The sequence below is a fragment of the Bos grunniens genome, chromosome 7 (assembly GCF_055505025.1).
Source record: "Bos grunniens cultivar Pamir isolate PY7600 chromosome 7, Bosgru_T2T1.0, whole genome shotgun sequence".
Classification (NCBI taxonomy): Eukaryota; Metazoa; Chordata; class Mammalia; order Artiodactyla; family Bovidae; genus Bos; species Bos grunniens.
In genome coordinates this window covers 85725907-85870085 of record NC_141171.1, presented here as the reverse complement: position 1 = coordinate 85870085, position 144179 = coordinate 85725907, and the positions used below count along the sequence as shown (strand labels likewise).

The 144179-nt window shown below is 36.5% G+C and overlaps 1 long non-coding RNA gene and 1 pseudogene across 2 annotated transcripts; one reads left to right on the top strand and one right to left on the bottom strand.

Annotated features, from left to right (window-relative positions):
• Positions 1 to 3610: 3610 nt before the first annotated feature.
• LOC147369918 (tubulin beta chain-like) lies at positions 3611 to 31465 on the bottom strand (annotated as a pseudogene). Its single transcript, XR_015168660.1, has 3 exons — positions 31451 to 31465; positions 27817 to 29813; positions 3611 to 6080 (listed from the first exon to the last, which is right to left on the bottom strand). The product of XR_015168660.1 is annotated as a tubulin beta chain-like (transcript).
• Positions 31466 to 33898: 2433 nt separating this feature from the next.
• On the top strand, positions 33899 to 132211 carry LOC147369917 (uncharacterized). The gene is made up of 3 exons (XR_015168104.1): positions 33899 to 34005; positions 129482 to 129547; positions 131748 to 132211. It is a non-coding gene; the product is annotated as an uncharacterized LOC147369917 (long non-coding RNA).
• The last annotated feature ends 11968 nt before the right edge of the window (positions 132212 to 144179 follow it).

The window sequence follows — 144179 nt, the reverse complement described above, 5'->3', positions numbered from 1 at the left end:
AAGAAGAGAAGTTGAAAGGCAAAGGAGAAAAGGAAAAATATACCCATTTGAATGCAGAGTTCCAAAGACTAGCAAGGAGAGATAAGAAAGCCTTCCTCAGCGATCAATGCAAAGAAATAGAGGAAAATAATAGTATGGGAAAGTCTAGAGATCTCAAGAAAATCAGAGATACCAAGGGAACATTTCCTACAAAGATGGGCTCAAAAAAGGGCAGAAGTAGTATGGACTTAATGAAACAGAAGATATAAAGAAATGGTGGCAAGAATACACAGAAGAACTGTACAAAAAAGATCTTCATGACCCAGATAATCACAGTGGTGTGATCACTGACCTAGAGCCAGATATCCTGGAATGTGCAGTCAAGTGGGTCTTAAAGCATCACTACGAACAAAGCTAGTGGAGGTGATGGAATTCCAGTTGAGCTATTTCAAATCCTGAAAGACGATGCTGTGAAAGTGCTGCACTCAATATGCCAGCAAATTTGGAAAACTCAGCAGTGGCCACAGGACTGGAAAAGGTCAGTTTTCATTACAATCCCATAGAAAGGCAATGCCAAAGCATGCTCAGACTACCTCACATTTGCACTCATTTCATACGTTAGCAAGTAATGCTCACAATTCTCCAAGCTAGGCTTCAGCAATACATGAACTGTGAACTTCCAGATGTTCAATCTGGTTTTAGAAAAGGCAGAGGAACCAGAGATCAAATTGTCAACATCTGCTGGATCATTGAAAAAGCAAGAGCATTCCAGAAAAAAACATCTATTTCTGCTTTATTGAATATGCTAAAACCTTTGACTGTGTGGATCAGGACAAACTGTGGACAATTCTTCAAGAGATAGGAATACCACACCACCTGAACTGCCTCTTGAGAAGACTGTATGCAGGTCAGGAAGCAACAGTTAGAACTAGACATGGAACAACAGACTGGTTCCAAATAGGAAAAGGAGTATGTCAAGGCTGTATATTGTCCCCGTGCTTATTTAACTTATATGCAGAATATATTATGAGAAACGCTGGGCTGGAAGAAGCACAAGCTGGAATCAAGATTGCTCGGAGAAATATCAATAAACTCAGATATGCAGATGACTCCACCCTTATGGCAGAAAGTGAAGAAGAACTAAAGAGGCTCTTGATGAAAGTGAAAAAGGAGAGTGAAAAAGTTGGCTTAAAGCTCAACATTCAGAAAACGAAGATCATGGCAACCCGCCCCATCACTTCATGGCAAATAGATGGGGAAACAGTGGAAACAGTGGCCGACTTTATTTTTCTGGGCTCCAAAATCACTGCAGATGGTGACTGCAGCCATGAAATTAAAAGGCGCTTACTCCTTGGAAGGAAAGTTATGACCTACCTAGACAGCATATTCGGAGAAGGCAATGGCACCCCACTCCAGTACTCTTGCCTGGAAAATCCCATGGACGGAGAAGCCTGGTAGGCTGCAGTCCATGGGGTTGCTAAGAGTCGGGCACGACTGAGCGACTTGGCTTTCACTTTTCACTTTCATGCATTGGAGAAGGAAATGGCAACCCACTCCAGTGTTCTTGCCTGGAGAATCCCAGGCACTGAGGAGCCTGGTGGGCTGCCGTCTGTGGGGTCGGTCGCACAGAGTCGGACACGACTGAAGTGACTTAGCAGAAGCAGCAGCAGACAGCATATTATCTTTCACCTATCACAAAAATTAACTCACAATAAATTAAAGATTTAAGTGTAATACCTTAAATGATAAAACCCCTAGAAGAAAATGTAGGGGAAAAGCTTATCATGAATCCCCACAATGATGTTTTGGATATAATGCTTAAAGCTCAAGGAACAAAAGCAAAAATAAAAAACAAGCGGCACTACATTAAACTAAAAATTTTCTGCAGAGCAAAATAAATGATCAAAAAAATGAAAAGTTAACCTGAAATGGCAAGAAATACTGGCAAACCACACATAAAATACAGGGTTATTTATCCACAATATATAACCAACTCAAATAACTCAGTAGAAAAAATAATAACTTTTTAAAACATGCAAATGTTCTGAATAGATAATAGACATAGAATATATTCAAAAGACCTATAGCTACCAATAAAAAGGTATTCAAGAACACTCATTATCAGGGAAATGCAAGTCAAATCTACAGTGAGATGTCACCATATACCTCTTAGTATGGCTATCATCAAAAAGACAAAAGATGATAAATATGGACAAGGAGAAAGGGGTTTCCTTGTGCACTGTTGGTTGGCATTGGGAACGCAAACTAGTATAGTCACTATGAATAGTAAGGAAGTTCCTCAAAGAAAAGTAGAACTACCCCATGATCTTGCAATTCTATTCTGTATATATACCTAAAGGAAATGAAATCATTAGCCCCAAAAGATAACTGCATCTCCTACATTCATTGCAGCATTATTTACAATAGCCAAGACTTGGAAACAACCTATGTCCATTACCAAATGAATGGATAAAGAAAATGTGGTGTGTATACACAATAGAATACTTAATCCATTTTAAAAATTGGATTGCTATTTTTTTCTATTAAGTATGAGTTCCTTGTATATACTGGATATTAGAACTTTACCAGCCACAAAAAGAAGGAAATCCTGTCATCTGTAACAACATTAATGGATCTTGAGGGAAATAGGTCAGACAGAGAAAGGTAGGTAGACTCTAATAAAATCAAACTTATAGAAAGAGTAGATTGTTGGTTGCCAGAGGAAGGGGATAGATGGCCAAAGAGTAAAAGCCTCCAGTTATAAGCTAAATATGTACTGGGGATGTAATGTACATAAGGATGATAGTTAACATAATGTATTATACATTTGGAACTTCTTACAAGGGTAAATCTTCAAAGTTCTCATCACAAGGAAAAAGTTATATGAATAACTATGTGTGTAAGGTTATGAATATTAACTAAAACTACTCTGGTAATTATTTTACAATATATAAATATATGAAATCAATATGTTGTGTACCTTAAACTTATACAATGATACAACAAATATATCTCAGTAAAACTAAAAAGCTAATAAAGGAATGAACATTAATTTTATATTTTAACAAAACTAATTTTTCATTATAGAATTATTTCAAATAAATTGAAAAGATTTTCAGATATATTCATGTTGCAAATATTTATAAATTATATTTCTTATAAATAATGCCTTCTTTGCATAACATTAATATTACATATATTTAAGCCTTTTTTTGTGATAAAAGAGACTAATAAAACTGACCAAGAGGCCTCGGTGTTCCCTTAAGCTTGACTGTAGTTTAGACCGACTTCTAAGCTCTAGTCTTTAACCTTTCTTAGAACATTTACTTAAAACAAATAAACAAACAAAAACCCCATCTCCCTCTTTCTGTTGAAAGGAATGTGTTAGTGCCTACATCCAGTGGGCACCTAGCTCTAAGTTGTAAAATCATCTCTTATCACAGGTATATAGAAAAGTTTACTTTTTCTTTAGTTAAAGCCAATCAGCAAACTCAGATGGCCATGTACTGTGACCTTTAAAATTCTCCTGTATGTATGAGCAGTCTGAGTTAAGACTGAGTCTTGGCCTCTCTTCCCTACTGCAAAAGCTTTGATTAAATTCTCCTTGCCTGTTTAACGGGTACAATTTCGCTTTTATATTTTAGAACACTACATTGCTTAATCTAGCTATGATAAAAGACAAACTCCTCTGTTTTTCATCATCTGAAAAAAAAATGCTCTCTCCAGCGGAAAATTCAAAGCAATTGGAAGGGTGATGGGAAAATGATCAGTTTACCGGCTGCTCTTCAAATCAGGTGATCACTCTTTGGAGACATGCTTATATTTTAAGTTTTGTGAATACCAAAAGCATCCAGTTTACTGATATTCAAATTCAGTATAAAACTAACCTCACAACAAGTACATTTTGGTAGTTTTCCATGACACCACTACTGCTACTACTATCATTAATAGAACCACTAATAAAATTAAATATATCATCTACTATTAATGACCATTTGGTGTCATGAATTGAATATGTGTTTATATATATATATATACAAAATATTTATATATATATCCAATATATATATATATATATATATCCAAATATATATATATATCCAAAAAATATATATATATCTCCAAATATATATATATATCCAAAACACAAAATTTTAATAATATTTCAAAATCTAATAAAAATGTCAATGATAATACAAGACAAATTTTAAAGGATTTAAAGATAATTTCTCTTTATAATTATCCTACTTTAAATTTTAGCCCTTTATTTCATTAGTATGTCTAAAGGAGAATTATATTAATTTTTTTCATTCTTTCCAAATAAATCTGTTCCCTTTAGTCTGTATAGGAAAAGTAAAATGAGCAACCACTGAAGCACTTTATTACAAAACATATTTAAATCATTATTAATGGTTACATTTTTATTCCTTTTACTTTTTAACAAAAAAAGATCTGAACAGACAGATTGTCAAAAAAGATATACAGGAGGCAAATAAGCATATGAAAAGTCATACATCATCAGGGAAATAAATAAAACAGCAATGAGATACCATACGTCTATTAAAATGGCCCAAAATTTAGAACACACTCAGGTCCAAATGCTGGCTATAATGTGGAATCATAGGACCTTTCATTTACTTCTAATGGGAACAAAAAATGGTGCAGTCCCTTTGGAAGATTATGTTGGAAGTTTCTTATTAAACTAATATAATCTTACTTTATGATCCAGCATTCACGCTCTGGTGTTTACCAAGAGGAATTGAAAACTTATGTCCATACAAAAACTGCACACAGATATTTATAACAGTTTCATTCATAATTGTCAAAACTCAGAAACAAGATGTCCTTCAGGAGATGAATAAATAAATAAACATCCAGATAGTGGAATATTCAGTGCTACATGAAATAAGCTATCAAGTCATGAGTCATGAAAACACATGGATGAAACAAATGCATATTAATAAACAAAAGAAGCCAAGGTGAAAATGTGACATAATATATGATTCCATTCATATGACATTCTGGAAAGTCAAAATTATAGAGACAGTAAAAAGATCAGTGGTTGCCTGTGGTTAGGCGGGAAAAGTAAACAGTGCACAGAAAATTTTTAGGGCAGTAAAACTACAGCATATTATACTATGATGGTAAATACATACATATCATTATATATTTGTCCAAATACATAGAATACACAATACCACTAAGGTAAACACTTTGGAATTTGGTTGATTTTTAAAAAGTAAATGATAAAACTTTTATACATATGTCCTCATCATTTTAGAAAACATGCAAACTAAAGTATCCAGTGCTATGCTGTGCTATGCTAAGTTGCTTCAGTCGTGTCCGACTCTGCGTGACCCCATAGAAGGCAGCCACCAGGCTCCCCTGTCCCCGGGATTCTCCAGGCAAGAACACTGGAGTGGGTTGCCATTTCCTTCTCCAATGCATGAAAGTGAAAAGTGAAAGCGAAGTCACTCAGTCGTGTCCGACTCTTAGCGACCCCATGGACTGTAGCCTACCAGGCTCCTCCGTCCATGGGATTTTCCAGGCAAGAGTACTGGAGTGGGGTGCCATTGCCTTCTCTGAAGTATCCAATAAAATTATGGTAATTAATGCATTTTGAATAAAATTTTACATTCTAGTAACATCAATATTAAACTATAGATAAGAGCACAATAAAACAAAAATGGTAGACGTTTAATAGTATCATTAAGGAATTATAAACCATGATATACAAAGGGTTACATTCCTTATAATCTTGTAGTGGGCTGAATGGTGGTCTCAAAAAAGATATTTTCATGTTCTAATCTCCAATGCTTGTGAATACTTATCTGGCGAAACATGAAAATAAGTTAAGGATTTTGAGATAAAGAATTTGAGCTAATTATTCAGGTGGGCAATAAATACAATGACTAATAAAAAAAGGAATCACAGGAGATTAGACAGATGAAAGTACGAGGCAGCATGACCACAAAGGCAGAGATTTAGAGTAATGTATGCATAAATCCTGGAATTTTGACAGTCAGCCGAAGCCAAAAGAACCTCTAAAGGGAGTATGGCTCTGCTGACATCTTGTTTTTGGACTTCTGGCCTCCAGAATTCTAGGAGAAAAAAAATTAATTGTTGTTTTATATTACTGCATTTGTGATCCTTTGTTGTAACAGTCTCAGGAAACAATACAAAGCCCTACCAGATAAGATTCTTTTTCATATGGAGTCACATGAGGAATATAGCTTCTACTTGCCCAAACAGGAAATCTTTTTGTATTCCAAATTGAGAAGGATAATAATCAATGTGTACACCTATTTCCTAGGTTTTATAACAAAATACCTGGTGGTTCAGAGGTTAAAGCATCTGCCTGCAGTGCGGGAGACCTGGGTTCGATCCCTGGGTCAGGAAGATCCCCTGGAGAAGGAAATGGCAACCCACTCCAAAGGAAATGGCAACCCACTCCAGTGTTCTTGCCTGGAGAATCCCATGGAGGGAGGAGCCTGGTAGGCTACAGTCCACGGGGTTGCAAAGAATTGGACATAACTGAACTACTTCACTTTTACCACAAATCACATGGTTTAAAAAACAGAAAATTATTTCTTTACAAGTTTGGAGACCAGACCAAAATCAAGAGGTGGGCATGGTCGTACTCTCTCTGATGGTTCTGTGGGAGGAATTCTTTCCTGCCTATTCCTATTTTCTGGCTCATCTTGGTGAGCCTCGATGTTTCTTGGCTCATATATGCATCACTCCAATCTGCTTCACTCTTTTCTCTGCTTGTCTGTCTCTGTGTTCAAATTTATATTCCTTATAAGGACACTGGCATTATTGGATTAAGTCCCACACTACTGTTATCTTCACTTAATTACATGTGTTGTTGTTGTTCTTTAATCTCTGAGTCATGTCTGATTCCTTGCGACCCCATGACTGCAGCACACCAGGCTTCCCTGTCCTTTATCTCCCGGAGTTTGTTCAAACTCAAGCCCTTGAGTCCTCATCAAGAGGCTCTTTAGTTCCTCTTTTATTTCTGCCCTTAGGGTGGTATCATCTGAATATATGATGTTGTTGATGTTTCTCCCAGAAATCTTGATTTCAAATTGTGTTTCAACCAGATGGATATTTCAAATGATGTATTCTGCAGAGAAGTAAAGTAAGCACGATGACAATATACAGCCGTGACCTACTTTTTTTCCTATTTGGAACCAGTCTGTTGTTCCATGTCCAGTCCTGTTTCTTCTTGACCTGCATACAGGTTTTGCAGGAGGCAGGTTCGGTGGTCTGGTATTCCTATCTATTTAAGAATTTTCCACAGTGTATTGTGATCTACACAGTCAAAGGCATTAGTGTAGTCAATGAAGCAGATTTTTTTTTCCTGGAATTCCCTTGTGTTTTTTATGACCCAATGGATGTTCCCAGTCTGATCTCTGGTTCCTCTGCCTTTTCTAAATCCAGCTTCTACATCTAGAAGTTCTCAGTTCACATTCTGTTGTATGTGAAGGATTGAAGGATTTTGAGCATTAAAGGATTGAAGCCTAGATTGAAGGATTTTGAGCATCACTTTGCTAGCATGTGAAAGGATTGCAATTGTGTGGTAGTTTGACCATTCTGTTGCATTGCTCACTTCTTTGGGGCTGGAATGAAAACTGACTTTTTCCGATAGTCCTGTGGCCACTGCTGAGTTTTCCAAGTTTGCTGGCACTTTAACAGCTTCATCTTTTAAGATTTTAAATAGCTTAGCTGGAATTTCATCACCTCCACTAGCTTTATTCATAGTGATACTTCCTAAGGCCCACTTGACTTGATTATCTGGGTCATGAAGATCTTTTTTTGTATAGTTCTTCTGTGTATTCTTGCCACTTCATCTTAATATCTTCTATTTCTGTTAGGTCCACACTGTTTCTGTCCTTTATTGTGCCTATCTTTGTATGAACCATTCCGTTGGTATCTCTAACTTTCTTGGAGAGATCTCTAGTCTTTCCCATTCTATTGTTTTCCTTTATTTCTTTGCAAGTTCACTTAAAAAGCCTCTCTTTTCTTTCCTTGATACAAAACTCAAAAAGTAGCCAAAAAATACGGGCTAAAAGAAACAGTCTCTTTAGTATCAACTACTAGATTATTATTGTTCAGTCACTCAGTTATGTCCAACTCTTTGCAACCCAATGGACTGCAGCACACCAGGCTTCTCTGTCCCTCACCATCTCCAGAAGTTTGCTCAAACTCATGTCCATTGAGTTGGTGATGCAATCCAACCAGATAGGGTAAAGATTATCCACCTTCTATGGTGGACCTGGTTGCGTTAGTCATGTCTGAGTCTTTGTGATCTCATAGACTGTAGTTCACCAGGCTCCTTTGTCCATGGAACTTTCTAGGCAAGAATACTGGAGTGGCTAGCCATTTTCTACTCCAGGGGATCTTTCCAACCCAGGGATCAAACCTGAGTCATTTGTGTCTCCTACATTGGCAGGAGGATTTTTTTTTTTTTTAATCACTGTACCACCTGGGAATCCCATCTTCAATGGTAGCTGTTGCTATTTTGTGCCACAGCATCTGCTGTAGGCAATCATAATTTGTGGTACACAGTAATGGATCATCCATTACTGTATCACTCTGAGTGACGTGACTTAGTGCACGACTTAAGTGTATTGTTACTATAAGTGTTAATGGTCCTTTGATTTTGCCTATCAATATAGTACTAATTTAATATTTGTAATATTGTGACAATGTGTTATAAGATAATGAAAATGAGAACCATAAAGATACCTATATGGCAGAAAGTGAAGAGGAACTAAAAGCCTTTTGATGAAAATAAAAGTGGAGACTGAAAAAGTTGGCTTAAAGCTCAACATTCAGAAAACGAAGATCATGGCATCCGGTCCCCTCACTTCATGGGAAACAGTGGAAACAGTGTCAGACTTTATTTTTCTGGGCTCCAAAATCACTGCAGATGGGGACTGCAGCCATGAAATTAAAAGATGCTTACTCCTTGGAAGGAAAGTTATGTCCAACCTAGATAGCATATTATAAAGCAGAGACATTACTTTGCCAACAAAGGTCCATCTAGTCAAGGCTATGGTTTTTCCTGTGGTCATGTATGGATGTGAGAGTTGGACTGTGAAGAAGGCTGAGCGCTGAAGAATTGATGCTTTTGAACTGTGGTGTTGGAGAAGACTGTTGAGAGTCCCTTGGACTGCAAGGAGATCCAACCAGTCCATTCTGAAGGAGATCAGCCCTGGGATTTCTTTGGAAGGAATGATGCTGAAGCTGAAACTCCAGTACTTTGGCCACCTCATGCGAAGAGTTGACTCACTGGAAAAGACTCTGATGCTGGGAGGGATTGGGGGCAAGAGGAGAAGGGGACGACAGAGGATGAGATGGCTGGATGGCATCACTGACTCGATGGATGTGAGTCTCAGTGAACTCTGGGAGTTGGTGATGGACAGGGAGGCCTGGCGTGCTGCAATTCATGGGGTCGCAAAGAGTTAGACACAACTCAACGACTGATCTGATCTGATACAGATATTACCATACATGAAGGCTAAGTAAATCTGTTACATTTATGGAAGGTCATATGCAACTGCATAGGGAAGTATAACCAAGACAGAGCATATTACACAATATACAGGAAGGAATTGGGACTGCCATGATAGAGAAACAAATACTAAAGTACACACAGGTACCAAAACTCACAGCTCTAGGACAACAAAGGCATGAACCTCTAAATCAAGCAAAGGGCTTTGTGTTCCATATAGACAATTATGCTCAATCACAAATAATGACAGCTGAATTATTTTGGATATACTACACAAACACATTATCCTATTTTTTTCCTTAATTATTCTATGAATCTGAGTTAAGTAACATTTTCTGATTTGGAAGTTAAACCTGGGGAAGAAGTGAGCATTTTGATATGAGATGTATTGGCCCGGTGCAACATGTAGCATCAGATGGTGTGTCAAATCAAAGCAACAACAAAACCTGACCCAGTTCTAACATATATGCTTGGAAAAATGCACTTTGATATCACCTACTCATACAAACATTTAATAAAACCACAGAAAACATAAAAGATTACTGATATCGTGTCCAAATACAAAGTAGACTTTGCCAATCAATGTGCATATTCAATAGACGGTGCAACTAAAAAGTCTAAAATTTCATTCAACTGTAGGGTTCTTAACAAAGAAAATGCAAAGTCATACTTACTAAATATTCTCCAAACGTTATAGCCTATATGCAAAAAAGGAGTGTGATTTGTGTACGTGTGATATCTAGGATATCATAATAAACATCTTTGGTTGTCTCAAAAGTTGCAGAATCACTTATTGATATATTTTGTACATTATAAAAATGTCAAAAGATAAATTTCTAGACCTGTACCTACAAGACTGCTATCATTGTGGCTGGTCATAAAGATGTTAAAATGTGGGCCTAGCATGAAATCATATTTTCACAGCGTGGGGAAATAAGAATGACCTTCTCTAATTCAAAAATGCACTGAGAATCAGAAAGGAGGAAAAATAAACTCAGTAAAAAGATATATACATATATATATACACATATATATATATATATATATGCTGTTTCTTCAAATAATCTGATAATCTTTGAAGTGGCTATAGTCTAGGAAAGGATGAATTGATTGTACAAGGGTGTCTGATGTTAGCGTAGGTCACAATACAATGTATACACTAAAAATGACTCATTTGAGATAATAAGACCGTTTTAGAACTCATATATACAAATATCACTAGAAAAGGGAAGGTGAGTTAAATAGAACTTTCTCAACTTCTTCATTAAGACTGTAACTTAAAATCCAGTTTCATTTTCAAGAGTTCAAATTATCAAAAAAAAAAAAAGAGTTCAAATTATCTCCCTTCTCAAATTTCTTTGAAAAACAGAGGTTTAGCTAATAAAAACATTCAATATGCTTTGTAGTATGGGAAAATAATGGGCATTTAAAAACATGAATAGCCTATGATGAATAGACATAAAGAACATGATTAACAAACAGCTGGTCTACCAAAACAATACTGTAGATATAATGAGTATAGACATTTTCAGTGACATGGAAAGTGATTCCCGCAAGCCAAACTTGCTGGTGCTAGTAAGTAAAATCCTATCAATTGCACTCTCAAATGATTTTGTTGAGACTACAGTTGGAAATCATCACACTGGACTGACATCAGAAATCAGTGTACTGTGAGGTTGATAAGAGCTGAACTATAAATCAAACTGAATTTTATGTTTGACTGAATTCAGGTTTACCACTACATAAGAGAATAGTGTCCTAAATACTTTAGGTGGCTTAGAGAAGTATTATTAGAAAAGGAAACAAGGAGTAAAAATAGCCTACTGTATTACAGTATAGAAAGAAATATGTCATTAAATATAGATAATATTGGTTTAATTAGCCATATGGTATCAAATAATCTTTTTTCTTTGTAATAGCATGTAGGTTTGGAGCAGCACTGAATTCACAGCAAAATTCAGGGGAAGTACAGAGATTTCCCATATACCCTTTGCCCCAAAACATGCACAGCCTCCCACACTGACAACATGCCTCACCAGAATGGTACATTTTTTTAATCAAGGAAGAACCTAGACTAACACATCCTAATCAACCAAAGTCCATAGTTTGCATTCAGTTTCATTCTTCGTGTAGTACATTCCATGGGTTTGGACAAATATATAATGACATTTATCTATCATTATGATATCATATAGAGTATTTTCACTGCCCTAAAAATCCTCTGCCTATTCATCTTCTCTTAAAAAACACTAGCAACTACTTATCATTTTACTGTCTCCATAGTTTTCCCTTTTCCAGAATGTCATATACTTGGAATCATACAGTATATAATCTTTCAGATTGATTTATTTTACTTAGAAATATGCATTTAACTTTCATCCATGCCTTTTCATGACTTAATAACTAATTTTGTCTTATAGCTGAATAATATTCCATTGTCTGGATATACCATAGTTTATTTATCCATTCACCTACTGAAGGACACATCTTGGTTGCTTCCAAGTTTTAGCAATTATGAATAATGCAGCTATGAATATTCTTGTACAGGTTTTTGTGTGAACATAAGTTTTCAGTTCCTTTGGTCAAATACCAGGGAGTGCAATTGCTGGATTGTATGGTAAGAGTATTTCAGTTTTTCAAGAAACTGCTAAGCTGTCTTCCACAGTGGCTGTACCATTTGCATTCCCAATAGCAGAGTAGTAGAATTCCAGTTGTTCTGCCTTCCACAGCATCTGGTGGTGTCAGTGTTCCAGACATTGGGCATTCTACTAATGTGCAATGGTATCTCACTGTTGTTTTAGTTTGCATTTCTTGGATAATATATGATTTGAGGCACCTCTACACACACCTGTTGGTCATCTATGTATCTTTTGCAGGGGGGAGGTGTCAAAGTCTGGGCCCATTTTTTAATCTGGTTTTTCATTTTCTTATGGTTGAGTTTCAAGAGTTCTTTGTATATTTGGATCCCAGGGAGGCCTCAAAAACAAACAAACAGAAAAAGTTCTTTGCATATTTTGGAAAGTAAGCCTTTTAGAGATGTGTCTTTTGTAAATATTTTGTCCCACCACTGGTCTTCTTAGTGTCTCTTCTGTATGTTTTTTTTTTTTTCCCCTATTTTACACTTGGGTAACTTGAAAATATACAGTAACATAGCCTATCTAAGAAGAGTTTCAGTTCAGTTCAGTTCAGTCGCTCAGTTGTGTTCGACTCTTTGCAACCACATGGATGGTAGCACGCTAGGCTTCCCTGTCCATCACCAGCTCCTGGAGTCTACCCAAACTCATGTCCATTGAGTCGGTGATGCCATTCAATCATCTTATCCTCTGTCATCACCCTCTCCTCCTGCCCTCAATCTTTCCCAGCAAGAGTTTAGGAAGAGTTTAAAAACATTCAGGCATGGGAGGACTTGTTGACAATCAACTTTGGTGACAAACTAACCCCTGTATCCTGTGACCTAGAATTTTACCATTCCTTGGCATACAATGGGGCTTCCTTGGTGGCTCAGATGGTAAAGTATCCACCTACAATGCACAAGACCTGGGTTTAATCCCTGAGTTGGGAAGATCCCCTGGAGAAGGGAATGGCTACCCACTCCAGTGTTCTTGCCTGGGGAATTCCATGAGCAGAGAAGCCTCATGGGCTATAGTCCATGGGGTTGCAAAGAGTTGGCACAACTGAGTGTAACACAAGCATAAATGAATAAAAATAGATTCATTTTTTTATTCATGCATTTTCATACATGCATTTCTCTGTGTATACACACATGTGTAAGAGCAATTTTTATATGAGGTCAAAGCTGGAAACAATTTAAATGTCCAGAATAGTAAGTGAATAAGCTAATTTTGGTGTTTATATAATACCATTCTGTCAAGAAAACGAGTGAACTGTACATGCAACAAAAATGAATCTCACTTATATAATGCAAAGTGAAATAAGCCAGATACAAAAAAATGTAGATTATAAGGGAAAAGAGGTAAAATAAATTGCTATATTAGGTGACAGAATAAACATTTAAACATATCTCTCTAGTTTTCTCACAGATATTACTAGTATAATTAATCTTACTATTAGTTACTACTAATTGTCTCTGTTCATTGGTCCTATTATTGGTGTGTTTAAATAACAGCATTTATTTAACAGGAAACTAAATATATAGGTTAATACATAATATTAAACTCACATTTTTATATTAAAGCATGAATATATGCATAATTATTTAATATATTACATTGTTCCCCCTCCTTTTTTTTTGGTCTGGTATGTCTATGTCTGAACTGGATCATTAAAAGTTGATTATCATAGCTTACAAAAAGTACCTAATAGAACAAACCAGGATCTATGGATTTCAATCAGAGCTCCCTGGAGAATTTTATATAAGTGCTAAACTTTTTATACTATAAAGCAGATGTTTTACAACTGAAATTTTTCCTACTATGTGAGGAGAATAATCTCACATATCTGCTGTATGATTATAGCCCAGAACACATTCTAAACAGGAGGAAGGACCAGGGGAGCTTCTCTTTCTCCTTCCAACTTCTTTGTGTCACTTGATTGCCTATATCCTTGAAATTAGCAGAAAATCCTAAAAATGCTTAAGATCTCTAAATTTGTACAGGTTTTACAGTGCAATCTTAAATGTCAACTCATGTATTACATATTAATTATACATGAAGTATATAAGTAGATATATATATTATTTTATATGTGCATGTAAATACATTCATATATATTTATGTATATATAAGAAAGTTCTATCATTTGTGATTATTTTCTTACATAGTATACCATTCTATACTCACCAAATAATCAGTGATACAAGGATTATTTAGATCAACAGTAAATTGAAGGTGTGTAAAAATCACATATAGCTAGTCTTATAAGTAGGAAGCATAAGTTTGTGATGAATAGGATTATGAAATTACAGACAGAGTGAAGCATATTTAACAACTGATAATTTTTCAGGTACACATTGTAGTATGAAGCAAATATCAATGTGAGATAATGACAGGTAAGACAATATGATTATGCTGATAAAAGATTTCTCAAATTTATATTCTTTCTCTCTTTATCTGAACAAAGATGCACTCAGTTTTGAGGTTAGAAGCATAATAAAAGTAAAATTTATAAATACCATTTTTCCTGGTATAGGGTAAATTCCATACAGTGGCTTTTGCATCTGACCTTGTGGAGATCAAATTCTGAATTTGCCATTGTAAACTTTGTTCGCTTAATGTTTTAACTCGTGAGCATCAGTGACCATTAAATGTAAGACTGAAAAAATAATATTGACTCTTTGCAACCCCATGTACTGTAGCCTGCCAGGCTTCTTCACCCATGAGATTTTCTAGGCATGAATAGTAGAGTGAGTTGCCATTTCCTTCTCCAGGGTGTCTTCCTAACCCAGGGATCAAACCTGGTCTCCCACACTGCAGGCAAACTTCTTACCATCTGAGTAACTGGGGCAGCCACATAAATTTGATACGATCTTTAAAATACGCACTGAAAAGAACTTAGAAGAGAGACTGAAACATAGTAATAAGCTTTTATTTTTATTTATATTTTTGTTAATTAAACTTGAATAAAACAAAAAACCTGGGGCTTCCCTGGTGGCTCAGATGGGAAAGAATCTGCCTTCAATGCAGGAAACCTGGGTTTGACCCCTGGATTGGGAAGATCCCCTGCAGAAGGGAATGGAACCCACTTCCGTATTCTTGCCTGGAGAATTCCATGGATAGAGGATCCTGGGGGTCTACAGACCATGGAATTGCAAAGAGTAGGACATGACTGAATGACTGAACTGAACTGAGTACTAATGTCTTAGAAGTAGCTATGGCATAATTTGAAGAAATCCTTTTAGGATAGTGCTATAAGAAGTGGTTGACTGAAAAATTATGTTTCATGTTAAAATACAAAAATAAAAAATCATATGGGGGATAAATATTAAGAAAGTTAAAAAAACAAAAATATTATTTTAAAGCAATGAAGAAGTGGTTAATGAAAAAGGCAACAAATGTGTAGAATTTTTAGGTTATAAGACAATTTATATTTAGAACACAGCACATTATTAGGCTCATTAAGGGATTAAAAGATTAAAAGAAGCACACAAAGAACAATTTCCCCAGAACTTGAAAGATGCTCAGATTCAGAGTGTCTAACTCTTAAAGGACAAAAGCTTTATTAAAGAAAATAGTAAATGAGAATATTAATATGTGTTTTATGTTTTCACAAAGTTATGATTATATTTTAATCTCTTTGTTAGTAATTACATTTTAAAATGCATTATTTAATTATATATAAAAATAAAATTCAGTATTCCATGCAATTTGTGCCACTTACTAAAATCACTACAAAAATAGGAAAAAGATAATGACAAATAAGGCATAAAATTTTATTATAATTTTACTAAGTTTCTACCATTCTATGACTGCTTTCCTTACTGTGAAATTATAAACATGTAATTTGTGTTAAAGATGTATTTATGTTACTACTTTTTATCTCAAATGAAAAACATTGATAGTGATACAAATTTTATACTGCTCATATTTACTTTTTTAATACATGTCAATATTACTAAAATTAAAACTGGAGAAATATTCTAACCCTGTTCTCCTTGTCCACGGAATTCTCCAGGCATGAATACTAGAGTGGGTAGCAATTCCCTTCTCCAGGGTATCTTCCCGACCCAGTGATCGAACCCAGGTCTCCTACATGGCATGCAGGTTCTTTACTGTCTGAGCCATTAGGGAAGACCCCTTTAGTATAAATGACTACTAGTTATGAGACAATATGGAAATGAATGATGCCAAACCTCTTTACTTCATAGACTTTATAAAAAACTAGGTCAATAAATAGCATAAAGAAATATTCATGTATATATAAAGCCACTTATGAAATAAGAAAGTGACTATAATTCTTTCATAGTAATTAATTGCAAAGGGAATATTGCATAAGTAAACAAGCAGAATTAATTAGATAAAGCTGGGAAATTTTCCCAGAAAAGGATTTTGATTAGATCTTAACCAAAGTTTTGTGTTTTTTTTTTTTTTTAATAAAAATCTGTCTTGTATATGTATACATCAGGAGACTTTAGAAGGTATGAACCTACACATATAATAGAAGAATCTACTCTATCTCTCCAGTATCTCTTAACAATGTCATAGAGAATTTGTTACAGAACTATTTTTTCTATATTACATTGATGCTTTTTGTTTATTTCCCTCTTACTTGGCTGTACAAATTGAGGTTATGGGGTCTTTATAAATAGGTGCATATTAGCTGAACTAAAGCAATTCATGAAGTAGATTGGAGAGGGCATTTTGACTACCATAAACAAAATAGGTTTAGTTTGAAACCATTTCAAAATAAGAAACCATGTGAAGCCAGATACTTCAATGATGTATGTGTAGAGAATTTGACATATTCATTAAGATAATGTTGCCCGTTTTGAGTTCACTGGATAATGATTAAAACAAAAAATTGCTTTTCCCATGAAGCACAAATTGTTTCCCAAATGGAAAAAAATCTACTGAAAATGGAACTGATATTCCAAAATGACCTTCTATGATAATCAAATATTTTTATCTGCTTAAATGGCTTGCATTTGGAATGGGAATGGCAATAAATTCCTTTAACTTTTTTCACTCAATACAAAGAGAAGAAGCTTGGTCAAAATAGAAATAGTAAATATAAAGACAAAAACAGTAATCTTAGACAAATCTACAATCTGTCTCAATACATTATTTTATAGGAGCCTTGGTATTTGCAGTATGCTGCATTTGCTGAGCAGTCACTTAAGTCTCAAAAGGAACAAAAGTACTTTGCAAATTTAAATGAATCTCTTCAGGGACTGCTCTAACCACCATAAAAATAGCTATTGCATTTCACCCCTAGGTAGTTACAAATGAAAGTGGAAGATAATTTTAAAAAGTAGCTAAAAGATGGTAGCTACAGAGAAACACTACACTTAATAGTTGCTGCACAGTGAAGTTAAGTAGGCAAAACATAAGCATCTGACAATTAGGTAATTGACCAAGGCTCTCCAACGGAACTTCCTGTACTTCTTCATTAGTTGTAAAATATGCTACATTTTGTGTGCTCAGTGGATTAGACTTTTTGACTTCAGATAAAGATTTCTGCTTTACTTAGCTCCTTAGACACAGATAAAACAGAATAGCAAATAAAAAGCTAATAGCTCACTATATTCTAGAGATGAAAATAATGCATATTTCACAAACAGGTAAGTTATGATCTATGCCATGTTATGGAAACCAGTTACATGATAACTGTTATTATTTACTTATTCATCTATCCATTCATTGTTTTGACAAAGAATATTAGTTGCCACTTATATATCCAAGTAGGGTAGGGTTAAAGGGGCATGCCATGGTAAAAGCTGATGTGGTCACCCTCTGGTTTTAACAATCTTCATTTATAAATAAACTATAAGATGCATCCTAGACTGTAGGAAATTTGATACAAGGATCTGAGGTTTTGGACAGAAATGGATATGATGATGTGAGGCTGCCAGATTTTATTCCAATCTGTGTTGTGTTCCTAACACTGTTTCCCAGGAAAAGTTTGTTTCATCAGAAAGATACATATCCACCTACTGTGAGGTATTACTACTATGAGGAAACAGCCTCCTAACTTCAAGAATGGTAATTTGTTTCATTAGATGTTTAACATAAATGCATTAATATGCAAGACCTGGGGTTAGTACCTGCTGTGGAGTAACACATCCTTAGGCGAACTCAGAGCAATGTAAGTGAGGGCACAAATAACAGACCAGCAACTCAGAGACAGTACTAGAAAACCTAGATTTCTCTCCCTGATAAATTCACTTCTAAGGAAAGGAAGTATAGAGGATTAAAAATTGGGTAGTAACACTGTGCTCTTTTTTGAGTGTGTAGCTGAAAGACACACATGGAGATTAAAAAAAAAAAAATTTAAAAAACCCTGCAAACATTTGGCTCTGTTGCTCTCTCGTGAAAAATCATGCCTACAAATTTAGGTCATAAGTAGATTATTTTCTAAGACCCCAAAGATGAGGATTTCTTGAGGATTCTTCATTCTATCCAAATTGCTACTGTCTTCATATCTTATTGGACTTGGGTCTTTCAGACCTAGACTCTCTAGTCTTTCAGTTTTTATATATTGATAACATTTCGAATCTTATATATATGTTACTTACCTGAAAATTATAGAAGGGAACATTCATACCTGCCCTGGCCCACAGAATGATGACGGAAATGTAAGTGTTATTTAGCCAAAAAGTTCCTTTAGGTTTTTCCGTAACATCTTACAGAAAAACTTTGAGGAACGTTTTGGTCAGCTCAATACATTCACCTCTACATTGTCTTTCAGTACCGAGTCTCCTGTTCATCAGAATTCTTGGGGTCTCCAAGAGAAAGTGGCACCAGATATTCTTAAATTCAATATATATGAATTGTTCTCATCCCACAGTACCAGCAGGAAAGAGAAAAGAGTTAATAAGCATCTCTGCTGATTTAAGATATAATCTGGTCTCCTCTCTTATTCTGTGAGTGTTTTTCCATCTACTCTGTAAGTAACAAAAGAATGGTTGTTTGATTAACAAATTGAATGTATTTCTTGATTATTCATCCTCATGTGCTTCTCTTTCTCTTCCTTCTTCCATTCTTCTTTTCTGACCCTTAATACACTTGATATTTCTGAGCAAGTTGGGCATACATGTAGAAAATCTGCACAGATTGTTTTCTCTCATAAAGGAAGTAACAGCAACCAGAGAGGTTATAAGGAGAACAAATGAGTAATGAATGAGGTATTACAAAGGGAATTTCTCCCTTGTCTTATAAATCTTAGTCCCTCGCCCCAAGAAAAATGTTCCTGTTGAAATTACTGCATCTTATAAAAAGATAAAATCTTATTAAAATCAACAATAACAACAAAATGAAAAGAAAACTTTCTTGAAATGGTTGCCAAATGAATCTCAGGTGAGAAATATACTTTGTATCACATAATTTTTACTGAGACAAACAAAAGACATAATGGTTACAAGTGTTTTGAATGTAATTTAACTTCCTAAAACAAATTCAGATTGAAATACTAGACTCTTATTCTGTTCTACTGTTCTTCTGCTTCCAATATCTTTAAAATTAAAATTTTAAACCTAGAATGGTTTGCTTACTGTTGTTGTTACGCTTATTGCCTTTATTTGACTAGGGTAATAGGCCTTCTTAGACTTGCAGATTTTTAAGAGCTTTACTTAAAACTCTGTTTTACTCAAATGATACCCAGAGGATGCTATTTATCCCTTCAGTGCCTATCTACTCTTATAGAGAAGATGAAAACATAAGTTGATTATAAAATCTCATGGTGAAGTAAAAGGTTCTATAGCAGTACATTTCAAGAGAAACCTCAATGTTTGAAATAGGGGCTATATATTTTAGTTTCTGATGGGCTCGATAAAGGACAGAAATGGTATGGACCTAACAGAAGCAGAAGAAATTAAGAAGAGATGGCAAGAATACACAGAAGAACTGTACAAAAAAGATTTTCACGACCCAGATAATCATGATGGTGTGATCACTGACCTAGAGCCAGGCATCCTGGAATGTGAAGTCAAGTGGGCCTTAGAAAGCATCACTATGAACAAAGCTAGTGGAGATGATGGAATTCCAGTTGAGCTATTCCAAATCCTGAAAGATGATGCTGTGAAAGTGCTGCACTCAATATGCCAGCAAATTTGGAAACCTCAGCAGTGGCTACAGCACTGGTAAAGGACAGTTTTCATTCCAATCCCAAAGAAAGGCAATGCCAAAAATGCTCAAACTACCGCACAATTGCACTCATCTCACATGCTAGTAAAGTAATGCTCAAAATTCTCCAAGCCAAGCTTCAGCAATATGTGAACCGTGAACTTCCTGATGTTCAAGCTGGGTTTAGAAAAGGCAGAGGAACCAGAGATCAAATTGCCAACATCTGCTGGATCATGGAAAAAGCAAGAGAGTTCCAGAAAAACATCTATTTCTGCTTTATTGACTATGCCAAAGCCTTTGACTGTGTGGATCACAATGAACTGTGGAAAATTCTGAAAGAGATGGGAATACCAGACCACCTGATCTGCCTCTTGAGAAATTTGTACGCAGGTCAGGAAGCAACAGTTAGAACTTGACATGGAAAAACAGACTGGTTCCAAATAGGAAAAGGAGTACGTCAAGGCTGTATATTGTCACCCTGTTTATTTAACTTCTATGCAGAGTACATCATGAGAAATGCTGGACTGGAAGAAACACAAGCTAGAATCAAGATTCCCGGGAGAAATATCAATAACCTCAGATATGCAGATGACACCACCCTTATGGCAGAAAGTGAAGAGGAACTAAAAAGCCTCTTGATGAAAGTGCAAGTGGAGAGTGAAAAAGTTGGCTTAAAGCTCAACATTCAGAAAACGAAGATCATGGCCTCTGGTCCCATCACTTCATGGGAAATAGATGGGGAAACAGTGGAAACAGTGTCAGACTTTATTTTTCTGGGCTCCAAAATCACTGCAGATGGGGACTGCAGCCATGAAATTAAAAGATGCTTACTCCTTGGAAGGAAAGTTATGACCAACCTAGATAGCATATTCAAAAGCAGAAACATTACTTTGCCAACAAAGGTCCATCTAGTCAAGGCTCTGGTTTTTCCTGTGGTCATGTATGGATGTGAGAGTTGGACTGTGAAGAAGGCTGAGCACCGAAGAATTGATGCTTTTGAACTGTGGTGTTGGAGAAGACTGTTGAGAATCCCTTGGACTGCAAGGAGATCCAACCAGTCCATTCTGAAGGAGATCAGCCCTGGGATTTCTTTGGAAGGAATGATGCTAAAGCTGAAACTCCAGTACTTTGGCCACCTCATGTGAAGAGTTGACTCATTGGAAAAGACTCTGATGTTGGGAGGGATTGGGGGCAAGAGGAGAAGGGGACGACAGAGGATGAGATGGCTGGATGGCATCACTGACTTGATGGACGTGAGTCTCAGTGAACTCCGGGAGTTGGTGGACAGGGAGGCCTGGCATGCTGCGATTCATGGGGTTACAAAGAGTCGGACACAACTAAGCAACTGATCTGATCTGATGGTATCTATATAACATTTCCTCATGACTATCCTATATTTTTGAGCAAATTGATTGTACACTTGAAAAAATGTAATATAAATATCATTAATTTACAAATTGGAACCAAAACTTGAAATATTACAAAATGTCACACTTTTCCTGTTAAAATAACTTTGTTTCCTTTTTAAAGGAGAAATAAATGCTTTAAAAGTTCAATAAGAATTTAAATTCAATATGGTGGTCTTAAAAATTATATTTAGAGAGTTCTTTCCTCCTGAAAAATTCCACTGAAATTACAGTAAATATATGAAAAAATAGAAAGGAAGAATAAACTCAGAAGAGCACAGAGAAAATTATAAAAACCACTCTGTCTTATTCTGTTCAGGCTGGTATAACAAAAATACCATAGACTGGGTGGCTTATAAATAGTAAATATCTATTCCTCATATTTCTGGAAGCTGGATGGCACAAGGTCATGGCACTGGCAGACTTTGTGTCTAGTGAGGGTCCAATGCTTAGAAGGGCTGACTTTTCATTATAATGTCACATACTGAAAGGATACTAATCTTTTATAAGGACACTAATCACATTTGTGAGGGCCCAGCCTGCATGACCTAATAACTTCCAAAGACCTCATTTCCTAATACTATCATTTAAGGTTTGAGTTTCAATATATGAATTCTTGGGAGACATAAACATTGAGACCATAGTAGCTGAACACATTTCCCCACAAAAAAATTTTCTAGATACTTTAAGGTAGATGGAATTGAGGAAATAAATAAACCAAACTGAAGAAAATTCACCCACAGAAAAATCTCCAATACGTATAAAACACATTCTGCTCAATGAACTCTACTATATTTAGAATTAGCCGGTACAAAGGACTGTAACTAGTGGAGTGTGATTTTTTTTTTCATTAAAACTAAAGTGGGATTCCTTCAGAAAAGCAAAGATACACTAGGGAGTAGAGGAGGGCTCTAAGAATACAGATCAGTGCTTCAGAATAAATCTCATCTTAACTTGGCTATGGAGAAGGTAACAGCTTATTGCATCCATTCCATTTTCACATCTAAGTAAAACCTTTTCAAAAATATGTGTAGAGGGGTTCCATGCAGGTCTTATGGACTTAACAGGTGGCTCAGTGATAAAGAATCTGCCTGCCAATGCAGGAGATGCAGGAGAAGAGAATTCGATCCCTGGGTCAGGAAGATGCTCTGGAGGAGGAACTGGCAATTCACTCTAGTATTCTTGACTGGAAAATCCCAAGGACAGACAAGCCTGGTGGGCTGTAGTCCATGGGGTCACAAAGAGTTGGATGTGACTGAGCATGTAGACACCCATGCAAGTCTTACATTCCAAGGGGAAGACTGTTGGGGAAATATACTAGAAGATGGTCAGTCACTTTCATTAATTATCCTAAGCTCAATTAATAAAGAGAGATGGAAATTTAAAAATGAACAGTAGAGAAAAGTAAAACAATAAGGTAGAAGGTAAAAAATGAACAAACAGAACAGACAACAGCAGAAAAAGAAGAAATAATTTTGGAAATATAATATTTAAAATTCTTATAAATATTCTTAGATTAGAGAAGATTGTATATCCTTAAAGCAACGGCAGGTTTTTATTCAAAGGCAAAAAAAAAAAAAAAATCAGAGAAAGAAAGTATTTCTGAAAATTAAAGTATGATAATCCAACCAGTCCATTCTAAAGGAGATAAGTCCTGGATATTCTTTGGAAGGACTGATGCTAAAGCTGAAACTCCAATACTTTGGCCACCTGATGTGAAGAACTGACTCATTGGAAAAGACTCATGCTGGGAGGGATTGGGGGCAGGAGGAGAAGAGGATGCCAGAGGAGGAGATGGCTGGATGGCATCACCAACTTGATGGACATGAGTTTGAGTGAACTCTGGGAGTTGGTGATGGACAGGGAGGCCTGGGGTGCTGCAATTCATGGGGTTGCAAAGAGTCTGACATGACTGAGCGACTGAACCGAACTGAACTGAATAAAACATTTGGCTTTCACTTTGGAGTCAAAAGTCAAAGTCGCTCAGTAGTGTCTGATTCTTTGTGATCCCATGGACTGTATGGTTCATGGAATTCTCTAGGCCAGAATTCTGGAGTTGGTAGCCTTTCCCTTCTCCAGGGGATCTTCCCAACCCAGGGATCAAATCCAGGTCTCCCACATTGCAGGCAGATTCTTTGCCAGCTGACCACAAGGGAAGCCCAGGCTAAAAGGCGTGTCACTCTCATCCTTATAATGTAGAAGACCCAGATTAACTTTAAAATTCATGACCTCTTTTCAAACCCATTGGAAAGCTGAGGTCACAGAGGGAAGAACTGGCCTCAAATATAAGGAAAGATGGGTATCTGTGGGGAGAGAGGAGATGAGAGCACATACATGCCCAAGGAATATAAACCAGACATCTGAAAGATTTTAGCCACAATAGCTGATAGGTTTACTTAAGTCAACTCCAGGGTGTTGGGCAGTGTAAAGTCCTTGGAGCATCACAAAATTGGGGTAATCCCCATTCTTTTGTAAGTTCTTTCTGAACAAAACCTATTAGATATTCACAGAAAATATCAGGAAGACCACTAAGCAAGTATCCAATATGATATAGACCTGGGAGAGGGAAACTGCATGTATGTAGGCAGGATAGAAGATTCTACTCAGAACTTTTCACCCCTACATCTCCTATATTTCCTCTATATAATTTGTGAAGAGAAGAGCAACAAACACTGTCACCCTTAGATTTAAAACTCATTGTACTGAGTAACAGAAAGGGAATAGGAAAAAAATGTTCCTGGATAAGTGGCTCTGGGCCACATACAACCATGGGAGAGGCGAGAAAAAAGAGAGTGCAACACCCCTGAGACACAGGGACCTGGAGCTTGCCTAAAAAGGAGGTTTAATTAAAACAACAAAGAATGCTCAATCTTCACAGTTCCTCCAACCACCAAGTTACCAAGTGCTGAATGAGAAGTAAAGTGAAAACTGTTGGAGAGGAATAAGAGAAGAATAAAAAAGACTCTCTGAGACACAGATGAAAGGGGAAACTAAAAACTCAGAGTGCAAAACCAACTCTAAATACAAGTTATTACTACAGAAATTTATAGAGTATGGTGCCCTGAGAATAAATATAGCTGCAACAAATTTTAAGCCCAGGTGATCTCCCAAACCAGTAAGACAATGATTGCAAGACCGAATAAAAACCAAGAAACAAAAATATGCTGTCCATAAGAATCCCATTTCAAATATAATAGAAAAGGAAAAGAGAAATATATACCAGTTAAACAGTAATAAAACAAATGCTTTTTATTTTATACAGCAACATCTTTAAAGATGATTACTATACAAATATCAGACAAAGTAGCTTTCAGTTCAAAGAAAATTACACACACAAAGAAAATCACAGGTACCGAAAGACATCATATATATAATGATGAAGTGGTCAGTTTTCCAAAACATATAGTAATCTTAAATTTGAATGTATCTAAATATGAAATTTCAAAAGAGTAAAAGTGAAAAAAGAAATAGAAATGGTAAAACTATAGTTAAAGAGTTCAATGCTCTTTTCAATTGATAATCAATTGATAAGACAGTTGCAGAGAAACTTCACTCAACAAAAGCAGAACAAGCTTTCTTTTCAAGTATATAGGAAATGTTCTTCAATACTGATCTTATTCTGTATCATAAAACAGCTCAACAAATTGATAAGAATGAAAATCAAATGAAGTATGTAGCTGGGACAGAAAAAATGTTAAAAGTCCGTAAAAGCAAGAAATATGGAAAATCCATATTTTGAATTTAATTTTGAAATCAATTAATTCTAAATAACTTATGGTCAAAATACTCAAGAGAAAAAATATTTTGAACTGAATTAAAAAAAAGTAACACCAAAAAATTTAAGATGCATTAATATCAGTATATAGAGTAAAACTTACAGCATTAAATGTATTAGACAAGAAGAAACACCTCCAAATGAGTTATCTTAGTTTCAACCTTAAGAAACTTAAGAGAAGTGCGCTAACCAAACTGAGACATAAGGAAGGTGAGATAGAGAAGACAGTGATGATGAATAAAGTAAAAAGAGTAGAAAAGCAATTTAAAAACTAGGTTTTGAATGTTTTAATAGAATTCATAAATGTTTTCAATTTCTGACAAAAATACTCAAAAAACAAAATAAAACAAATAAACACCAGAGACGATACAAATTACTGACACAATGAAAGAGAAGAAAAGATACCATTTAACATGTGTTTAAAGTAGTATACTAGGAACAATTTTATGCTCATAAATTTAACACTTTACATGAAATTGTCATAATTCTTTGAAAAATACAAATTATGAAGTCTCACTCAAGAAAAAATAGATAACCTGGGTGTCTTTTTCAGATATATTTCTTTTTAAGAAACTGAAACTTATTCAAAATGCTTTGATTAAAGAAAACCCCAATCCCAAATAATTTATTATTTCTACTAAATATTCACTTTTTATACTCTCTTCTAGAAAATAGGGTAGGGGTAACTATTTTCCAATTATTTTTAGGAGCTTTGTACTGCCCTACTACTACTACTATACAAAGATATTACAAGGAAAAAATTATACAAATAATCCTCATGGACATAAACTCAAATGTCCTCCACAAAAGACATCTATATATCAATCAACGTGATTCATTAACAGACAACAAGCTCAAGATCCTATGAATACATGCAGAGAAAACATCTGAAAAAACGACAAGTTTATCAGTTTATGATAAACTCTCAGTAAATTTGGAATAAAAGGAGATTCCTTCACCTGACTGCTGCTACTAGGTCGCTTCAGTCATGTCCAACTCTGTGTGACCCCATAGAGGGCACCTCACCAGGCTCCCCCATCCCTGGGATTCTCCGGGCAAGAACACTGGAGTGGGTTGCCATTTTCTTCTCCAATGCATGAAAGTGAAGTCGCTCAGTTGTGTCCGACTCTTAGCGACCCCATGGACTGCAGCCTACCAGGCTCCTCTGTTCATGGGATTTTCCAGGCAAGAGTACTGGAGTGGGGTGTCATTGCCTTCTCCATCCTTCACCTGACAAGGGTATCTAAAATAAGCACTGCTAACATCATACTTAATAGTGAAGGCCTGTATGCTCATTGCTAAAATCAGCATCCAGGGAACAGCAATCACTCTCCTAATAGTCAATATTGTGCTGGATATGCTAGCCAATATGTTGATAAAGTGAAATAAATTCAAAGAACACAGAATATAAAAGTAGAGATAACCATTTTCTATTCACAGATGAAAACAATTTTCTGTGTGGAAAATCTGAAAAACTCAGGAATTTTTCTAGAATTAATCAATTTTATCATCAGTATATAAAGTCATACTAAAAATACCAATTTTATCCCTACCTACTAGCAATGAACAATTGTAATTAAAAAAATAAATTTTGTTTACTACAGTACTAAATAAAATTGAAATATTAGGTAAATACCTAACAAAAATATGTTCAGAATCTGAATGTTGAAAACCATAAAGCACAAAATGATTAAGCAACAAGTAACTGAAGAGAAATACCATTTTCTGAGACTGGAAGCCTCAATATTAGCAAAATTATTCCCAATTCGATCTGAAGATTCTGCGCAATTCTAATTAAAGTTCCAGCAAGATTTTTGTAAATATCTGAAGGCTGACTGTAAAATTTTATGGTAAGACAATGAAACTTGAATTGACACAAAATGACTTTAAAACTGAAGAACAAATTTGGAAGATTTACATATTTCAATTTAAGTGTTTACTATAAGCTACACTAATTAAGTTACTCTGGTATTGAAAAGAAAATATATCCATAGATTGATGGAATGGAATTGGAACTAAAAAATAGATTTCCCCAAATTTAGTCAACAGAATATTTCTAAACAAAGTTATAAAGAAATCTACAAGATGCCTCTCCTTCTCCCCTTTTTCGTCTTCCATTTTTCTTCCACCCCATCAACCCTCTCTCTCCAACAAATCATAATATATATACCGGAATCCCGGTTCAGTGGCTCAAGCAGCTCAAGAGACTGTCTACCACCATCTGCAGGTTCATCCTGGGCTCACCAGTTCCCAGATATTATTGATGCCAGAGTTGATCATAGTCAGGTGCTCCAGGGAGAGGCCCCAGGCAACAACCGATAGGTTTTCAGGGAGTCCCAGAGACAGGAGTATCTTGGGATATAGAGCTCGTACACCCAGTCTCCACCCACTTTTTCATACCTTGCTGCTGCTGCTGCTGCTAAGTCGCTTCAGTCGTGTCTGACTCTGTGCAGCCCCATAGACGGCAACCCACTAGGCTCCTCTGTCCCTGGTGGTAGCTGAATGCCTCCTTGCTGGGCTCTGTGTAGGCCACCTTGAAGCGAATGATAACAGCTTGGCGAAGAGCTCCTTCATGACACATTGAGATGGCCTGGGGTGAGGTGGTGGTCTAGACACCTTCTCTGTCTAGAGGAACTCACTAGGTGTGAGGCGTCCAGGCTGTGGTTTAGGAACACACTGTCTGTGGTGAGGTACACGGCATAGCGCCACCGGCTTCCTCAGGGCGGGTCTGCAGAGCGCACGGACTGAAGGACGTGGTGCGCACGTGCGCACAGCGGGTTTTTTTTTTTTTTTTTTTTTACCTGCCTCTTTCCCACTCTGGCAGTCCAGGTTGTTCCCCAGTGAGCGGCCCACGGCAGACCCGAGACCAGGCCTGCTTGACCCGTTGGATGTAGTTCATTGGTAACTGCAGGGCCTTGACTGGATATCCCAGGCAGAAGGTGTCATGCTGATCCTGTGCTGGATGCTGCTGGGGCTGGAAGAGGAAATTAACAACAACAAAAGTTCCAGAAGGAGCGCTTGAAGGTAAGGCATATCTGCAACCCTCTGAAGCTCAACGCCAGAAAAATCATCTGGTGCTGGGTGCAGGCCTTGAGCAGGACCAGCAGGAGTCCGCTTTTGTGGAGGATACTGGGGGCGGAGGAGTTGTAGGGATTAACGGGCAGTCTTGCTCAGAACCACTGGAAGTCATCTCTGAGCCCAGTTCCACGTCTTGCTTGGAGACGCCAGTGCTGAAGACGCTGCCTTTTCTCACCCAGCGGGCTTTCAGGGGCACTTCAGTCAGCAGCTTCCTGCTCCTAAGTGCACTTCTCTCCTCCTTGTCAGCCCTCCCCAGGCCAGGTGGGGCTGTGGTATCCACTGCTCGGAGGGCCCGGGGCTTATTGGGCTCACCTGTGTCCACTCAGAGCCGCTTGCTAGAAAAGGCCTGGCGGATGTCGTTCCGTCGCTAGGTAGTCACAGGAGCTGCCTCAGGCCAAGCCTTGGGGAGAGAGGGGCAAGACGCAACACCGAGGGCTCCTGGCTGCTCTCCGCTGGCTTCCTCCTTGTCCTGTGCGGTAAACTCCCACCATCTGACTGGACTATTATAAGAAATATTATGTATTGTGCTGTTGCCAATGAAGATGGAGGACATTTTTAGGCCCCCACGGACAGAATGTCACAGACGGCTGTTTTCATAATATTGGTCGTCTGCCTAACAAAATGGCTGCTCTTGTTTTGGAAGTTAAGCGTCTGCTCATCCACCTGCTTCATGGACGTGTAGTTTCTGAAAACGATGGCCACAGTCAGATAGCAACCATGGCAGATGTCACAGGTGACATCACATGCTTGGTGTCTGCCATCGACTGGGTGAGCTCCAACATTGTCAGGGCCTGGTACTGCTGGCTGCCCTGGCTGCTTAGCAGAGCAAAGCAGGCATGAAGAAGTGCAGGTAGGGAAAGGGGACCATGTTCATGCTGGCTTGGGCAGGTCAGCAATGAGTTGTTCAAGGAAGGACAGGCCCACTTATGGTGGGCAACGCCAGATGGGTCAGGTCACGGTAGGTGGGCAAGGTCAGCTTTATGGTTCTGAATCAAATGTAATGGAGAGAATAATTATCAATGCAATAGGTCTCATTTGTGTTTTCTACTGGCTGGTGGACTGAGTAGGTGGTGGTGTAGGGCTCCACTTTCCTGTCCAACACCTCAAGCAAGGGTGCCCTGCGAAAAATATTTATGTTCCTATCTGGATAGTCCTGGATCTTGCTGGTGAGGAGAGTACCATCCCAGATCCATCCAGCCCCTCCACGGCAGGGAGTGAGTTATCTGGAAGCCATACAGGCAGTGACAGCTCTCAGCCTCCTCCTTCAGGACTTTTAAATAATGCAAAACTATTTGTAGCTCAAAGTGAAAAATATAAAACTATAATATATACAAAAATGTTCTTTTTAGAAAAAAAATTTAGGAGAAAATTTACCTATGATATGAGCAAAGAGATATTAGATCAAACAGCAAAAGTATAATCTATTAAAGAAAATAAAAGATGAACTGAACTTTTTATAAAGATAAATTGAAATTTTTTAAATTAAAATTACTTTTCTGCCAATGATACCATTAAGTGAATTGAGAGAGATACAGTCAAAGAAAATATTTACAAATAAAATTTCCATCTCAGGACTTGCTTTCAAAATATAAAAACAGATCTAAATCTCAAAACTCAGTAAAACCAACAAAATGTGCTAGAAAGAGCTGAAGATAGATATCACCAGAGGTTATCACCAGAGAAGATGGAATTGTGGCAAATAAGCATAAGAAACTCAACATTATTAATCATTAGGGAGTTGCAAATTACCTCAGATATGCAGATGACACCACCCTTATGGCAGAAAGTGAAGAGGAACTAAAAAGCCTCTTGATGAAAGTGAAAGTGGAGAGTGAAAAAATTGGCTTAAAGCTCAACATTCAGAAAACGAAGATCATGGCATCCGGTCCCACCACTTCATGGGAAATAGATGGGGAAACAGTAGAAACAGTGTCAGACTATTTTTCTGGGCTCCAAAATCACTACAGATGATGACTGCAGCCATGAAATTAAAAGACGCTTACTCCTTGGAAGGAAAGTTATGACCAACCTAGATAGCATATTCAAAAGCAGAGACATTACTTTGCCAACAAAGGTCTGTCAAGCCAAGGCTATGGTTTTTCCTGTGGTCATGTATGGATGTGAGAGTTGGACTGTGAAGAAGGCTGAGCGCAGAAGAATTGATGCTTTTGAACTGTGGTGTTGGAGAAGACTGTTGAGAGTCCCTTGGACTGCAAGGAGATCCAACCAGTCCATTCTGAAGGAGATCAGCCCTGGGATTTCTTTGGAAGGACTGATGCTAAAGCTGAAACTCCAGTATTTTGGCCACCTCATGGGAAGAGTTGACTCATTGGAAAAGACTCTGATGCTGGGAGGGATTGTGGGCAGGAGAAGAAGGGGACGACAGAGGATGAGATGGATGGATGGCATCACTGACTCGATGGACGTGAGTCTGGGTGAACTCCGGGAGTTGGTGATGGACAGGGAGGCCTGGCGTGCTGCGATTCATGGGGTCTCAAAGAATCGGACATGACTGAGCAACTGATCTGATCTGATCTGAAGGTAAATTATACAGCTATCAAAATGCCAAAACAAGCAAAGTAACAATAACAGTACTGTCAATACCAATTTATATCAATAATGTAATGCACTAGAAGTTTCATATATTTCTATTAGAAATGCAAAACTATACAGCCACATTAGAAAGCATTTGGCAGTATTTTATAAAATCAAATGTAATTCTGCTTGCCATATGAACCAACAGTATTACTCCAAGGGAAATGAAAATGTATGTTCACACACACTCTGTGAATATTTATAACAGCTTTATTCACAGTCGCCAAATATTGAAAACAAAGCAAATATTTTCTAACCAGTGAATGGATGAACAAACTTTTGTATGTCCTTGCAAATAGATGTTTCCAAAATCTCTAATATAACTGGCTAAGTAAATGCAGTTAGATGCCAGATACTATACCTTCCATGATTCCATCCATCTATGCTTTTTGAAGCAATAGAAGCAATAATAAGTATACCTAATGTCCAGATCTTGGTTTCTAAATATAATACTGTAAGAATGGAAAATTAGATCAATTGAATCAGTTGGTGCCATGCACTGGGTTTTGAGAGGCAGAGGCTGAATATAAAGAGCCTGTTTTGGGGATTGAACTGTTCTTTGTGAAACTGTAGTGATGAATAAACTGTTCTGTGAATTTGTCAAAACCTGTGGGACCATACACGACTGACTGATTTTTATATATAATTTTAAATTAAAAAATCAGAATGGTGAGATAGATGGAGTGTAACAAAATAACAACTATGATTGAAATAAAAAAAGTACTGGAGGGGATGGAAGAAAAGAGAATCTGATCTTTATAATTTTGGAAAGTAGTGTTTTGATTGGATATTATAAGAGTGAATGTATAAAGAAATGTAAACACTCTGGTAAATGTGTTTCTCCCTTGGATATGTTGGTAAATGTGTTTCTCCCTTGGATTTGTTTCTCCCTTAACAAATCTAAAGCTACTTTATTGTTATAAGGGAGTTAAACAAATAAGTAAATTCTTTGTACACAATGAAAGCCAGATTTTGACTTTTAGGGGGGAAAATTTATAAATAACTAAATGGGGAAAATTAGAATAAGCCCTGTGGTGCTGGATTGGAGTATCAGCATAGACATATAGATGATAAGTGACAGGCAAGTAGATGACAGATTACAAACAAACATGCATACATAATTATAGATGTGTATGTATGCAGGAATTGGTAAATACTATGCTTAGATCTTTTCACTAAGAGGAAATAGAAGCAATAACAACAAGTACACCTTATGTCCAGATCTTGGTCTCTAAATATAATTTTTCAATAGAAAAATTCAGGGGTCCTTCATGAAAATATTGATTTTAGGGCTGTGGGAAGAAAAATAGGAGATGAGCCTAGAGTATCTAGCAGTATCAGAAGAATAAATTTTATGAAAAATAGAAGGGGGAATGTTAAAAGAACACAGGAGCCAACCTGAGAGAGCTCCCACTGGACAATGCTGCTGGAATAACTTGAGTAACAAAATAATGAATGATGGAATAGAATTATAACCTCCAAATAAAATAAATAAACATGGGTTCCACATGCATAAATAACTAACTGAACAAATAAATGGGGAGAAACCACATCTCTTCCTTATATAAAAATAAATGTAGAAGGAATGAGATATAGAGAAAATCATCATTAGAAGACTATAGTAATGATTATTACAGGTAAGATCCTCAGTAGGTGGTAAAAATCAGTGAATATTTAAGGAGAACTAGTCATATTTGTATTGTCAAAAATATTTCCCCCCAATTATTTAGTAATTAAAAAAGGAATAATATCAGCTTTATAAGGTAGAATCCTCGCAGATACATGCTTCATCAAGGTAAAGTAACATGAGTAGTACTTGTCATCATAATGTATACCCTAATATGGTGCAATGAGAGCAATCGCTTCTATGGTACCCTTTCCCCAAAATGTATTACCTCAGTATACTCTTGAGAAAATATTAGACAAACTAAAAATGAGGCCATTGCAAAAATAAACTGGTCATTACTCTTCGAGGTCTTGAAATACATGAAAAGACCAGCAAATTTTCACAGATAAGTGATATAACAACTAAATGCAAGGTGAGATTCTGGATTGGATCCTGGAACAGGAAAGTGAAAGTCACTCAGTTCTGAAAGTCTATTAATTGGTTGTTGGGGGTGGGGGGACTTTGAACTAGAGTTATTTTCCTAGTTTTATCAATAGTATTACACCAAAGTTAGTTTCTTAGTTTCATTAATAGTACTGTAACAAAGTTAATTTCTTAGTTTTGATAATTGTCCTATATTATGTAAGATAAATATTCACAAAAGCAAATTTAGAGGACACAATAGAACTGTCTGTAATGATTTTGCAACTCTGTAAGTCTAAAATCATAAGATTGAGTCTTTTAAGTTTTAAAGTTTTTTAGGCTAACATTGAGAATATTTTCCTGAATCAAGGGCAAAAAAAAATATGAAAAGTATCACAAAAAATTCATAGATATTAAATATCAATCCAAGTAGGTTCAACAATCAGATAGAAAAAAAATAAGGAAATATTAGTAACAAATTATCAGAATTCAGAAACAATATGAGCCATTTGATTAAATGTATCCACTAAATGACCCACAAAATAATGTTAAATTCCCTTTCCCTAAAGGCACAACAGATTTTCAAAACCAACAAGACAAAGAAAATATATCGAGAAAAAATAAATCAGTTAAAAATGTCACAGAATTCCTTATTGTATTTGTAAAATTCAGTGAGATGAAGCTTTTTGATTTTTTATAAAATTGAGTATATATGTAAACATATGATTTTACAAACTTGTTTATGGCATTGTGAAATGTATTTTGTTTTCATCTCTCCTCAGTTCTCTGCATGAAGCCTAAAGAGCGAACTAAGGACAAGGAAACCACACTGAACAGATCAAGGACAAGTCACAGATGTTTGATATTTTGCTTCCAAATAATCAGTGGTGAGTAATCCTCTGAAAGTAGATGGTAAAAAGTTCTTATAAACAACTGGGGATTTTTTTGAGTGGAGGATGTTACAATGAGTCATATTGTTATTCATTCTATAAATGAGAGTTTAGTTTACATCTCTGATGAATAATATAGCATACCATATAAAATTAGATAAACGTTTTTGTTTATTCAGTTAATGATATTCAGAGCCTACTAGATGAGTAGATTCGCTGTTGAGTGCTGAGTATATTATTAGTGAATAAACTCTGACAAGAGTTTATAACCTGATATTAGTAACACAAAATAAACAGTTAAACAGATAAATCAATTAATTAGAGGTGAAGCAACAAAAGCACAATGCTGTATTTCCTAAATATTATGAAGAAAACAGTAGTATGAAGAAATTGTGAATAATAAAGGCAAGTGCCTATATTGGTAGCCAAGTAAGGCTTTTCCGAGGAGATGATATTTAATTTAAAGCATGAAAAATTGAGGCAAGATAGTTATGTAAGAAATGAGGGTATTCAGGTGAATAGGAAATTAATTTTAGGCAGAGGGACACCATATAAAAAGACCTGCTGTGGGAGAAATAAACTGAGCTTTTTGATGTAGTAAAGAAAAGAAATTGAGAGTGAGAAAATAACAGTTCTGTACATTTAAACAGGATGTATAAACAGTAGTATGGAGAGTGTGTGTGTGTATCTGTGTATATATGTCTGCTCTGTAAATAGTGAGAGCAATTTTAATTAGTGTTCAGATTTTCTCAACTTTGAAATTCCTAGTTTATATATTCTAACTTTGGATATACCCAACCACACCACCATTTCTCTTTCTTATCCTCTCTTAATCATAGACTATATCTGATACTAGTCACTGCCATGTATTTTATAACAATAAGAGTACAAGGAAGATTTTGTTTTAATCAGACATTTTAGAGTATGCTTGATATATCATTGTCAGGACATAGATACATTTACAGAGCATTACTTTGTGTCTCATACTTTGTGAAATGTCTCATACTTTGATAAAAGTATAGTACAGAAATATCTGTAAAAGCTAGAGTGAATGAGGGAGCCAAATAACAAAAATGGTGGATTGGCTACTGCTTCAGTTGTTGTTATTATTGTGAAATCTGATAGAGGCTAGTCATTCACTGTGGTGTCAGGAGATCTTCCTTGGGCTTTGCCCAAAGGAGTTGGAGAATAAAAATGGGATATAAGAGGTAAAGGCTAGTGAACACGTTTATGTCAAGCAATATGGCAGATTAGGTATTTGGAAAATTTAGCTTTGCAAACAGAAATAACGGATGAATAAATAAAGTTTTATTTAATTTCTCAAGAAATTCAGCAAGAAACAGAGAGACCAATATCCAAGTTGAATCTGCAAACCCATGTAATAAGCAGTCCTTTAAAGTTTCATATACCCTGGGAGTAATTTGCTGGTGTCAGTATCCAGAAGCCACTTGAAGAGCCAGTAGACAAGGCTTAAACTTAAAAGAGGTCTCCAGCTGGAACTTAGAATTTTAAAACAAACCAGAGGGATTAAAGACTGCACCCTCAGTATATGGGAAAGTTATTTGGGAGAAGCTTGAGCAGTGGATAGAATATGGAAAAATGACTAAAAAGTTTCTTTACTTTTGTAAAGGACTGTGGTCTTTCTGAATCTTATAGCCTGGGAGCTTTTTGAGGAGAAGATCACCGTTCCTCTTGCTTAAGTAAACGGAGATTGCTTTTTGAATTCGTGTTTTCCTACCTATTATTTATGACTGGGGGTCATTGAATAAATTAGACTCCAAACTAGAAAATGGCAGAATTTATCTCTGGCTGTGATCATTTTAGTGATTTGACCTAGGTAAGAAGCAGTAGTCTCCTTTGCTATCTTTATGATTTATTTGCTGCTGTGAAGGAATATCAGTCTCAGAATATTTCAAAAATTAAAATAATAATTTCACATAGTCTTGAAAAGTAAAATTTTGAACTGGTCCTGGAAAAAAAATATATATAGACTGAAAGTATGGAAGTGAAACAACAAATTTGTATAATGTCTGTAAAATAGGATCATTTATTTAACCCACATGGATTTTTGCAATACATACTTAAGTATCGTTGACAACATCCCTTGGAACATGAAATATCACAAAAGCCTAGACATATATACATATAGGTCTAGAAGTATAGGCAAGCAAAACAATTTTTCAGTTGAGTTCAGTTTAAATTTTTAAAATTAAAAAAATTAAATATTGTTATATATTTTAGGAAGTTTTTTTTTTATTAAATAAAATGTAGAATCTAAGTGTTAGCTTTTTCCATTTTGGTTTATCTTCATAACTTTTGAATATGACTCTAACAAAATAAATATGCTTATACAGAAATAATAAAATATATTTCTGATGAATAACTTTTCCATTTTTCATATTTTGGTGTATTAAAAATAAAAATTCAACTGAGTAAGTTTTAAAGATGTTATTGGGTTTATTCAATGATTCATGAGTTGGGCATTATCCAGTCTATCAGGTAAAGTAGTTCTGAGGAGCTATATATAAAGACTTCTATAGTCAGAAAGAAATATAAACAAAGAAGTTGTTTGACAAAAAAGAAGGGTTGTTGTTTCAGGATAACTTTCCTTTAGGGAAAGTCAGGGGTCTATCAGAATACCTAACCGATGCTGATATGGTGATTCCTGATTGACTGATTTGTTTTGGAGAGAGATGAAACTCTTTTTAGGTCAGTACTCAGTTTGGTGGCTGAGGCTTTGCATAAGTAACTCCATTTGAGGCCTTTAGTCTATTTTTTTGTCTTAAGCATGGTTGTTTTTCTTTTTTCTTTTATTTATTTAATTTATTTATTTTAATTGGAGGCTAATTACTTTATCATAGTGGTTTTTGGCCACACATTGACATGAATCAGCCATGGGTGTACATGTGTTCCCCATCCTGAATCCCCCTCCCACCTCCCTCCCTATCCCATCCCTCAGGGTAATCCCAGTGCACCAGCCCTGAGCACTCTGTCTCATGCATTGAACCTGGACTGGTGATCTGTTTCACATATGATAATATACATGAGTCAATGCTATTTTCTCAAATTATCCCACCCTCGCATTCTCTCACAGAGTCCAAAAGACTGTTCTATACATCTGTGTCTCTTTTGCTGTCTTGCATATAGGGTCATCATTACCATCTTTCTAAATTCCACATATATGTGTTAATATACTGTATTGGTGTTTTTCTTTCTGACTTACTTCACTCTGTATAATATAGTCTCCGGTTTCATCCACCTCATTAGAACTAATTCAAATGTATTTTTTTAATGGCTGAGTAATATTCCATTGTGTATATATATCACAGCTTTCTTATCCATTCATCTGCCGATGGACATCTAGGTTGCTTCCATGTCCTGGCTATTAGTCTTGTTTTAAACAGTTGTTTTACTATGAAAGATACTTTATTAAATGATTCCATTGTATTGATACACCAAAATAGCAATATACCTTGCAAATGAAATTAATTTGGAAGATCACAAGTGAGATGAGACTGTTATGAATTATCACATGATCTGTCTTGTTATTACTGTTTTGAAAGCCATTGGGTGATAACTGTGTTAAGTAATCTATATTTGATACTAGTTACAATTTTGTGATGGGGAAACAGTGGAAACAGTGTCAGACTTTACTTTTTTGGGCTCCAAAATCACTGAAGATGGTGACTGTAGCCATGAAATTAAAAGATGCTTACTCCTTGGAAGGAAAGTTATGACCAACCTAGATAGCATATCCAAAAGCAGAGACGTTACTTTGTCAACAAAGGTCTGTCTAGTCAAGGCTATGGTTTTTCCAGTAGTCATGTATGGATGTGAGAGTTGGACTGTGAAGAAAGCTGAGTGCCAAAGAATTGATGCTTTTGAACTGTGGTGTTGGAGAAGACTCTTGAAAGTCCCTTGGACTGCAAGGAGATACAACCAGTCCATTCTGAATGAGATCAGCCCTGGCATGTCTTTGGAAGGAATGATGATAAAGCTGAAACTCCAGTACTTTGGCCACCTCATGCGAAGAGTTGACTCATTGGAAAAGACTCTGATGCTGGGAGGGATTGGGGACAGGAGGAGAAGGGGATGACAGAGGATGAGATGGCTGGATGGCATCACTGACTTGATGGACATGAGTCTCAGTGAACTCCGGGAGTTGGTGATGGACAGGGAGGCCTGGCGTGCTGGGATTCATGGGGTCACAAAGAGTCGGACACGACTGAGCAACTGAACTGAGCTGACACTGCCTGTAACATATGCTCTTCAGAAGGTCCACTATTATCCACTCTAGATTGCACAATGTTGAATGGAGCCTAAGGGGAGAATGGTGGTGCTAGTGGTAAAGAAGTCATCTGCCAGTGCAGGAGATAAAACAAGTGAGGGTTCAATCCCTGGATTGGGAAGATCCCCTGAAATAGGAAATGGCAACCTGCTCCAGTACTGTTGCCTGGAAAATTACATGGACAGAGGAGCCTGGCAGGCTATAGTCCATGGGGTAGCAAAGAGTTGGACATGACTGAACATGAATATGATTAAGAGAACATGAATTCCTTTTGATTCTCATCTTCTAGGACCTGAAGTGCAGACAGAAGTATGCCTTGTATGAAAACTCAATGGATAATTTCTAACTGCAATCTGTTATTGCTCTCTATCATCTGAATAATTACTAGTCTAACAGTTGTGAAATATTGACATGATAGAAGTTCAGAACAGGAATTGTCTTCAGTTCTACATTTTTTTAAAATTAATTTGTTTATTTTAATTGGAGGCTAATTACTTTACAATACTGTGGTAGTTTTTGCCATACATTGACATGTATCGGCCACAGGTGTACATGTGTCACCCCATCCTGAAACCCTCACACATCTCCCTCTCTGCCCCATCCCTTTGGGTTGTCCCAAAGCACCAGCTTTGTGTTCCCTGCTTCATTCATTGAACTAGCACTGGTCATCTATTTTACATATAGTAATATACATGTTTCAATGTTAGTCTCTCAAATCATCCCACCCTCACCTTCTCCCACATAGTCCAAAAGTCTATTCTTTACATCTGTGTCTCTTTTGCTGTCTTGCATATAGGTTGGTTATTACTGTCTTTCTAAATTCCTCGTGTATCTGTTAGTATACTGTATTGGTATTTCTCTTTCTAACTTACTTCACTCTGTATAATAGGCTGCAGTTTCATCCACCTCATTAGAAATGACTCAGATGTGTTCTTTTTTGTATCTGAGTAATATTCCATTGTGTATATGTACCACAACTTCCTTATCCATTTATCTGCTGATGGACATCTAGGTTACTTCCATGTCCTAGCTATTGTAAACAGTGCTGCAATGAATGTTGGGGTATATGTGTCTTTTTCAATTCTGGTTTTCTTGGTATGTATGCCCAGCAGTGGGACTACTGGGTCATATGGCAGTTCTATTTCCAGTTTTTTAAGGAATCTCCACACTGATTTCTATAATGGCTGTACTAGTTTGCATTCCCACCAGCAGTGTAAAAGGGTTCCCCTTTCTTCACTCCCTTTCCAGCATTTTTTGTTTGTAGAGTTTTTGATGGCAGCCATTCTGACCAGACCCACCTCAAACCTAGGGACACATACAGACTGAAAGTGAAGGGCTGGAAAAAGATATTTCATGATAATGGGGACCAAGAGAAAACAGGAGTAGCAATACTCATATAAGATAAAATAGACTTTGAAATAAAGACTGTGATAAAAGACAAAGAAAGATACTACATAATGATCAAAGGATCAATTCAAGAAGAAGATATAATAATTATAAATATATATGCACCCAACATAGGAATACCTCAATACATAAGGCAAATGCTAACAAGTATGAAAGGGGAAATAAACAGTAACACAATAATAGTGGGGGAATTTAATACCCCACTCACACCTATGGATAGATCAACCAAACAGAAAATTAGCAAGGAAATATAAGCTTTAAATGATAGAATAGACCAGTGAGACCTAATTGATATCTACAGGGCATTTCACCCAAAGACAATGGATTTCACCTTTTTCTCAAGTGCACATGGAACATTCTCTAGAGCAGATCACATCCTTGGCCATAAATCTAGCCTTGGTAAATTTAAAAAATTTGGAATCATTTCAAGCATCTTTTCTGATCACAATGCAGTAAGATTAGATGTCAACTACAGGAGAAAAAAAACCTATCCAAAAAAAAAAAAAAACATGGAGGCTAAACAATACGCTTCTGAATAACTGACAGATCACAGAAAATATCAAAAAGGAAATCAAAATATGCATAGAAACAAATGAAAACACAACAACCCAAAACCTATGGGATTCAGTATTGCTGAAGGATTCATAGCAATACAAGATGGAGGTTCATAGCAATACAAGCCCTACCTCAATCAAGAGAAATGTCAAATAAACATCCTAACTTTACAACTAAAGCAACTCAAAAAAAAAAAAAAAAAAAAGAACCCCAAAGTTAGTAGAAGGAAAGAAATCATAAAAACCAGAGCAGAAATAAATGGAAAATAAATGAAGGAGAGTATAGTAAAAATCAGCAAAACTAAAAGCTGGTTCTTTGAGAAGATAAATAGAACAGACAAACTGTTAGCCAGACTCATCAAGGAAAAAAGGGAGAAGAATCAAATCAATAAAATTAGAAATGAAAGTGGAGAAACCACAACAGACAACACAGAAATACAAAAGATCATAAGAGATTACTATGAGCAATTGTATGCCAATTAAATGGACAACTTGGAAAAAATGGAAAAATTCTTAGAAAAGTATAAGCTTCCAACACTGAACCAGAAAGAAATAGAACATCTTAACAGACCTATCACAAGCATGGAAATCAAAACAGTAATCAAAAATCTTCCAACAAACAAAACCGAAGGACCAGATGGCTTCACAGGTGAATTCTACCAAAAATTTAGAGAAGAGCTAACACCTATCCTACTCAAACTCTTCCAGAATATTGCAGAGCAAGGTAAATTCCCAAACTCATTCTATGAGGCCACCATCACCCTAATACCAAAACCAGGCAAAGATGCCACAAAAAAAGAAAACTACAAGCCAGTATTACAGGTGAAAATAGATGCAAAAATCCTCAACAAAATTCTAGCAAACAGAATCCAACAACATATTAAAAAGATCATACATCATGACCAAGTGGGCTTTATCCCAAGGATGCAAGGATTCAGTATTCACAAATAAATCAATGTGATACACCATATTAACAAATTGAATGATAAAAACCTTATGATTATCTCAAATCTAATGTTATAATTAATTTATTCTTCAATTAGAGAAATAGAACCAGAGAACTGAAGAGTTCTCTCAATGCTATAAATTGGTTACATAAGATAGCTGGGACAAGATTCTATCCAGGGACTTTTCTACATTTATAATATTTTCCAGACTCCAGTCCTTGTGTAACACAAACTTTGGTCATTTCTGACAGGTCATCAAGGTTTACCATGTTACAATATGTGTGTATTAGCAAAGTAATTTTTTTTTTATAAAATGGATCCAAGAAACTTTAATAACCTAGCATGAAAGTGAAAGTGAAGTCACTCAGTCATATCCGACTCTTTGCGACCCCATGGACTGTAGCCTACCATGCTCCTCTGTCCATGTGATTTTCCAGGCAATAGTACTGGAGTGGGTTGCCATTTCCTTCTCCAGGGGATCTTCCTGACCCAGGGATCGAACCCGGGAGTCCCGCATTGGAGGCAGACGCTTTAACCTCTGAGCCACCAGGGAAGCCCAGCATAAAGGTAGTTTAATGGCAACTATAGTTAATATCCTTTTTCATTACTGAAATGATGTTCAGGCCCGTGGAAAAATGTTTTAAGGCTAAATAAAGATTTACCACAGGATAACTGAGAAATCTAAACCTGCTCTAGTCATCAATTCTGACTTCTAAAGCACTTAATGGGTGTCATAAGGACCCTTGATTTATACTGGCCTCACAAAGAAGCCCGGTTAATAAGGAGCCAGCTAGCCCTCTAAAAAGCATGTTTGTTCAAGTGCATTTCACTTCCTTGTGTGGGTGTGGAAAACATGGTAACACTACATTTAAATATTTGTTGGTTACTACAGAATAAGCTTGGGGACTTGCTTAGACAGTGGCTTAGACAGTGGTCTGCCTGCAATGCAGCAGACCTGGTTCAATCCCTGGGTTGGGACGATACCCTGGAGAAGGAAATGGCAACCGACTCCAGTATCTTTGACTGGAAAATTCCATGGATGAAGGAACCTGGCAGGCTACAGTCCATGGGGTCACAGAGAGTCAGACATGATTAAGCGAGTTCACTTCACTTCATAGAGTGAGCAGGGCAAGGGCAGATTAGAAACTTGCTATGAGACACATTGAGGCGCTGTGGTACATAGTATAAAATATACTGGGGAATTATGGCTGCAGCTGAAATCATTAAGCCTAATGCAGTTGGATTTGGAGTGACATATTTTTAGGAAAAAAATACCTGTTAACATGTAATATAGAAGCAGAGCTTCAGAGTATAAAAAGTGTTTTGTGATGAAGTTATCAGCACATAATAGAAGAATATCCTTAATGTTCAGTAAATGTGATCACAGTGCCCAGGTGAAGGTATTATCACTAAAGGAAATGTGGTTCAAATCTTCCATTGAGTTTAGAAAAAAAGTTATAATAATATTTGAATAGAGATCTGTTTTGATAAGGTCAGTGGCAGCCTAGGATTTTATTATACATGCTGATCGTGAATTTGTCACTGAAATGGAAGTAGACCCAGGGTTGTATTGAGTAGAAAGGTTCTGTGGTCAGTGATGCCCCTGAAATTCATGACAATTTTGCAAAAATTTAATAAAAAATTACTGTCTAGACAGTAAAGATGTGCTGCTGATGCTGCTGCTAAGTTACTTCAGTTGTGTCCGACTCTGTGCGACCCCATAGACTGCCTTCCAGGCTCCCCCATCCATGGGATTTTCCAGGCAAGAGTACTGGAGTGGGGTGCCATTGCCTTCTCCAAAAGATGTGCTAGAGATATCTTAAAGAAAATCTGATAGCACTTGCTCTAATGTAATATTAGAGAATGGAGAAACACTTTAAAGATCCCAGATGTTTTTATTTATCAAGAAGTTGTTCTTTACTACTATGAGACTATCAACATTTTTCTACCCCCCACCCCATTGAATCAATCCATTCAGTATTTTAAGTACTTCCTAGTATACCTATGACCACTCCTATGATTAATCTAACCTATCTCCATGCTCTACCCTTGCAATATTCCCAACTTCAAAGCACCCCTCTAGATAAATCCAACTTTATGATTTCTCTGCCTCAATACTAAACCCATGAACATTGCTGAAGGAAAACATACAGTTGTCCAAATAAGCACCAGTACTTATTCCCAGTTTTAGTTGTCATTCACTACTACCTCCCAATCATTCTCAGGAGTCTTGATCAGCAACCATTCTCATCCAATTTTTCATACTCACACCAAGTTCACTTTTAACAGGTATCTTTTTTTCTTCACATACACACACACACATACTACAGTGCACTTTACAAATTGAGACCACCATCCAGTAAATCTTTCCATTTTTCTGACAAAACCAAATTTTTCTGCAGGTAAACTTCTGTCTCTTGCTAGTGTAATTATTTAAAACAAATTACTCCCATCTGTGTAGGTCTTAGGACTTTCCTCCTTCTGTGGCTTGGGGCTGTCAGTAATCACTATGATTTCTAGTAACCTTTACAATATGATTTTGTGCTCTGTTGCCTTAAATACTTATGTTGACAATTGCATACAGACAATTTGTTTTCATTTATTCCTTAACTTTGCTAGCTCAGTTTTTATCTTTATATGTCAGAAAGCTTAAATTAGACATCTTTATTCTAGTCCCTGATCCTATATTTCTGTATCATCCAGTGTTTCATAACAAGCTCCCTATTAAATACTGGTTTTATTTTCTGTATTACATACTCGTCTGAACTCAGAAACCGTACATTAGTTATTTTTATTCTCAAAGTCTAATACATTTATGGTATGTTATTTGCACCCAATAAGGTTTAGTAAAATGAGTGAATGACAGAAAAGACTTAAGGAAGTAAGGGAAGAGCAACATCATTGAAAAGATAGAGAAAAAGAAAATAAATGGTTAGAAAGCCAGAAAAATGTAACTGTATCAGAACAGCCTTCATATGTCCTTAATTGCAAAAGTGACAAGCAGAAAAATTAAGGAATAAATAAGAAATTTTACAGTTACCAGTGTTACTGGATGTTTTTAATGAAAGTTTCCACTTGAGTGACAAAGCAGTGAAAATTAGTGGTTTTTATAAAGCATAACGTGTGTGTGCTTAGCCACTCAGTTATGTCCTACTCTTTGTGACCCCATGAACTGTAGTAGCCTGCTAGGCTCCTCTGTCCATGGGAATTCTCCAGGCAAGAATACTGGAGTGGGTTGCCATGCCCTCCTCCAGTGGATCTTCCCAACCCAGAGACTGAACCCAGGTCTCTCGCATTGCAGGCAGAGTATTTACCTTCTGAGCCACCAAGGAAGACCTAAGCATAACATAATGAGTCTTTTTTAATGTGGTAAATTCCTTTGATTATTTAAGAGATTGTCACCTAGTGAAACAAAGATCTAAAAGTATTTTCCTTTACTCCTTTTATATTAATTTATACAGTTTTATCAATCTGTTTTGTGGTTGAAATTACCTATTTCAAATTAGTAACATCTGCTTTCTTGTTTCATTTAAAATGTATTATATCTGAAATTACTCACATTCAAACTGCCTAATAAGAAAAAAATTGAAAATAAAAGTAATTATTGTTAAATAATTGAATCAATTCACCAAAGGCTAATTTGACTATTATCTAGAGATCCCTAGTATTTATTTTTCAAATCAGTCTTTGTTCATGTAGTATCTTACATATAAGCTTTATTCATATAATATGTTTTTGAAATATTTGTTTGAGGCTATAAAATATAACAGAAGAGAAATATAGGATATTATATTTGGAAGATATTTTTAATATCATACATTTATTCTATAAGCATAAACTGAATCTATAATGTATAAGAATTGTGTAATTTAATTGTAACTATTTCTTATCTTATTCATGAATTCTTTTATTCAATATTTATCAAGATCTGTTTGGTTTCAGATATTAATCTAGGTGAGAGAGATTAGTAAGAAAAAAGAAACAAAAAATAAAGAAAACCCAAGCGGTTTAGTTTTTCATGAAGCTGTTCAATTTAGTATATGTTATAAATTACTTACATAATGTTAACAACATAAATTCTAGGAAAATTATCTATGTGCAGATGACAGTGGAAAGCTCACGATTAAATTTTATAACTGTATGATTTTGACAAACAGTTATATAGAGCAAAAACTGTATTTTCTACCATTTTAGCCAGTGCCTTTATTTTCAAGGTTTGGAAGATAAAAGACATGAACACATGCCTTATTAGGCATGATATTCCTTTCAAATATTTGAAAACAAAACCAATACTCCTCCATTTATATCAATAGCCAGTGGCAGAGAATCAGACTTTGGATCACTTTAATTTTCTATCAAAGTATTACAGTAATACAATTAAATAGTGAGCTTTCCATCAGCGGTACTATAATTTAAATGCAAAGCTTGAATATATTTCTCTCTCTATTACTAATCTTATGTAGTATGCCAACCTGCAAAAAGTATTTTGAATCATGACTATATAAATTATCACATTAGTTATTCTTTTCTTCTGTATTCCTATAAATGAAAGCTTGAATAACTGTCTTTTTATGTTTTAAGATATTACTCTAGATGACAGAGTCATAGTCCTACAGATTATTTCTCATTTCCTTGACTGATGAAATTCTTCACCTCCCTGAAGACCTTATTCAAATGCCATAATTTCAACATAGTTTTAAAATTCATACCTTCCTTCTATTTTGGGGGCATCTGAAAAAAATATATGTACAACACACACATATACTATATACACATTAAATAATGCCTTTTATCTTATTTTTTCTTCAAAGCCTTATTTCATATGTAATGACAAAATACTATCTGCCTATCTTATATCTCGGAGAAGGCAATGGCACCCCACTCCAGTACTCTTGCCTGGAAAATCCCATGGACAGAGGAGCCTGGGGTCTCTAAGAATCGGACACAACTGAGCGACTTCACTTTCACTTTTCACTCTCATGCATTGGAGAAGGAAATGGTAACCCACTCCAGTGTTCTTGCCTGGAGAATCCCAGGGACAGGGAGCCTGGTGAGCTGTCATCTATAGGGTCGCACAGAGTCGGACATGACTGAAGTGACTTAGCAGCAGTAGCAGTGCTACATAGATGAATATCTTTGTGTGGTATACAACTGACTGATATTTCCTTCTTGTTCTATAAAACAAGTTAACACTCTACATGTATCTATCCATATTTTACTTTGCCTAAAGCCTAGAAATATTCTTATTATTCCCATTGTGTCATGTTATCCAGTATTTGTAGCATTGTTATGTGAATTGGATTATATTTGTGTCAATTAATATCATCATTAAAATTTTTTGAATCAAAATCTTACTGGAATGAGAATAATGAGTAGAACAGGATTTGTAAGGGTTGTTATGAGGAAATTGATTGGCATGTTCAGGTAGAAGAAAAATATGACTGGCAAAATAATTCCTGCTGATAACCTTAATATGATTGCAATAGTTTACTATATTTCTCTTTAGAAATTATTTTTTTATTTTTTTGAAAGAAATATTTTATAAATTATAAATTGATATTTTCTGTATGAAAGGTTTATAAATGAAACAAAAGATTCCCTAGATTGAAAAGGCTACGCATATTAGTGACTGGAAAGGAAGTGAGTGGTCAAGTTTAGGGGGATGGAATGTATTACTATATAGATAATCAATGGAAAGAAGTGAGGGACAATATTGTGGTACAAATGAATATACAATGGGAAAATCTATACTGATGCAATAGGAAGAAAAGGCAAGACAGTTTCTTTCCCCTGATTTAAAGAAAAAAATATAGATACAGTTTTTGGCTTTTCCATAAATCAGAGGGGAAGACTGGCTTTATAAATTAAGGAAGGGAGATAAAGATCACTAAGATTCCCTAGCATACCAGAAGTAAAGATATGTACATCAACAATATATAAACAATATTATAAAATTTGGCATTAATATTATACTATCGTATTATTTAATCTTTGAAATAAGTGATGATTGAATTGTAAGCTAAATTAATTAATTTGTTATTAATATTTTCCTTGAAATACCTTTTAAATCTACCAGTTATAGCCTCATTTATCCATTTAGTATGAACAAATTGATTTTCATTGAATTAGAATTTTGAACAAAAAGCAGTCATAATGCATACTAACATTCTTTCTTCAATTTATTCCTTTCCAAATCTACAGTTCTTAAATCTTCTTACTCTGAGCCCATCTTAGTTCTCCCAGCCTATGCATAGAAAAATCCTGCCTGTTGTGAAAGGATTTTCAAATCACAACAGGTGTTACTCGACTAAGTGTCAAACATGTGAAGTTAAGTCCCCATCAAAAAGACACAACGAAAGAATACCACTCTCCCTAGGACACTGGCTAAATGAGTTTGACTATATATTCTAGTACATCAATCACCCAGAGTAGTGGCAGATAATCACATACTATCTCCCCTAAGAATAAGGTATTAGCACACTGTGGCTGCTTAGAAGTTTATTTTTGTTCTCCTATATAAATGTTTATACACTGCTCTATTATCATCTGTAAAATTGAAAATTATATTTAAAGTTATGAAAAGATTAATTAAATAATTAATTAATTAAATAATTAATAATTAAATAATTAGGTTTTCATGACAATGATTTTTATATTATTTTATGCAGATTAATAGAGAAAAGTCAATTACATGATAAATTTAATAAAATATTAAGCATTAATCAAAAAAGTAGAAATAGGAAGTCAGCATAATTCTTGAAAATTTCAGTTTTCATCTTTAAGCATGCTCAGATACAAATTTTCCTTCTGAATGATTGCTTTAATTATAGGTACTTCAAAAACTGTAGTCTAACAAATACCATATGATATGATATATATGTGGACTCTAAGATATGATACAAATAAGCCTATTCACAAAACAAACTCACATACATATTAAACAAATTTTTGGTTATCAAAGAGGAAACATGGTGGGAGAAGGATAAATTAGGAGTCTGTGATTAGCAGACACAAACTGCTATATATAAAATAGACAGACAACAAGGACCTACTGTATAGCACAGGGAACTACAGTCAAAATCCTGTAATAAAACAAAATCGAGAAAAATATAAAAAATTATATGTATATATATATAAATATATATATATATATATAAAACTGCATCACTTTTCTGTACACCAGAAACTAGCACAACATAGTAAATAAACTATAGTTGTTGTTGTTCATTCCTACATCATGTTCGACTCCTAGTGACCCCAGGAACTGCAGTACCCGGGCTTCCCATCCTTCACTGCCTCCCAGAGTTTGCTCAAATTCATGTCCATTGAGTTGATGATGTTATCTAACCACCTCATCCTCTGCTGCCCTCGTCTTCTTTTGCCTTCAATCTTTCCCACCATCAGGGTCTTTTTCAGTCAGTCAGCTCTTCACATCAGGTGGCCAAAGTATTGTATTGCAGCTTCAACTTCAGCATCAGTTATTCCAATGAATATTCAGGGTTGATTTCTTTTAGGATTAACTAGTCTGATCTCCTTCCAGTCCAACAGATTCTCAAGAATCTTTTTTAGAACTGCAGTGTGAAAATATCAATCCTTTGGTGCTCAGCCTTTTTTATGATCTGACTCTCACATCTGTACATGACTACTGGAAAAACCATAACTTTGACTATACTGACCTTTATCAGCAAAGTGATATCTCTGCTTTTTAATACGCTGTCTAGGTTTGTCATAACTTTTCTTCCAAGGAGCAAGTGTCTTTTTATTTCATGGCTGCAGTCACCATCCACAGTGATTTTAGAAATAAAGAAAATAAAGAAAATAAAATCTGTTTAGAGGTAAAGTAAGACAATTGACTTTGCCAGAGAGGGAGCTATTAGTCACTGGGTTTAAAAAAAAAAAAAAAATCTGTCAAGTAGATGGAAACAGATATTTGAATATAATGAACTGAAAGAAACCTATAGATTAGAAAGCAAACAGAGTAAGTATAAGTAATATATTTGAGAGAGCTGCTATAATAGAAAGAAGATAAATCAGGCTTTATCTAAAAGATGTTGAATCATGGGTAGACTTTTTCTTAAAATAATGGATTATAAAACATAGATGTGCTCACTTCTTTCCTTATTAAATGTGAGCTCCTTGAAGGCAAGGGCTATTTGTCTTTTTCAATTCTATGTCTCTTATTCAGTTCTATGTCTTCTAGCACAATTTCCTGAACATAATGTACTATGCATAAATATTTGTTGAATGAGTGAGTTAATAAATAAATGGATGAACTTACAATTCTTCACTTGCTTAAAATATTTTTCTCCTGTATCAACTATTATCAGAGGTGTTTCTTTTGTTGCTGTGTGTTTTCCCTTGCCACCTAAAACAAAAATTTGTAATATTCAATCTTTCTTTTCATCATGGCTTGACAACCCTTATTCCTGAGCCAAAATATCCTTCAATTTTGCTTATTACACCTATGAAATAGTTTTATAATATCCATTGCTTACATTCTATTGTCTTCTCTAATTAATTAGTTTAGATTCTCATCAATATTATTCTTTAACATTTCACTAAAGGAACTGAAGTCATCATAGGTAGCCAGTCTCTACATTGTAAAAGTGAAAGTCACTCAGTCATGTCTGACTCTTGCGACACTGTATAGTCCTTGGAATTCTCCAGGCCAGAATACTGGAGTGGGTAGCCTTTCCCTTCTCCAGGGGATCTTCCCAACCCAGGGATCGAACCCAGGACCCCGCATTGCCAGCCGATTCTTTACCAGCTGAACAACCAGGGAAGAACAAGAAACTGGAGTGGGTAGCCTATCCCTTCTCCAGCGGATCTTCCCGACTCAGAAATCGAATCAGGGTCTCCTGCATTGTGGGTGCATTCTTTACCAACTGAGCTAAAAGGGAAGCCCCCCAATTATTCCAACCTCTTGGTATCCACAGCATTGTGTATCTCCCTCTCACATTAAACAGAGATGATCTGTTTTTACCAGTAGATTATTGTGGAAATGGCAGTGTTTGACTTGTGAGGCTACGTTCGGCTTTGCCTTCTCCTCACACGCTTTAGGTGAAGCCAGCTCCCATGTTATGAGAATGCTCAACTATCATGGAAAATCAACAGGGTGAGGAACAGAGATCCATTGTCAACACACACACTGATTTGACTTGGAAGTAGATCCTCCAGCACCAATCAGTCCTACAGATGACTAGAGCCCTAGGGGACACCTTGACTGCAACTTCATGAAAGGCCTTAAGTCACAATCAACCATTGAATTTAAGCCATTTGCAGATCCCTGACCCACAGAAACTCTGATAGAAAATAAATTTTTTTTGAAACCATTAATATTAGAAGAATGGCAAAAATAGATATATATTTCACTCTGAGATCAATATCTTGATTTACTGGTTTACCAGGATTATCTTTCTAAAACTCTGTTTATAACATCAAGAAAAAAGAAAAGCAAAAATGAGCAAATGAGACCTAATCAAAATTATAAGTTTTTGCATAGAAGAGGAAACCATATAAAAAACTAAAAGAAAATTATGGTGAAGGAGAAAATATTTGCAAATAATACAATTTCCAAAATAGACAAATAATCCATACAGCTAAATATTAGAAAAACAAATAAGAAATCAAAATATAGAAGACTGAAGCAGACATTTCTCCAAAGAAGACATACAGATGGTCAACAGGCCAATGGAAAGATGTTCAATATTGCTAATTATTAGAGAAATGAAAATCAAAATTACAATGAGGTATCAACTCACACTCAGAATGGCCATTAAAAAAAATTACAAATAATAAATGCTGGAGGCTTAGAGGGTGTAGAATCCTCCTCCACGGTTGGTGGCAAGGTATGTTAGTGCAGCCACTATGGAAAGCAATATGGGGGTACCTTGAAAAACTTTAAAAATAGAGTTACCATATGATCTAGCAATTCCATTACAGGGCATATATAGGGAAAGGACAAAATCTCTAGTTTGAAAAGATAACATGCACCCTAATGTTGATAACAGCACTATTTACAATAGCCTTGACATGGAAGCAGCCTAAGTGTCCATTCATTTGTTGTCTTTAAGTTGCTAAGTTGTTTCCAACTCTTTGAGACCCCATGGACTGTGGCATACCAGGCTTTCCTGTCCTTCGCTACCTCCTGGAGTTTACTCAAATTCATGTCTATTGAGTCAGTGATGCCATCCAACCATCATTTCCTCTGTCACCTCCCTTATCCTCTGCCCTTAATCTTTCCCAGCATCAAGGTCTTCTCATATGAGTCAGCTTTTTGCATCAGGTTGCCAGAGTAATGGCCCTTCAGCTTCAGCATCAGTCCTTACAATGAATAATACCAGTTGATATCCTTTAGGATTGACTGCTTTGATCTCCTTGCTGTCCAAGGATTCTCAGGAGTCCTCTTCAGCACCACAGTTTGAAAGTATCAATTCTTTGAGCCTTTTTTTTTTGGTGTTCAGCTTTTTTTATGGTCCAGCTCTCACATCTGTACATAACTACTGGAAAAACCATGGCTTGGACTATAGGGACCTTTGTTGGCAAACTGATGTCTCTGCTTTTTAGTATGCTCTCTAGGTTTGTGATAGCTTTTCTTCCAAGGAGCAAGTGTCTCTTAATTACATGGCTGTAGTCACTGTCGACAGTGATTTTGGAGCCCCCCCCAAAATAAAATCTGCCACTGTTGCCACTTTTTCCCCATCTATTTGCCATGAAGTGATGGGACCAGATGTCATGATCCTAGATTTTTGAATGTTGAGCTTTAAGCCAGCTTTTCCCTTCTCTTATTTCACCTTCATCAAGAGGTTCTTTAGTTCCTATTCACTTTCTTCCATTAGAGGGGTATCATCTGCATATCTGAGGTTGTTGATACTTCTCCAGGAAATCTTTATTCCAGCCTGTGCTTCATCCAGCCTGGCATTTCGCATGATGTACTCTGGATATAAGTTAAATAACAGAGTGACAATATACAGCCTTGCTGTACTCCTTTCCTAATTTGGAACCAGCCTTTTGCTCCGTGTCCAGTTCTAACTGTTGCTTCTTGACCCGCAAACAGATTTCTCAGGAGGCAGGTAAGGTGGTCTGGTATTTCTATCTCTTTAACAATTTTCCACAGTTTGTTGTGATCCACACCATCAAAGACATTAGTGTAGTCAATAAAGCAGAAGTAGATGTTTTTTTCTGGAATTCTCTCGCTATTTCTGTGATCCAACAGATGTTGGCATTTTGATCTCTGGTTCCTCTGCCTTTTCTAAGCCCAGCTTGTACCTCTAGAAGTTCTCAGTTCATGTACTGTTGAAGCCTAGCTTGAAAGATTTTGAGCATTACCTTGCTAGCATGTGAAATGAGTGCAATTTTGCAATAGTTTGAACTTTCCATGGCATTGCCCTTCTTTGGGATGGAATGAAAACTGACTTTCCAATCCTGTTGCCACTGCTGAGTTTTCCAAATTTGCTTTGAGAAACTGTTCATATTATCAGGGATAAAGAATATGTGTGTGTGTGGTATATAATTTGTACATAATATAAATAGAAATTATATACATACCACAAATTATATGTATATGAATATTACTCAGCAATAAAAAAGAAGGAAATAAAGCCAATGGTAACAACATGGATGGACCTGTAGATTATCATGCTAAATAAAGTCATATGGACAGACTGAGGTTATTGATATTTCTCCCAGCAATCTTGATTCCAGCTAGAGTTTCATCCAGCCCAGCATTTCACATGTTGTACTCTGCATATAAGTTAAATAAGCGGGTGACAATATACATCCTTGATGTTCTCCTTTCCCAATTTGAAACCAGTCCATATTTCCATGTCTGGTTCTAATTGTTGCTTCTTGACCTGAATACAGGTTTCTCAGGAGGCAGGTAAGGTGGTCTGGCATTCCCAGGTATGCCGATGATACCACCTAGAAAGTGAAGGGGTACTAAAGAACCTCCTGATGAAGGTGAAAGAGGGGAGTGAAAAAGCTGGCTTAAAACTCAACATTCAGAAGGCTAAGATCATGGTATCCGGCCCCATCACTTCATGCCAAATAGATGGGGAAAAATGGAAACAGTGACAGACTTTATTTTCTTGGGCTCCAAAATAAGTGCAGACAGTGACTGCAGCCATGAAATTAAAATACACTTGCTCCTTGGAAGAAAACCTATGAGAACCCTAGGCAGCATATTAAAAAGCAGAGACATCACTTTACTGACAATAGTCCATGTAGTCAAAACTATGTTTTTTTCTAGTAGTCATGTATGGATGTGAGAATTGGACCATAAAGAAATCTGAATGCTGAAGAATTTTTTTTTTTTATTTTAGATGGACTTTATTCAAATTTTAGACTCTTTGCATCCTAGATTAGTGTGTCATGCAAAAACAATAATTCATAGAAGAGGTATAAGGAGAGGAGATGAGAGGGAGAGAATTCCATTCTTTACTCAGACTCTGGAAGTGACTTGAAACTAGATGTCCTAGCAACACTTTCTGGGCTTCCTGGCTCTCTACCCCTAATTAACTTACTGCAGTTTTCTCTCCAACACAATCCAGACCTTCTTCTTTGTCAGACAGAGTTCAAGCTGCCCTTTCTTTACAATACTTCATTTTCTCTAACCCCTATTCACTTGGTTCTTAATAAATTTCTCTCCCCCTTTTCTTATAGTTATTAAGTGGATTTGACATCTTTTGGTTTAGGCTTTTTTTTTTTTTTTCCATCGAACCTGGACTGGCATCTCGTTTCTTACATGATATTTTACGTGTTTCAATGTCATTCTCCCAAATCTTCCCACCCTCTCCCTCTCCCACAGAGTCCATAAGACTGTTCTATACATCAGTGTCTCTTTTGCTGTCTCATACACCGGGTTATTGTTACCATCTTTCTAAATTCCATATATATGCGTTAGTATACTGTATTGATGTTTTTCCTTCTGGCTTACTTCACTCTGTATAATAGGCTCCAGTTTCATCCACCTCATTAGAACTGATTCAAATGTATTCTTTTTAATGGCTGAGTAATACTCTATTGTGTATATGTACCATAGCTTTCTTATCCATTCATCTGCTGATGGACATCTAGGTTGCTTCCATGTCCTGGCTATTATAAACAGTGCTGCGATGAACATTGAAGAATTGATACTTTCAAATTGTGCTGGAGAAGACCCTTGAGAGTCCCTTGGACAGCAAAGGGATCAAACCAGTCAATCCTAAAGGAAATCAACCCTGAATATTCATTGGAAGGACTGACGCTGAAGGTGAAGCTCCAATATTTTGGCCACCTGATGCAAACAGCTGACTCATTGCAAAATATCTCAATGCTGGGGAAGATTGAGGGCAGGAAGAGAAGTGTGTTATAGAGGATGAGATGGTTGGAGCGCATTATTGACTCAATGGACATGAGTTTGAACAAACTCCAGGAGATAGTAAAGGAGAGGAAAATATGGTGTGCTGCAGTCCATGAGGTCACAAAGAGTTGGACAGGACTGAGTGAGTGAATAACAACAAAACTTTAAAGTATCTACTGAGACATATCTTCAAGCATTAATACCCAAAATTGAAAATCTTAACCTAACCTCTTTCTTAAATGTCTGTAAGATATATTGGAAGTGAGATTAAAAGACATGCATTTCCAAAAATATATTTGCAAATGAAATACAGAGTATTATTTTTAAATCAGTACTCATTCCCCAGTGGCTCAGATGGTAAAGAACCTGCCTATAATGCAGGAGACCCAGGTTCAATTCCTGGGTCAGGAAGATCCTCTGGAAAAGGGAATGGCTGGCTACCCACTCCATCATTCTTGCCTGGAGAAGTCCATGGCAGAGGAACCTGGTGGGCTACAGTCCATGGGGTCTCTAAGAGACACAATTGAGTGACTAACACTTTCACTTTCATTCATTTATTAGATTTTGTCTCATTAAAATATGTTTTCTCATTTTGTATCTGTTATAGATTAGTGCAGTTTTCATATGGATTTTAACTTATTTTAAGAAAATATTTCACAGGACATGATTTCGTGATAGAACATTTTAGTTTTTCACTTCTGTGTCAATAGACACAAAACAATAGGGATTAGCATATTTCCCTTGACTGATGGATTCATGGCTTTCACTTTCCCTGAAAAGCAGCTGTAACATTCAGATGAACTGATAAGGAAGCTTGTCATTTCAGTGATCCTCTGGAGACTGGAGACTGTCACAGACAGCAGAATCAAAAACAGGTTTACAACTAATGAAGCCAAAGTACATTGTGAAGAACCTGTTGAGTTCCTTCAGCAACTGTCATGGGCAAAGATTTCATATCACATTGGTTAGCCCGGCCTTCATTCAGCTAGCTGAGGATTATATAGTGCAACTGTAAGAGTATATTTGAAATGCTTCAGTCTGTAAAAAACCCAAGAACTCTACAAGCTCCATTCATTTAAACTAGTCTCTATAGAGTGGGAAGTCACATTTCATTACTTTTACACAGTTCCCCTTTTCATTAGAAAAAAAATTATAATAATACATCATTCAAGACTTTTATAATCAGAGACCTTATATTCTCTAGGCAATTTTTCAACCATTTAGTTATTTGTTCAGAGAGAATATTTGAAAGAGAAAATTAACATATTCTTTCAGCCATCACTTGTGAAAGTATAGTGAATATAAACTGAAAATTCTTACAGGGTTAAAGTATCACGTATTAATTTGTTAATCAAAGTGAAGCAGCCCAAAAGGAGAGATTCCTGGTTTACTATTTGACATTAGAGTAATATTTCATATATTAGTCAATTTTTTTACCCTAATAGTATTTATTCTTTCAATTATATAATTTTGTGATAAAATAAAACATTTTCTTGGTCTTTCCAAATGTACAACTAAATTGGTTTTGAGTGCATTAATAAATCCAAAACAAATTCACACTAACAGAAAGTAATTTAATATACTTTGGGTGTATGTGTATATATATATACACATATATACATGTATACACACACAAAGAGACATAATAGATTGATACAGTGAAACTTCTCCAATGTCTGAATTTAAAATCATATTTGGTTTTGAAAGGAAAATGGTTCTTACTATTTCACAAGTTGTAAAATGCTATATTTTCCTTTTTAAAAATATTATTTTCATTTTTCCCTCTGTGCAAAGTTGTTTGACATTTAGAGTATCACGATTATGAATTACAATTAATTTGAATTTCAGAAATGATGTTTTACTTCCTGAAATAAACAGAGGCTTTGATTTCAGAATTAACGCTGTAAACTCTTTTGTATTTATAATATATGTCTTTTATAGTTGGAATATTCTGGCATTATTGTCTGATATTCAAGAAATAGCGTAGAGTAATAGGAAAAGCTTGAGGTTTTAAATCAGATAAAATTGAGTCTGGATTCTGGCTGTAACTGCTATTGATTGAATTCTCCATGGGAAAATTACCTAAAGTCTCAGCCTCACTATTCTGATCATCAACTTGCATTTAATTTCAAGGATTAAAACAGATGATATTCAAATTATTTAGAATAGTTTCTGGCACATAATAGGTTCCATGTATCAAGTGTATATTACTCTATTAGAAATTAATCTTTAAAAGGAAAAGAAAAGCTTTCAAAATGCTTCATTTTTTCTTTTATATTTAATGTCTGGTTTCTGTTATTCCCATGAGTATGTGTTTATGGGTAAACTATGAATGCAAAACTCATTTTCTTTTTTAGTATTTATTTATACAGTCATTTTGGTGGTAATAAAATTTCAGATCAGATCAGTCGATCAGTCGTGTCCGACTCTTTGTGACCCAATGAATCGCAGCACGCCAGGCCTCCCTGTCCATCACCAACTCCCGGAGTTCACTGAGACTCACGTCCATCGAGTCAGTGATGCCATCCAGCCATCTCATCCCCTGTCGACCCCTTCTCCTCTTGCCCCCAATCCCTCCCAGCATCAGAGTCTTTTCCAATGAGTCAACTCTGCGCATGAGGTGGCCAAAGTACTGGAGTTTCAGCTTTAGCAGCATTCCTTCCAAAGAAATCCCAGGGCTGATCTCCTTCAGAATGGACTGGTTGGATCTCCTTGCAGTCCAAGGAACTCTCAAGAGTCTTCTCCAACACCACAGTACAAAAGCATCAATTCTTCGGCGCTTGGCCTTCACAGTCCAACTCTCACATCCATACATGACCACAGGAAAAACCATAGCCTTAACTAGACGAACTTTTGTTGGCAAAGTAATGTCTTTGCTTTTCAATATGCTATCTAGGTTGATCATAACTTTCCTTCCAAGGAGTAAGCGTCTTTTAATTTCATGGCTGCAGTCACCATCTGTAGTGATTTTGGAGCCCAGAAAAATAAAGTCTGACACTGTTTCCACTGTTTCCCCATCTATTTCTCATGAAGTGATGGGACAGGATGCCATGATCTTCGTTTTCTGAACGTTGAGCTTTAAGCCAACTTTTTCACTCTCCACTTTCACTTTCATCAAGAGGCTTTTGAGTTCCTCTTCACTTTCTGCCATAAGGGTGGTGTCATCTGCATATCTGAGGTTATTGATATTTCTCCCAGCAATCTTGATTCCAGCTAGTGCTTCTTCCAGCCCAGTGTTTCTCATAATGTACTCTACATAGAAGTTAAATAAACAGGGTGGCAATATACAGCCTTGATGTACTCCTTTTCCTATTTGGAACCAGTCTGTTGTTCCATGTCCAGTTCTAACTGTTGCTTTCTGACCTGCATAAAAATTTCTCAAGAGGCAGATTAGGTGGTCTGGTATTGCCATCTCTTTCAGAATTTTCCACAGTTTATTGTGATCCACACAGTCAAAGGCTTTGGCATAGTCAATAAAGCAGAAATAGATGCTTTTCTGGAACTCTCTCGCTTTTTCCATTATCCAGCGGATGTTGGCAATTTGATCTCTGGTTCCTCTGCCTTTTCCAAAACCAGCTTGAACATCAGGAAGTTCACAGTTCACATATTGCTGAAGCCTGGCTTGGAGAATTTTGAGCATTACTTTACTAGCATGTGAGATGTGTGCAATTGTGCGGTAGTTTGAGCATTCTTTGGCATTGCCTTTCTTAGGGTTTGGAATGAAAACTGCCCTTTTCCAGTCCTGTGGCCACTGCTGAGTTTTCCAAATTTGCTGGGATATTGAGTACAGCACTTTCACAGCATCATCTTTCAGGATTTGAAATAGCTCAACTGGAATTCCATCACCTCCACTAGCTTTGTTCGTATTGATGATTTCTAAGGCCCACTTGACTTCACATTCCAGGATGTCTGGCTCTAGGTCAGTGATCACACCATCATGATTATCTGGGTCGTGAAAATCTTTTTTGTACAGTTCTTCTGTGTATTCTTGCCATCTCTTCTTAATTTCTTCTGCTTCTGTTAGGTCCATACCATTTCTGTCCCTTATCGAGCCCATGTTTGTATGAAATGTTCCCTTGGTATCTGATTTTCTTGAAGGGAAATCTAGTCTTTCCCATTCTGTTGTTTTCCTCTATTTCTTTGCATTGATCGCTGAAGAAGGCTTTCTTATCTCTTCTTGCTATCCTTTGGAACTCTGCATTCAGATGTTTATATCTTTCCTTTTCTCCTTTTCTTTTGGCTTCTCTTCTTTTTACAGCTATTTTTAAGGCCTCCCCAGACAGCCATTTTGCTTTTTTGCATTTCTTTTCCATGGGGATGGTCTTGATCCCTGTCTCCTGTACAATATCATGAACGTCATTTCATAGTTCATCAGGCACTCTATCTATCAGATCTGGGCCCCTAAATCTATTTCTCACTTCTACTGTATAATCATAAGGGATTTGATTTAGGTCATAGCTGAATGGTCTAGTGGTTTCCCCTACTTTCTTCAAGTCTGAATTTGGCAATAAGGAGTTCATGGTCTGAGCCACAGTCAGCTCCTGGTCTTGTTTTTGTTGACTGTATAGAGCTTCTCCATCTTTGGCTGCAAAGAATAGAATCAGTCTGATTTTGGTGTTGACCATCTGGTGATGTCCATGTATAGAGTCTTCTCTTTTGTTGTTGGAAGATGGTGTTTGTTATGACCAGTGCATTTTCTTGGCAAAACTCTATTAGTCTTTGCCTTGCTTCATTCTGTATTCCAAGGCCAAATTTGCCTGTTACTCCAGATATTTCTTGACTTCCTACTTTTGCATTCCAGTCCCCTATAGTGAAAAGGACATCTTTTTTGGGTGTTAGTTCTAAAAGGTCTTGTAGATCTTCATAGAACCGTTCAAATTCAGCTTCTTCAGTGTTACTGGTTGGGGCATAGACTTGGATTTCTGTGATATTGAATGGTTTGCCTTGGAAAGGAACAGAGATCATTCTGTCGTTTTTGAGATTGCATCCAAGTACTGCATTTCGGACTCTATTGTTGACCATGATGGCCAGTCCATTTCTTCTGAGGGATTTCTGCCCGCAGTAGTAGATATAATGGTCATCTGAGTAAAATTCACCCATTCCAGTCCATTCCAGTTCGCTGATTCCTAGAATGTCGACATTCACTCTTGCAATCTCCTGTTTGACCACTTCCAATTTGCCTTGATTCATGGACCTGACATTCCAGATTCCTATGCAATATTGCTCTTTACAGCATCAGACCTTGCTTCTATCACCAGTCACATCCACAGCTGGGTATTGTTTTTGCTTTGGCTCCATCCCTTCATTCTTTCTGGAGTTATTTCTCCACTGATCTCCAGTAGCATATTGGGCACCTACTGACCTGGGGAGTTCCTCTTTCAGTATACTGTCATTTTGCCTTTTCATACTGTTCATGGGGTTCTCAAGGCAAGAGTACTGAAGTGGTTTGCCATTCCCTTCTCCAGTGGACCACATTCCAGTCTAAATATTCTCTATTCAAATATGTATGTTAATCTTTTACTCCGTCTTCTTTCCCATCTTTTATCAACTTTTATCTTTTACATGCTGTTTATTGTCATTCAGACATGTTAGAAATAGGTTATTCTAAATGAAGTTTAAGACATTCATTCTATCACATCAGTTGATTTCTCTTCATTTTCTGAATCTGAAATTTTACTTGCTTTTCTAGTAATTCTAACTAGATGTTGAAACCAATTAACTTTTTCTCATATAAATGCAAATAGTAGGAACATAACCTTGGTTCCACAAGATGAATTCATAGATAGTCTCTTTACCTGGTGAGTTTTACAGAATAAACTCAATTCTGTATATGTAATCCCAAATGTCAAGCACACAAACATTACATTTAGCTAAGTGTGGCAGGCAACTTTATAAAATCTAAGGGGGTTTTCATGAGAAAGAAATGGAAAAGGCTAAGAGAACAAAAGCTGTTTTAAAGTATATTTTATGTTCACAAACAGAAAATTTAACTTAATATAAAGAACAATTTTAACAACCTCTGCAAGTGTTCACCATTGAGATTGTCTTTGTAAAAAACATGCTTCTTGTTATCAAAGTCCTTCAGTTACTAAAACATTTAGCCCAGTGTTTGTGGACATTAAATATGAGCCAGACTGCCTAGAATTATACATCTTAGCTTTACTTACTCCTGGGCACCTTGGGCTAGTTATTCCACATTATTTCATGTATTAATTAAAAAAGAATCATAGTATAATTATCTGGAATAGAATAAATGTTAAACATATATTATCTTTTATTATATTTTTCAGGAGTAATAGATCTTCTCGCATATCATGCCAATATTAAGCAGACTAATTTTTAAATTACTTGTTTATTGTCCTGACCAGTAAGGATAATGTCAATTTGCTTTTAACTTTAGAAGTAAATCTTAGCGTAATATTTCTTAATTTTTATTTGTTGAGTATCAGATATAAATTTTCCCTTTAAAAGCTATTCTCTGAATTTCTGTTTTTATGTTAAGGACATATGTTTCAACTTTGCTGGAATAGTGATTTTTTTTTTTTAACACAAGTTTATAGTTGCCAAAAAAGAAATAACATATATATTGAAGTGAAGTGAAAGATGTTCAGTTGTGTCTGACTCTGTAACCCCATGAACTATACACACTCCATGGAATTCTCTAGGCCAGAATACTGGAGTGAGTAGCCTTTCCCTTCTCCAGGGGATCTTTCCAACCTAGGGATTGAACCCAGGTCTCCCGCATTACAGGCAGATTCTTTACCAGCTGAACCACAAGGGAAGCCCAACATATATATTAGAAAATTCAGTTTTTCTTATTGAAAAAAGATTTTCTAGGTTGTTGTTTTTATTATTTTTTAAAAGTATTTATTTTTGATTGTGCTGGTTCTTCATTGCTGTGTGTGGGCTTTCTGGAGTTGCAGAGAGGGGGCCTACTGTCTAGCTGCAGTGCACAGGCTTCTCATTGCTGTGGCTTCTTTTATTACGGAGCGCAGGCTCTATGTGCATGGCCTGCAGTAGCTGCAGCATGTGGTTTCAGTAGCTGCAGCTCACGGGCGTGGAGCAGAGGCTCAGCAGTTGCGGCACATGGGCTTAGTTGCTCCACAGCGTGTGGAATCTTCCCAGACAAGGGATCAAGCCCTTGTCTCCTACACTGACAGGCAAATCTGTAGCCACTGTACCACCAGGTTTGTCAATTGCATTTATCTTTAGAATAAAGTACAGAAAGCAAAAAGTCCTGAGGATTATTGTATGCAATTTTTATTTTTTAATTAATTAACTTTTTATTTTATTTTTTAACTTTACAATATTGTATTGGTTTTGCCATATATCAAAATGAATCCACCACAGGTTTACATGTGTTCCCCATCCTGAACCTTCCTCCGTCCTCCCTCCCCATACCATCCCTCTGGGTCGTCCCAGTGCACCAGCCCCAAGCATCCAGTATCATGCATCGAACCTGGACTGGCGACTCGTTTCGTATATGACATTATATATGTATTGAAGGGTAACTGCTTTACAGAATTGTTGTTTTCTGTCGAACCTCAACATGAATCAGCCATAGGTAGCAGATATGTATTTTACTGTGAAAGGAACTTTTCATCATATTTTTATCCCTAACTGTAAAATGCTAATAGCATTATTCCAACTTTGAAATATTTATTTCTCCACCTTAACAGGAGATTTTTGTAATGTGTAGCTGTATTTCCTGAAAATAATCCTCAGAAGATCAAAATTGCAGAATAAAGTGAAAATTGAGATTTACACAGTAGAGTGTATCACTAGAACCATGCATTCTCATATGCATGTCACATTGGTCATGTGCTCTGATACCTTTTTCTTGCATTATTAAACATGAAACACACCTATTCTTGCTTTCAGTGGTTTTTCTCATGTCTTTACAGATTCTTTATACCCCATCCTGCTGTTTTAATTCTCCCATTTTAAGTCTAGAATGATGCTTCCTTTTAATAAGGAAGTGATTTCTTTGGAAAGTAAAAAAAAAAAATTAACATGGTGATTTTTAAAGGACTTTTCATGTTATCTGAATGTCCATGTTGTGGTCAAGGATATCACCTTGAATAGTCCTGGAGGGGTAAGGGAATTCTAAAATAAAACAATGTATTTTGTCAGGCAAGACACCCCATCTGCTTAAATATAATCAAGTATTTGGAGTTTTCATTTAATACTACCAATAAAAGGTATAGTGGAAAAGTGAATCCATAAGTTACTTTTACTAGATATAAAATGAAAATATTTTGGTACAGAATAGTTATTTAGTCTCATAATGAAGCCATCAAAATTACTGAATTAGTGAACACTAAAATGTGATTTCGGAGAAGGCACCCCACTCCAGTACTCTTGCCTGGAAAATCCCATGGATGGAGGAAACTGGTAGGCTGTAGTCCATAGGGTTGCTAAGAGTCGGACACGACTGAGTGACTTCCCTTTCACTTTTCACTTTCATGCATTGGAGAAGGAAATGGCAACCCATTCCAGTGTTCTTGCCTGGAGAATCCCAGGGACAGGGGAGCCTGGTGGGCTTCCGTCTATGGGGTCGCACAGAGTTGGACACGACTGAAGCGACTTAGCAGCAGCAGCAGCAGCAAAATGTGATTTATTATGTGAAGTAAAAGTTGCTCAGTCATGTCCAACTCTTTGTGACCCCATGGAGTTCTCCAGGCCAGAATACTGGAGTGGGTAGCCTTTACCATCTCCAGGGGATCTTCCCAACCCAGGGATCGAACACAGGTCTCCCACATTGCTGGTGGATTCTTTACCAGCTGAGCCACAAGGGAAGCCCAAGAATATTGGAGTGGGTAGCCTATCCCTTCTCCAGAAGATCTTCCCCTCCCAGGAATCGAACTGGAGTCTCCTGCATTGCAGGTGGATTCTTTACCAACTGAACTATCAGAGAAGCCCATATGTAAATCATATTACATATGTAATTATATGTAAATACAAAAATATGTGCTGCACTTCGGTTGCCTTCAGCTGGTTGTAATGTACACACTAAATGAAGTGTGGATTTCTTATAATTAAATATGAATACCAATTTATCTTTCAATTATTGCAGGTTATCTCAGTTACCAGGCAAATTAATATTACCTGATAAATAACTATCAGCTTCTGTAAATAATGTTCTTCTTTAACTGCTTTAACAAAAAAAGGATTTTTCCCCATCACAATTGATAAGATTTGGTGAAAGTTATCCATATGCTTAAAACTGAGTTTTATTTATAGGTACTTGGAAATATTTATAATTGTCTTTAAAATATTTTGCTATATTTGAAGATTTAGATGACTTTGATTGTCAAGGTCAGAAATAGCATCCATCTATTTTAAAGATTCTATTCTCTGAGGACATCAACAAATACACCAAAGGTCATCAGTTTTATGCCTGATTATAATTAAATATGGGATTCCCTGATGGCTCTTCAGAGTCCCTTGGACTGCAAGGAGATCAAACCAGTCAATCCTAAAGGAAGTCAGTTCTGAATATTTATTGGAAGGACTGGTTGCTGAAGCTGAAACTCCAGTACTTTGGGCATCTGAAATGAAGAACTGAGTCATTGAAAAAGACCCTGATGCTGGGAAGGATTGAAAGCAGGAGGTGGTGGGGACGACAGAGGGTGAGATGGTTGTTTGGCATCACTGCCTCACTGGACATGAGTGTGAGCAAGCTTGTAGTTTTGGTAATGGACAGGGAAGCCTGGTGTGCTGCAGTCCCTGGGGTTGCAAAGAGTCAGACATGACTGAAAGACTGAACTGAACTGACATAGGTCTAATTATTGCTCTACCAGGAGTGTCAGCTTCCGGATAGACTATTTGTTTTAATGAGAACAGCTTTTTGTTTCTTGCTTATCAGAAGAATTCTGTTAATTTTAAAAGGGTTGACAGAAGTTGGTTAGAAAACAAACCTCTGCTGCTGCTGCTGCCAAGTCGCTTCAGTCGTGTTTGACTCTCTGCGACCCCGTAGATGGCAGCCCACCAAACCTCAATTAACTCCAAATTAGTATAACTTTATTTTCAACATTATTATCCTATGCTACTTCATGTACAAGTAGTTGATAATAGTAATGTCTAATTATTGGTATAAGAAAATGCATTTAAATTCACTTCAAGTTAATTGCGGGGAAAAGGCAGTTCTAACATCTTTTGAAAATTTAAGATTTGTTTTCTCCTCACAGAAATTATGCTGTATCAGTGCTGGGGATGTGGTCTTGAAAGCAAAGACAAAGGATATAAAACTCTTTGTTTCTTAACTGTGATATTCTTGTGATTATTGAAACAGAGTCTGTGTTTATTTGTAAACTAATATAGAAAATTGAGTTAATTATAAGTAGAATTAGAAAAGAAAAAAATATTTTCTGTTACAAGTATCTAAATGTTTACTTTTAAATGTGTGTGGGGGGTGTCTTAAACAAATATCTTATTTGCCACTTAAATTTACAAAAAAAATGTTTTAACTTATGTGAGCTATGTGATACAGTCACATTATTCTATTCACTTTACAAACATCATATATGTGATTGCATTATTATGCTAATGTATTGGAATAAAAAGAAATTTAAATTTTAACATATAGCATATTAAAAAGCAGAGACATTACTTTGTCAACAAAGATCCGTCTAGTCAAAGCTATGGTTTTTCTAGTAATCATGTATGGATGTGAGAGTTGGACTATAAAGAAAGCTGAGTGCCAAACAATTGATGCTTTTGAACTGTGGTGTTGGAGAAGACTCTTGAGAGTCCCTTGGACAGCAAGGAGATCCAACCAATACACCTAAAGGAAATCAGTCCTGAATATTCATTGGAAGGACTGATGCTGAAGCTGAAACTCCAATACTTTGGCCACCTGATGTGAAGAGCTGACTCATTGGAAAAGACCCTGATCCTGGGAAAGATTGAGGGCAGGAGGAGAAGGGGATGACAGAGGATGAGATGGTTGGATGGTATCACCAACTCAATGGACATGAGTTTGAGTAAACTCTGGGAGTTGATGATGGACAGGGAGGCCTGGTGTGCTGCAGTCCATGGGGTCGCAAAGAATTGGACATGACTGAGTGACTGAAGTGAACTGAATTGAACCATTTTATAGATTATGAATGTATAGCTTGTCTACTCATATCTTTGTAGATGTATTTTAATATTTTATAAAATGCATTTGATCTTTTAGAATCGTCTTCACTAATTTCTTTTATTCCTTTTATATTTTTATGAATACTTAACAAGAACACTTTATCTTCCTTGAACCTGTTTAAAACAGATATAGTGTTATCCTTTCTAAGTTATATGAATTGCTGAAGCTTCATATCTTAGAAGCTTACCTATTTATACTCTACTAATAACTTAGCTAATGTCTTCCAAAATTATGTTTTAGACAGATATTTTATGCTTGCTTTATGGAATAAACACAAAGATGCAGGACATACTAATCTTAGTGTTTATGAGTATTTAATTTTAATAATACCTAAAGATATAGTAGGGCTTCCCTGGAGGCTCAGACAGTGAAGAATCCACTTGTAACACAGGAGACCTGGTTTTGATCCCTGGGCAGGAATATACAGAGACTACTATTCATATTGTTTATGTTTATGAGTACTGCATTATGATAATATATGATTAATTTCCTAGATTCTCAGTGGAGAAGGAAATGGCAACCCACTCCAGTGTTCTTGACTGGAAAATCCCAGGGACGGGGGAGCCTGGTGGGCTGCCATCTATGGGGTCACACAGATTCGGACACGACTGAAGTGACTTAGCAGCAGATTCTCAGATTCGTTTAACAAAGAGATTACTAGTGGAATAAAGATATTTCTAATAATATAATGAAGAAAGCCTTAAGCTCACGATAAACCACCACTCAGATAGCAACTTGATTTTGAATAAAATCCATCTATCTAATGTGTGTTTCCAGAAAGAGAGAAAGACTAATACAACTAATACTCATATATTAGTTGAAGTTCTTTGACTTCAAAATCATTTTTCAGTATGCTATCTAAGGTTTCTACTCCTTGAGTGGTTTTGTAAGAATGTGTCTGCTTCACAAATACTTTAAACTGCTATTAATGGATATGTCCATATTTAAAGTATATAGAATATTATAAATCATCTTGTCGATTTATTGAGTTTTAATGTAAATAGCATTGTTCAAAAACTAGAAATTAATATATAACTATTTTCTCAGCAAGAATTTGAATTCTACCTGATAAGCATTTAAATAATTTCAAAAATTCATTGACTAATTTGTACACACCTGGTAATAAAATAAAAATTTGAATCATAGTTCAGAACCACTTTTAGTTATAATGTGGGCAAGGGAGGAAGAAAAGTAGATTTATGTCTGTATGGATAGAGACAGTGATAAAATAAATACCACTGCTATGGTAAATCGGAGAAGGCAATGGCACCCCACTCCAGTACTCTTGCCTGGAAAATCCCATGGATGGAGGAGCCTGGTAGGCTGCAGTCCATGGGGTTGCTAAGAGTTGGATACAACTGAGCGACTTCACTTTCACTTTTCACTTTCATGCACTGGAGAAGGAAATGGCGACCCACTCCAGTGTTCTTGCCTGGGGAATCCCAGGGATGGGGGAGCCTGGTGGGCTGCTGTCTACGGGATCGCACAGAGTCGGACATGACTGAAGTGACTTAGCAGCAGCAGCAGCTATGGTAAATAATATTCAGTAACATTTCCTGTTTCAACATTCATTAAGCACCAGTTTTGTAGAGGAACTATTAATCAAATAAGGCCATCACATTTACTGTTTTATAAAATCTGAGAAATAAATATCTGAATAACTAATAATTCATAATGATAAATGACTTAATTCATATGTATAATATGTATAAGGTACTACAGAAACACAAAATGAACAATTCATTAATTTTGCAGTGATAGGACAATGGAGATTTTAAGGGAAGTTACAAATTGGAAATGATAGTAGAGTACTTTAACACCCCCACTTACACTAATGGACAGATCATCAAGACAGAAAGTTAATAAGGAAACACAAGCTTTAAATGACACATTATACCAGATGGACCTAATTGATATTTATAGGACATACCATCCAAAAGCAGCAGAATGCACTTTCTTCACAAGTGCACATGAAACATTTTTCAGGTTGATCATATATTGAGTCAAAAAGCAAGTCTGTGTAATTAAAGAAATTTGAGAAATTTGAAATTGTATCAAGCATTGTTTCCCAACCACAGTACTATGAGGTTAGAAATTAAGTACAGAAAAACAACAACAACAGCAACAACAACTGTAAAACAAATACATGGAGGCTAAACAATATGCTACCATATAACCAAGCAATCACTGAAGAAATCAGAGTGGAAATAAAAATAAATATCTAGAAACAAATGACAACAAAAACACAGTGACCCAAAATGTATGGGAAGCAGCAGAATTAGTTCTAAGAGCAAAGTTTATAGGAATGCAGTCCTACCTCAAGTAACAAGAAAAAGCTCAAATAGATGTGTTTCTTTTGGACCTTAAAGAATAAAAGTAATTTGGTGGTGATGAAAAGAGTAATGCTGATAATAGTATCAAAGCCGGTGGATGGAATTCCACATGGAGCCATGATCACAAGATAAAAAGTGTCTTGTAGTGTAAAAAGATTTCAAGTATGGAATGGATAAGGTAAAACTTTTTTGGAGGGAGAATATATTGACACTGGAAAGGATGTAAGGGGTTGTGAGTGAAAGTGGCTCAGTTGTGTCTGACTCTTTGTGACCCCATGGACTATACAGTCCCTGGAATTCTCCAGGCCAGAATACTGGAGAGAGAAGTCTTTCCCTTCTGCAGGGGATCTTCCTAACCCAGGGATTGAACCCAAGTCTCCCACATTGCAGGCAGATCCTTTATCAGCTGAGCCACAAGGGAGGCCCAAGAATACTGGAGTGGGTAGCCTATCCCTTCTTCAGCTGGATCTTCCTGACCTAGGAATCAAGCCTGAGTCTCTTGCATTGTAAAGCATAGGGAAGGCATAAAAGCAGAGAGATAATCTAAGAGGCTATTGTAAGAACTCCTGTAAATATTTTGGAAGGTAATCACAGTTCTGTATCTAGTAATAGGACTGAGGAAAATAGTCTAAAATTATTTTTTATAAAACCTACTAATCTAAAATTAATCTGACATTGTTACTGTGTTCTAACAAAATTAGTAACTAATAACAATTTTATGAGTGACACTGTCACTGATTATGACTGGAAAATTGTCTATTTAAATGAAGAGATTTTAAATCATACTCATAATTCACATGGATAATTTATATAGATAATTGATTTTTATATATAATGTGGTTATGTATTTGATCACTAATGTCTTTTTTCATCAAAATAGTAGAGCACATTAAGAAAACTCTTCCTCAGATCTTATGGCTTTGTATTGTGTTTGGGAATTACAGAATTATATATATGTTTTAAGAAATATATAAATCCTAATAATTAATTTGAATTAATAAATTAAATAATATGATAAATGTATTTATATACAAAGACATTTTTTCTTAAGGATATTAGGCAATAATAATATCTTTCTAAAAGTGAAAGTGTAAAAGTGTTAGTCGTTCAGTCATGTCCTACTCTTTGTGACCCATGGACTGTAGCCAACAAGGTTCCTCTGTCCATGGAATCCTCCAGCAAAGAATGATGGAGTGGGTATTCATTCTCTTCTCCAGGGGATCTTCCTGACCCAGGGACTGAACCTGGGTCTCCTGCATTGCAGGCAGATCGTCTACTGTCTGAGCCACCAGGGAAGCCCCAATACCCTTTTACCTGAAGCAAAGGATTGAACAAATATTCATCTAAAAGAATATTTAATTATTTGAGTATTTTTCCAGTGTTCACCTTTTATGTTGTTGTTTCCTGAGACAGTTCTATGTAAAGTTATAAACAGCATCACATTGGATGCATTTTATATACAATTACATTTTATGGTATGCATTAAAATTTCAAAGAATATTGTGACAGTTAATCATGAAGTAAAGTCAAGAGGAATGCTTTTAGTGGAAGAAAATGGCTCAAAATGCCTGATTCAACTCTTTTGCATATATAGAAAAATTATGTGTGACATAATGTAAAGATACACTTGTGGTTATGCTATGGAACATAAAATATTAAAATTTTAGCTTGTAAAAAACAGCTGATGAATTCCAGAAGTGAAGTCAATAACCGATTCAACTCATTCTACTGGAAAGACAATTACTTTAAGAAAAATAGCTTTCATACACCTGTGATTACATTTAAGAGAATAATATTGAGCACAATTCCTGGAATTATGCTCCTAATATCAATTATTCTTGTTTACCAGAATTTATAATCAGTATCAATTAATAATGCATGCTATGGTACAATATAATCTCAGTATGTAAGAAATGTGAGCCTTTATCTCTTGGTATTTATCTTTGAAGGAAACTACTCTGTATGAACTCTTAAATCTCAGCTAAAGCCTTGTGTGCATAAAAAGCTTTGTTTTGCTTTTCTAAGGGTGTTCATCTTTCTCATCATTAACTTTATTTTATTTTATCATAGTCAATGTTAAGTTCTTTAAGTATTAGCATGATTAATAACCCTTTCCTTGAATTCAGTCTGACATTTTGCTGTGATTTATAATACTGGAGTTAGATCACTAAGAACAGACTTGTGCTTTTTATTGTTGGAAAAACTTTGTTTTCATTTCAATTCATTACTCTTATATTAAGGTCAGAGTTGAAGACCAAAACCTGATATACTTGTTTATTACTTTATTTCATTTTCTGGTGTGCTGCTGTGTTCATTTTTGTGTAAGATACTTATTCTTCTTCCTGGTCTTATATTTACAACTGTTAATTTTTTTATTGTTGTTATTTCACCTTTACTTCTCTTCTTCAAGTGGTTTTGCACCAACGCACTTACAACATCCACTTCAATGTTTTAAGAAAGGTGAAAAGACAGCCTTCAGAATGGGAGAAAATAATAGCAAATGAAGCAACTGACAAACAACTAATCTCAAAAATATACAAGCAACTCCTACAGCTCAACTCCAGAAAAATAAATGACCCAATCAAAAAATGGACCAAAGAACTAAATAGACATTTCTCCAAAGAAGACATACAGAGGGCTAACAAACACATGAAAAGATGCTCAACATCACTCATTATCAGAGAAATGCAAATCAAAACCACTATGAGGTACCATTTCACACCAGTCAGAATGGCTGCGATCCAAAAGTCTACAAGCAATAAATGCTGGAGAGGGTGTGGAGAAAAGGGAACCCTCTTACACTGTTGGTGGGAATGCAAACTAGTACAGCCACTATGGAGAACAGTATGGAGATTCCTTAAAAAACTGGAAATAGAACCACATTTTAACATGATTAGTGCCCTATAAATCTTCCTAGAGTCATTTAAGGCTAGGTTAGATAGAATATAAAATGTGCATCATCATAAAGAGAAACAACAAAAGAGTCTCTAAAAATGTTTTTCTTAGAAAAAAGTAACCCAACAGAAAAGAAGAGGCACTTGAGTTTGTTTCTTATAATTGTTTCTTAAAATGGTGATTGCACTCCTTGATATTTCATTATCTTTTGTGTGGGCTCATATTCCTTTGAAAGAGTCATCTGCTTTTTTAAAATAACTTTTACTTTCAGTTCAGTTCAGTTGCTCAGTCGTGTCCAACTCTTTGCGACCCCATGGACTGCAGCACATCAGGTCTCCCTGTCCATCACCAACTCCCAGAGTTTACTCAAACTCATGTCCATTGAGTCAGTGATGCATCCAACCATCGCATCCTCTGTCATCCCCTTCTCCTCCTGCCTTCAGTCTTTCCCAGGATCAGGGTCTTTTCCAATGAGTCAGCTCTTCGCATCAGGTGGCCAAAGTATTGGAGTTTCAGCTTCAACATCAGTCCTTCCAATGAATATTCAGGACTGATTTCCTTTAGGATAGACTGGTTGGATCTCCTTGCAGTCTAAGGGATTCTCAAAAGTCTTCTCGAACACCACAGTTTAAAAGCATCAATTCTTTGGTGCTTAGCTTTCTTGATAGTCCAGCTCTCACATCTGTACATGAATACTGGAAAATTCATAGCCTTGACTAGACAAAACTTTGTTGGCAAAGTAATGTCTCTGCTTTTTAATATGCTCTCTAGGTTGATCATAACTTTTCTTCCAAGGAGTAAGCGTCTTTCAATTTCATGGCTGCAGTCACCATATGCAGTGATTCTAGATCCCCCAAAAATAGTCTGCCATTGTTTCCACTGTTTCCCCATCTATTTGCCATGAAGTAATGGGACTGGATACCATGATCTTAGTTTTCTGAATGTTGAGCTGTAAGCCAGCTTTTTCACTCTCCTCTTTTACTTTCATCAAGAGGCTCTTTAGTTCTTTGCTTTCTGACATAAGCGTGGCATCATCTGATATTTCTCCAGGCCATTTTTTACTTTGGTTGACAGATAAAAACCCATATCCCTGTGTTTCTCCTGAGGAATTGATGTCTACGTGCATACTGAGAAAAGGGGAAGATAACCTCAGACAAAAAGTCTGGTATTTCATCCGGGCTGAAAAATCTTGTTTGGTTCACATAATCAGGCTATTCTGGCCCTCAAGGAATATCTCTGTATCACTGCTCAAAGCAATTCTATTTCTGTAAAGCTTTTCTCTATGTAATCACTTATGTCACAGAGTAAAAAGGAAAGGGGTAAGAAAAGACCCATCAGGGACATACTTATTTGACTTCATCTCTTATTTTATGTATCCCATCTCAGCCTGACTTATTATTATTATTATAAGTGAACTGCACCTAGGTTGATTTTGAGTTAGGGCTGCTGTGCTGTGTTTTGTTTTAGCACTTTGGTGCTCTTGGGCCTCCAAGGGGTCTTCCTGGGAAAGTATAAGGAAAGGAAAAGAGTACAGTTCAGAAACTCCCATGCCCATTCTCTGGCATCTGCTCCATTTTCACATGACATTGCCATTCAACCTACCAGAACATCTGATTTAACACTATGTATCAGTCACCTGAATTATTTCTCAGGGGAATAAAGTGAAATTCAGGGATACATCAGCTTCCCTCTTCCTTCTGTTGGATCTCCCAACCTTTACACTTATTTAGAATTTATTATGTGAAAGGACAGTACATATGATGTTTTGTCCATTGATTATTGAATTATAAGAAAGTTCTCCTCTGGGAACTGATTAATTTAATTTTGCTGCTACTGCTAAGTCGCTTCAGTCGTGTCCAACTCTGTGCGACCCCATAGATGCAGCCCACCAGGCTCCCCTGTCCCTGGGATTCTCCAGGCAAGAACACTGGAGTGAGTTGCCATTTCCTTCTCCAATGCATGAAAGTGAAAAGTGAAAGGGAAGTCGCTCAGTCATGTCTGACTCTTAGCAACCCCATGGGCTACAGCCTACCAGGCTCCTCCATCCATGGGATTTTCCAGGCAAGAGTACTGGAGTGGGGTGCCATTGCCTTCTCCGAATTTAATTTTAGATTTCCACAAAAAATGAAATCAATTGACTATAGATTCTAATAACGTTCTTACAGTTTACCAGTCTGGTGGCCTGTGGTAAAGAATCTGCCTGCCAATGCAGGAGACACAGGTTCAATTCCTGGAAAGTCCCCTGGAGAAGGAAATGGCAACCCACTCCAGTGTTCTTGCCTGGGAAATCCCAGGACAGAGGAAGCTGGTGGACTCAGTCCATGGGATCACGAAAGAGAAAAATAGGACTTAGCGACTAAACAACAAGCTCACCAGCCCACTGGTAGATCATATTTTACTACCTGAAAAGCACATTTGCTTTGATGACCTATTCCTAGAAACTTTTACTTGTTTATCACAAAATTTCTGTCAAGTAAATAATTCCTTGCATAAAACTGATGCTACATCCTTTATTGTTCTTGTAAAGAATATGAATGTTGGATTAAATTATTTCATGTGGAACATTTAACTTTATACTGCATTTTAAATGTACTCTGATGCCCATAACTTCTTTATCAGCAATAAAAATGAGCTAAGATAGAAGCAGTCTACATTTCTCTTTGATGTGCTCAGCTCAAAGGTCCAAGTAGACAAATCTTTTGATTGTTCATCACAAGTGCTTACTGTCTTTCAGAACATAAGATTCTTAGGATTAAGGCAGACTGATCTTAAAGTGAATGTGACTATATTTGAGTTTGCATTTGTCTCTTTCATAGAATATGTAAAATCACTCCATAAAGCTCCAGAAAAAGGTAAAATAAAGGTGACGTGAAAGAAACACTTTCTTTTTTATTTACTCAATTCTCATCTCTAGTAAATTATATAGATAAGGTAGAAACAATAAAATTTCCTATCCAGAGAAATAGAGCTGAGTCTTAAAATGTTAATCAAGTCAGAATAAAAACCCAAGAGGGTCACCTGTAAATAACTAGGAGAGTCACCCAAGAAATTACATAGCCTCTTTATTTGGCATCATAAACTACTTACTCCTACCCTTCCCTCTCTGTATGAAAAAAAAAATTGTTACATTTATCATATTATAATCAAGCCAACAGAGTTGAGGGATTGATTCCTTGCTCAATAGGAGCTTTCTGTAATATTCCTGAAAATTTATTTTTGTGAGAGTGGCTTGTGTTTAAAGCAGTAGGTTTTAAAAAAAATTCTGCAGTCTTATCCTTCACAATGGTGGAAACATCCAGTGGAATCTTGCTCGCATATTGATTCTGGGAACACAAATCCTTTTCTCCCCCTGCTAATGTTAAGATGGATTAGGTTCATCTGATTATTTCCTGCTCATTTGTTTTTGTTGTTGCTCAGTCACTCGGTCATGTCCAATTCTTTGCGACCCGGTGGACTGCAGCACAACAGGTTTCCCTGTCCATCACCATCTCCTGGTACTTGCTCAAACTCATGTCCATTGAATCAGTAATGCCATCCAACCATCTCGTCCTCTGTTGTCCCCTTCTCCTCCTGCCATCAATCTTCCTCAGGATCAGGGTCTTTTCTAATAAGTCAGCTGTTTGCATCAGGAGGTCAAAGTAGTGGCGCTTGAGTTTCAGCAAAATTTCTTCCAATGAATATTCAGGACTGGTTTGATCTTGCAGTCCAAGGGACTCTCAAGAGTCTTCTCCAACACCACAGTTCAAAAGCATCAATTCTTCAGTGTTCAGCCTTGTTTATGGTCCAACTCTCACATCCATACATGACTACTGGAAAAACCATAGCTCTGACTATATGGATCTATGTTGGTAAAATAATGTCTGCTCTTCAATATCCTGTCTAGGTTGGTCATGACTTCCCTGGTGGCTCTGATGGTAAAGTGTCTGCCTACAATGCGGGAAACCCAGGTTTGATCTCTTGGTTGGGAATATCTCCTGGAGAAGGAATGAGAACCCACTCGAGTATTCTTGCCTGGAAAATCCCATGGATGGAGGAGCCTGGTAGGCTACAGTCCATGGGGTCGCAAAGAGTCACTGAGTGACTTCATTTTCACTTTCTAGGTTGGTCATAATTTTTCTTCTAAGGAAAAAGTGTCTTTTAATTTCATGGCTGCAGTCACCATCTGCAGTGATTTTGGAGCCCAAGAAAACAGAGTCTCTCACTGTTTTCATTGTTTCCCCATCTGTTTGCCATGTAGTGATGGGAATGGATGCCATGACCTTGGCTTTTTGAATGTTGATTTTTAAGCTAGCTTTTTCATTCTCCTCTTTCACTTTTATCAACAGGGTTTTTAGTTCCTGTTTGCTCTCTGCCATAAGGGTGGTGTCATCTGCATATCTGAGGTTATTGATATTTCTCCTGGCAATCTTGATTCCAGCTTGTGCTTCACCCAATCCAGCATTTCACATGATGTACTCTGCATATATGTTAAATAAGCAGGGTGACAATATACAGCCTTTTCATACCCCTTTTGCAGTTTTGAAGCAATCCATATTTCCATGTCTGGGTCTAACTGTTGCTTCTTGACTTGCATACAGGTTTCTCAGGAGGCAGGTAAGGTGGTCTGGTATTCCCATTTCTTTAAGAGTTTCCCTCAGTTTGTTTTGACCCACACAGTCAAAGGCATTAGTGTAATCAATGAAGCAGAAAGAAAGTGAAAGTTACTCAGTCATGTTGGGCTCTTTGCCACCCCAATTGACTATACAGTCCATAGAATTCTCCAGCCCAGAATACTGGAATGGGTAGTTTTTCCCTTCTTCAGAAAATCTTTGTAACCCAGGGATTGAACCTAGGTCTCCCACACTGCAGGCAGATTCTTTACCAACTGAGCCACAAGGGAAGCCCAAGAATACTGGAGTGGGTTGCCCTTCCCTTCTCCAGAGGATCTTCCCAACTCAGGAATTGAACCGGGGTCTCCTACATGGCAGGTGGATTCTTTACCAAGTGAGCTGTGAGGGAAGCCCTAGTAGATGAATGAAGCAGAAGTAGATGCCTTTCTGGACTTATCTTGGTTTTTCTATGATCCAGTGGATATTTGCAGTTTGATTTCTGGTTCCTCTTCTTTTTATAAATCCAGCTTGACCAAAGTTCTCAGTTCATGTACTGTTGAAGCCTGGCTTGGAGAATTTTTGAGCATTACTTTGCTAGCATGTAAATGAGTGCAGTTGTTTGGTAGTGTTAATATTCTTTGGCATTGCCCTTCTTTGAGATTGGATCTTTTCCAGTCTTGTGGCCACTGCTGAGTTTCCATATTTGCTGGCATATTGGGTGCAACACTTTAACAGCATCATCTTTTAGTGTTTGAAATAACTCAGCTGGAATTCCATCACCTTCACTAGCTTTGTTCATAGTGATGCTTCCTATGGCCCACTTTACTTCACACTTCAGGATGCCTGGGTCCAGATGAGTGATCACACCATCATGGTTATCTGGGTCATTAAGATCTTTTTTGTATAGTTCTTTTGTGTGTTCTTTCTTTGTGGCTCAGCTGATAAAGAATCTGCCTGCAATGTGGGAGACCTGGGTTCAATCCCTGGGTTAGGAAGATCCGCTGCAGAAGGGAAAGGCTATCTACTCAAGTATCCTGGCCTGGAGAATTCCATGGACTGTATACACCATGGGGTCTCAAAGAGTCAGACACAACTGAGCGACTTTCACTGTGTCTGTTCTTGCCACCTCTTCTTAATATCCTCTGCTTCTGTTAGGTCCATACTATTTCTGTCCTTTATTGTACCCATATTTGCATGAAATAGTCCTTGGTATCTCCAATTTTCTTGACAAGATCTCTAGTCTTTCCCATTCTATTGTTTTTCTCTATTTCTTTGCATTGTTCTCTTGGGAAGGCTTTCTTGTCTCTCCTTGCTATTCTTTATTCTGCTGCTGCTGCTGCTAAGTCACTTCAGTCATGTCCAACTCTGTGCGACCCCATAGACGGAAGCCCACCAGGCTCCCCTGTCCCTGGGATTCTCCAGGCAAGAACACTGGAGTGGGTTGCCATTTCCTTCTCCAATGCATGAAAGTGAAAAGTGAAAGGGAAGTCGCTCAGTTGTGTGCGACTCTTAGCGACCCCATAGACTACAGCCCACCAGGCTCCTCCATCCATGGGATTTTCCAGGCAAGAGTGTGGAGTGGGGTGCCATTGCCTTCTGTTCCAAATATGCTATGTGTGTTTGCATGCTCAGTTGCTCAGTCATGTCTGACTCTTTGTGATCCCATGGACTGTAGCCCACCAGGCTCCTATGTCCATGGAATTTTTCTGGCAAGAATATTGGAGTGGGTTGCCATTTCTTACTCCACAGGATCTTCTTGATCCAGGTATTGAACCCGTGTTTCTTGAGTCTCCTGTATTGTCAGCCAGATTCTTTATCACTGCACCACCTTGCAAGCTATGTTTTATCTTAAATGAGGTTATGCTAGTGATCTATGTACCATGACTGTGATGATGCCTACTTATCTCTTCCCTCTTAAGAAGTTTTAATGAGATATCTGTCCCAGTTCTTTGCTAAGATACCTGGAATTTGGAGGAAAGGACCCTTCAGAGACATCACATTTGTCTCTCATTGGTAGGACTAACTTCTCCATGCCTTCTCTTGCACCAAGCTTATGAACAGAAAAGCCATGGTCTATGTGATGTATTGCTATTGAAACTTAGAGGACACTACTCTCTGAAGAGTGAAGGAGTGATTACAGACATTTCAGTTACATCCATTCAGATCAGGGGAAAAAAAACAAAAATCATTGTGGGAAAGCTTAAATAATTATGTTTTTAAATGTCAAGAGTTATATTAAATGCATGGGAAAAGATCTAGTCTTCCTTTATTTAAAGCACTCTGTCAGAACAACTGTATTATTTAAGATGTTCTGAGATTGTATATCCTAAGGCTACTTGGGTTCTGGAAGGTTAATTTTATTTTTATAGATACTTTCCTAATTCATTGTGACTCAAAGTGACTCCCCAGTTGCATTCCTGAGACCTTTCCTTTGTCTTTATTTCCATGGATAAGTCTGCTTTGTATCAATGGTATCACATGGTATACAAAATAAATTATATTTTGCTTGAAATTTATTATACAGAAACAACTTATCTTAAATATAATAATATAGACAGGGGTATAGAGCTATATATTCTTCCTACCATTGCTCTGGCAATTTAATTCCTTTTCAGGTATAACAATAGAGTTACTTAAAATGCTTGCATGATTTTTTTTTTTATAAAATAAAGATTTTATATATATATATATATATATATATATATATATATATAATAAAGAACTGACTCATTGGAAAAGAACCTGGTGCTGGGAACGATTGAAGGTGGGAGAAGAAGGGGACAACAGAGGATGAGATGATTGGATGGCATCACCGACTCAATGGACTTGAGTTTGGGTGAACTCTGAGAGTTTGTGATGGACAGGGAGGTCTGGTGTGCTGCGTTTCACAGGGTCACAAAGAGTCAGACACAACTGAGCGACTGAACTGAACTGAACTGAGGAAGTCAAAAGATACCTGGAGTAACAGGCAAGTTTGGCGTTGGAATACAAAAATGAAGCAAGGCAAAGGCAAACAGAGTTTTGCCGAAAGAACATGCTGGTCATAGAAAACACCCATTTTCAACATCCTAAGAGACGATGCCTATTGTGGCTCAGACGGCAAAGCGTCTGCCCGCAATGTGGGAGACCCGGGTTCGATCCCTGGGTCAGGAAGATTCCCTTGGAGAAGGAAATGGCAACTCAATGGCAACTCACTCCAGGACTCTTGCCTGGAAAATTCCATCTATGGAGGAACCTGGTAGGCTACAGTCCATGGGGTTACAAAGAGGCAGACACAGCTGAGCAATTTCACTTTAACTGTTTCAAGAGATGATGCTACACATTGACCTGACCAGATAGTCAATATTGAAACCAGATTGATTATGTTATTTGCAGCCAAAGATAAAAGTCAGCAAAAACAAGACCTAAAGTTGACTGTGGTTCGGATCATGGGTTCCTTATTAAAAAATTCAGGCTTAAATTGAAGAAAGTAGAAAAAACCACTAGGCCATTCAGGTTTGACCTAAATCGAATCCCTTATGATTATATACTGGAGGTGATGGACAGATGCAAGGGACTAGATCTGGTAGACAGACTGCCTGAAGAACTACAGATGAAAGCCCATAGCATTGTATAGGAGGCAGTGACTAAAACATCCCAAAGAAATAGAAATGCAAGAAGGCAAAGTGATTGTCTCAGGATGATCTACAAATAGCTGAGGAAAGAAGAGAAGTGAAAGACAAGGTATAAAGAGAACGATATACCCAACTGAATGCAGTTCCACAGAAGAGCAAGGAGAGATAGGAAGGCCTTCATAAATGAACAATGCAAAGAAACAGAGGAAAACAATATAATGGGAAATACTAGAGATCTCTTGAGAAAGTTGGAGATATCAAAGGAACACTTCATGCATGGATGGGCATGATAAAGGACCTAACTGAGGCAGAAGAGATTAAGAAGAGGTGGCAAGAATACATAGAAGAACTAGGCAAAATAGGTCTTAATGACTCAGATAACCACAATAGTGTGTTCACTCATCTAGAGCCAGACATCCTGGAATGCATGGTCAAGTAGACCTTAGGAAGCATTACTATGAACAAAGCTATTGCAGGTGATGGAATTCCGCTGAGCTACTTAAAATCTTAAAGATGATACTGTTAAAGTACTGTGCTAAGTATGTCAACAAATTTGGAAAACTCAGCAGTGGCCACAGAGCTGGAAAAAGTCAGTTTTCATTCCAATCCCAAAGAAGGAAGATATAAAAAAGTGTTCAAACTACAGTACTAGTGAGCTCATTTCACATGCTAGCAAGGTTATGGTGAAAATCCTTCAAGATAGGCTTTAGCAATACATGAACTGAGAACATGCAGATGTACAAGCTGGGTTTCGAAGAGGTACAGGAACAAGAGATCAAACTGCCAACATTCTTTAAAGCATGGGGAAAGCAAGGGAGTTCTAGAAAACCTTTTGCTTCATTGACTAAGCTAAAGCCTTTGACAGTGTAGATCACAAAAAATTGTGGAAAATTCTTAAAGAGATGGAATTACCAGACCACCTTACCTGTCTCCTGAGAAACCTGTAAGCAGGTCAAGAAGCAATAGTTAGAACCAAACATAGAGCAACTGACTGGTTCAAAATTGAGAAAGGAATATGAAAAGGTTGTATATTGTGGCCCTGTTTATTTAACTTATATGCAGAGTACATCATGCGAAATGCCAAGTTGGATGAAGCACAAGCTGGAATCAAGATTGCTGGGAGAAATATCAACAATCTCAGATATGTAAATGATTCATATTACATTAGAAAATAAATATTACATTTCTCTAATGGCAGAAAGTGAAGAGGAACTAAAGAGCATCTTGATGAGGGTGAGAGAAGGGAGAAAAAAAGCTGGTTTGAAACTCAGCATTCAAAAAACTAAAATCTTAGTATCTTATCCCATTACTTCATGGCAAATAGAAAGAGAAAAAGTGAAAGGAGTGACAGATTTTATTTTCTTGGGCTCCAAAATCATTGAAGACAGTGACTGCAATCACAAAATTAAAAGACACTTGCTCCTTGGAAGGAAAGCTATGACAAACCTAGACAACATATTAAAACATCACTTTTCTGACAAAGGACTGTGTAATCAAAGTTATGGTTTTTCCAGTAGTCATGTACAGATGTGAGAGTTGAACGATAAAGAAGGCTGAAAAAGTGAAAATTGCTCAGTCATGTTCCACTCCTCGCAACCCCATGGACTATACAGTCCATGGAATTCTCCAGGCCAGAATACTGGAGTGGGTAGCCTTTCCCTTCTCCAGGGGATCTTCCCAACTCAGAGATCAAACCCAGGTCTCCCACACTGAAAGTGGATTCTTTACCAGCTAAGCCATCAGGGAACCCCCAAAATACTGGAGTAGGTAGCCTATACTTTCTCCAGGGGAACTTCCCAACCAGAGAATTGAACTGGCTTCTCCTGCACTGCAGGTGGATTCTTTACCAGCTGAACTATCAGGGAAGTCCTAAAGAAGGCTGATCACTGAATAACTGATGCTTTCAAATTGTGGATCTGAAGAAGACTTTTGAGAGTCCCTTGGACTGTAAAGAGATCAAACCAATCAATCGTAAAGGAAATCAGTCCTGAATACTCACTGAAAGGACTGATGCTGAAGCTGAAACTCCAGTACTTTGACCACCTAATGTGCAGAGCCGACTCCTGGGAAAATACTTGATGCTTGGAAGCATTGCAGGCAAAAGGAGAAGAGGATGACAGAGGGGGACATGGCTATATAGAATCACTGATTCATTGGACATGAATTTGAGCAAATTCTGAGATATAATGGAGGATGGAGGAGGCTGGTGAGCTGCAGTCCATGAGGTCACAAAGAGCCAGAGATGACAGAGATTGAACAACTACAGCTATATTTTGGTAATTCTAAAAAAATAGCCTAAATCATTTTTGATTCTTTGAAATTTAAAGTAAAATAAATGATCCCTAAGTGTCTCTATTGAACTTGAAATGCACTTAATAACGTTGTCTCTCATAGTTAGCATTTTAACCTTCTCTGATTACTCCATTTCCTTCCAAACATTTGCTCAAATAAACAGAACAGTTGAAATACCCTTTAAATCATTTCTTTAAAAAAAAAATGCTTTATGTCATGAATATCTTTAATCATACTATGTCTTTGTGACTTCCTGGATTTAAATGATTTCCCTCTCCTGGAGTCAACACTCAAGTAATCTATATCTAGGAAATCCATGAGTGATCACTATCTTCATCATTGAAATTAATGCAGTGTTGACAGGTTAGACCTTGAAAAGTACAGATTCTCTTTTAAGTTAATATTATAGGGATCCTAATTTTGGTAGTTACTCCTTTTACATGCATAAACTGAGCAAAGAATGAAGTCAGTCATGTAAATTTATTATTCAACAAAATTCATTTTGTATTTCTTTAAAAATTGTGTTTCTGTAACTAATTGAGGAATTTTCAAGATTATCTCTTTCACAATGACAACAGTAGCCATTCTGCAATCTACTGTTCTGCAAACAACCACAATAATATTGTATACATTTATTAATATTTTTATTTTGAGTGATATTTTACCATTCAAAGAGATTTTAATATTCTAAGAAAATATTGTTTAACATAATCAGAATATGGATACATAAATTTATTGAGCGAGATTTTGATTTTGGAGTTCTCAAGTATTAATTTTTATTATTTAGAGATAGTAATAGTATTAAAATTTTAAATGAAGAAGAAAAGCATACTGTTCTCAGTAAGAATATTAGAAAATATTTAAAAATGCATAAACTTAATAAATCTTATTAGGTCAAATAGCCAAATATACATCCAAGTACTTTAAAAATATGTTCTCCCAAAAGAATGAAAAGAAAAGCCAGAATACTGCAAAAGGCATAGCTGATACAAGGCAATTATCCAAATTTATGAAGAACTCTTAACACTCAAATGAGAAAATGAGCAACCCGATTAAGAAGTAGGCCAAAGACTTTCACAAACATACCAAAGAAAAGGGCCTCCCTGTTGGCTCAGATGGTAAAGAATCCGCCTGCAATGCGGGAGACCTGTCTTTGATCCCTGGGTTGGGAAGGTCACCTGAAGGAGGGCATGGCAATCCACTTCAGTATTCTTGCCTGGAGAATATCATGAACATAGGGGCCTGGCAGGCTACAGTCCATGGGGTCACAAAGAGTCGGACACAACTGAGCGACTAAGCACAGCATCAGAGAAAAAATATAAATGACATATAGTATAAGAAAAGTTGTTCCACATCGATTGTCATCAGGGAGATGCAAATTAAAACAATGAGATACCACTATGCAGATATTAGAATGTTTAACCTATGGAATACAACAATGCTAAATTCTGGCAAGCATGTGTAGCAATAGGAGCTATCATTCATTTGTGGATGGTGGGAGAGAGTTTAGCAGTTTCTTACAATACTAAACATATTATTACAATAAGATCTAGCAAGATTTTGCTCCTTGATATTTACTCAAAAAAGTTGATAATATATATCCTCACAAAAACCTACATGTAGTTTATACATTTTATAGTAGCTTTATCCATACTTGCCCAAACTTGGAAACAATCTATATCCTTCAGGAGGCAAATGGATAAATAAAGTGTGGTACATTCAGAAGATGGAACATTATTCAGTGCTAAAAATAAATGAGCTACCAAGCCATGCAAATATGTAGAGGAATCTTAAATGCATGTTAAGAAGTGAAATAAACTAATATGAAAAGCTACACAGTCTGATTCTAACTATGTAACATTCTACTAAAAGCAAAGCTATTAAAACAGTAAAAATATCCAGGTTTCCAGGTGTTGCCAGGAGAAAAGAATGAATACGTAGAGCACAGAAGGTTTTTACGGCTGTGAGAATACTCTGTATGATTCTATAATGGTGAATACATGTATTATACATTTGTTCAAACCCATATAATATGCAATCACTCATAGTGAGCTGTAATGTAAAGTTTGGATTTAGAGTAATAATGATATTTCAATGTAGATTGATCAGTCATAACTAATGAATCATTCTGGTGGGGAATGTTTATAATAGCAGAAGCTGTGCATGTTTTGGGCAGGGGATTGATGTGAAATATCAATTTTTCTACCAACTAAAACTCCTCTAAAAAACAGTCTGTACCAAAAGGAAAAAAAATGCACCCTAGATTTATTTATTTATTTTTTTTTGCATTGATTGATTTTATTTTTAAACTTTACATAATTGTATTAGTTTTGCCAAATATCAAAATGAATCCGCCACAGGTATACATGTGTTCCCCATCCTGAACCCTCCTCCCTCCTCCCTCCCCATACCATCCCTCTGGGTTGTCCCAGTGCACTAGCCCCAAGCATCCAGTATCGTGCATCGAACCTGGACTGGCAACTCGTTGCTTACATGATATTTTACATGTTTCAATGTCATTCTCCCAAATCTTCCCACCCTCTCCCTTTCCCACAGAGTCCATAAGACTGTTCTATAGATCAGTGTCTCTTTTGCTGTCTCGTACACCGGGTTATTGTTACCATCTTTCTAAATTCCATATATATGAGTTAGTATACTGTATTGATGTTTTTCCTTCTGGCTTACTTCACTCTGTAAAATAGGCTCCAGTTTCAGATACCAGCAGGCAGGCACACTCCAGTATTCTTGCCTGGAGAATCCCAGGGATGGGGAGAGCCTGCTGGGCTGCCGTCTATGGGGTCACACAGAGTTGGATACAACTGAAGTGACTTAACAGCAGCAGCAGCAGCAGGCAGGCAACCTGAATACCTGAATCAGTTGCATGACTAAGTTATTTTATTTATACAATCTTATTTTTTTTTAAATATTGGTAGTTCGTTGACCTTAATTTAATTGACTAATTGGTCTTTAAGTGGGCAAAGTTTTTTTTACTGTCATTAACATTAACAAATTAATTTATGCCTTTGCTACTGAAGTCCTCATTTCATTGTTGTCCTAATTAAGGCAGTATAAACTTTTCAAACTTGACAAAAATAAAGGAAGGGTACTCTTAATATTTCTGTGCAAAATTGTCTCCACTTAATTTATTTCCTATCACCATTTTCACATTTCTTTACATGTAAAGGGTATATGTTTATTATTTTATGTCATTCTCTTCAAAACAGAAAATATATCTAAGGTCTTACAGTACTGTCTTCACCTCCTCATCAAATAACTGTTCTGCTTAGAATTATATCATCGGTATCCTTGATGAAGTTCCAACATACATAGGAAAATGCTTATAACTCTTTGCTTAGGCTTTAAATAGACACCACTCATCAGAATTATTGTCCTATGTAGACTCTTTTGTAAAACCTTCAAATGTAATCAGTAGTGAAGAGCAAATTAATGAGGGCAGTGTGATAACTGAGATAAACATAATAATAATGAAGCTTCTACTTAAGAAAGTCTGGAAACAAACATAAATTTTGTTGAAAACATATTCAAAATGACAGATATGTTATTTATCAGGGAAGGAAAAATGACGATCGTAAGTGAGAATTCAAAAAATAAAAGAACAAAGTGGTCAAATCCTGTAAGGGAAAAAAAAACATACACACACACACACACACACACACACACATATATCAGGACCTTAGTATTAGTATTAGTTGCTCAGTTGTGTCTGACTCTTTGCTACCCCATGGACTCTATCCCACCAGGCTCCTCTGTCCATGCAATTCTCCAGGCAAGAAAACTAGAGTGGGTTGCCATTCCCTTCTCCAACCTCAGGACCTTAGACTACTTTAAATTATAATGCTACCACAACTAATCTACATTGATATCCTCACATTCAATAGTTAAATCATAAAGTGACTAAAATGGTACTTTTCACAACAAAATATTAGAACCACATAGGTATTTTTGCTTTGTTCATTCACTCTGGAATCATATTTGTTATTTCTAAAGTAGGGAGGAGGGAGGAGGGTTCAGGATGGGGAACACATGTATACCTGTGGCGGATTCATTTTGATATTTGGCAAAACTAATACAATTATGTAAAGTTTAAAAATAAAATTAAAAAAAAAAAACTAAAAAAAAATAAAGTACATTAAATATTTTACATTTTAATATTTAAAAATTTTATTTGAGGTATTGTTCTATCAAATGAAATTCATATATGGATATTTGCAGAAAATAAATTATGTATTATATATATGCATATATGTACATTATGTATACTATGCAAAATATATGCATATATTTAGTCTCTCATGTAATCTTTAGAATCCTCTTTGAAGAACTTTCAGAATTTCTGTCATGAAGTGCAAAGTAAAACACATACACCTGATGCATCTCAAGCAGAAAAGTATTTCATTTTCTTGAAAGTACTTATTCCATTCTTCCATGGTACTTTTACTAATGAGAAATTGCTTTACTTTGAATTTGAACAAATTTGTTTGAAAGTACATAAGTTATTAGAATGTGTTGTTTTGTAAAGAGTAAATAATACATATATTAATTTGCAGTCTTATTAAGATATTGTTATTTTGTATTTATATTTAATACGCTAATATATATGTTTATGTCATCTTTCTTGGTATTGCTGTTTTTTTAGAATTGGAAAGAATTGAAAAACATGCTAGCAAAGAATATAAATTAAATGTTTATATCTTTTTATCCCTTTATTATAATATCTATTTTGGCAATCATTCCCAGTATCAGGGTCTTTTCCAGTGAATCAGCTCTTTCCATCAGATGGCCAAAGTATTGGAGTTTCAGCTTCAACATCAGTCCTTCCAATGAATATTGAGGGTTGATGTCCTTTAGAATTGACTGGTTTGATCTCCTCCCTGTCCAAGGGAGAATTTGACCATTTCTCTCCATCTAACTACAATCCCAAGCTCTTAACGAAGTCTGTTCTCAGTAACTAGCCAATGTGACACTTCTAAAATGGAAACTAAATCACTCTACTCTGTGCAAAACCCTTCAGTAACTCCCTAGTTTTCTCATAGTATGTTATGCATACTGTTTCAGGAAGAAAAACCACATGATTGTAAAAATATCTGAAATAATTTTTACATAGATTCATAAGAAGCTTTCACTGGAGTAAGACTCATTAAGTGGTAAGTGGTAGAATCTTTTATTCATCAACTAATATTTTATTGTGTTTATATGCCAGATTCTTTGTGAAATGAACAATATGAGAAATTTAATGAAAAAATTACCTGTGCTTTTCTTTTCTTTATTACTATTATTATTTTTACTTTACAATATTGTATTAGTTTTGCCATATATCAACATGCATCTGCCACAGGTGTTCATGTGTTCCCCACCTGTGCTTTTCATATACTGTATATTATAGTGTGAAAAAGGAGCAAGGAATCATATCAATAAAGTACAGAGCTTCCTGGTATGGACTAATGGGCTAAAGGACACAGTTCAGTTCAGTTCAGTCATTCAGTTGTGTCCGACTCTTGGTGACCCCATGAATTGCATCACGCAAGACCTCCCTGTCCATCACCAACTCCCAGAGTTCACTCAAACTCATGTCCATCGAGTCGGTGATGCCATCCAGCCATTGCATCCTCTGTCATCCCCAACTCCTCCAGCCCCCAATCCCTTCCAGCATCAGAGTCTTTTCCAATGAGTCAACTCTTCGCATGAGGTGGCCAAAGTATTGGAGTTTCAGCTTTAGCATCATTCCTTCCAAAGAAATCCCAGGACTGATCTCCTTTAGAATGGACTGGTTGGATCTCCTTGCAGTCCAAGGGACTCTCAAGAGTCTTCTCCATCACCACAGTTCAAAAGCATTAATTCTTTGGCGCTCAGCTTTCTTCACAGTTCAACTCTCAAATCCATGCATGATTACTGGAAAAAACATAGCTTTGACTAGACAGAACTCTGTTGGCAAAGTAATGTCTCTGCTTTTGAATATGCTATCTAGGTTGGTCATAACTTTCCTTCCAAGGAGTAAGTGTCTTTTAATTTCATGGTTGCAGTCACCATCTGCAGTAATTTTGGAGCCCCCCAAAATAAAGTCTGACACTGTTTCCACTGTTTCCCCATCTATTTCTTATGAAATGATGGGACCAGATGCCATGATCTTCGTTTTCTGAATGTTGAACCTTAAGCCAACTTTTTCACTCTCCTCTTTCACTTTCATCAAGAGGCTTTTTGCAAAATACCATACTTGATATGGATAGTTTCATCTTTCTTAGCAAAAATCTTTCCCCAGAACATTACACCTACTGATCAGATCTAACTTTCTACAAATAGGCCCAACAGAATCCTCATTCAGGCCCCACTATGCCACAAACATTAAGAATATATACTCTTTTGTGAAAAATATTAAACATTTAATCCATACATACTCATCGTTTTATTTACTGTATTCTTGTTGGTTGAACAGTTATGAAAATTTCAATTTCTTCTGAGAATGGTGACAAGAGAATTCCTTTTTAAATCAAATATGGGGTGACATCTAGTAATATGCCAAAACTTAGGACAGGACCAGCAACTGTGTGCTGAGCGCACACTAAGAGTGAGAGTGATGAGATAGCGGATAAGGCATCTATGAGTCTCTGCCTCTTTATTAAATATGTAAATGAAATGGACTTAGAACTGTATATTTAGTAGCTTTATACTAGGAGGTTGGGGTGCATTTGTGGAGAGGGCAAATAGGCTGGGCCAGAAAAAGAGATGGGTCAGAAAAATTTGAAACTTCTATTTCTCAAAATCTATGCATAGATTTCCCCAGCAGTATATGCTCCCAGAGACCTCATTTAGTGGGAAGAGAAAATTAACGTCAGTATAATCTTTTGAGGAAGTGTTGCTAGCAGCATTTTGTTAAAAAAGGCCAGTTTCTTTTAAAGTTCACTATGTACATATTGTGCTAGTACCCATGAGGGAACTCTTAATTCCAACCTGCATTTCTAGTGCAAATTAATATCTTCATTCTTGCCATTGCCTGTGTATTGCTGGAAGCAAGTTATCATTGTCCACATCTTTGAGGATTCTCTGTCTAATCATGTAAAGTTAAGATGTATGAAGGCTTTCAATTTGTTCCGTCTTCACCACAGTGAGGGGTACTGAAAATCTTGACACTAACTACTTAGCCAGAGGCTACACAGCAAGCACCTTGAAGTAAAGCTTAGGTGAAAGAAGAAATGGATATAACATTTTCTTAGCCATTCTGCTACTGTGCCAACTGTACTTCAAAACAGATGTGTCATCTGTTATCCTCCAATGATCTACTTTTTTTCATTTTTATTCCTGCAGATTGGAAAAAACTCTTATCTAAGACAAAAAAATAATAGAGTATTAATAGTTCACTAGCCATTGTCAGAATAGTGAATACCTATTATTTCTCTGCAATGTAGTGATTAAATTTGAAAAGCTACTAGACTATTTTCCAATCTAAAAGTATAAATCAACAGTTCTATCTTAGAATTTTAGGGAAGGAAATTAGGGTGTTGTTATCTCAGGTATAGAAAGTAAATTCATTTTTATAAATTTGATGAGTAATATTAATATTTATGACTTCTTTAATCCTTCCAGGAATATTAAATAAAAGTAGAACATACAGTAACAAGAGATGCATTATTAAAATTAAATTTTATTAAAAATTAAATTAATTAATTAAATTTACGACATCTTTGGTTTTGCTATTAGGGTGATGGTGGCCTCATAGAATGAGTTTGGAAGTTTGCCTTCTTCTGCAATTTTCTGGAAGAGTTTGAGTAAGATAGGTGTTAGCTCTTCTCTAAATTTTTGGTAGAATTCAGCTGTGAAGCTGTCTGGTCCTGGGCTTTTGTTTGCTAGAAGATTTCTGATTACAGTTTTGATTTCCGTGCTTGTGATGGGTCTGTTAAGTTCTTCTATTTCTTCCTGGTTCAGTTTTGGAAAGTTATACTTTTCTAAGAATTTGTCCATTTCTTCCAAGTTGTCCATTTTATTGGCATATAGTTGCTGATAGTAGTCTCTTATGATCCTTTGTATTTCTCTGTTGTCTGTTGTGATTTCTCCATTTTCATTTCTAATTTTGTTGATTTGATTCTTCTCCTTTTGTTTCTTAGTGAGTCAGGCTTATGGTTTGTCAACTTTATTTATCTTCTCAAAGAACCAGCTTTTAGCTTTGTTGATTTTTGTTATGGTCTCTTTTGTTTCTTTTGCATTTATTTCTGCCCTAATTTTAAAGATTTCTTCCCTTCTACTATCCCTGAGGTTCTTCATTTCTTCCTTTTCTAGTTGCTTTAGGTGTGGAGTTAGGTTATTTATTTGACTTTTTTCTTATTTTTTGAGGTATGCCTCTATTGCTCTGAACCTTCCCCTTAGCACTGCTTTTACAGTGTCCCATAGGTTTTGGGTTGTTGTGTTTTCATTTTCATTCATTTCTATGCACATTTTGATTTCTTTTTTGATTCAAAGCAACTGACAAAGAATTAATCTCAAAAATATACAAGCAACTCCTGAAGCTCAATTCCAGAAAAATAAATGACCCAATCAAAAAGTGGGACAAAGAACTAAACAGACAGTTCTCCAGAGAAGACATACAGCTGGCTAACAGACACATGAAAAGACTGTCAACATCACTCATTATCAGAGAAATGCAAATCAAAACCACAGTGAGGTACAGTCTCACGCTGGTCAGAATGGCTGCTATCCAAAAATCTACAAACAATAAATGCTGGAGAAGGTGTGGAGAAAAGGGACCCTCTTACACTGTTGGTGGGAATACAAACTAGTACATTCACTATGGAGAACAGTGTGGAGATGCCTTATAAAACTGGAAATAGAACTGCCATATGACCCAGCAATCCCACTGCTGGGCATACACACAAAGGAAACCAGAATTGAAAGAGACATGTGTACCCCAATGTTCATTGCAGCACTGTTTATAATGTACAGGACATGGAAGCAACCTAGATGTCCATCAGCAGACGAATGGTTAAGAAAACTGTGGTACATATACACAATGGAATATTACTCAGCTGTTTGAAAGAATACATTTGAATCAGTTCTAATGAGGTGGATGAAACTGGAACCTATTATACAGAGTGAAGTAAACCAGAAACAAAAACACCAATACAGTATATTAACACATATATATGGAATTTAGAAAGATGAAAATGATAACCCTATATGCAAGACAGCAAAATAAACACAAATGTATAGAACAGTCTTTTGGACTCTGTGGGAGAAGGCGAGGGTGGGATGATCTGAGAGAATGGCATTGAAACATGTATATTATCATATATGAAACAGATCACCAGTCCAGATTCGATGCATGAGACAGGGTGCTCAGGGCTGGTGCACAGAGATGACCCTGAGGGATGGGATGGGCAGGGAAGTGGGAGAGAGGTTCAGGATGGGGAACACATGTAAACCCATGTCTGATTCATATCAATGTATGGCACAAACTACTACAATATTGTAAACTAATTAGCCCCCAACTAAAATAAATAAATTAAAAAAAATTTTAATGAATATATAATATCTAAAAAATTAAAATTTATTAACTTAAAATAATCCTTAATTTATCTCAAAGAAATTTTATTGTAGATTAATTAATAAAATTAAAGCTGAATTAGACTCAGGCAGCTTCCATACAAAATGTACTACAATTACAAAACAAATTATCACAAAAATCTCACTGTAAATGTTTCTTTTCAAAAATTGGTATCATTTATATGAAATGATATTCTCAGTTCAGTTCAGTCACTCAGTCATGTCCAACTCTTGGCAACCCCATGAACCGCAGCACACCAGCCCTCTCTGTCCATCACCAACTCCTGGAGTTCACCCAAACCCATGTACATCGAGTTGGTGATGCCATCCAACCATCTCATCCTCTGTCGTCCCCTTCTCCTCCTGCCCTCAATCCTTCCCAGCATCAGGGTCTTTTCAAATGAATAAGCTCTTACTAGGTGGCCAAAGTACTGGAGTTTCAGCTTCAACATCAGTCCTTCTAGTGAGCACACAGGACTGATCTCCTTTAGGATGGACTGGTTCGATCTCCTTGCAGTCCAAGGGACTCTCAAGAGTCTTCTCCAACACCACAGTTCAAAAGCATCAGTTGTTCAGCACTCAGATTTCTTTATAGTCCAATTCTCACATCCATACATGACCACTGAAAAAACCATAGCTTTGACTAGATGGAGCTTTGTTGGCAAAGTAATGTCTCTGCTTTTTAATATGCTATCTAGGTTGGTCATAACTTTCCTTCCAAGGAGTAAGCATCTTTTAATTTCATGGCTGCACTCACCATCTGCAGTAATTTTGGAGCCCAGAAAAATAAGGTCAGCCACTGTTTCCACTGTTTCCCCATCTATTTGCCATGAAGTGATGGGACCAGATGCCATGATCTTAGTTTTATGAATGTTGAGCTTTAAGCCAACTTTTTCACTCTCCTCTCTTACTTTCATCAAGAGGCTCTTTAGTTTTTCTTCACTTTCTGCCATAAAGGTGGTATCATCTGCATATCTGAGGTTATTGATATTTCTCCCAACAATCTTGATTCCAGCTTGTGCTTCCTCAAGCTCAGCGTTTCTCATGATGTGCTCTGCATGTAAGTTAAATAAGCATGGTGACAAAACACAGCTTTGACATACTCCTTTTCCTATTTGGAACCAGTCTGTTGTTCCATGTCCAGTTCAAACTGTTGGTTCCTGACCTGAATACAGGTTTCTCAAGAGGCAGGTCAGGTGGTCTGGTATTCCCATCTCTTTCAGAATTTTCCACAGTTTATTGTGACCCACACAGTCAAAGGCTTTGGCATAGTCAATAAAGCAGAAATAGATGTTTCTCTGGAACTCTCTTGCTTTTTTGATGATTCAGCAGATGTTGCCAATTTGATTTCTGGTTCCTCTGCTTTTTCTAAAACCAGCTTGAATATCTGGAAGTTCACGGTTCACGTATTGCTGAAGCATGGCTTGGAGAATTTTGAGCATTGCTTTACTAGTGTGTGAGATGAGCGTAATTGTGTGGTCGTTTGAGCATTCTTTGGCATTGCCTTTTTTTTTTTTTGTATTAGATTGAAAACTGACCTTTTCCAGTCCTGTGGCCACTGCTGAGTTTTCCAAATTTGCTGGCATATTGAGTGGAGCACTTTCACAGCATCATCTTTCAGGATTTGAAATAGTTCAACTGGTATTCCATCACCTCCACTAGCTTTCTAGATGAATATTAATTAATACTTTGCTACATATACTGAAGGTGATTACTGGTTGGTACATGAACTACTGAGATAAATAATTTGAATTTGACAATTGGAATTCAAAAAGTACAGGCTCCAAAATTTGTAATTATGATAATTCTAAATGTCTAAAAGTATAGTTATTGTTCTAATAGTAACTAAGCCAGACCCTATTGGATTACACTCCTATGGAAACTCTGATAATGAGGCCTGGAAATAAAACAACTACTTGTGGGCAGTGGAGAGTAGAAAGAAGCAGATATATTCCTGTGGGGGCTGCATACTCAGAGAAGTAAAGAAGGATTCTGAATGAAACAAGTTCCTAATATTTTAAACTCAGGACTGAACAGTATATTATGTGCCATCAGCAGGGCACCAGAGGGGAAAAATATGAGGAACCAGGCATTTTAAGCTAGATAATGTGGCCAATGAAGACAGTAGAGAATGCTGGAAGGGAATTAGCCAGGGAAGAAATTACATTCTATTTAGACATTCCCTGAATCTCCAAACAAGCATGTGAAAAACCAACTTAAAAAAAAATAAAATAAAATAAGTCAGCTATAAAACAACCTGAACTGGTAAGACTGAATACTTACTTGATTACAAAAACAAGGAATACCCTCATTAGAGAAAAATAATGGAGTCTAAAATCCCCACACCTTTATAATAAGAATGACCAGGATGAAATTCAAAATTACCAGAGAGATGAAAACTGCCAGCTTTACTGCAGTGGGTTGCCATTTCCTTCCTCAGGGATTGTTTTCAACCCAGGGTCAAACCTGAGTCTCCTGCTTGGCAGGTGGATTCTTTACCACTTGGCCACCTGGGAATCCCTGAATAACTGTACAAACACATGAAAATAATGAATATAGACACATACCTTATGTTCAGTTGCTAAGTCATGTCTGACTCTGCAGTCTCATGGATATTAGGCCTCCCTGTCCCTCACAATCTTCCGGAGTTCACCCAAGTTCATATTGGTTCACCCAAGTTGAATCGGTTGTGTCACCCAACCATCTCATCATCTGCCAAGCCGAGATTAGTCTGTCATTTTCAAGATTCAACCCAGATACAGTATTTCAGACTCTTTTGTTGATTATGAGGGCTACTCCATTTCTTCTATGGGATTCTTACCCACAATAGTAGATAAAACAGTCATCTGAATTAAATCCACCTGTTCCTGTCCATTTTAGTTTACTGATTCCTAAGATATCAATGTTCACTCTTACCATTTCCTGCTTGACCACATCCAATTTACCTTGATTCATGGACCTAATATTCCAGGTTCCTATGCAGTATTGTTCTTTACAGCATCGGATTTTACTTTCACCATCAGACACATCCACAGCTGAATGTTATTTCTATTTCAACCCAGCTGCTCTATTCTTTTGGGGGATATTAGTAATTGCCTCTGCTCTTCCCCAGTAGCATACTTGACACCTTTTGACCTGGGGGACTCATCTTCTGGTGTCATATATTTTTGCCTTTTTATAATGTTCAAGTGGTTCTCATAGCAAGAATACTGGATTGTTTTGCCATTTCCTCCTCCAGTGAACCATGTTTTGTCAGAATTCTCTATTGGGCCCATCCATCTTGGGTGACCCTGAACTACATGGCTCATAGCTTCACTGAGTTTTGCAAGCCCCATCACTGTGATGAGGCCATGAGGGGGACACATATTACACCCATAACAAATATTAACTCCAAATGGATCACACACCTAAATGTAAAATGTAAAACTAAAAATGGCTAATGACTTTGGGTTTGGCAATGACATTTCAGAAGCAACACCAAAGACATGATCCATAAATGAAATAATTGATAAACTAGATATCTTTAAAATTAAAACCTTATGAGAGGAGAGATGTGGGCTATTTGAAATAAATTTGAAATAAAGAGATCACAATTTAAAACCATCGTGTGTGTGTATATATATATATATACACACACAGGCTGCTATATCGAAACCTTATAGTAACTGTAAACAAAGTCTATAACAGATATACACACAAACACAAATGAATCCAAGCACAATACTAAAGACAGTTCTCAAATCACAAGAAAAGAGAACAAAAGAAGAAAGGAAAAGACGTACAAAACAAATTCAAAACAGCTTACAAAATGGTAATAAAAAGATACATATTGTTAATTACCTCAAGTATAAAGGAATTTAGTGCTGCGACCAAAAGACATAGACCAGTTGTATGGATATAAAAATAAGACTCATATATATATATATATATATATATACATATATATATACATACTGTCAATAAAGAGATCCACTACAGAGCTGGAGATATATAGACTGAAAATGAGGTGATGAAAAAATGATATCCCATGCAAATGGAAATCAAAAGAAAGCTGGAGTAGCAATACCAATATCAGATAAAATAGACTTTAAAAACTTTGCAAGAGACAAAAAATCACAGCAAAACTATTAAGGAAATACAACAATTGTAATTACAAATGTAAGTACATCTGCACCCAACGTAGGAGCACCTCAATATATAAGAGAAATATTCACAGACAAGCAGAGAAATTGTCAGTAAAGCAGGAATAGTGGGGGACTTTAACATACCACATACGTCAATGGACAGATCATCCAGGCTGAAAATCAATAAGGAAATAACCGGCCTCAAGTGACACATTAGGCCTGATAGACTTAATTGATATTTATAAAGCTTTCCATCCGAAGTCAACAGAATATACATCCTTTTCAAGAGCACATGTAACATTCTCTGGGTTAGATCATATCTTGTGTTACAAAGCAAGGCTTGGTAAATTTAAGAAATTTGAAATCATGTCAGGCATCTATTTTCTGACCACCGCACTATGAGACTAGGAATTGAGTATAAGGGAAAAAAAAAATTTAAAAGCACAAACACCTGGGGTCAAAACAATATGCTACAATGTCTCATTGAAGAAATCAAAGAGAAATCAATGAATACCTAGGTACAAATGAGAATAAAAACACAGTGACCCAAAACCTATGGGATACAGCAAAAGCAGTTCTAAGATGGAAGGTTATAGCAATACAGTAAGTCCTCTACATATGAACCTTCAAACTGTAAACTTTTGAAGATGTGAATGTGTGTCTCATCAATATCAGTCATGAGTGAAATTACAGCTTGCCTTGTGTCTCCTATTGCTGATGATCTTTCAGATCTACCATCTCTCACCTCATCTCATTCCCCTAGTCAGTAACTTTCCTTGCCTGTTCTGTCAGTGTCAACCTCTGTATGCCAGCTATTATACTGTACTACTGTAGTTTTCAAGGTACTGCACTATAAGATTACAAATGTTTTCTTTATTTATTGTGTTTGATTTTTATGTATTATTTTCTGTGAAAATATTATAAACCGATTACAGTACAGTACTATATAGCCAATTGTGTTAGTTGTGTACTTCAGATCAGATCAGATCAGTCACTCAGTCGTGTCCGACTCTTTGCGACCCCATGAATCGCAGCACACCAGGCCTCCCTGTCCATCACCAACTCCCAGAGTTCACTGAGACTCACGTCCATCATGTCAATGATGCCATCCAGCCATCTCAGCCTCTGTCGTCCCCTTCTCCTCCTGCCCCCAATCCCTCCCAGCATCAGAGTCTTTTCCAATAAGTCAACTCTTCGCATGAGGTGGCCAAAGTACTGGAGTTTCAGCTTTAGCATCATTCCTTCCAAAGAAATTCCACGGCTGATCTCCTTCAGAATGGACTGGTTGGATCTCTTTGCAGTTCAAGGGACTCTCAAGAGTCTTCTCCAACACCACAGTTCAAAAGCATCAATTCTTCGGCGCTCAGCCTTCTTCACAGTCCAACTCTCACATCCATACATGACCACAGGAAAAACATAGCCTTGACTAGACAAACCTTTGTTGGCAAAGTAATGTCTCTGCTTTTGAATGTGCTATCTAGGTTGGTCATAACTTTCCTTCCAAGGAGTAAGCACCTTTTAATTTCATGGCTGCAGTCACCATCTGTATTGATTTTGGAGCCCAGAAAAATAAAGTCTGACAGTATTTCCACTGCTTCCCTATTTGAACTCATGAATAAACTGACTTACAAATAAGCTCTTGGAATAGAACTGATTATCTTATAGATAGGCAACCAAATGTTACACCTAAAGAGAAAGAAAAACAAACAAAATCCAAAGTTACTACAAGGAAAAAAAAAAATCATAAAAGTCAGAGCAAAAATTCAGCAAAGATCTATGAAACTACTACAAGCAACTTTATGCCAATGAAATAGATAACCTATAAGAAATGGACAAATTCTTATAGTATAATCTCTCCTGTTCTCTTAACCAGGAACAGATAGAAAATATCAACAGGCCAATCACAAATACTGGAATTGAATCTACGAGTTAAAAACTCTGAACACAACAAAACCTGATGACTGCACTGGAGAATTCTATCAAACATTCAGAGAAGAGTTAACACCTTTCCTTCTGAAATTATAGAAAATAAATTTCAAAGGAAGGAGCACTTCCAAACTCATTCTGTGAGGCCATTATCAACTTGATACCAAAACCATACAAATATATTACCAAAAAAAAAAAAAAAGAGAGAGAGAGAGAAAGAAAGAAATAAAAGGAAGTTTACAGGCCAATATCACTGATGAACACAGATGCAAAAATCTTCAACAGAATACTAGAAACCAAATCCAACAATACATTAAGAGGATTTTATACCATGATCAAGTGGGTTATTTTTCCAGGGATACAAGGATTTTAATATCTGAAAATCAATCAATATGATATACCACATTAATAAACTGAAATATAAAAACCATATGGTCATCTAAACAGAAAAAAACCCCCACCTTTTTTATTTTTTTTTAAATTTATTTATTTTAATTGGAGGCTAATTACTTTACACAGAGAAGGCAATGGCACCCCACTCCAGTACTCTTGCCTGGAAAATCCCATGGATGGAGGAGCCTGGTAGGCTGCAGTCCATGGGGTCGCTACGAGTTGGACACGACTGAGCGACTTCACTTTCACTTTTCACTTTCATGCATTGGAGAAGGAAATGGCAACCCACTCCAGTGTTCTTGCCTGGAGAATCCCAGGGATGGAGGAGCCTGGTGGGCTTCCGTCTATGGGGTTGCACAGAGTCAGACACGACTGCAGTAACTTAGCAGCAGTGGCAATTACTTTACAATATTGTAGTGGTTTGTGCCATACATTGACATGAATCAGCCATGGGTGTTCATGTCTCCCCCATCCTGAACCCCACTCCCACCTCCCTCCGCATCCCATCCCTCTGGGTCATCCCAGTGCACCAGCCCTGAGCAGCCTGTCTCATGCATTGAACCTGAACTGGCAATCTGTTTCACATATGATAATATACATGTTTCAATGAAAAAACAAACTTTTGATAAAATTCAGCATCTTTTATGATTTAAACTCTCCAGAAAGTGAGCATAGAGGGAACTCACCTCAACATAATAAAGGCTGTAGATGACAGGCTGGAGTTAATATCATATTCAATAGTAAAAAACTGAAAGCATTTCCTCTAAGATTATAAACAAGACAAGGATGTCCACTCTCACCAATTTTATTCAGCATAGTTTTGGAATTACTAGCCACAGAAATCAGAAAAGCAAAATAAATAAAAGGAATCTAAATAGGAAAAGAAGAAAAAAAACTGTCACTGTTAGCAGAGGGTTTAATAACTAAAAAATCCTAAATATGCTACTTGAAACTACTAGAACTCATCATTGAATCTGGTAAATTTCAGGATACACAATTAATACAGAGAAATCGGTTGCATTACTATGCATTAATAGCCATAAATTAGAAGGACAAATTGAGGAAATAATTCCATTTACCATTACATCAAAAAGAATAAAACACCTAAAAGTAAACCTAAGGAGGCTAAACACCTGTACTCCAAAGACTATGAGACACTAAAGAAAAATGGAAAAATGACAGAACAGGTGGAAAAGTAAACCATGTCTTTGGATTGGAAGAGTCAAAATGAGTATAGGACCAAGAAAATCTGAAGATTTAATAAAAATTCTATTAAATTACCAATGGCACTTTTCACAGAACTAACCTTCCCCCCGCCCACCAAAAAAAAAAAGTATGGAAATGCAAAAGATCTACACTAGCCAAGGCAATCTTGACAAAGAAGAAAGAAGCTGGAAAAATCAGTTTCTCAAACTTCAGACTATACTACAAAGCTTCAGTAATCAAAGTTGGATGGACAAGGAAAAAAAGAGAAATATAGATCAATATAACTGGAAAAAAAAAAAAAGTCCAGAAATAACCCATTCAGTTCAGTTCTCTTGCTCAGTCATGTCCATCTCTTTGTGACCCCATGGACTGCAGCATGCCAGTCTTCCCTGTCCATCATCTACTCCTGGAGCTTGCTCAAACTCATGTCCATATAGAGATGGTGATGCCATCCAACAATCTCATCCTCTGTCATCCCCTTCTCCTAATGTCTTCAATTTTTCCCAGCATCAGAGTGTTTTCCAAAGAGTCTGTTCTTCACATCAGGTGGTCAAAGTATTGGAGTTTCATTTTCATCATCAGTCCTTCCAATGAATATCCAGGGCTGATTTCCTTTAGGATTGACTGGTTTCATCACTTTGCAGTCCAAGGGACTCTCAAGAGTCTTCTCCAACACCACAGTTCAAAAGCATCAAGTCTTTGGCACTCAGCTTTCTTTATAGTCCAACTCTCACATCCATACATGACTATTGGAAAAAACATAGCTTTGACTAGATGGACCTTTCTTGCCCAAGTAATGTTTTTAATATGTTGTCTAGGTTGGTCATAACTTTTCTTCCAAGGAGCAAGCATCTTTTAATTTCATGGCTACAGTTATCATCTGCAGTGATTTTGGAGCCCAAGAAAATAAAGTCTGTCACTGTTTCCATTGTCCCCATGTATTTGCCTTGAAGTGATGGGACCAGATCTTAGTTTTTTGAATGTTGAGCTTTAAGCCAGCTTTTTCACTCTCCTGTTTCACTTTCATCAAGAGGCTCTTTAGTTCCTCTTCACTTTCTGTCATAAAGGTGGTATCATCTGTGTACCTGAGGTTATTGATATTTCTCCTGGCAATCGTGACTCCAGCTTGTGTTTCATCCAGCCCAGCATTTCACATGATGCACTCTTCATATAAGTTAAATAAGCATGGTGACAATATACAGCCTTGACATACTCCTTTTCCAATTTAGAACCAGTCTATTGTTCCATATCTGGTTCTAACTATTGATTCTTGACCTGCATACAGATTTCTCAGGAGGCAGGTAAGGTGGTCTTGTATTACCTTCTCTTGAAAAATTTTCCACAGTTTATTGTGACCCACACAGTCAAAGGCTTTGGTGTAATCAATAATGCAGAAGTAGATGTTTTTCTGGAATTCTCTTGCTTTTTCAATGACCCAACAGATGTTGGCAATTTGATCTCTAGTTCCTCTGCCTTTTCTAAATCCAGCTTGAACATCTGGATTTAGAAATAACCCATTAGTCTACAACAATTGAAGCAAGACTATACCATGAATAAAAGACCATTTATTCAATGAGTGATGCTGAGAAAACTGCACAGCTATGTGTAAGCAAATGAAATTAGAACATTATTTAACATCATATACAAAAATTATATCCAAATGGATTAAAGACCTAAATGTAGGACTGGATACCATAAAGTTCCTAGAGTCAAATGTTGGTAGGGCACTCTTTGACATAAATTTCTGCAATATCTTTTTGATCTATTTCCTAGCATAGTGGAAATAAGATTAAAAATAAACTGGTAGGGTGTAAGTTTAAAATTTTTACACAGCAAAGTAAACCATAAACAAAATCAAAAGACAACCCTTACAAAGGTTGAAAATATAATATTTGCAAAGATATCAACTGCTAAGGGATGGATGAGCAAACTTTACACACAGTTTATATGGCTCAATATTAAAAAACAAAGAGCCCAATCAAAAAGTGGCAGAAGATCCAAGTAGACATTTCTCCAAATAACACATACAGATGGCCCAAAATCTCATAGAAATATGCTCAACATTGGTAATAATTAGAGAAATGGAAATCCAAACTACAATGAGGTGTCACCTCACACTACTCAGAACATTTATTATTTGTAGACTTTTTAATGATATAAAAGTTTACAAATAATAAATGTTGGAGAGGAACCCAACACAGAGAAGAAAAAGAACACTTCTTCACTATTGTGAATATAGATTGGGACAGCAACTCTAGAGAATGGTATGGAAGTTGCTTAAAAAGCTAAAATAGAGCTACCAAATGATCTAGCAATCCTACTCCTGGCTGTACATTTGGAGAAAACTATAATTCACAAAGATACATTCACCTCAAGTTCATAGTGCTGCTACTTACAATAAGCATAATATGGAAGCAACCTAAGGGTCCATCAACAGATGAATGGGTAAAAATGTGGTATATATTCACAATGGAATATTACTCAGTCACAGAAAATAATGAAAGTGTCATTAACAGCTACCTGGATGTAATTAGAAATTATCATACTAAGTGAAGTAAATTAGAAAGAGAAAGATATATATCATATGATATTGCTTATATATGGAGTCTAAAAACAATACAAATGCACTTAGTCACAACATAGAAATAAATTCACAGGCATAAAACACAAATTTATTATTACAAAAGGCAAAATGGGTCAAAGGATAAATTAGGAGTGTGAGATTGAAATTAGCACTCTGATGCTGGGAGGGATTGGGTGCAGGAGGAGAAGGGGACGACAGAGGATGAGATGGCTGGATGGCATCACTGACTCCATGGACGTGAGTCTGAGTGAACTCTGGAGTTGGTGATGGACAGGGAGGCCTGGCGTGCTGCGATTCATGGGGTTGCAAAGAGTCGGACATGACTGAACGACTGAACCAAACCGAACCGAATATGTAAAATAGATAACCAACAAGGATATATTGTGTAGCACAGGAAAATATTCTCAATATCTTGGAATAACTAATAATGAAAGAGAATATTTAAAAAGAATACATATATACACACTTGTACACTTGTATACCTGTGGTGGATTCATTTTGATATTTGGCAAAACTAATACAATTATGTAAAGTTTAAAAATAAAATTAAAAAAAAAACTAATCAGCAAATTTCCTATCATATGTGAAATTTGGAGGGTCCCAGAGTCTAGTTGGAGGAGGAACAATATTAGATATGAATAGGATAACCCTTGCTCTCAATGTAGGCTACCCAGCGCCAGACCTGTAAAATAGTCAGTTTTCAATAAATAGTTTATCAAAAGAAAAAAAAAAGAATACATATATACACGCTTGTACACAGGATATATATATATATATTTAACTGCATCTCTTTGCTCCACAGCTGAAACTAACACAACATTGCTAAAAGATATTTGCTTCTTGGAAGAAAAGTTATGATACATCCAGACAATATATCAAAAAGAAAAGACATCACTTTGCTGACAAAGGTCCAACTAGTCAAAGCTATGGTTTTTCCAATAGTCATGTACAAATGTGAGAGTTGGACCATAAAGAAGGTTGAGCACCAAAGAACTGATGCTCTCAAACTGTGGTGCTGGAGAAGACTCTTGAGAGTCCTCCTGGACAGCAAGGAGATCCATCCAGTCAATTCTAAAGGGAGTCAACCCTGATTATTCCCTGAAAGGACTGATGCTGAAGCTTCAGTATGTTGGCCACCTGATGTGAAGAACTGACTCATTGCAAAAAACGGTGATGCTGGGATATATTGAGGGCAGTAGGAGAAAGGGGTGACAGAGGATGAGATAGTTTTATGGCATCACCAACTCAATGCACATAAATCTGAGTAAATCCTGAGATATAGTGAAGGACAGAGAAGCTTGGTGTCCTGCAATCCATGGGGTTGCAAAGAGTCAGAGTTGTTGTTCAGACTTAGTGACTGAAAGACAACAATACAACATTATAAATCAAACATATTTCAATAAACGAAAAAAATACAAATAGAAAAAAAGAAGTTGAAAAATTAACTTTCTCCACAAAAATCAATGTCAATGAGACTTGATAATGTCAAGAGATCTAGAAGACAGGCCCTTAACTGGGAGTTCAGTTCAGTTCAGTCGTTCGGTCGTGTCCGACTCTTTGCAACCCCATGAACCACAGCATGCCAGGCCTCCCTGTCCATCACCAACTCCCAGAGTTCACCCAAACCCATGTCCATTGAGTTAGTGATGCCATCCAACCATCTCATCCTCTGTCATCTTGCAAAAACATATCTGATGAAGGACTGTTATTCAAAATGTTCAAAGAACTCTCAAATCTCAGTAATAAGAAAATAAACAAAATGATTGAGAAATAAACCATAACAGACACTTCATCAAAAAAGATAAGCAAATGTCAAGTAAGCATAAGAAAAAATACTCCACATCGTTTGTCACCAGGGAAATAAATGCAAATCAAAAAAAAAACAATAAGATACCAGTACACAGCTGCTATAATGCCACAGATCCAAACACTGATGACATCAAATACTGGCAAGAATGTGAGCAAAAGAAACTCTTATTCATTGCTGTTGGGATTGCAAAATAGTGCACCTCTTTTGGAGGACAATTTGGCAGTTTCATTTAAAAAAAAAAAAAAGAAAGAAATGAACACACTGTTAACATATGATTCAGCAGTCTTACTCCCTCATATTTACCCAATGGAGCTAAAACTTAGATTTACATGAATATTCATGATAGCTTTATTTATAATTGATAATACTTGGATGCACCCAAAGTGTCCTTTAGTGTGTATATATATATATATATATATATATATAAGCTCTGTATAGTTCAGAAAATGTAATAATATTCTGTAATGAAAGAAATTGAAACACCAAGTCATGGAAAGATGTGGAAGAACCTTAAATTCATATTAATGAGTAAAAGAAGCCAACCTGGAGAGTCTACATACTATTTTATACCAATTATATGATATTCCATAAAAGGCGGCACTGTACAGACTCTAAAATGATGAGTGGTTGTCAGGTGTTTGGTGAAAGGGATGAATATGTGGAGCACAAAGGGTTTCTTCAGAAGTGAAAATACTCTGTATGATATTACAATGATAGTTGCATGACATTATATATTTTGGGAAGATCCCCTGGAGAAAGAAATGGCAACCCACTCCAGTATTCTTTCCTGGAGAATCCCATGGACAGAGGACCCTGATAGGCTACAGTCCATGGGGTCACAAAGAGTTGGACACGACTGAGAGACTTCACTTTCACTATAGAATGCACAACACTGAGAGTGAACCTTAGTGTAATGTGTAGACTTTGAGTGATTATGATGTATCAAAGTAGGTTCATCAGTTCTAACAAACTTACCATTCTGGTGGGGCAGTAGTTAGGAAGTTTAGTATCAAAAAGTACACACTGCTATATTTAAAATGCATAACCAACAAAGTCCTTCTTTGTAGTACAGGGAACTCTGCTCAATGTTACATAGCAGCCTGAATGAGAGGAGAGTTTGGGATAGAATGGAAACATGCAGCTTTCAGCGCTACCTAGAGAGGGGTCCATACGGCGTTGTCCTGAATTCCCGTCGTAACTTAAAGGGAAGCTTTCACAATGTCCGGAGCCCTTGATGTCCTGCAAATGAAGGAGGAGGATGTCCTCAAATTCCTTGCAGCAGGAACCCACTTAGGTGGCACCAACCTTGACTTCCAAATGGAACAGTACATCTACAAAAGGAAAAGTGATGGCATCTACATCATAAATCTGAAGAGGACGTGGGAGAAGCTTCTGTTGGCCGCTCGGGCCATTGTCGCCATTGAAAACCCGGCTGATGTCAGTGTCATATCCTCCAGGAATACTGGCCAGCGAGCTGTGCTGAAGTTTAGAGTCCACCAGAAAATTACTAGAAATAATCAATGACTACAGTAAAGTTGCAGGATATAAAATCAACACAAAGAAATCCCTGGCATTCCTATACACTAATAATGAGAAAACAGAAAGAGAAATTAAGGAAACAATTCCATTCACCATTGCAACGGAAAGAATAAAATACTTAGGAATATATCTACCTAAAGAAACTAAAGACCTATATATAGAAAACTATAAAACACTGGTGAAAGAAATCAAAGAGGACACTAATAGATGGAGAAATATACCATGTTCATGGATTGGAAGAATCAATATAGTGAAAATGAGTATACTACCCAAAGCAATTTATAGATTCAACGCAATCCCTATCAAGCTACCAACAGTATTCTTCACAGAGCTAGAACAAATAATTTCACAATTTGTATGGAAATACAAAAAACCTCGAATAGCCAAAGCGATCTTGAGAAAGAAGAATGGAACTGGAGGAATCAACCTACCTGACTTCAGGCTCTACTACAAAGCCACAGTTATCAAGACAGTATGGTACTGGCACAAAGACAGAAATATTGATCAATGGAATAAAATAGAAAGCCCAGAGATAAATCCACGCACATATGGACACCTTATCTTCGACAAAGGAGGCAAGAATATACAATGGATTAAAGACAATCTCTTTAACAAGTGGTGCTGGGAAATCTGGTCAACCACTTGTAAAAGAATGAAACTGGACCACTTTCTAACACCATACACAAAAATAAACTCAAAATGGATTAAAGATCTAAACGTAAGACCAGAAACTATAAAACTCCTAGAGGAGAACATAGGCAAAACACTCTCTGACATACATCACAGCAGGATCCTCTATGACCCACCTCCCAGAATATTGGAAATAAAAGCAAAAATAAACAAATGGGACCTAATTAACCTTAAAAGCTTCTGCACATCAAAGGAAACTATTAGCAAGGTGAAAAGACAGCCTTCAGAATGGGAGAAAATAATAGCAAATGAAGCAACCGACAAACAACTAATCTCAAAAATATACAAGCAACTCCTACAGCTCAACTCCAGAAAAATAAACGATCCAATCAAAAAATGGGCCAAAGAACTAAATAGACATTTCTCCAAAAAAGACATACAGATGGCTAACAAACACATGAAAAGATGCTCAACATCACTCATTATCAGAGAAATGCAAATCAAAACCACTATGAGGTACCATTTCACACCAGTCAGAATGGCTGCGATCCAAAAGTCTACAAATAATAAATGCTGGAGAGGGTGTGGAGAAAAGGGAACCCTCTTACACTGTTGGTGGGAATGCAAACTAGTACAGCCACTATGGAGAACAGTGTGGAGATTCCTTAAAAAACTGGAAATAGAACTGCCTTATGATCCAGCAACCCCACTGCTGGGCATACACACTGAGGAAACCAGAAGGGAAAGAGACACGTGTACCCCAATGTTCATCGCAGCACTGTTTATAATAGCCAAGACATGGAAGCAACCTAGATGTCCATCAGCAGATGAATGGATAAGAAAGCAGTGGTACATATACACAATGGAGTATTACTCAGCCATTAAAAAGAATACATTTGAATCAGTTCTAATGAGGTGGATGAAACTGGAGCCTATTATACAGAGTGAAGTAAGCCAGAAGGAAAAACATAAATACAGTATACTAACGCACATATATGGAATTTAGAAAGATGGTAACAATAACCCGGTGTACGAGACAGCAAAAGAGACACTGATCTATAGAACAGTCTTATGGACTCTGTGGGAGAGGGAGAGGGTGGGAAGATTTGGGAGAATGGCAATGAAACATGTAAAATATCATGTAGGAAACGAGTTGCCAGTCCAGGTTCGATGCATGATGCTGGATGCTTGGGGCTGGTGCACTGGGACGGCCCAGAGGGATGGTATGGGGAGGGAGGAGGGAGGAGGGTTCGGGATGGGGAACACATGCATACCTGTGGCGGATTCATTTTGATATTTGGCAAAACTAATACAATTATGTAAAGTTTAAAAATAAAATAAAATTGGAAGAATAAAAAAAAAAAAAAGAAACATGCATATGTATGGCTGAGTCTCTTTGCTATTCACTTATATTTATCACAACATTGTTAACTGGTATATGACAATAAAAAGTTAAAAAATTTACTGGAATCATAATTGATGCGAAATACACATTGCCAATATTCATATCTATGTACACCCCTTTACAATTTTAAGAAACAATTTTATGAAAATATTTTGTGTGGGAAAATGAATAGTGGTCAAAGTAGGGGGATGGATTTCCATTTTACTTCTGATGAGGTGTCAACACAATTTTATTTCTATGTTTGAATTTTATCATTAAATATTTCAGTAAGAAAGTTTTCTAAGAATAAAAGACTAGCACCTATGCAAATATTGCCCAGTTTAAGACATGTAATTTGTATATCTTCTTCATTGCTGCTGCTGCTAAGTCGCTTCAGTCGTGTCCAACTCTGTGCGACCCCGTAGATGGCAGCCTACCAGGCTCCCCCATCAATTTTATATTTATATTTATTTATCAGATATGTATTTTTACTAAGCAATATAAAATATTTTTGTATGGTTTAAACTACTTTTTATCTGAGAAATTTACTCATGTTGATATGTGTCATCCTAGATCATTCATTTTTATTTTCTACTGTATGAATATAGCACTATTACTCTAGTAATTATGAATTATTATATATTATAAACCATGTTTAATATAGGGTAGGCACATCATCAAATTACTTGCTCTTCAAAGTGTTTATCTAATTTAATTTTTATCATTATATATACGAGTTATTGTTTAACATTCTTAACATTCTTCAGAGAAATGCAGACCAAAACCACAATTATCTGTCACCTCACACATATCAGAATGGCTATCATCAAAATGATTATAAATAACAAATGTTGGCAAAGATGTGAAGCAAGAGTCACCTTAGTACACTATTGGTGGAAATGTAATTTGGTGCATCCACTGTGGAAAACAGTACAGACGTTTCTCAAAAAACTAAAAATAGAATTACTGTATTACCCAGCAACTCCACTCCTGGGTGTATATAACAAAACAAAACAACAAAACAGTAATTCTAAAAAATACATTCACTCCAGTGTTCATGGTAGCATTATTTGCAATCCTCAAGATATAGAAGCAACTTAAGTGTACACACACACACACACACGCACACACACACACACACCAGGATATTACTCAACCATAAAAAAGGAAAACTTTATTGCCATTTACAGCAGCATGGATAGAGTGGAGGGCATTATGCTAAGTGAAACAAGTCAGATTGAGAAAGACATATTGTATGACATCAGTTTTATGTCGTCCAAAAAATACAACAAACTAGTAAATATTAAAAAAAAAAAGCTAACTCATTGATATAGAGAACAAATTAGGGGTGTAGTGAGGGATGGCAATATCATGGTAGGGAATGGAAATCGCAAACTACTAAGTATAATATAGGATGCAAGATGTATTATACAATGTGGGTAGGTTAATATGGATGTGATAATATATAACCAAATGGTGTGAGCCTTTAATAATTATATAATTTTTAAAAAATATATTTAAAGTTATTATTAATCTTATTAATACAATGTAATGTTAAATTTTATATTTATCCAAGTAAAATGGATGAGATATCTCAATAATGGTTTACTTTGTAATTTAAAGTAGTAGGTAGGTTAATCGGAGAAGGCAATGGCACCCCACTCCAGTACTCTTGCTTGGAAAATCCCATGGATGGAGGAGCCTGGTAGGCTGCAATCCATGGGGTCGCTAAGAGTCGGACACGACTGAGTGACTTCACTTTCACTTTTCACTTTCATGCACTGGAGAAGGAAATGGCAGCCCACTCCAGTGTTCTTGCCTGGAGAATCCCAGGGACAGGGGAGCCTGTTGGGCTGCCGTCTATGGGGTCGCACAGAGTCGGACACGACTGAAGTGACTTAGCATAGCATAGCATAGGTAGGTTAACATTTTATCATATATAGTCAGTCCTCCACATCCATGGGTATGAAACACATGGATAAGGAGGACCAATTGTCTGCATTGTGCTTCACCATTTTATATAAGGGACTTGAGCATCTGTAGGTTTCAGTGCCCATTGGTTCCAGGAGGAACCAGTCCCCAAGAATAACTAGGAAAGTATATATATATATTTACTTATCATTTTGTTATTTTCTTCTATAATATTTCTGTTTATATCTAAGCCACTTTTTTTCTCTGCCATTTTTTAAAGTTTTGTAGTAATTCTTGATTTTTTTGAATGGTATTCTTTTTTGCATACCTATATGGCTTGTGTTTCTTGGTTTAATTAACTGAATCTTCTGAAGAGAATTTTTCAATGCAGCTGAATTAATCTCTCCCCTAATTTATTGTTTAAGAACTACCTCTTTATCTTGAAGTTTAGTATACTTTAAAGACAGTCAGGAGAGCACAGTGAAGACCACGCTCACACCTTTCCCTTATCCCATGAGAGACAATCAGTAATGTAAGTTGGATGTAATCACTAGCCTCAACACACTGCTTTCATTGATTTTCCAATAAGGCTTAAAGAAGAAACTTCTCTCTTTCTTTTTTTTTTTTTCTTTTCCCCTCACAGTGATTACTTTAATTTTTTCCCTTACTGAACCAAATTATTTATTTGGTACCACAGTCTTTATTTATCACTTCTTCATGGTTCCTATCTACTGCCAATGCAATCACAAATCATAACAGTTAACAGTTGCTTCTCTGTATTTCTGGATATTTATTGGTTTTGCCTAGGAACAATTTTTTTACATTTCAAAAATAATGTGTTTCTGTTTTGTTTTAATAAAATCACCTCTTATAATGTCATTTTTAAGACTTAAGCCTGAAATCTGTGATAATTTTATAACTTGTAATACATATTTATATGTATTTAATCAATGTTAAATATTTCTAGGTATATTACAAATCAAAATGCAAATATATGCTTTCAGTTTGTGTTATGTCTATAACACTGACCCTCATTTCTGAAACTCCACTGCACAAATAGGTCATTTGGTTGTCATTTCTTATGTTATTTTTAACTATTGAGTACCTTAAGTAACTTTTTGCTTGTCATTCATTGTTCTGCATGAGTTCTTTGTTGACTGATCTTTATTATTAGCATGGCTTTCTGACATGATGCTCAGGTCTAGACCTAGAAAAATCTACCTTAATGCTTTCACAGAATAGATTTTTAAATTATATATGGAAAATTTCTCCCCATTAAGAAAAAATGTTTGAGCTCTAAGAGAGATTTTTTAAAATGTACTCAGAAGTACACATCCTTATCCTCTTAATTTCTTTCATATTTAGGTTCTTGTTAAGATTATGTAGCTTAGCATTCTATATAGAAAGAAATTCCTATTTTCATCTCTCTCTCTCTCTCTCTCTTTATATATATATATATACACACACACACAACATATATATATATATGTCAGTTCAATAAAATACCTAAAGGACTGCCAGTGTAATTCTAGATTAAATTAAATTTCGTTTTTTAAATAATTATATAATTCTTTCAAATAACTGATTAATGCATATCAGACATAGTTCTGGCCATTCAGGGCCCATCCCTTTGTGATTAATGCTACATATGATTGTATTTAATAATTCAATTATTTCATTCAATAAAGCTATTTTGTTCTTTGAAAGTACTGCATAAGTCTTAAAATATCTCAAAGATGGATTTAAAGATAGCATAGAAATACTTGGATCATGTAGCATATGTGTATACAACAGTAGGTGTATAACCTGCTATAGATACAGGCTTATACAGAACAAATAAAAAGAGTATCATGTAAGATTATTTTGTAGCCTTAAAAGATACTGATGATGAATCTGAACAGTTTTTTCAAGAGAATATAACAAAGAAATATAATGGGTTTTTTGCCCTCTGTGTCCTTTATTTGTCATTCACTCAACATTTATTGAACAGCATGGGTTAAAGGCTAAATTAAATATGCTAATATTCATGAGAGACCCTAGCATCTATTTGGAAGGAATCATTTTGAATCAACCAAATAAATGTCATCACTGAGGTAGTGTTAATTTGTCATTCAAAAGGTGGAACAGAATGTATTAACGCAATTTACTTTGCTTCATTAACTATGCTATTGTCAACTGCAAGGACTAAGAAAAGAGAGAATTTTGTTATGATTCTTGTGTTATAGGCCAGGTCACCTGATGGCTGATGATATGCCATTAATGCCACAGAGAACAGTATAACTGTTAGAAAATTGAGTGGTTGAATCCAGTTGTTAAGTGTGTGTGTGTGTGTGTGTGTGTTTGTGTATAATTAGAAATCTTAAGTAAGACCTTGAAAAATATGAGACAAATTCAAGGGAGGAGACCCTGAGCTAGCTATATGCATTATGAGGTCCTTTTGCATATGCATAATAGTTAAAGCAACATGAAATTATATAGGAGAAAGTAGAAAAAGAAAGAAGTAGTAGACTTGGTGGCACTCCAGCATTTTAAAGTTGGATAAAGGATAGTGAAGTGTGACAGTCACTCAGTTGTGTCTGACTCTTTGCAACCCTCATGGACTATACTGTCCATAGAATTCTCCAGACTAGAATACCAGAGTGGGTGGTTTTTCCCTTCGCCAGGGGATCTTCCCAACCCAGGGATCGAACCCAGGTTTCACACACTGCAGGTGGATTCTTCACCAGCTGAGCCACAAGGGAAGCCCAAGAATACTGGAGTGGGTAGACTTTCCCTTCTCCAGTGGATCTTCCCAACCCAGGAATTGAACCAGGGTCTCCTGCATTGCAGGTGGATACTTTACCAACTGAGCTATCAGGGAAGCCAGATAAAGGATAAAGACTCAGCAAGAAAGAATGAATGTGTGCTTCCAGTGTGACTGTAGATGCCAGTATAGGAGAATAATTCCAAAAAGAAAAAAAAAATTTGATGTTAATTGAGAACAGAGAAGTGATCATGTATTTTTGAAAGACTAAATTTTGGAAGACATCGACGGATATAGTTTGATTGGAGTGGTGTGGATGTAAGTCAGACATCCATAGGTTGAAGGCTTAACAATGGTGACAGTAATAAAGACAAGTTTTTTCTTTTTATCAAAAAGGGAGGAAGGAAATAGAGGAAAAGTATTTTTAAGAGGTAAAAACAAGAGCACATTTGTTTGCACTTATATATGAAAACATGAAGAGGAGGGATTAATACAAATGAAAACCTATTTAAGTAACATACACATACATAAAAATAGACATATGTCTATATATGACTGTGCAGATAGATACATCACAAAATTTTTACCAACTGAACAAACTATGTGACCAGCATTTAGATCAATAAAAGAACATTACAAGCATACCAAAAACCACTTTAATTTTCCCATTTTCTTATCCCTTTTTACCCAGGTCAACCAAATATTATGATGTACAGTGGCATAGTTTAATTTTTTTTGTTATGCTATGTTTTATTTCATCATTTGAATATGCCATGACTTATATATCCATTCAACTCTATATAATTTTGTTAAGAATTCTGTTTGTGGTTATTCTGAATAGTATTGTCATGTAACAAAAATATGTAGTTTATAAAATTAAAAAATGAAAACAATTTGTAGCACAACAAAAATTATGAAGCAGTTAGGACAAATATAGAAAAATATTTATAAAACAACCCAGAAAACTTCTAAAATATTGTTCAGAAAATTTGTAGGATAAAAGTCTCAATATTATTGAAATACCATTTCTTCTTCAAATTGACTTATATGCCCAATGCAATGCTAATCAAATCCTAGTATTTTTTCTAAAGAAATTCACAAACTTATTTAAACATTTATTTTTACTATAAATCAAAATTTGGTTATTTCCTGTCAGTAGAAGAGAAAAAAGAGCACTATTGATTAGTTTGTGAATTACAAGTACTGTGCTAAAAGAGAAAAAAATACTCTTAGGTTTTACAGAAAGATGTGGCTACAAGAGTATTTAAATGCTTCATTTTAGTTAGGATTTGACTCTCCTTTAGGGTATTTCTATATTTTAAGTTGTAATTTGCCATCAAAGTAAGTCTTGTATATTAATGAATCAATTGTTTTGCACTTCTGATGCAATAATCTTAGAGGGAATACAACAATGCAAATCATTCAATTCAAAAAGGAGTAAGAGGATAGAAACTTTGTCATGTGCTGTGATATCATGGGCACTGCTTAAGCTCTTGGACGATATATCCATTTGAATACAGAGTTCCAAAGAACAGCATGGAGAGATAAGAAAGCCTTCCTCAGCGATCAGTGCAAAGAAATAGAGGAAAACAACAGAATGGGAAAGACTAGAGATCTCTTCAAGGAAATTAGGGATACCAAGGGAACATTTCATGCCAAGATGGGCACAATAAAGGACAGAAATGGTATGGACCTAACAGAAGCAGAAGATATTAAGAAGAGATGGCAAGAATACACAGAAGAAGTGTACAAAAAAGATCTTCATGACCCAGATTAATCACAAAGGTGTGATCACTCACCTAGAGCCAGACATCCTGGAATGAGAAGTCAAGTGGGCCTTAGAAAGCGTCACTACGAACAAAGCTAGTAGAAGTGATGAAATACTCGTTGAGCTATTTCAAATCCTAAAAGATGATGCTGTGAAAATGCTGCACTCAATATGTCAGGAAATTTGGAAAACTCAGCAGTGGCTACTGGACTAGAAAATGTCAGTTTTCATTCCATTCCCAAAGAAAGGTAATGCCAAAGAATGTTCAAACTACTGCACAATTGCAGAGAAGGAGAAGGGGATGACAGAGGATGAGATGGTTGGATGGCATCACTGATTCAATGGACATGAGTTTGAGTAAGCTCTGGAAGTTGGTGATGGACAGGGAAGACTGGCATGCTACAAAGAGTCAGACACGACTGAGTGACTGAACTGAACACCAATTTTATAAAACATATTGATATTCAAAATGATTTGTTTGACCTTCTCTGGTATAAGAACTTTGATGGTCAACAACTACAATAAATTTATGACCATGAGTGTACTAACAGAGCTTTTGCCACCAGTTACTTATATCCCAAAGGTGAATGCCCTTAAAGTCCCATGAATACGTCTATCTTGCCAAGAAAGGGATGAATGAGTGATGTTTCTCTTGGTGCTTCTTGTTCCTTTATATTTAATTGTCTAATACTTTTACTAAATTTTCCTTTTGAGTATGTTGTTGAACACTGAGTTTGGCTGGACCATTTAAGTAATTTAGAAGAATTTGGGATATGCCATTCTTTCCATGCTAATGATTCCTCTGATTTATGAGAGGTCATATAAAACATTCAGTAATTACTGCAGTTTAGACAATATACTTTACAAACTGAATTGGAGAGATTTCAGAGTAAGTATGTAACTAAAGCTAACATAACATCCACATAACATTGAAAATTTGGATGATTAAGTCTACACTAAGCATACTATTGACTTCATTTTACCGTATTTATTTGATCTTTGTTAAAAATATTTGAAGTTACTGAATTTGTAATACACAGCAGATCAGCAGAAACCACATTTGCCATTCTTTATACCTATATATGAAGTTTACATCTCGTTGAAATGAAGTTTCATTACAAATCATTAGTTTTCATAAGTTATTCCCACAATAATAAGGTTTACATTGTTCCTGATTTTTAAAAAATGCTTAATAAAATTTTAGTATTTGACACTTTGAAGTTATGAAAAATACTTATCTAAAACACAAAGAGAAGTAAATTACTCTTTTGTAATATTAACAAAAATATTGGAAGCAACAGGGTATATTTTATCATTGTCATCACCAAGAAGAGGATTAATTGCTGTCACATACTCTATACTACCTTGAAGGGTACAATTACATTTTTCTAACCTCAGAACCGTAATCAAAAACAACAAGATTTGAACCGGTATTAATCTACAGCTGCCAGTGGCAGCCCTTCCATGGCAAAAGACTGCAAGGTCAGCAGTGTGAATTTCTACAAAGAGGGGAACATACTTATCAGGAGACTATACCTGATAAAGCAAAAATGCAAGGACAATGTGCAACTCAAGACTGTGCTCAAAGAAAAGGCACACGGAGGTGCTGAGTCTGACTCTCTGCGACCCCATCGACTGCAGCATGCCAGGCCTCTCTGTCCATCACCAACTCCCGGAGTTTACCCAAATTCATGTCCATTGAGTTGGTGATGCCATCCAACCATCTCATCCTCTGCTGTCCCCTTTTCCTCCCTCCTTCAATCTTTCCCAGCATCAGGGTCTTTTCCAGTGAGTCAGTTCTTAGCATCAGATGGCCAAAATACTGGAGTTTCAGCTTCAACATCAGTCCTTCCAATGAACACTAAGGACTGATCTCCTTAAGGATGGACTGGTTGGATCTCCTTACTATCCAAGGGACTCTCAAGAGGCTTCTCCACAATTCAAAAACATCAATTCTTTGGCGCTCAGCTTTCTTTATAGTTCAACTCTCACATCCGTACATGACTACTGGAAAAACCATAGCTTTGACTAGATGGACCTTTGTTGACAAAGTAATGTCTCTGCTTTTTAATATGCTGTCTAGGTTGGTCATAACTTTCCTTCCAAGGAGTAAGTGTCTTAATTTCATGGCTGCAGTCACCATCTGCCATGATTTTGGAGCCCCCCAAAATAAAATATGCCACTTTTTTTTTTTTTTTTCTGTTTACCTGTCTATTTGCCATCAAGCGATGGGACTGGATGCTATGATCTTAGTTTTCTGAGTGTTTAATTTTAAGCCAACTTTTTCACTCTCTTCTTTCACTTTCATCAAGTGGTTCCTTAGTTCCTCTGTACTTTCTGCCATAAAGGTGGTGTCATCTGCATATCTGAGGTTACTGATATTTCTCCTGGTAATGTTGATTCCAGCTTGTGATTCTTCCAGCCCAGCGTTTCTCATGATGTACTCTGCATATAAGTTAAATAAGCAGGGTGACAATATACAGCCTTGAAATAGTCCTTTTCCTATTTGGAACCAGTCTGTTGTTCTATGTCCAGTTCTCATTGTTACTTCCTGAACTGCATACAGATATCTCAAAGGGAAGGTCAGATGGTCTGATATTCCCATCTCTTTCAGAATTTTCCACAGTTTATTGTGATCTACACACTCAAAAGCTTTGGCATAGTCAATAAAGCAGAAATAGATGCTTTTCTGGAATTCTCTTGCTTTTCCAATGATCCAGTAAATGTTGGCAATTGGATCTCTGGTTCCGCTGCCTTTTCTAAAACCAGCTTGAACATCTGAAAATTCATGGTTCATGTATTGTTGACGCCTGGCTTGGAGAATTTTGAGCATTACTTTACTAGCATGTGAGACGAGTGCAACTGAGTGGTAGTTTGAGCATTCTTTGCCATTGCCTCTCTTTGGGATTCAAATGAAAACTGACCTTTTCTAGTCCTGTGGCCATAGCCACATTTTTCAAATTTGCTGGCATATTGAGTGCAGCAGTTTCACAGCATCATCTTTTAGGATTTGAAATAGCTCAACGGGAATTTCGTCACCTCCACTAGCTTTGTTTGTTGTGATGCTTCCTAAGGCCCACCTGACTTTACATTCCAGGATGTCTGGCTCTAGGTGAGTGATCACACCATTGTGATTATCTGGGTCGTGAATTTCTTTTTTTGTACAGTTCTTCTGTGTATTCTTGCCACCTCTTCTTAGTATCTTCTGCTTCTGTTAGGTCCATACCATTTCTGTCCTTTATTGTGCTGATCTTGTCATGAAATGTTCCCTTGGTATCTCTAATTTTCTGAAGAGATCTCTAGTCTTTCCCATTCTATTGTTTTCCTCTATTTATTTGCACTGATCACTGAGGAAGGCTTTCTTATCTCTCCTTGCTAGTCTTTGGAACTCTGCATTCAAATGGGTATAACTTTCCTTTTCTCCTTTGCTTTTCACTTCTCTTTTTTTCATTGCTATTTGTAAGGCCTCCTCAGACAGCCATTTTGCTTTATTGCATTTCTTTTTCTTGGGAATGACACGCATCAGTTCAGTTCTGTCGCTCAGTTGTGTCTGAGTCTTTGCGACCCCATGAATTGGAGCATGCCTGGCCTCCCTGTCCTTCACCAACTCCCAGAGTTCACCCAAACCCATGTCTATCGAGTTGGGGATGCCATCCAGCCATCTCATCCTCTGTTGTCCCCTTCTCCTCCTGCCCCGAATCCCTCCCAGCATCAGAGTCTTTTTCAATGAGTCAACTCTTCTCATGAGGTGGCCAAAGTACTGGAGTTTCAGCTTTAGCATCATTCCTTCCAAAGAATACCCAGGGCTGATCTCCTTTAGAATGGGCTGGTTGGACCTCCTTGCAGTCCAAGGGACTCTCAAGAGTCTTCTCCAACACCACAGTTCAAAAGCGTCAATTTTTCGGTGCTCAGCCTTCTTCACAGTCCAACTCTCACATTCATACATGACTACTGGAAAAACCATAGCCTTGACTAGACAGACATGCATTACTTATCCTTTAACAGTCATGACTCTCTTCTCCTTAAAACTTTCTTTAGCCAACCCGACCCTTGATTGTTCAGTTTCACAAAACTTTCACCCATTCTGGTCAATCTAGAATCTATAACGCACATTGTTTCTGTGTTCATAGCTTGGATAGCACATATATATTTTTCTCTGCTTATTGTGTATCTGGTCTTCATAGTTCTACTGAGACTGCTGGACAGAACAATATCTCAGAATCATTGTTATCACTGTTATCACATGGAGCCATGCACACTGGTGTAACCACCTATATTAGTGTTTTGGTTTTTTTTTTTTACTTTTTCATTGGAGTATATTTGATTTCCAAAATTGTATTAGTTTCAGGCACACAACAAGGTGAATAAATACATATATTCACTGACTGCTTTTCGATTCCTTTCCCATATAGGCCTTTACAGAGTATCCAGCAGAGTTCCCTGTGCTGTACAATAGGTCCTTTTATTTATATATTTTATTAACATATACAGTACTGTTTATATTAAAATTTCATTTCTTTCTTTGTTTTTCTCAAATATATCTGAGTCTGAACCTGATCACTGTTTTTATTATTTCTCCACATATGAGAATTTTTTTCTTTTGATACACTATGGCAATTTTATTATGTCTCATTACTTCATGTGGTTTTCTCAGCAACATGATTTATAATATTAATAGCCTACTTATTTTTCATAAATCATTTAAATCCAATTGTTGCTCTATTTTTCATTAAATTATTTTCAATATTATTATGACATTAAGTCATCACTTATTAGTAAAATTTTTCTATACAAAATTAACCCTTAAGGGTTCACTTATACTAGTCTTTATATTTCTATATGTATTTCAGAAATATTCCCAGAAGATAATTTTCTCTAAAACATATTTCCCTAAGTCCTCTTTGTGCATTTTGATTGCTATTCAGGGTAGAAGAGATCAAAATATGTATAAACCTCATTTTAAGAAAGTATAATCTGAGATAATTTTTTTAAAAAAAGGCTTTCTAGTAAATCATATTATGTCTATATCTCTTTTAAATTTTTAAAGAAAGTACAAACTTGATTTATTAGATTGAAGAGGCCAAGCAGGCACATTTAATATTGGCTAAACCAGTGAAATATGTTGATAATGCTTTGCACAATTTCAGATTACTTCAAATACCCCACGTTTAAAAACTTCAATCTGAAAATTTCTGTAGTTTTCCTGAACACCATGTGATTATAGTGATTGTCCCTCCTATTTTCTTAATTTTCTTATACCTTTTGAGATATTTTCAGACCAAGATCTTGGTTTTCCTTTCTTTATTGCTATACTTGATCTTCTCTTCTAGGAACATTTTCTATATTTTTGTTTATTCAGGTCATCTTTCATTACCTGAGATCTCTCAAAATCTTAACATTTTCATTGATATAATCGTTAAAATTTTATGGTAAATACATTTCAAAGGACTTTATAGTTTGTAATTACAAATGAATGCTTTATCTCAAAGCACCTAATTGAATGTGTGTGTGTTTGTGTGTGTGTGAGAGGAAGAAAAAGAGAGAGAACATTTTCTAATTCTTGTATCTCTAGTGTTTTAATTTATTTTTCCTAGTCCTCTTAATTTTAAAAAATATTATTGGTGTTTCCTAATCTCCCAATTGTCGAACATTTTTCTTCAAGTGTTTCTTAAACTCTGTTACTTTTTTCCCCCTGGAAATATTTTCTTTAAAATTTGTGATCTCTTAAGGGTATCTTCTAGATTCTCATTTTTCATTACTTAATATTTTTCTTAAATAGATCTCAGTGTCCAAGCATTGGGACTAAAGTTGGAATCTGAATTTCTCTCATCTTAACCATTTATAAGCTGTGGTATCTTAGTGAAATCACTATAATTTAGGGAGTTCATTCCGTCTTTAAAAAAAATAAAATCAATACCCACACAGAAGCTGTCAGAGCTAAAAGAGAAATACAAAGAAATATGCAAATATAAAGAAACATAATTGTAAGTAGTCAATGAATTTGAAGTATTGTTTTAACCAATACTGTAAAACTGTGAACATCAAAGCTACATAGCTTTAAGATTTATCTAGTACTGAAGGCCTATTAATGAAATCTATGAAGTATTACCTCAATATAATTTATGTGCATATTTGGATTGAAATTCATGATAGCAACCTATGTGGGAAAAATATGCTCACTTTTATTCTAAAGTTATAATTTACCTTTTGAAACTTTTGCAGAGAACAGTTTTATCTTTCTCTTCTAAATTATAAGAGACTTGTATACAGATTGACTCTATGAAAAATCAGTGGCTTGAAAATTACATGGTTGAAGGACATATTTTTATTTTTAATAACAGTATGTGAATATTGAATATATTTTCCAAAAGTATATATTTATACAGATTAGTTTCTCAAGCTAAGGATGGATATTTGCCATTGAATGGTGTTGAGAGGTGAGGGGTTGGCTATCATTTTTAAACAGCAGAAACCACTGTTATCTGACCTGCCCAGGGTTGTTAAATACTACATGCTCTGCAGTTGATCTCCCTCTCACCACAGGAAATCTTGTTTTCTGTAAAGTTTATACTTGAAGTCCAACAGAAAGTCCAAAATATTTATAGAAAAATGTAGACTCATGAGCAACCAAAATAAACAATATCACTGATAGGAAGTCTCAAACAGTCTTGCCATGACATATATTTCTTGTTGTTGTTGTTGTTTAGTCACAAAGTCATGCCTGACTCTTTTGTGACCCTGTGGACTGTAGCCTGCCAGACTCCTCTTTCCATTTGATTTCCCTGGCAAGACTACTGGAGTGGGTTCCTATTTCCTTCTCCAGGAGAACTTTGCAACCCAGGGATCGAACATATGTCTCCTGCATTGGCAGGCAGATTTTTTAACACTGATTTTTTAGATAGCCTGATGTCTTAGACAATTTGAAGGGCCAAAAGTAGATCATATATGGCTTAGATTTAGATCATGTCAAATATGGTAAAAAGGAAAGTGACTGAGCCACACTGAGAAATCCTTTTGTTGGGCAAATAAGGTAAACATAGAATATGAGAAAAATATAGAACATACTGTTTGATGCTATAAAGATGAGATAAAGTATGAAGCTATTGCTTGAAATTCCTGGTCAAGGAGCTTCATATCTTGTATTGATCATCACCATTTTGGCTCCTTCTAAACCTTTGCTTCTGAACGGTTCGAGGATTATGGTGACTGTGGCATTGTAGAGGAACTATAGCATTTTAAAAACGATGCTAACAAAATGAACTTTACAATGGGGTTACAGTTAAAGAAGATGTGATCCTTTTTGTAGGAAAATGAGACACACGTAATCATCACAGAAGCAGTAGCTTTTCTGAGACACATCTTGTCTGTCTACATTAGAACAACCTCACATGGCTTAATATTAAAATAAAACTTGATTAGCTGCATGCCAACTCTTGCTAGGCTTGGCTTCTGGCTTGGTACAATCATCCATTCTTTCTTACTGGCTAAAATTCAACCACTTCTTTAGAACAAGTGTAAGTTCTGTTTAATATATTTTCTTAATTCCTTTAAAATATATTGATCATTTTCTTCAGAATAGTTAAGCAATTATTATTGTATTGCCAGAACTAATTTATTTTGACTGAGATATATAACTTATATGGGTTTCTCAGATGGCTTCAGAACCCACCTGCCAATGCAGGAGACATGAGAGACAGGGGTTTCATCCGTGGATCATGGAATGGGAAGATCCTCTGGAGGAGGGCATGGCAACCCACTCCAGGATTTTTGCCTGGAGAATCCCATGGACAGAGGAGCCTGGCAGGCTATAGTCCATAGTGTTGCAAAGAATCAGACATGACTGAAGTGACCTAGCATGCACACACACATATCACTTAAATACTGATGTCTTACATTTTTGCCATTCATGAATAATATGAATATGCCATGAGGTAGGGCTTCCCTCATGGCTCAGACAATAAAGAACATGCCTGCAATATGGGAGGGAGACCTGGGTTTAATCCCTGGTTCAAGAAGATCCCCTGGAGAAGGGAATGGCTACCCACTCCAGTATGTTTGCCTGGAGAATTCCATGGACAGGGGTGCCTGGTTGGGTACAGTCCATGGTGCCACAAAGATTCAGGTGCAAGTGAACCACTAATACATTCACACCTTTGGTTTCACCATGAGTTTATACCAGTCCACTTAAGCATTAAGAGTGCTGTACCCAAATTATCTCACTAGCAGTATAGCTTGCTTCCATAGATACACAAAATAACCTTTGTTGAAAGAATAAATTTGTTAATTAATATTAAATGCAAGCTCATGTACCTTGCATTTGTCCCTTTGATTGTAGAATAGGAAAATTTGCCCTTTTGAATTATGAAGTTATACTCCAAGCCTCTGTATTTCTGGTAGTAATTTGTATAACTTCTTTTGATTTTTTTATATAAGAATGTTTTGTTTTTATTTAATATGTTTTCAGATAATGTTTGACCTGTATACTTTACTCCAGTAGCTGATGAGGAACACGGAAGCCTGACATGCGGCAGTACATGGAGTCATAAAGAGTTGGACATGACTGAGTGACTAAACAAATATACTTTGTTAAATATATTTAATTAATCATCTTCTCTTGAAAAATATTTTAGAATGAATATTCTATATAAAATAAATTGAGACTCCTAATAAAGTAAATAATAAATTGTGTTCTATACTGTTCATAATAAAAAAGTCATAAAATTTGGAGGGAAAAAAGTTATCCACGTCATAGTGCAGACCCACATGATGGGTAATGATTTACGTTTTTCATAATGATTACTTTAACAGTTTTCTATTGCTATGTAATACATTATGTTACAGAAATAGGAAATAATGTTTTAAATTATAAACCATCAATTAACTTTTCAAAACTAAAAATCAGTTATCCTTGCACTCAGAAATACAAATCAAAATTTTATAAGTTTTCTGAAGCTCAATCTTTGTTAACTGATAATCCTATACTAATAAAAATATTATTTGGAATGTAATCTTAAGTATAGTTATGATGGACATAGTCTCACTGTGTAAAATAAACCATTGATCTTATATTGAGTTTTAGGGAAGAATTTCTGGGGGGTTGTATTTCTTAGAGAGGCTGAAACAGGTTTAGGAAAGCCTTAGAATCATGTTCTCTGTTGATTACAGAGACAAGAGTAAGTTGTCAGCAGTCTTTATACCATGTCTATTGGAGTCGCAAGAGTCAAACAGGATTAACGACTAAACCACCACCACCCCTGGAGTGTTATTGTTCAGTCACTACATCATGTATGACTGTTCGCAACCATATGGACCGCAGCACTCAAGCTTCCCTGTCCTTCATTATGTCCTGGAGTTTGCTCAAACCCTTGGGCATTGAGTCTGTGCTGCTATCCAACCATTTCATCCTTTGTAGCCCCCTTCTCCTGCCCTCAGTCTTTCCCAGTATCAGGGTCTTTTCAGTGAGTTGTCGTGCCATCAGATGGCCAAAGTATTGGAGCTTCAGCTTCAGCATCAGTCCTTCCAGTGAATATTCAGAATTTATTTCCTTTAGGATTAACTGGTTTCATCTCCTTGCTGTCCAAGGGATTCTCAAAAGTCTTTTCCAGCATCACAATTCAAAAGCATCAATTCTTTGGCACTCAGCCTTCTTTATGTTCCAGCTCTCACATCGTACTTGACTAGTGGAAAACCATAACTTTGATTATAGTAAGTCTAATGCTTAATACTTATCTTTCAAAGTATAAGACTGTCACTGATAGACTTCCCTTGGAAGTATGCTCACAGAATTGTTGATTGATTAGAGTGGTTTAAAACCATATTTGAAAAAGTTTAACTCAAATAAGACTACCAGAAACTCTGGAGCTATAACCCAATATTTCCTAAATTCAAACAACAAAATTTAAATAGGAAAACAAATACTGACTACTTCAAAAGTCTGTCTATAATAAGCAGATTGTTTTTATTTTGAGCTTACATACTTCTCTGCAACTCACATATAATATTAAACCTTATTCAGCACGAAGTGCTAGCAGTGATGCCAGCTTTCATCTGATTGGTCAAAAGAAAATCCAGGCTATTTAATTATAAGAAAGTAAAAGCTAGTCCTTTATGTCCCCATGGCAAGGTCCCATTTATTGTGTCAGCCAAAATAAAAAATATATTTTTGAAGACACTATAAAGTTATTTAATTCCTATAGGTGGGACCACTGTTTTCAGGTTTCTCTTTCTACATGTTAATACTCCAAAGAAGTCTTGTATCCCTTTGGACTTTCTGTAAGAGAAGAGTTAACTGAAAATGTTGGAGAAGAATATATCCGATAGTGTTTGAATTAATATGTCTGCATAACAATTAGCCTTAGCTGTGATTAGAAAATGAAGGAACTATTTATCATACATGATAAACATACACACACTCTAAAAATCCAGGAAATGATAAAAATGTCACTAATTTTAGTGGATCAGTGGAGTATTTTCCCTATATACTGCCACAATAAAATGTTGATGTATATTATACCTTTAAAATATCTGTGTTATCCTTTTTCAGAGCAAAGATATAGGTTTTTTCATGTTTGTATTGTCTACAAGGAATATTGTTATTTGGAACAGTAGTATAATACCAGTTGTACTATTCTTTAAGTTGTCTATAGTAACATAGGTGTGAGAGATGAATTATAGATCTAGTTTTAATGGTCCTTCATAAATTTAAGCGTTATTTGTGGTAACATGATTGTGATAGACTAAGTCATAAATGTATGACTTTAAACAGGAAAAATATGATGAAATGCATAAATAACAGTGTTTAAAGAAAACTGTGATAATCAGAGATTCTAATATTTAGAATAATGTTCTGACAAGTTTGGGAAGAAATAGCCTTATGTATGTTCATGCAGGTACATGCCTGTTTTGAAAATCTGGTAGTCCATGAATATAAATATCAAACAGAATCCTGACCTCTGTAGGAAATTTCTGTCCCTCTTACTGAGATTTAAAAAATATTCTTAATCAAGGCCTGAACTTGATTCTTTTGTTTAGTTGCTAAGTCATATCTGACACTTTGTGACATGCCAGGCTTCTCTGTTCATGGGATTTCTCAGGCAAGACTATTTTAGAGTGGGTTGCCATTTACTTCCTGACCCAGAGGAGAATGAGATTTTCCTGACCAAGAGATTGAACCTATCTCTCCTGCATTGGCAGGTGGGTTCTTTACAACTGAACCACCAGGGAAGCCCAAATTTGATTCTATACTTGGTTTTAAATTTAAAGCATGTAGGACTGCAGTCTGGTAAAACACTAAAAGTGCTTAAAAATTAGTGAGATATATTAAAATTAAATAATTGAAGGTGAGGAAAATAAAAATAATGGAGGGGTAAATTGCATCCAATTGTTATGCTAAACAAAAACCAACTAGACTCAGATGCACTTCTGAAAATTATGACTGGTGAATATATTAATTCAGCTGAAATATAAGATTTAGTTGTTTTGCAGCTGTATGTATTTCATTCATAGGAAGTCTTTTTAATTCCTAAATACAGTTAGAATTTCTTAACATAAATGGGAATTTGAAAATGTATCCTATGAGGAAAAGAAATGCTGTTTCCTTAGCAACAAAAATTATGTTCAGAAAACAGTTTAACATATAATAGCCTTATTTCATTTGCTGTCATGCTCATCAGAACTGCATGCTTGAAAAGCTAAATTAGGAAACTTAATTAGAAGAAAGTTGAAATAAATGTTTTTATTCATACAAAATAACTAGGAAAAATATGGCATATTTGTGTGATGAAACTACTGAGCAGCTCCTTGATAGAAGATGCATTACTCTTTTTGAAAAAATGATGTAAGCATATAATAGTCTGTGGCTAACCCATATAAGATAAAGTTAAATTTTAATTTTAGGTAGTTTTTTAAAATTTAAAAAAACTTGAAGAAGACTTTTTTTCTAGAAGCCTAACTTTTGGTTTGTTTTATTTCATCCAAATTCATGGGTTAATTATGTCCAGAAATCTCCAAGTATGTGGTCTTTGACCAAATTTGCACACCTATATTTGATTCAACTCGGGAAAGGCAATGGCACCCACTCCAGTACTCTTGCCTGGAAAATTCCATGGATGGAGGAGCCTGGTAGGCTGCAGTCCATGGGGTTGCTAAGAGTCGGACATGATTGAGCGACTTCACTTTCATTTTTCACTTTCATGCATTGGAGAAGGAAATGGCAACCTACTCCAGTGTCCTTGCCTGGAGAATCCCAGGGACGGGGGAGCCTGGTGGGCTGCTGTCTCTGGGGTCGCACAGACTCAGACATGGACTGAAGCGACTTGGCAGCAACAGCAGCATTTGATTCAAATATACTAAATATTAAATTCTAGAGAATTTAAAATTACATCTATACTTATTGTGAATAGAAAACTTAGCTATTTATACTTAACTATGAAAAAAGGAAAGATATACCCATCTGAATGCAGAGTTCCAAAGAATAGCAAGGAGAGAGAAAAAAGCCTTCCTCAGCAATCAGTGCAAAGAAATAGAGGAAAACAACAGAATGGGAAAGACTAGAGATCTCTTCGAGAAAGTTAGAGATACCAAGGGAACATTTCGTGGAAAGATGGGCTCAATAAAGGACAGAAATGGTATGGACCTAACAGAAGCAGAAGATATTAAGAAGAGGTGGCAAGAATACACAGAAGAACTGTACAAAAAAGATCTTCACAACCAAGATAATCACGATGGTGTGATAACTCACCTAGAGCCAAATATCCTGGAATGTGAAGTCAAGTGGGCCTTAGAAAGCATCACTATGAACAAAGCTAGTGGAGGTGATGGAATTCCGGTTGAGCTATTTCAAATCCTGAAAGATGATGCTGTGAAAGTGCTGCACTCAATATGCCAGCAAATTTGGAAAACTGGACAGTGGCCACAAGACTGGAAAAGGTCAGTTTTCATTTGAATCCTAAAGAAAGGCAATGCCAAAGAATGCTCAAACTACTGCAAAATTGCACCTATCTCACATACTAGTAAAGTAATGCTCAAAATTCTCCAAGCCAGGTTTCAGCAATATGTGAATCGTGAACTTCCTGATGATCAAGCTGATTTTAGAAAAGGCAGAGGAACCAGAGATCAAATTGCCAACATCCGCTGGATCATGAAAAAGCATCTATTCCTGCTTAATTGACTATGCCAAAGCCTTTGACTGTGTGGATCACAATAAACTGTGGGAAATTCTGAAAGAGATGGGAATACCAGACCACCTGACCTGCCTCTTGAGAAATATGTATGCAGGTCAGGAAGCAACAGTTTGAACTGGACATGGAACAACAGACTTGTTCCAAATAGGAAAAGGAGTACAACAAGTCTGTATATTGTCACCCTGCTTATCTAACTTATATTCAGTGTATATCATGAGAAACGCTGGACTGGAGGAAACACAAGCTGGAATCAAGATTGCCGGGAGAAATATCAATAACCTCAGATATGCAGATGACACCACCCTTATGGCAGAAAGTGAAGAGGAACTAAAAAGCCTCTTGATGAAAGTGAAAGAGGAGAGTGAAAAAGTTGGCTTAAAGCTCAACATTTAGAAAACGAAGATCATGGCATCTGGTCCCATCACTTCATGGGAAATAGATGGGGAAACAGTGGAAGCAGTGTCAGACTTTATTTTTCTGGGCTCCAAAATCACTGCAGATGGTGACTGCAGAAAGACACTTACTCCTTGGAAGGAAAGTTATGACCAACCTAGATAGCATATTCAAAAGCAGAGACATTACTTTGCCAACAAAGGTCCGTCTAGTCAAGGCTATGGTTTTTCCTGTGGTCATGTATGGATGTGAGAGTTGGACTGTGAAGAAGGCTGAGCACCGAAGAATTGATGCTTTTGAACTGTGGTGTTGGAGAAGACTCTTGAGAGTCCCTTGGACTGCAAGGACATCCAACCAGTCCATTCTGAAGGAGATCAGGCCTGGGATTTCTTTGGAAGGAATGATGCTAGAGCTGAAACTCCAGTACTTTGGCCACCTCATGTGAAGAGTTGACTCATTGGAAAAGACTCTGATGCTGGGAGGGATTGGGGGCATGAGGAGAAGGGGACAACAGAGGATGAGATGGCTGGATGGCATCACTGACTCGATGGATGTGAGCCTCAGTGAACTCTGGGAGTTGGTGATGGACAGGGAGGCCTGGCGTGCTGCGATTCATGGGGTCGCAAAGAGTCGGACACGACTGAACAACTGAGCTGAACTGATGGTTGGCATAAGCTACATGTGGCTATTAAACACTTAAAATGTGACTAGTGTAAATTGAGACAGCCTGTAAGTGAAAATATGAACTTGATTTAAAAATTTAGTGTGAAGAACAAATAATATATAAAATATATGATTAGTATTTCTGTTATATTTTATATATTCATGAAACACATATATAAATATATTTCTTTTATATGTTCATTTTACATACATATTATAGCATTTAAATATTGGGTTATGTTGACTATTATTAAAATGAATATCAATGGTCTTTTAAATGTTGTGTCATACATAAATATGATTTTGATAAATTACAAATACATAAAATTTACACATGTGGCTCAGTTTGTGTATCATATTACATTTTTGTTGAATAGCAGTATTCTAAATAGTCTCCTGGGCTTTCCGGGTGGCTCAGTGGTAAAGAACCTGCCTGCAGTGCAGGAGACCCTGAGACGCATATTCTATCCCTGGGTTGGAAAGATCCTCTAGAAGAGAAAATGGCAACCTACTCAAGTAGTCTTGTCTGGAAAATCCCATGGACAGAGGAGCCTGGTAGGCTACAGTCCACAGGGTCACAAAAAAGTCAGACATGACCGAGTGACTAACAACAGCAATAGGTAGTGTCCTATCTAAAATGATTTTTAAAGCAGAGATACATAGGCAAAATAATGACTTCTCCAAAGCTGTCCACATTCTAAACCCTAGAACCAGTGACTATGGCAAAGGGATTTTGAAGATGTTAGTAATGTTAAGGATCTTGATAACTCTTGATTATCAGGGAGATCCCAACATAATGATATGAGTCCATAGAAGGAAGAAAACAGAAGTATTAGTAGACTGCTTGGTGTATGGTAATTAGTTACAGTAGTTATAGAAATCTAATATAAGAGAAAACATTGGCCCTTTTTTTTTTTGCTTTCCTAATATTCAGATATTCATTGGCAGCCTCTTATAATACTTGACTTTTAGTTATATCTTATTCAACACCTTTTAATATATATTCAAATTTATAGTTTTGGTTATTCAACAGATAGAACAAAGAGTAATAAGAGAAGAAAGAAAAGGTAAAGGGGCAGGAGAGGAAAAGGAAGGAGAGGGAGAACAGGAAGGGGAGGAAGGAAATATGAAGTAAGGAAAGAAAGAAGGAAAAAAGAAGGAAGGAGAGAGGAGAGGAAGGATGGGAGAAGAGATTAAGTAGAAAATAAATCTTATACTAGAACAAGAATACAGTACTATCCAGAAATAAACCTCAACATTATATGAGGTTTAACCTAAACTGAGTTTTTAAAAATCTCCGACTTCAGTCAAGTAAATTACTTTTAACTATACATTTGCATTCTCTAGTATTCTTGCCTGGGAAATCCCCTGGACAGGGAATTTTGGTGGCTACAGTCCACCAAAGGGCTGCAAAGAGTCAGACACAACTTATAGACTACACCCATACATATTATTACCATGATGTATAATACTCTTTCTGTCTTACCTTTAGGAAAGTATATATTACACATACTTTAGGACTCAGTTAAGTCTCAGTGGTTTCCTACTCTCTGCAGCCCCATTGAATGCAGCACCCCAGGCTTCCCTGTCAATCACCAACTCCGGGAGCTTACTCAAACTCATGTCTATGGAGTCAGTGATGCCATCCAACAATTGCATCCTCTGTCGTTCCCTTCTCCTCTCACCTTCAATCTTTCCCAGCATCAGGGTCTTTTCCAATGACTACATTCTTCAGGTAGCATCTTATTCAATATCTCATAACATCTAAATGCAATAAATTAACAATTTATTATAATTTTGTTCACTACCAAAAAGGAAAGAAAAGGAATCTATTAGAAATGTAAGAGTCACTGATTATAATATTTTTTAATTTAAAAATATTTTTTGCTTTTTATTCTTTGTCTCTTCCATAAGCAGGCATGCTTCATGAAGGGAAGGGACTTTGTTTTGTTTTGCTATAGTATCTCCAGTGTCTGTAAATAGGGACTATTTTTGAATGGGTGATTCAAATTTCTGCCAAAATCATTTGCTCTCTCCTTTGTATACCTATTGAGTAAAGGATTCTTAAAGGAATTAAAAAGCATGCTTTGCAGCAAACATTAATTTATCAGCATATAAGATTTTTTAAAATGGTTTTTGAAGCTCTTGGTTTTAATAAATTCTCAGAGAAAAACCCAAGGTATGCGCATAGGCTCAGGGTTTAATCAAGCAATGAAACCTAGAACCTGAGTAAGCCACTGCTTTTACACATTTTGCAATCCTTCACAGATTGCTTTGGCTTTATTTTACTTTCACTCTCTTGGTGGACAGGAAGAGCACTGAGAGCATCTACTGGTGAGTATTTGAGCATCTACTCATGTCCATCCTTGACTGTCATAGACAATGTGGTACTGTGTCACAGCTTTATAAAATTAAAAAAAAATCATAACAGAAAGATTGATGGGATAAGCTATAGTTCCTATTGTTGCTGCAGTGCTCAAGGCCCTAATAGTCATCTACTTCCTTAGCACTCATTCTAAACTTCTCTTTCTTGATTATCACTTAAGTTGGTGTTGGTACTTGCCCAAAAGGGAACCAAGGCCTTCATTCCTGAGGAATTTTAACTCTCTGTTTCTGTGAAAATATTCTTTAAGAGATTTGGTAAATTTATGCTTTGTATTGCATTGCGGTTGCTTAAATTATATATTCATAATCTATACACAACACTGAAGCACTAAGAGGTACCTTAGTCAATCCTCCTGTACTCTAGATTTAATATTCTAATTATATCACAATGATCAGATCTATTTAGGATGACACGACCAGTCATTTTTCAAGAATAGTAGCTCTTTAATTTGCCTAGCATGGGACTCCTAAATTATTCAGGCAGCACCTGTAGATTTACACATAGTTAAGCCATTCAAGGCAGATTTCCACCCCTTCAGGAAACACTTGGCTTCTAATCCTTCCATCTAAAGTTGTAGAGATGGGAAGCACACGCCTCTAAAAGAGTGTTCATCATGATGGAGAAAGAGGCCATTCCTACTTCTAAACTCTGTTTCCTGAATCTGTGCATTCTGCCCATTGGGGACACATTATTTGATGGCTATCAACACAACATATGGGCTTCCCACATGTTTGATCATAGTGGGATCAATGCAGTAGAGGCAGGTTTGATCCCTGGGCCAGGAAGATACGCTGGAGAAGGAAATGGCAACCCGCTCCAGTATTCTTGCCTGGGAAATCACATGGACAGAGGATCTTGGTGGGCTATAGTCCACAGGCCACAAGAAGAGTCAGACATGACTTAGTGACTAAACAAAAACAAGACAACAACAAAAAGTATATACTATATATAGAACCACAGACTGGCTGGGGTTTATCCCTAAGCTGAAACATTAGCTGCATCAAAGAAATAATTCTAACACTTTGTTAGGATAGCAATTTCCAGGTGATTTGTTATATGATTTGACCAAAAGATATTTTAGTTATATATCTGATGTCACAAATCCTGTGATGAAAAGCGAGTCGCTTGATCTAAGGTGATGTTGTAAGTAATAACATATTAATAAATCAGATGTTGTGTGAGCATATAGTAGTGGTTCTGGCCAAGGGCCTGTTGCTGGTTAATATCAATGTCTGGCATATGTATTATCTCTCCATAAGGGTATTATGCTTCCTCTCTTGAGTAGAAATTATCCAGTTTAATCAACTTGTTCAAAGTGGCAGCATAGTGTCCTCAAGCTTGGGCCACATGCCAAGAGCTTAGCTTCAGTATCTGTATTTGACTGCTCATTAAGCAACAGCAATAGATAGATGAGTCCTAGCACTGGGCCTGTCAGAACCTACATCTTGCCATCAGATTACTATAGCCATTGGTCTCTTATGTTCCCACTGGTGATAGAAAAAAAGAGAACAGAATAGTTAGTTTTCACTGTGAAAGTCGTTCTGTATTTTTGGTTGTTTAGTATCTTATATGCGGAGGATGTGAGAGATGATGATTCACATATTTTGTATCTGTTTTTATGAATGCCTTTTCACCTTGTACCCAATATTCCAATTCCAACCAAAATTTCCAGGATTCTATATATATTCCTATATAAGACCGTACCTATTTTCACATAAAATTTATAACTTGGAATACTGCTTAAATATCCATTCACTGGAATAACTCTCTTTAACCACTGTCTTTAAGGCCAAACTGTGTTATGGTAGCTTTCAGTTACTGTTACTGTTTCATTAACATATTGATCTGAATCATCTCTGAACAAAGCCTTCACATTTTCCTCTTCTGTCAGCTGGTCATAGCAATCATCTCCACTCTCAAAAAAGTTATAGATGTGAACTTAGGGAGAGGTATTATGTCAGTAAATAAAAGTATTGAATAACAAGTGACAAAGAGATCTAGATCTCCTCTTGTGTTCTTTACATTTCATTAGACCTGAATTCAGATATATCAATCATATTTTATGATATGGTGGATCAGACACTACCTACTTCATGATATGTATGTCTGGTGATACAGACACTTGATATACCATTGTTTCTTTTTCAGTACTTCCTTGTGTAAATAGACAAGAAGATACAAGTGGGCTTCCTTGTGTCTTGTGTTGAGATTCTCCTACAAGGGATTTCCAGAGGCTCAGCATACTACATTTGATTTCTGCTATAGTAGATGAAGATGGCCCTCGTATTTATTGTCTCTTATCTACTTTGCAACCACATAAAAGTTACTTTTTAAAATTCATGTAACAGGTAAATCTATATTAACTAACATTATTCCCATATCCAATATCACTTTACTCTTCATTTTCCTGTTTTTTACTTTCTAACTTCTATCAAATTTATGTTTATAATTTCTTATCAAAGTCACTGATTATTCTGTATATTAATATGTAAAGAGGGTTCAGTGCAATTTCTGTATTTTATATTTTATTCTCTGAGTTCAGAATTTCTTACCCTTTTAGATCATTCAAAATATATTATTTTTAGTTCAAAAGTAAAATGGATTTTCCAACATTCATTGGCTGTATTTTACTATATTATCTGCTGGTATGAAGCTGGGTGGTCTCCCTAGTGGCACTAGTGGTAAAGAACCTGCTTGCCAATACAGGAGACACAAGAGAGGTGGGTTTGATCCCTGAATCAGGAAAAACCCCTGGAGAAGGGTATGGCAAACCATTTCTCAGTATTCTTGCCTGGAGAATCCCATGGACAGAGGAGCCTGATGGGCTATGGTCCATGGGCTCACAAAGAGTTGGACATGACTGAAGTGGCTTCACACATACACACACACACACACACACACACACACACACACACACACAGTAGAAGAAAGAATATTTACAGTTTGGGAAGAAGTAAACCAGAATTGTTACTCTGCAAATATATTATTTTGCATAAATTGTAATATTTTTATTTTTCACACTTCTAAAATGAAAAATTTAGTTAAGAGGATTTCTAATTGTTTCCAGTCCTATATGACTTTAAACCCACTGCAGTATTCTTGCCTGGGGAATCCCATGGACAGAGAAGCCTGTTGGGCTACAGTTCATGGGATTGCAAAAAGTTAGACAAAACTGAGCAACTAACCAGACACAAATCAAATTAGGCTGCTAAATCTAATTTTATATTATCCTAGTTAGCTTCTAACTAATTAGCAGCATTAAGTTTTCAATCATTTGGAATTCCAAATAGTTCCACAAAATAAATTATATATTAAATATGCTTCTCTATTTTAACCATTTTTATTGAGCTATCAACTACCTAGATTATCCTTATCTTTACAGATAATTCTAGAACTATGGAACTTCTGTTGTATATAGTATAAGTAGCAGGATATCTTACACTAAATTTGGCTCAGAGACCTATCTTGCTTTTTTAAGCATTTTGAGACACCTGATATACAACTGATCAGTACTCCTGAGTTGTATGCTAGATCTAAAATATGTAGAGGCCTTCAAAGCCCTGTGCTGCTTTTTGAGAAGACAAAGTGTAGGATGTTCATGACTTGTTCTTTTTCTTGAATGAAATAGTTCTGTATGTTCCCAGACATTAGACAACTACAGCCCTCACAAATGTCACTGGGAAAGAACCTGATGCTGGGAAATATTGAGGCCAGGAGGAGAAGGGGTGACAGAGGATAAGATACTTGGATTGTATCACCTACTCAATGGATATGAATTTGAGCAAACTCTGGGAGATAGTGAAGGACAGGGAAACCTAGTGTGCTGCAGTTCACGGGGTCACAAAGAGTCGGACATGACTGTGAATGAACAACAACATCACAGGCCTCTGGATAGTTAGGGGTTTAATCTCCCACCTCAGACATGCATTTATCTTATCAGAAAGTCCAGAAGAGTTGTCACTTCTTGCTTATCAGTTCTGAATTATCACCAATAAATAATTGGCTTAACAGGAAAAATAGTAATCCTAATCTTAAATTTTTATCCTGTTAAAAAATAATGTTTATTTTAAGTGAAAGGTTTTTCCAGTTTATTTAAAATTTTGCTTACTTTAGTGGAAACATTCTTTCCATCTCAGAGCAATGGTTTCTTATTTGGTCATGGGTTACTTTTTATTTTACCCCTTGGAATGCTTTATAGGAATTAAGTTTATGGATTTGCCTTCAATTTAACCCTTGTACCTAAAGATATTTTGCTGTGGAAATGAGTTTGCAGATGCTTGATGAGAAACTCTTGCCTATACAAAATACAAATCTAATCTTAGTACAAATGGCCACTAAGGCCATTATCTTGACAAAACTTCCCATTATTTAAAGCACAGTTTCTTTGTTGTATAAAGTTTCTGATATACAATATTTGGTTGGAGGTACTATTCTCATCCATCTTCATATATGCAATTCACTGAAGCGGGAAGCATAGGATATAGACTTTTCTCATTATTAGTACTTTATCTGTGATGAATAACTCACCCCCCCAATTGTATATTAAGTATAGCTGTATTTTATTACTATAGATACATACTATCCCACCAATAAAACACAAATTTGGATCTTTACAAATGCTAACTTGTACCATGCAAGTTAGAGATAAAATAATAGGAAATAAAACAAAGAAGACAGATGGTTTTGTGATGGTATAACTAGAGAAGATTTGAAAGTCAGAGTTAGGTTTAGCTGCATGAAGTAGAGACTTCAGATATTAGTGGATTAACCAAGATCAAAGATTGCTTCCTTTTGTTGTAAAAATATGGAGGTGATATTCCCATGCTTAGGGTGACAGAGCTGTTACACATAATTCTCAGTGTTTCAGGTTGTAGGATTCTGGGCCTACGTAGCAAGGGTATGGCTCTCATTTTCAAATGATGTCCAAGGTATATATTGATCTATAACACCTAAATACTTGAGAGGATGGAGAAGAGGTCAGGATGGACAAAAGATTCATAGAAGCTGTCCAATAAATAAATTTTCCAGGAGCTATCACATAGACATCTTAAATTATATCTCTACTTACCAGAACTTCACCACACTTAGTCACTGGGGAGTCAGGAAAATTTAGTTTTATTCATGTGGCTAATTATTCAGTTAAAAATTGTTTTTCCACAGGGGGAAAATAAAGTCTGTAATTTGGAAATAGAAACTAAAATTTGTAATTACAGTGTGGCCTCAGATATTCTAATCTCTATCATGTTTGAAGCACATAAAAATTCTCAAATAAGTAAATTATACTTAACTCTGAATAGATAGATGTGTTCTTTTCTGATTAGCTATTTATATAGAGGTATAGAGTGAAAAGAAATGTGATGAAGAAATTATTTCATAACAAAAATTCACTCCTTTATTCTTTGTGTTATAGAAGTAGATATAATCTGTAAAGAATGAAATAATCAGAGACTTTCTTTTAAATATGATTCCTCATGTTGACCTATTTGACAGTTGACTGTCTTTATTTTGAAAGACATTCTTTTTAATGTTGAAACCCATATCTAGCCAAATAATCTGCCAAGTAATAAAGATATTTTAAGATGTTTTAATTATAGTAATTTAATTTCCTCAAGAGAATGCACTGGTCATAGAAAACACCCTCTTCCAACAACACAAGAGAAGACTCTACACATGGACATCACCAGACGGCCAACACCGAAATCAGATTGATTATTTGGTTCTTTGCAGCCAAAGATGGAGAAACTCTATACAGCAAAAACAAGACTAGGAGCTGATTGTGGCTCAGATCATGATCTCCTTATTGCCAAATTCAGACTGAAATTGAAGAAAGTAGGGAAAACCACTAGACCATTCAGGTATGACCTAAATCAAATCCCTTACAATTATACAGTGGAAGTGAGAAATAGATTTCAGGGACTAGATCTGATAGAGTGTCTGATGAACTACAGACAGAGGTTTGTGACATTGTACAGGAGACAGGGATCAAGGCCATTCCCAAGAAAAACAAATGCAAAAAAGCAAAATGGCTGTCTGCGGAGGCCTTACAAATAACTGTGAAAAGAAGAGAAGCCAAAAGCAAAGGACAAAAGGAAAGATATACCCATTTGAATGCAGAGTTCCAAAGAATAGCAAGGAGAGATAAGAAAGACTTCCTCAGTTATCAGTGCAAAGAAATAGAGGAAAACAATAGAATGGGAAAGTCTGGAGATCTCTTCAGAAAACTAGACACACCAAGCGAACATTTCGTGTAAACATGGGCTCAATAAAGGACAGGGAATTGTGTGGACCTAACAGAAGCAGAAGATATTAAGAGGAGGTGGCAAGAATACACAGGAGAACTGTACAAAAAGATCTTCATGACCCAGATAATTAAAGTGGTGTGATCACTCACCTAGAGCCTGACACCCTGGAATGTGAAGTTAAGTGAGCCTTAGGAAGTATCACTACAAGCAAAGCTAGTGGAGGTGATGGAATTCCAGTTGAACTATTTCAAATCCTGGAAGATGATGCTGTGAAAGTGCTGCACTCAACATGCCAGCCAATTTGGAAAACTCAGCAATGTCCACAGGCCTGGAAAAGGTCAGTTTTCATTCCAATCCCTAAGAAAGGGAATGCCAAAGAATGTTCAAACTAGCACACAATTACACTAACCTCACACGCTAGTAAAGTGATGCTCAAAATTCTCCAAACCAGACTTCACCAATATGTGAACCGTGAACTTCCAGATGTTCAAGCTGATTTTAGAAAAAGCAGATGAATCAGAGATCAAATTGCCAACATCCATTGGATCATCAAAAAGCAAGAGAGTTCCAGAAAAACATCTATTTCTGCTTTATTGATTATGCCAAAGCCTTTGACTGTATGGATCACGATAAACTGTGGAAAATTCTCAAAGAGATGGGAATACCAGACCACATGACCTGCCTCTTGAGAAACCTGTATGCAGGTCAGGAAGCAACAGTTAGAACTGGACATGGAACAACAGACTGCTTCCCAGTCAGAAAAGGAGTACATCAAGGCTATATATTGAGACCCTGCTTATTTAACTTATATGTAGAGTACATCATGAGAACTGCTGGGCTGGATGAAACACAAGCTGAAATCAAGATTGCCAGGAGAAATATCAATAACCTCAGATATACAGATGACATCATCCGTATGGCAGAAAGTGAAGAAGAACTAAAGAACCTCTTGATGAAAGTGATAGAGAGTGAAAAATCTGGCTTAAAGCTCAACATTCAGAAAACTAAGATCATGGCATCCGGTCCCATCACTTCATGGCAAATTAATGGGAAAACAATGGAAACAGTGGCTGACTTTAATTTTGAGGGGGGTCCAAAATCACTGCAGATGGTGATTGCAACCATGAAATTAAAAGACGCTTACTCCTTGGGAGGAAAGTCATGACCAATCTAGACAGCATATTAAAAAGCAGAGACATTACTTTGGCAACAAAGGTCTCTCTCCTGAAGGCTATGGTTTTCCCAGTAGTCATGTATGGATGTGAGAGTTGGACTATAAAGAAAGATGAGCACGGAAGAATTTTGCTTTTGAACTGTGGTGTTGGAGAAGACTTGAGAGTCCATTGGACTGCAAGGAGATTCAACTAGTCCATCCTAAAGGAAGCCACCTGATGCAAAGAGCTAATTCATTTGAAAAGACCCTGATGCTGGGAAAGATTGAGGGCAGGAGGAGAAGGGGACGACAGAGGATGAGATGGTTGGATGGCATCACCGACTCAATGGACATAAGTTTGGGTATACTCCAGGAGTTGGTGATAGACAGGAAGGCCTGGCATGCTGCGATTCTTGGGGTTGCAGAGTCGGACATGACTGAATGACTGAACTGAGCTTAATTGAACTGCTAGCATTTTTATGATTTCTTTCCTTCTACTATTTTTTTTTTTTTAATTTGTCTTCCAGTTATTTTAGGTGTAAAGCTTGGTTGTCTATTCCATGTTTTTCTTGTTTCTTGATGTAGGATTGTGTTGCTCTAAACTTCCCTCTTAGAACTGCTCTTGCTGCATCCCATAGGTTCTCAGTTGTTCTGTTTTCATTATCATTTGTTTGTAGAACTTTTTAATTTTTTGATTTTAAGGTCTGTTTTTTTCTGATATGAGGATTCCTACTCCAGCTTTCTTTTGCTTCCCATTTGCATGGAACATATTTTTCCATCCTCTCACTTTTATTTTTATTTTTATTTTTTTTTTCATCCTCTCACTTTTAGTCCATATGTTTCTTTAGGTCTGAAGTGTGTTTCTTGTAGACAGGATATATATGGGTCTTGTTTTTGATTCATTCAGCCACTCTGTGTCTTTTGCTTGGAGAATTTATTCAATTTACATTTAAAGCAATTATTGATGTATCTGTTCCTATTGCCATTTTCTTAATTGTTTGGGGTTGATTTTGTAGATCTTTTTCTTTCTTTTGTATTTCTTGACCATGTACATTCCTTTAAGATTTGTTGTAAAGCTGCTTTGGTGGTATTGAGTCTTCTTAACTTCTGCTTGTCTGAAAAGCTTTTTATTTCTTTATCAGTTTTGAATGAGATCCTTGCTGGGTACAATAATCTTGGTTGTAGATTTTTCCTTTTCAGTACTTTAAATATATCATGCCATTCCCTTCTGGCCTGAAGAGTTTCTGCTGAAAAATCAGCTGTTAAACATACGGGGCTTCTCTTGTATGTTACTTGTTGCTTTTCCCTTGCTGCTTTTAATATTCTTTTTTTGTATTCAGTCTTTGTTAGTTTGATTAATATGTGTCTTGGTGTGTTTCTCCTTGGGTTTATCCTGTATGGGACTCTTTGCACCTCTTGGACTTGATTGACAATTTCCTTTTCCATGTTGAGGAAATTTTCAACTATAATTTCTTCAAAAATTTTCTCATACCCTTTTTTTCCCTCATCTTCTTCTGGGACCACTGTAATTCAAATGTTGGTGTGTTAGATATTGTCCCACAGGTCTCTGAGACTATCCTTAGTTCTTTTCTTTCTTTTTACTTTTTTTCTGCTCTTCAGAAGTTATTTCCACCATTTTAACTTCCAGCTCACTGATTTGTTCTTCTGCTTCAGATATTCTGCTGTTGATTCCTTTTAGAGTATTTTTGATTTCAGTAATTGTGTTGTTTGTCTTTGTGTATTTATTCTTTAATTCTTCTAGGTCTTTGTTAATTGATTCTTGCATTTTTTTCCATTTTGTTTTCAAGGTTTTTGATTATCTTTACTATCATTATTCTGAATCTTTTTCAGGTAGTTTACATATTTCCTCTTCATTTATTTGAACGTCTGTATTTCTAAATTGTTCCTTCATTTGTTTAGTATTTCTCTGCCTTTTCATTATTTTTTTTTAACTTATTGTGTTTCAGTTCCCCTTTTTACAGTCTTCAAGGTTAAATTCTTTCTTCCTTTTGATTTCTGCCCTCCTAAGTTTGGTCCAGTGGTTTGTATAATCTTCATACAGAGTGAGATTTGTGCTGAGTTGTTTGTTTGTTTGTTTGTTTTTCCTCTGATGGGCTGAGTGAGGTTGTAATCCAGTCTGCTGATGACTGGGTTTGTATTTTAGTTTTGCTTGTTGTTTAGATTAGGCATCCTGCATGGCATACTGCTGCTGCTTGGATAATGCTGGGTCTTGTATTCAAGTGGCTTCATTTCTGTGAGTTCTCACTATTTGATACTCCCTAGGGTTGGTTCTCTGGTAGTCTAGGGTTTTGGAGTCAATATTCCCACTCCGAATGTTCAGGGTTTGATCCTGTAGGAATGAAGATTCCACAAGTGGTTTGTTATGGCATTAAGAGAGATGAAAACAAATACCCCCAAATGAGAAACCAAAGACGAACCTCAGACAAATGGCAGTTACAAAATTAGGCAAATAATAATTAAAATAATGAAATACACACATATGCATATATACCCATAAGCAAAATCAAAACAATCCAACAAAAATAAAGTACAATAGATTGACCCGGAGCACAAAGGAAACCAAAAATTATATCTACCAGTTAAGAACAAGTCTAACTAAGGCACAAACTGGAAAACAAAACTAAAGCAAGTTGCCAATTGGGGAAAAAAGCAATGAAAACAAAACTAACAAATATATTGAGAGAAGAGGAGAGAAAGTAAAGAAAAAAGAATAGATATGCAAATTTAAATAGAGGTAGATTGTCTGTCAATTCAGTCACTCAGTTGCTTCCAACTCTTTGCAACCTCATGAACTGCAGCACGCCAAGGCTTTCCTGTCCATCACCAACTCCCCCAGACTACTCAAACTCATGTCCATTGCCTTGGTGATGCCACCCAACCATCTCATCCTCTGTCGAGAGATAAATAAAGAAGATTTATATAGATAAAAGGTTAACTGCAAGGGGAAAAGAACAGTAGGAGAAGCAAACAAAGGAATAAATGTAGAAAAATAATAATAGTTTTTAAAATTAAATATTAAAAGGAAAAATTTTAAAAAATTAAAAGAAAAAATAGAAAAACAAAAAGTAAAACTTCACAGAACTGCAAAAGTGCAAAGTAGAGGCAGAGGTTTATGACAACAATTAAAAATGTGACTGAGGAAAAAAAAAGGCTCATAAATTTAATTAGATTTCATAGTGCTAGTAAAATCAGCAACTACAACAGACAGTGGGGGGAAGAAAAAAAAAATCCAAAAGAATCTACAGAACAAGTGAAACCATAAGAAATTTCACTGCTGTCAGAGTCCTTTCCCTCTCTGGGAGTCTCAGTCCATCTCACCTCCCTAGGATTCCCTCCAACACTGTGCTGATCTCTGGAACTGTTGTGGAGGCAGCTCAGATTCTAATCTGATCCTACTCTTATGTGTTCTTGCCTCCAATGTCCAAAGATATCAGAACTAATGCATTTTCTTTTCTGGGAGCTCTCAGTGACCTTTTATATATCCCTTAGACACAGAGTCTGCCTAGTTGGTACTGTGGATTTAATCTGCAGCTTGTACAGCTGGTGGGAAGGTTTTGGGTCTTCCAGGGAAGCCTCAGGAGCAAACCCCAGTGGACGACCCACATGCAGAGGTGGAAATTAAACAACAATTGAAACCCAGGGGCAGTGTAGCTAAGGAAGAAGACCCTGGGTTTCAATTGTTGTTTAATTTCCACCTCTGCATGTGGGTCGTCCACTGGGGTTTGCTCCTGAGGCTTCCCTGGAAGACTTGGGTTTGCCCCTGTGAGGGCCAGGTTTGGAGGTGGTGTCAGCAGCATGAGTCACAGGGGTTCTGGCAGCACCAGATATTCAGGGGAGTTTGTGACCAGAGCAGCAGGAAATATAGTGCTTTAAAGGGATATGACAAAAACTATTGGCCAATACAGTCCAGTATTCTTGCCTGGAGAACCCCCTTCTCTAACAGAGAACCCTGGCAGGCCACAGTCTACAGGGTCGCAAATGGTTTGACATGACTGAAGCAACTCTGCATGTACAGATGCAAGATTTTTTCTTTTTTTGTCTGTGGCAGCTCTGCTCCAGTTAGAGTTGAGTGTGAAGTTGGCACACATGCTTGGCTTCTGAGGACCCTGGTGGCTAGTGTGCAAGGACACGGACTGCCTCTGCTCCAGGAATTATGGTGCTGAGTCTTTTTTGCATCTCTTTTAGCTGCCGATCTTTCTCTGTAGCTCCACCCCTTCAAGCACTTAGAGGGCTCCCTTCCCTGGAGTCCTTCTCTGTTGTTTGGTGTTTGGGCACATAAAGGGAACCCCTGGCTAGAGTCTTTCTCTGTAGCTCAGCACATCAGGCCCTTAAAGGAGCACCCTGGTTAGGGTCCTACTTGTAGATTGGTGCATCAGGCACTTAAAGGGGCACCTTGGATGGGAGCCTACTCTGTAGTTCAGTGCATCAGGCATTTGATGGGGCAGTCTCTCTATTGTTCAGCTGTGGACACTGGTATGTGAGAAGAGAGGCTATGGTGAAGGCCCTGCCCCTATGAATGAGAGCAGTACCGCCTTACTTCCATGGCTGCCCAGCTTTCCTCCACAGGCATTTTGCACCACAATCTCCTCCCTCACATCCCTCGATCTGTCTCTCCACAGTCAACAGCAGCCCTTTCCCAGGGATTGCTCCACAATCCCTAAATTCCAGCTCCTAGCCACTATGCCTTCCAGGGGACCTGTGTCCCTGTCCGGGGTATGTATGGCTGCAGAAAGGACTGTTTGATTCTCATTCCATTTAGGCTGCCACAGATCAGCTGTTTCACTCCCAGCCTTAAATGTTTCTCCTCTCACTCAGACAATTGTCCTGATGTGGGGAATGGACCCCTGCTTCAGTTCCCACACCCACTGAGGACAGGTCCAATGCTGTTAACACTCCTGTTTTCCCCCCTAATTCCTTTGTCCTATTGAGTTTTACACGGTTCTATATATTCTTTCCTCTGGTCAAGTACTCCTGTCCATTCTCAGCTGGTGTTCCGCGTGCACTTCTGTGTCTGAAAGTGTATTCCTAATGTATCCATGGAGAGAGATATACTCCATGTCCACCTACACCTCCACCATCTTGTTCTGGCAGGCAAATGTTAGTTTTTTGAAAAGATCAATAAATTTTAGCTATTGTGACTGAGGGAAAAAATAGAGACAATACAAATGATTACTACCAGAAGAAAAGTGAGGATATTACCATTGACCCTATAGAAATAAATAATGATTATAAGAAAATGCTATTATCAATTTTATGTTAACATATTAAATAACTTAGAAGTAATGGACAAATTCCTAGAAATACACAGAATTGCAAAATTGATTTAAGAACAATTAGGATTGATAATCACAAAAGATTGCTGAAAACAATGAAAAAAAAAACTTACATAAATGGAAAAAATATCCTCTTCCATGGATTGCAAGACTATTATTCAGATGGCAATGCCCCCCATGGCCTGAGAAACCTGTATGCTGGTCAAGAAGCAACAGTTAGAACCCTGTATGGAACAACTGACTGGCTCAGGATTGAGGAAGGACTGTTTATTGTCACCCTATGTATTTAACTTATCCGCAGACACAGAACACATGATAAATGCCAGGCTGGATAAGTTACAAGCTGGAATCAAGACTGCCAGAAGAAACACCAACAACCACAGATATGTGTATGATAACCACTCGAGCGGCAGAAAGTGAAGATTAACTAAAGAACCTTTTGATTAGGGTGAAGGAGGAGAGTAAAAAAGCCGACTTAAAACTAAATATTAAAAAGCTAGGATCATGGCATCTGGCCCCATCACTTCATGGCAAATAGAAGGGGTAAAGGAGAAAGCAGTGACAGATGTCCTCTTCTTGGTCTCTGAAATCACTATGGATGGTGACTGCAGCCATGAAATCAGAAGATAATTTCTTCTTGGCAGGAAAGCTATGACAGACCTAGACTGTGTTAAAAAGCAAAGATATCATTTTGCCAACAGAGTTCCATATAGTCAAGGTGATGGTCTTTCCAGTAGTCGCATACAGTTGTGAGAGCTGGACCATGAAGAAGTTGGAGTGTTGAAGAACTGATGCTTTCAAACTGTGGTGTTAGAGAAGATTCTTGAGAGTCCCTCGGACAACAAGGAGATCAAACCAGTCAATCTTAAAGGAAATCAACCCTGAATACTCATTGGAAGGACTGATGCTGAAGCTGAACCTCCAATACTTTGGTCACCAACCAAAGAAGTTGGCGAACAGTGGACTCATTGGAAAAGACCCTGATGCTGGGAAAGATTGAAGGCAGAAGGGGAAGAGGGCAACAGAGGATGAGATGACTGGAAGGCATTACCAATACCTTGGACATGAACTTGGGCAAACTCAGGAAGATGGTGAGGGACAGGAAGGCCTGGCATGTTGTAGTGGGAGACAACTGGGCAACTGAACAACAACATTACCCAAGACAATCTATAAAGTGAATGCAATCTATAAAAATTCTGATGGCCTCTTTTTTTTTTTTTTTTCTGGAAGTGGAGTAACTAATCACTAAATTAGTATGGAATTGCAAGGGGCTCCATATAGCAAAAACAATATTGAAAATGATCACATTTAGAAAATTCAACTTCTCAATTTCCAAAGTTTCTACAAAATGTATAATAATCAAAGCAATGCTATAAGTTTAGACATACAGATAGTTAGAATAGAATTGAGAATTCAGAAATGAACACATTTATCAATGGAAAATTTATTTAGGCAAGATAATGCAATGAGGAAAATATCTGTTCAACAAGTGGTTGAAAGAAATAATGGTGGATTCTTACCTTAGACCAAATATGAGAACTAACACAAATAGGATCAAAAATATAAACATACATTCTAAAATTATAGGGCTTCCTTCATAGCTCAGTCAGTAAAGAGTCTGCCTGCAACGCAGGAGACCCAGGTTCAATTCCTGGGTCAGGAAGATCCCCTAGAGAAAGAAAAGACCCATAGAAGAAAATATAATGGAAATTTTCATGACATTGAATTTCACATGGTATATTGGATATGACACTAAAAGGGAATACATTGGACCTCATCAAAATTTAAGAGTTTTTATATCAAAGCAGGTATCAAAAAAGTATCCTGACATGGATGGGAGATAATAAACAACCCATATATCTGATAAGGGTCCAGTACCTAGAATATATGA